Below are 142,587 nucleotides of genomic sequence, written 5' to 3' on the forward strand. Positions count from 1 at the left end.
GGCTTTGTACATTTTATCTAAACTATCTGTTACCCTCTTAAAATGATGCTCTTAAAACAATCCCAAAGAGATAGAGACAGGGAAGGGCAGTCATGAAGGAGCTGGAAAAGACTCTTTTAAGTGTAAGGATGTGTCATTGGCCACCAAGATTAAGTTAATGCATGCCATCGGATTCCCTATTGTTATGTATGGGTGTGAAATCCGGGCAATGAATAAAGCTGATAGGAAGAAAGTAGATTCCTTTGAAATGTGGTGTTGGAGGAGAGGGTTAGGAATACCGTGGACTGCCAAAAAACAAATCAGTGGGTTCTAGATCAAATCGAGCCTGAACTGACCCTAGAAGCTAAAATGACTAAACTGAGGCTGTCGTATTTTGGTCACGTCATGAGATGACAAGAGTCACCGGAAAAGACAGTCATGCTAGGAAAAGTTGAGGGCGGCAGGAAAAGAGGAAGACCCAACAAGAGATGGATTGACTCAATAAAGGAAGCCACGGCCCTCAATTTGCAAGATCTGAGCAATGCTGTCAAAGATAGGACATTTTGGAGGACTTTCATTCATAGGGTCGCCATGAGTCGGAAGCGACTTGACAGCACTTAACACACACACACACACGCACAACAATCCCAAAGCACTCCCTCTGGGCTCCTGTCCTCTTCTCTCCTGTTCTGTTCTTAATCCTTATGTATGTATTAATACATTTATCACCTTCACAAGGAAAACAACACAGAGGACGCCGCCTTCTCTGTGGTGGCACCTGGCCTGTGCAACTCCCTCCCTCCGGGTCTCTCTTTGGGCTTCGATGGTTGTGATTGTTAGTTTGCCAAGGCTTGGCTGTCTTCCTTGGCTTTTAGCAGTCTTTCATCTTTGATGCAATTTTGTGGCTTTTCTTTCTCTTTCCAACAACGAGTTGAAAGCGTCTCACGAACTGCCTTGGAAGCCTGGGATATAAATATTTAAAAGGAATAGTTACCACCGCTGTTTATGAGCACAGCATAAGGAAAAGAGGGGAAAGAGGGTATTTCTCTGCCCCAAAGAGCTCCCAGTACGCACGAAAGTGAGAAGAGCTGGCCTCCATTTCAATCCCACCCTTCTTCCGAGGTGCTATACATTCTTCCCTCCTGTGTTTTATCTTCATGACAATCCATTTTTGACTACAGTACCCTGTTGCCTCTGGAAGGGCTGGAGAGACACAACGAAATCCAATTCATCATCCTGTTTTTCAAATGCTGTAATTTGAAAACAGGTTTAAGAAAATGAGACAAATGAGAATAATTCTGGCATAGAGGTGCCGTGATGGAAAGAGGGGAAGCGTCATCTGTTGGTTAATATTTGCATCTCGCCCTCTTCTCACAAACAGTAGCAGGGGGCATACGTCACTACCTTCCACACAACCCTTACATTTATTGTCACAACAAACTTGGGAGGTAGGCAGGGGTTGACCCAAAGTCACCAAATAAGTTTTGTTGCTGAGCGGGGATTTGAACCCAGGCCTGCCCAGGCCGGATTTGGCCCTCTCCCTACTAACCAAACTGCTGGAATTCTGAGTTTTCTTCAGCTGTTCAAGATGGAGGCATCCCACGAAAGAAAAAGAAAGAAAGAAAGAAAGAAAGAAAGAAAGAAAGAAAGAAAGAAAGAAAGAAAGAAAGAAAGAAAGAAAGAAAGAAAGAAAGAAAAGAGTCAAGCTGAGAAAGTTTTTTTGGGGGGCAAGACTCAAAAGTCTTAGATCAATGATTCAATTTTAATTTTTATTGTAGATTTCTATCTAAGAAATTGTTATTACTATTGCTATTATTATTTTGTTTTTTCTATTATTATTTTGTGTTGCTGCTACTTAAAACTCTGGGTTTCTTTTATTTGATCTCCCCCCTTTCTTATTCTGATGTGATTATTCCTGTTGATATACCCACTGAAATTTGAGTTGAGGGGGGACAACCCTCCACCCCCAAAAAGTCTAGGGATGTCAGCCCCCAGGTGGGACCTGGGAATCCCCCAGAATCACAGCTCATCTCCAGTCTAGAGACCAGTTTCCCTGGAGACAATGGATGCTTCGGAGGGTGGATTCAATGGCATTGTACCCCCCTGAGGTCACCCCCCTCCCCAGGCTCCATCCCAAAATCTCCAGGTGTTTCCCAGCCTGGATCTGGAAACCCTACCCCCCATTCCCTGGGGGGGGGGGGTTAGGGTTGCCAGATCCAGGTTGGGAAACACCTGGAGATTTGGGGTTGGTGCAGTAACAAAACCTGGACAAAACCTCGATTTGGGGTTGTGTCATTTTGCCTTGGATGTGCTGCTCTCTAGATGCACATTTTCCCCGTCCAAATTCTCAAAACTCAACAATAAGCCCCCATGCAGAGTTCTGAGAATTCGGATGGGGAAAATGTGCATAGAGAGAGAGGCAAATCCAAGGCAAAACCTCCCATGCATCAATGGAAACCTCGAGAAAATCTCGATTTTGGGGTTGGAGCAATAACAAAACCTTGACAAAATCGGCTTCTGATCCCCCCCCCTTGAAATATTGTCGAAGGCTTTCACGGTCAGAGTTCATTGGTTCTTGTAGGTTATCCGGGCTGTGTAACCGTGGTCTTGGTATTTTCTTTCCTGACGTTTCGCCAGCAGCTGTGGCAGGCATCTTCAGAGGAGTAGCACTGAAGGACAGTGTCCCCCCCCCCCCCGAATTCCCCCAAACGTGTTTTTCATAGCGGTAAAACCACTCTGCTCATGCTCAGAGGCACGAACTGTTTATTCGCTGGTCTTTCCCAGCCTTTTTTCGCCTTGGGGAAAGCGGAGGGGATGGGGGGTAGGGTTGCCAGATCCAGGTCGGGAAACTACTGGAGATTTGGGGTTGGAGCAACAACAAAACCTCGAATGAACAGTTCGTGCCTCTGAGCATGCACAGAGTGGTTTTACTGGAGATTTGGGGTTGGAACAACAACAAAACCTCGAACGAACAGTTCGTGCCTCTGAGCATGCACAGAGTGATTTGACCGCTATGGAAAGCCCGTTTGGGGGGATTCGGGGTGGGGGGGAGCAGAAGCCGATTTTGTCCAGGTTTTGTTATTGCTCCAACAACAAATCGAGGTTTTTTTTTTGTTGGAGCAATAACAAAACCTGGACAAAATCGGCTTCTGATTGCCCCCCACCCCGAATCCCCCCAAACGGGCTTTCCATAGCGGTCAAATCATTCTGTGCATGCTCAGAGGCACGAACTGTTCATTCGCTGGTCTTTTCCAGCCTTTTTTTCGCCTTGGGGAAAGCTGGGAGGGGGTTGGGAGGGGGCCGGCGAGAGCTGCGGCTTCCACTAGAAATCCTGGCCGTTCCTAATGCTGGAGGGATTGAACGACCCCCCCCTTGCCTCCCCCCCTCTGCCTAATGCTTGATTGATGGCCAGCATGGAAACCTTGCCTGGGTTAGATCAATGGGTTGTAATTATAGCAGCCAACCAGTCAGAGGCAGGGAAAGGCTCGGAGCCCACGTTACTTTGATTGACAGCGGGGGAAAGGGAGGGAGGCGAGCCCGAGCCCTCCGGCATCGCAAAGGATCGTGGGGGATGTAGTTTTATTTCCTCCCGCCGGCTGCTTCCAAGCCGGAATGGCCTTCCCGCACCAAAACAGTCGGACAGCTGGGTTTCCGACTTCGATAAAGACTGGAAGGTGTGGTCAGTTTTATATATAAAAAATATTTTAGGGACAAAAAAAATGACCTTAGGTTTTAGAACCTAAGGTCATTAAACTGTACCCTAAGAAGAAAATAGCTAGATAATAATTAAAGTAAAAACTGCTGAAATCAAAGTTATTCACAAAAGAAATAAGATATATAATGATCTGTTCTGTATGAAGAGTTGGAAGTCGGTTTCTGTATTGTTTTATATATCTTTTTCTTTTATATCTCTATTTTTCTTTTTTTATATCTCTCTATTTCTTGTCTTTTTCTTTTTGTATATTATGTCTTTTTGTATATTTTGGCATATTCTGGAATATTCTGCATACTTCAATAAAACTTAATTTAAAAACAAACAAAAAACCAGCCCCTCGGGGTCCTTGAGCCCCGCAACCTATTTCCGACAGATGCCCACAAGCATGTCATGACCGGCTACAGCCCTCCCCCGTGGCTCGAACCCATGGCTCGACTGCCCCTGTGCATGGAGGTTCCATCTAACTGTCCAGATTCATAGCTCCACCTCCCCCAGATTCGTTTTAAGAAGCCACCGTGAAAGGCCTAGGCTAGCGTCCCTTCTCTCATCTGGTGGCAGGGAGTTCCGTAAGTTAGTTGCGAGTTGTTGCTAGGAAGACACACTTTCCTTCTTGTCGAGCCTGAAGTCTCTGCTGGTCTGACTCACGGGGAGACCTCTCGCATTAGGAAAGAGCAGGAAGCAAAATGTATATCTGGGGCTGCTGCCTCTTTTTCTGGCAGGGAACCGGTCACCTTTTGAATTCCTGCCTGGGCCGGGGGCGCGTAAGATCCATGGGGCGGGGGAGAGGCCTGGTTCTTTAGCTTGTGTTGCTTGGGGGGGGGTCGTTTACAGCGAGGACCCCCTTGATGCTGAATGCTGATAACACTACTTTCACACATACTGAATAATGCGCTTCCAATCCACTTTCAATGCCCTTTAACGACCGTTTGCAAGTGGATTTTGCTGTTTCACACTGTAAAATCCAGCAGCAAAGTGCATTGAACGTGGACTGAAACTGCATTATCCGGCATGTGTGAAAACGCCCATCATATGCAGAGATTCCCTGCTAGATAAGCAAGTCCATGTGCGAAACCTGGGATTGGAAGTAGATTCCTTTGAAATGTGGTGTTGGAGGAGAGGGTTATGGATTCCGTGGACTGCCAAAAAAACAAATCAGTGGGTTCTAGATCAAATCAGGCCTGAACTGACCCTAGAAGCTAAAATGACTAAACTGAGGCTGTCATATTTTGGTCCCATTATGAGAAGACAAGAGTCACTGGAAAAGACAATAATGCTAGGAAAAGTTGAAGGCAGCAGGAAAAGAAGACCCAAAAGGAGATGGATGGACTCAATAAAGGAAGCCGCAGCCTTCAGTTTGCAAGATCTGAGCAAGGCTGTCAAAGACAGGACGTTTTGGTGGACTTTGATTCATGGGGTCGCCATGAGTTGGAAGCGACTTGACGGCACTTAACCCCCCCCCCCCTCTTCTTGATATTGCCGACTGCAGAAACCTCGCTGGGTGGCTTTCAGTGGAATTGCTGTCTCTTCATTTTCTTTTCTTTTCTAATCCCGACCTTCCTCCAAAGAGCCTGGGGCGATTTAAATTGCTTTCCTCCTTCCCCTATTTCATCGCACAACAATCCCGTGAGGTAGGTGAAAGATAGTGTGTGTTTGGTATCGGGGTCAAGTTTCCTGAATGAGAGGGGATTCGAACCCAGATCTCTTCCTGCAGTTGGTTTAGCACTCTAAAGACTGCTGGGAGGGGGGTGTCTTTGTTTTCCTTGACTTTTGACCTTTTTTGGGGGGGGTCTTTGTTTTCCTTGACTTTGGACCTTTTTTGGGGGGGGGTCTTAGTTTTCCTTGACTTCCCTCTAGCCATGCCAATGCGCTGCTCAAGAGGGAACGGCGTAGATGGAGGGAACAAATGAATGAGCGGGCAGGAGGGCGGGGACTACAATTCCCAGAATGCGCCGCGGCAGAAGCCCCGCCCAGCCTCCCCCGCTCCGTTTATTCTCCAGCCCCGCTCCCTCCTGATTAGCCTCCCCGGGCTTTGACGGCATAGACCCATGTGGGAGCTCGAGCGGCTGATTGGCTGGCCGGCCCCACTCCCCGCAGCCAATCGGAGAGCGGCGAAAGGCTGTGCGAGCGGAGAAGCAATTTAAGGTGGAACCGAAGTTGGTGTTTTGGTTGCTGCATTTGCAGTATCCTTTTTTTGGGGGAAGGGGGCAATTAATACATATTGTTTGGTGACTGTTAAATTAATAACACTGGGCAGGGCACTTTCACACATGCCGAATAATGCACTTTCAATCCACTTTCAATCCACTTTAATGATGGTTTGCAAGTGGATTCTGCTAGTTCACACAGTAAAATCCAGCTTCAAAGTGGATTGAAAGTGTATTATTCGGCATGCGTGAACGCGCCTAAGGACAAAGAATCAGGGTAGCATTCGTGTACTATAGGGCTGTACACCAGCTGCCCCACACTTTCTGAAACAGTCATCCAAATGATTATTTGCATAGTGTTCAAAGCACTCCGTGCACAACGCCCCTGCAGGGTAGGCCAGGGCTATGCTTTTCCCCCTCTCCGTGGTGCAAACGGAAGAGAAAGCAACTTGCCTAAGGACACCGAGGGTGTGGAGGAGGAAGATAAAAAATTACAACCCAGCTAAGTCACGGGGTTGGACTCTGAAACTTTGGACTCAAGGCGCTAGTCTCATCACCCACTAAAATTATGCCTCAAAGCGGTGTGGCTGAAAGGCATCGATAGTCTTCCCCCTGCTTGCCCTCTCCTCAGTCTCTCTAGGAAGTTTTTATCCCAGCACAATCGGTGCCAACTTCTTCCCTGCCTTCTGTGCCTCCCACAAAGTGAACTGGGGATGGTTCCAATTCACTTTGTGGGTCATTCAGCGCAAAAAGATGGCCATGGTTTCCTAGCGGTGGCCAGGTCGTGGCTGCCGCTGCGAAACAAGGGAGAAGTCCAGTGTGGTGGTGTGGTCAGAGCATCGACTGCAGAGACCCGGGTTCAGATTCCCACTCGGCCATGATGCTCCCCATGTGACCCTGTGCCAGTCGCTTTCTTGGACTGGCCTGCTTTGCAGGATTGTTGTGAGGATGAAAATGTGGGCAGGGAGAACCATGTGAGCCACCCTGAGCTCCGTGGAGGAAAGACCAGATTAAAAAATATGAGAAAATACAATAGAAGCTGCAAGCTCACACTAGTTTGCTAGGCCGCACTATAAGTAACCTTCAGATCCTGCAATTGTGACTCCAGATGTGGGGTCTTTGACTCTCAAAAGCAGCCATGGGGAGGGGTGTGGGAGGGGAGATAATAAGGGCTGGGGGAAGGGGGGAGGATTTAAACCCCTTCCCCCAGCTGTATCATTGCCCTGATCAAACCTCTCCCCCATTGCTCTTTGAAGATTATGTCCCCCACCTCTTTTGCCTGCTGGGACAGAGCTATGGGGTTGGCACAATTCCAATCTAGGAAACAATTTGGGGGCATGGAGAGCAGGTCCCCACTTTCCCTGATCCATGTTACCCCACCCTTTGCTACTCTATAGAGCCCAAATAAGATGTCTGGGGTTCTAGTCGTGGAGTTTGGTCCTCAGACAAAACTCTCCTCGCCATTTATTATACACCCACCCACACAGGGTAGCCAACCTCCAGGTGAAGCCCCAGAATCTCCCAGAATTACATCTGATCTTCAGACAATAGAGCTCTGTTCTCCTGCAGAAAAAGATCTGCTTTGGAGGGTGGGCTTTATGGCATTATATCCCAATGAGGTCCCTCCCCTCCCCCAAAACCATCCCTCCCAAACTGATATCCCCAAATCTCCAGGAATTTTCCAACCTGAAACCGGCAGCCCTGATGCCCACACTTCTTCATACTCTGCCTGTCCTTTGTGGCGCCAGGTTATTACTAAAAAGTATTCATCCTTGGCACACACTTTAGAGTTTCCAGAGTAGTGGTAATCCACACATCAGTCCTGCAGGGGAGGCCGGTTATGATCCGATTACCACAACAGAGTAAGTGAACTATTCTGGGAACTCTGAAGTGTGTGCTGAGGATGAATACATGAAGCTGCCTGATACTGAATCAGACCCCTGGTCCATCGAAGTCTGTATTGTCTACTCAGACGGGCAGCGGCTCTCCAGGGTCTCAGGCAGGGGTCTTTCACATCACCTACTTGCCTGGTCCCTTTAACTGGAGATGCCCCTGGGGATTGAACGTGGGACCTTCTGCCTGCCCAGCAGATGCTCATCCACTGAGCCATGACCCCTCCACAAAGTTAGTAATAACAAGGTGTGTTTATCCCCCTAATGCTGGTGTGTGTGTGTGTGGGGGGGGTCTAAGAAACAAAGGGTTGTTCCAAAATCTGTAACAAAAATGGAATTCAAAGCTTGGTTCTGCAGCTGATGCGTGGAATTGTTTGCATCTTGCCAGTTTTCAAAGTGTCATTTGTAAAAAACAAAAACAAACACGCACCCAAAACCAGTGGTTCTGGCACCGAGGGACACTGGAACACATTAGGATGCTGATTTGCTGCTATGTCAGGGAGTGGGGGGGGGGCCTCGAACACGATCCACCTTAAGGACTTCAGTTTTGATAGATTTCCCCTCCGTTTGCCAATAGGCAGTTCTCATTCCAACCAGGGACTGCTGTTGAAATCCGTCCAGATTTTCGGCTGACCTTCTGTTCTTGCTCCCCCCTCCCCTTTCCTTTAAAGAGATTGTATATATCTATTTTTCCCCCTTCCCCTGCTGTGTGCTCAATGGGGGGAGACGACCCCCCAGACAGCCTGGGAAGGATTTCCCCCCACCGCCTTTCCGCCTTGCAATTATGTTGGTGACTCTTCTGCAAAAAAACAACAAAAAAACCCCCCAAAAACCAAATTAAATAGAATTTTTCTTTCTGTTAAAAAACAGCAACAAAAAAAAAACCCTTCTTCATCGGAGACTCTTTTGAGCGTCCAGTTTTAAAATAAATATTTCGACGGCTTAGCTGACGAAAGGAAAGGGCTTCTTCCCCACCCCCATCATTTTTTGGGGGGTAAATCCCCCAGGATGTATTCACAAGGACGGCATGCTGTAAGTATTGGGGAGGGGGTGGGGGTGGAAATCAACCATAGATTTGCTTTGCTTTAACTCAAACTAGAGAAATTGTACAGTGTGTGTTGGGAAGGGGGGGGGTGGAGGGTTAATGGAAGAAAAAGACTAGCTTGGTAAATTATAAGAATGTTGATAGGGGAGGGAGAGCGGGGGAGGGATTAAACTGTGCCAGGGTGATAAAATGTTGTAGGTAGAAATATGCTTTGCTTTGGTTTGCTGGGGGTGTGTGGATGGACCCTCACCTGCGTAGCGCTGTCCTTGGCATGCTTTAGATTCTCTAATGGGAACTGAGTTGACGGTGAACACCCAGCTCACGGCAAGGGTGCCCCCCCCGGGTTGTCTGATGGCCCCTGAAAGGTGGGAAGGGGCTTCAGTTTGGGTCGGCAGACCCTCCTGGGCGCTAGTAATCTGGGCTGCGGTCTCAGCTGGGTGGGAATTCAGCTGCGGCCGAAGTAAGTGGTTTTGTAGAGGTTGGTTGGGTGCGATTCAAGCAAGCGGTGTGTTCGGGAGGCGGATGGCAGGGGTGGGGGTTGCCTGTTTAATGCAAATCAATTTGCTCCAAAAAACGCAGCCCTTGAAGCAACCCCCAACCCAGCATCATAATTGTAGACACGCTTCATTGTTCCACGCCAAAAGTGTTATTTTTAGGTAAAGGATTACCCGTCCTTGGAGAAAGGGCTCTGCTTGAGTCACCGTCCTGCCTCCTGCATGGGTGTCCTGAGCGGTGGATTATGCATAGATGCAACAGGAATCTTTTTTGTTTGGCTGGTTGGTTGGTTGAGGACAGGCATTTATTTATTTTTACTGTGTAGCCCACATCCAAGGGGATTTGCAAGACGCCTGATCCAACTGCACCTGGGGAACCACAACAACGGTTCAGCTGTCTCTCTCTGCAGAGGCTAATGAAGGAAGGCAGCAAGGCAGGAGCCAGGAATCAGGCAGAGAGGCAACCGGCAACCTCTTCTGCTTTTACATTTTTGGGGTGACAGGAGCCCTTGATTGTTTAATTATCTCATGCGCTGCAAAATTTAGGAATTACTGTATGTGAAACTGGGGTGAGTTAAATTTGATCAAAGTTGATTCTCCCCCCACATACACACACAGCTTCTTGGACCGACTGGGGTTTTTCAGTGTAATTTGTAAACTTCTTGGCTGGTAGTGGTTTGTTTTCGGAGATGGGGGGGGCTTAGAGGATGCCTGTGAAACTTTATACAGTGCCGCTTATGTGGGTCCTTTTATAACGGATGATAATGAACACCATTAGTGGTGTGGGCAGGCAGAACCACTCGCTGCAGACAAATTCGTCTGGATTTTAGGGGGAAGAGTCACAGATGGGGGGAGGGACGCTCCTCCAGATCACTTTACGCAGATTCGTTACGCCTTATTAACCTTTTAGCAATCCTGCAAAAGACAGGGGCCAAAGGGCATCTCTCCCCCCCCCCCCCCGCCAATAATTTAAACTCAGATTCATACCGAGTGGAAATTCTGATCCTGTTCTTCAGGATGCTGGAAGGACGCCCACGCGGGAGCTCTGAGAGGCGTTAAGTCACCCCAGTAGCCTTGTGACTTGGCAGTGAGGGGGGAAGCACTCTGTGCATGCTCAGGGACATCCTTTCTTTCCCTGCCTTTCTCGATCACATTTTGATCCTGGTGCTTTTTGGGTCAAAAAGGCCAAAAGCAAGGAAGGCCAGAGGTCAATCCTGCAGCGCCCGCTCAGGCATCAAGCAGTTCAGCAACCCCATTTCAAACTGTTTGTCTAGATTTTTTAATTCCCCCCGCCCCCCGGCAGTGGCAATCTTAAAACTGCTTTAGCTGGCAAAGGTGAACTGGGTTTCAGGCTTTCTTCACGAACACTTGTGGAACTCCCTCCCCCAGGATGGGGTGATGGCTGCCAACTTGGAAGGCTTGAAGAGGGGAGTGGACATGCTCATGGAGGAGAGGGCAATCCATGGTATCAGAGGAGCATGCCGATTAAATTAGGTGCTGTGGCAGCAGGCAGGACAATACTGCTGCAGTCGTCTTGTTTGTGGGCTTCCTAGAGGCACCTGGTTGGCCGCCGTGTGAACATACTGTTGGACTTGATGGACCTTGGTCTGATCAAGTATGGTTTTTCTTATGTTCTTATGACCCCCCCCCCACACACACACACACTAATCGAAATGCACTTGTGTGTGTATCTGGAAGCATTGTGTTTCAAACCTCCTTCACCCCTTGCCCTTCATGGGGGACTCATGTTTTCAGCCTGGGTGAACTATGGCAAAGGAATCTGTGGGTTGGAGTGACACCAGATTAGTTGATCCAGGGCCCACAAGGGACACTTTATCTATTCTGTGTGTGAGTGGGTGGGGAGGATTTCTAGAAGAGTATTAATAATATCTTAGACCACATGTTTTAGTGTTCAAGACGTCATCTCATTATCCCAACCAGCAGTCCTGCAAGGTAGGCCAGTATGATGATTTTTCTAACAGAGTGGTTCCTCAGCGGAACAGCCTTCCTCAGGAGGTGGTAAGCTCTCCTTCCCTGGAGGTTTTGATGCAGAAGCTAGATGGCCATCTGTCAGCAATGCTGATTCCATGACCGTAGGCAGTTCATGAGAGGGAGGGCATCGTGGCCATCTTCTGTGCATGGAGTAGGAGGTCACTGGGTGTGTGTGTGGGGGAGGTATTTGTGAATTTCCTTCCTTGTGCAGGGGGTTGGACTAGATGACTCTGGTGGTCCCTTCCAACTCTATGATTCTATGATGTAAGTGTTGGAGGACTGTGCGTGGGTGGGCTGCCTAAAATTGCCTTGGGGGTTTCAGACAGGGAGGGGGAGGGTCTTCCTGGATCACACCTTATTCTCTCAGCGGCTGCGCTGCCTCGGATTTATTGAAAGTTTCTTCCCCAGAATATTTCCCCCCCCCTCCCTTTCTCTAGACTTCGCTTCAGTCTGGGCAGCCCTTCAAGTTTTCTGTTTTAGAAATCTGCGACCGGATTAAAGAAGAATTCCATTTCCTCCAGGCTCAGTATCACAGGTATGCGATGGGGTGGGTGAAAAGACCTGGGGGGCTCCCCATCCGATGCTGGGTCCAGCTGAGAGACTCTACTGTTTAAAACCAAGTTTCTAGCCCTCATGCCCACAAAGATAGGCTTGGAAGTATGTTGAGCACTGGTTGCGGAGATCTTGGAAACCAGAGAGGGGGTCCAAGAAGACGGCTCGTGTTGTCCTGTCATGACAGAGAGGGTAGCTAAAATGGAACCTCCCTGTTCAGAGGCAGTATACCTCTGAACACGAGCTGCTTCCTTCTCTTTCTCTTTCTCTTTCCCATCCTTGAACAATACAAGTGTGGGAGAGAAAAGGCTGTATCCCGCCTGGGAGGGGGGCATTTGGGAGCCACGCTGCACCAACCGAAGGTGAGTGTGATCAGGGTTTGGGTCAAAGCTCTCTCTCTCTCCCTTTGCAGCCTGAAGCTGGAATGTGAAAAGCTGGCCAGCGAAAAGACAGAGATGCAACGCCACTACGTGATGGTAAGCGACTCGCCTTCTCTCCCATCAGAGTAGCACGAAATGGAACTCCTTCCTTGGCAGGCCTTGATCCGAGCCAGGGCCGTCTTAACGCCTGGGCATGCTGGGCAGTTGCCCGGGGGCCCCCCACGAGCATAGGGCCCCCATGCTAATCTATGTATGTGGTGACTTGCTGTCAATGAAAAAGTACTATACTAAACTATAAATATTTGTGATTGGAAAATGTATTGTTAGCATGTGTTTTACTAAAGACAATGAACAATGCTAATGTTAATTTGGGTTTGGATTAAGAATAAATACTGAAGTATAGTGTAAGAAAGGCTCCAGGATTAGAGGAGCATGCTTATGATATTAGATGCTGTGGACCGCAGGCAGGACAATGCTGCTGCAGTCGTCTTGCTTGTGGGCTTCCTGGAGGCACCTGGTTGGCCGCTTTGTGAACAGACTGCTGGACTTGATGGGCATCGGTCTGATGCAGCAGGGCTGTTCTTATGTAAAGGACTTGTTCATTATGGAAGCACCAATAAATAGATCTTTAATTTTATCGACCATTTCTATTTTATTCCTGTGAGTGGTTGTGTAGTGGTTGTGGCTCCCCATGCACTGCTTAGCCCGGGGACCTAGTATGCTGTTAAGATGGCCCTGGATTGGACTCCATCGCAGGGACAGAAGAATAGGGAGTGTTCAAGGCTAGGATCTGGGTGCAAAACCTTCCCATCTCCTGGAACATTCGGGCAGTGCCCCCATGCCCGCCCAGTGTCTCTCCTGCACTGGATCGAGCCCTCATCATCTGATCACGTTTGTATCTCCCAATAAGCAACGTTCAGGCGAGAGGCTCGGCATCCTGAGAATCTCCACCATTTTTTTTAAAAAAGGAAACGCAAGCTGCTAGCTCTCATTATGGATTTATGAGATTTATATCCCATGTTTCAACTGTCGGGCCTCTCACGACCTGGAAAGATAGGCTTGAAACTGCACCGCCCGCCATCTGCCGAAATCTCAGTAGCCTCGATAAGTGCTTAAATACGGCTGGTGTCATCCTATGACACCCGGAAGAGAAAAATAAAGAGGTCGAAAAGGGGCAGAAATGATGAAAATAAGAAAGGTTATGCAAACGTGCTCAATTATGCATAAGTCGTGCAAGTCACAGGATATAATGAATATTTTGTGGCTTGCGTGACTGATGCATAATGGAGCACGTATGCATAACCTTTCTTATTTTCATCATATATATATGAGCCAACGTGGTGTAGTGGTTAAGAGCAGTGGTTTGGAGCTGTGGACTCTGATCTGGAGAACCGGCTTTGATTCCCCACTCCTCCACATGAGCGGCGGAGCCTAATCTGGTGAACTGGAGTTGTTTCCCCGCTCCTACACATGAAGCCAGCTGGGTGACCTTGGGCTAGTCATAGCTCTCTCAGCCCCACCTACCTCATGGGGTGTCTGTTGTGGGGAGGGGAAGGGAAGGTGATTGTAAGCCGGTTTGATTCTCCCTTAAGTGGTAGAGAAAGTTGGCATGTAAAAACCAATCCTTCTCCTCCACTTCTATCTCTCCTCACTTCCAGCATGATCCAACCTCCTGAATTTGTATAATACTAGGGTGAAGAAACTACCAAATCAAACCAAATAATTGCATTGGCTTCGTGGTTTCTTTTTCTTTCTTTTTCCTTTTTAAATCCCGTGGTTTTAAAATTTTGCTGCCTTAATTTTTGTAGAAACAGTTTTTGCTGTCTTTCTAAATTCCATGGCATCAGCTTGTGGAATTGGCCATTAATTTTGATTATTTTCTAAAATCAATGTCAGTTGGCGGGGTTAATTGGTGGAACCTCCATGAACAGAAGCAGTCAACCTCTGAATGCCCGATTTGGGGAACATGCCCTTTCCGTGGGCTTCCCAGACACACCTGGATGGCCACAACAGCTAGAATGTTAGACTAGATCAACCTTGATGGTTCCAGCCTGGCCGTTGTTATGTTTTAAGGAAGCGTTTCCATAAAATAATTTGGTTTGCTTGAGAGCTTTCTTCTCCCTGTGCCTCAGTTTTCCTCCAGCATTCTCCCCCCCCCCCGCCATTTCTTACTCCTGGCTTCTGTTCTTCTATTTCAGTATTACGAAATGTCCTATGGCTTGAACATTGAAATGCATAAGCAGGTAAGTGACTCTTCAATGAAAGGGGAAGTTGGATGTTACAGGTGGGAATTGGAATATTAGGACTGAGTGAGCGGTTGGCTCTCGTGGCCCTTTCTGACATGCTGGTCGCCACATTGGAGAGGGGCTGTGGCTCAGTTTGTAGAGCCTCTGCTTGGCATGCAGAAAGTCCCCAGCATCTCCAGTTAAAGGGACTAGGCAGGTAGGTGATGGGAAAGACCTCCTCCTGAGACCCTGGAGAGCAGCTGCCGGTCTGAGTAGACAAGACTGACTTTGATGGACCAAGGGCCTGATTCAGTATAAGGCAGCTTCATGTGTGTTCATGTGTCAAGAAGGAATTTTCCTCCAGGCTAGATTGGCCAGGGATCCTGGAGCTTTTTTGCCTTCCTCTGGGCATAGAATAAGGGTCACTGGGGGCGTGGGAGGGCGGAGAGGTAGCTGTGAATTTTCTGCATTGTGCAGGGGGTTGGACTAGATGACCCTTGAAGTCCCTTCTAGCTCTATGTTTCTATGTTTGGAAGTCAACAGTGTATTGGGGGGGGTCATTGGGGTCTCCATCTGGGGACCGGCAGACTTTGCGGTTTTCATTGTACTAGGATGTAATGTTTGCGTAACACTGTCATGACTCCTTAGAGCAGGGGTGTCAAACATACGGCCCGAGGACCGGATCCGGCACCTTGAAAGCTCTTATCTGGCCCACGAGCTAAGTGACATTTATGTCATATCCGGTCATCGTAACAAATGAATTCGACAACCCTGCTTTCGAGTGACATAATGTGTACGGACGAGGAGGTGGCAGTCCAAACGCTAAATTGTGTTGTGTTCAAGACCCAGGATTGGATTCTCTGATGTTTACTTTAAGCAGCCGGGGTAAGGGGATTATTTCGATGGGGGGGGATTACTGATGCCTTTTCCTTAAACCCCCCCCCCCAGTTGATACAGGAGCCCTGTTTCATACAAGCTATGGTGAGCACGCAAACCAGCCACGTACAGATTTTTCTTCATACAGTTTTCTGTTTTATCCTCACAACAACCCTGTGAAGTAGGCTATGCCACAAAGGCATGCCTGACCCGTGGTCACCAAGTCAGCTTCATGGACGAAACAGGATTTGAACCCAGGTCTCCCAGATATTACTTCAACACCGCACTAGCTCGCGAGGCAGGGTGTGTGTGTGATCCCAGATCTCCGACACAACTTGAAAACTTGGAGACAATGAAGCAGGAAAGTGGGGGTCAAATACATTCAGGTATTACAATGACACCTGTTTAGACTTCACTTCCATGAATACATAAAGCTGCCTTGTACTGAATCAGACCCTGGGTCCATCAAAGTCAGTATTGTCTACTCAGACAGGCAGCTGCTCTCCAGGGTCTCAGGCAGGAGTCTTTCACCTGCCTGGTCCCTTTAAGTGGAGATTCTGGGGATTGAACCTGGGACCTTCGGCATGCCAAGCAGATGCTCTACCACTGAGCCACGGTTCCTCTCCATGGCTCTCCAGGGTCTCAGGCAGAGGTCTTTCCCATCACCTACCTGCCTAGTCCCTCTAACTGGAGATGCCACGAATTGAACCTGGGACCTTCGGCATGCCAAGCAGATGCTCTACCACTGAGCCACAGCCCCTCCCAAAGGCTCCTTGAGAATGGCACTCTGTACATGTTCAGATCCTTAACACCCTCCTCCCTATACCTCCTCAAAGACTCAGCTCCTCCTTCTTTGAAGCCCCTTAAGCCTAGAACCCCATCCCCCAAACACCCTCTTCTCCTCCTACCTCCGCTCCTTAGGCCTGACTGTAACATGAGGTGACAGAGGCAAAGCGAAGAGCCCTCCCCCCCGCCGGTCTACCTTTGCATGGGGTTTGTTTGGGTGTGGCGGTAAGAGTGTCACACTCGGATCTGGGAGACCCAGGTTTGAATCCCCACGCTGCCATAGAAGCTTGCTGGGTGACCTTGCCAGTCGCGCTCTGCCATTCCAGCCTGCCTCACAGGGTTGTTGTGAGAATAAAACAGACAAGAGATTGATGCAAGCGGCTCTAGGTCCCCATTGAGGAAAAAGGTGGGGTGTAAATAAAACCCCCCACACTGGCAATCTTTACGCAGAGGCTGGACAAACACTTGTCAGGGATGCTCTAGGCTGATCCTGCATTAAGGAGGGAGTTGGACTAGATGGCCTCTTTGGCCCCTTCCATGCAGAAGGTCCCAGGCTCAATCCCCGGCATCTCCAGTTAAAGGGACCAGGGAAGTAGGTGATGTTTAAGACCCTTTTCTGCCTGAGACCGTGGAGAGCCGCTTCTGGTCTGCGTAGACAATACTGACTTTGATGGACCGAGGGGGGTCTGATTCAGTACAAGGCAGATGGGAAGGGGCTGTGGCTGAGAGGTAGAGCCTCTGCTTGGCATGCAGAAGGTCCCAGTTAAAGGGACTAGGCAGGGAGGTGATGTGAAAGACCCCTGCCTGAGACCCTGGAAAGCCGCTGCCAGTCTGAGTAGACAATGCTGCCTTTGATGGACCGAGGGTCTGGTTCAGTAGAAGGCAGCTTCATGTGTACATGTGTCCTTGCATGTGCAGAGAGTACTTTTCCCCTTAGGCAGGTGGCAGTTTTGGGGGGAATAGGAAGAAAAAAATGCACATAAGGGCAGGATGCCTCTGTCCATGTGCAGAGCACCTTTCTCAAGAAGAAAAGAGGTGTCTGACCCCCCCTGAGCATGTGCAGAAGGCCCTTCCCCTTGCTCAGGGGAACACACGCCAGGGCAGAGTGTCTCTGTGCTCTGGCAGAAGGCTTCTTCCCAAAGCTACCAGCTCCACTTTCTTGGGGTTTAACGGCCTGAAACGGAAGCTCTCTTCCGGAAAAGGCAGCCAGCCCAACGTGAAGGCCTGGCATGCAGCACATGCTCAGAGGTCCTCTTGTCTAGACAGTGGCTTCACTGGTTCCAGGAACTGGAGCACAGTCAAGATTGGAGTCTAATTGAACGCTTATGGGTAGTCAGGCACCTGCGGGGTGGGTGGGTGGGCGGGCGCCATTTAGATGGGTTTTCTGATCCAGCTGGCCTGGGCACGGAGCTCAGCAGAGAAATCCTTTTTAAAAAAAAAAAACACCCCGAAGGCGCTGAAACCCATCAGGCCTCTTATTCGGTTTTCATCCCCCCCCCCCGGGGGCCGGTAGTGCATTTCTCGCTCCCCGGACCTCGCTTTTGTTCCAGCTGCAATTTGCTCTCCTTCTCTGGTTTTATCAATCCAGTCATCGCGGGGCCGGCTGCCAGGGAAATTAGGTTGGCACGCCGCCCGACGAAGTGGCAAGCAGACTGCCGCCCGCCTCCATCTGGCTCTTCTTTGCCAAGCGTGGCTCTCTTCTCCCCTACACCCCCCCCCACAACCTTGTTTGTTTGGGGAGACTTCTGGCAAAGAGCCGCTCTTTCGCTCTTGGCTTCTCCGCCGGCTTTCAAAAGCCCAGGATGCGGAAGCTGGCCCCCCCATCTCCACCCGCAGTGAAAGGAAAGATGAGCCCCCCCACCCCCCAGAGCTGAGCATTCAGCGACAGCCGCTTCCAAAAGATGCCGGGAACACCAGGGGACCCTGCTGGTGCAGAATTCCTCTTCCTGAGGAAGCTGCCCTTGGTTTCAATGAGCAGGTGTCTAGTCCTCATGGATGCAACGTTTCGAAAAGGAATAGGCAATGGCGGCAGCTTCTAAAAAGCATTCAGGGTGCACAACCGGGACGTGGAACACATGAACACATGAAGCTGCCTTATACTGAATCAGAGCCTCGGCCCATCAAAGTCAGTATTGTCTACTCAGACCGGCAGCGGCTCTCCAGGGTCTCCTGGCAGGGGTCTTTCATATCACCTCCTTGCCTGGTCCCTTTAACTGGAGATGCCCCTGGGAATTGAACCTGGGACCTTCTGCATGCTGAGCAGAGGCTCTGCAAACTGAGCCATGCCCCCTCCCTCTCAGCCGACTGAGAAGCTGACTGTTGGTTTAAAACAAAGAGCAGGTCTCCTAGTCCTCATGGAGGCAGAATCATTCCAAACCAGCGGTTCCCACACTTTTCGGGCCACCACCCACCTTGGTCTCACAAACTCAACCCCAGCGCCCCCTAAACTACCCTATAAAAAGCATTATTCAAAATGCATGACTCACTAAAGAAGATAATAACAATAAAATGTCAAAACAGTAACAATTAATTGCACATCTATTTTCCATGTGCGACCCCTTTTCGCCCGGGTATATAGGTATATAAAATAGGTATACAAATCAAACACGTACTAATAATAAATCATAAAGAATTTTATTTTTTTAAAAATCAAAAAATCGCTACCCCCATATTCAGTTACTCAACCCCATATGGGGTCGTGACCCAAAGTTTAAGAAGCTTTGTTCTAGACCAGTGGTTCCCAAACTTTTCAGGCGACCACCCCTTGGTCCCAGAAACTCAACCCCACCGCCCCCTACCCTACCCTATAAAAAGCATTATTCAAAATAGGGGTTTGCATGACTCACTAAGGAAGATAATAACAACAAAATTTCAAAACAGCAACAATTAATTGCACGTCTATTCAAAATCAAATTCAAACTTTTTAGTTAGAATTTATTCAACAAAACTGATGAAGTTAGATCCAGTGATACCAGCTCTTCAAAGTCTGGGGGGGAAATTCCGATAGTTTCCACCAAATTTGCCAGCATGGTGCCAAAGCTTGATCTATTGTAAATTAGTGAACAACACAGTCGAAGGGCCCCCACCTCTAGTGCCCCCCCCGCTGCCCCCTTGCCTCTTAGCGCCTCCCCAGGTATTCCCACCGCCCCCCAGGGGGTGGTACTGCCCACTTTGGGAACCACTGTTCTAAACGGTACTGTCAGAGTATGCAAATTCTGCCGGATTCCCCGGTCTATATACGTTTATTCAAATGGAGCAAATGTACATCATTTTCCTTATAATTGGCCGAATGTATCCAGAGGTTTTGCATAGTGCACATATATTTATAAAATGAACAGGGGTGAAAATCATACATGCCACCTGAGTTACTTGGGGGAAAGGTAAGGGGGAAAAAATGCCAGACAGAATTTAGTCTGGTGGAGGTATCTCCAAAGCCTGGCCCAAACACTAGACATCTTTCAAAAATCCACTTCTCCAGCTCCAGAAATTTCAGCAGGCATTGGAGATCAAGGGTATCGTCATCTCCCCGAGGAGTACTCTTGTTTTAAATGAGCGCTGGGGTTCTCAGAAGCGGAGCCCAATTTCCAACAGGACCGCCATGGCAAGCACTCCCAGAAGAACTTTGCTCAACCTGGCCGGATTTTGTGTGGTCTGGCAACCAGAACTAGTTGGAAACCACCTCTTACTTGACCGCAATAAATTTCAGGGACGTTCCAAGTTGGAAGATGAGATTTCGAAGCAAGGATGTTGTGAAATCTGAGGTTATCTAGGACAGCTGGGACTTGCCCCCTGTGGATCGACGGTATCAGAATTCGAACTCCGCCGTTCTGTGTCCAAAGCGAGACTGGGGGCTGATTTAGCGGCCGCTCTGCTCTCGCCTGCGATTTTGACTGTCTCTTTTCCCTTTTAGGCCGAGATCGTAAAGCGGCTAAACGCCATCTGTGCCCAGATCATCCCTTTTCTGACACAAGAGGTAAAAAGATTTTAGAAGCGTGAGACTTTTGCAGTGGGGAACTGTGAGGCCAAAACCCCTTGCGGTTGCTGTGAATGGTTGGCCCTCGAGAGTGTGTGCAGACGTTTTGTGACATTTTAGAAGGGAAATCAAGAACAGTATTCTGTCTAATGGTGCACTAAAATATAAACCTACGGTAATCCCACATCCCAGTTTCCTGACTAATAGATGCCAAGGAGCTAAGATGATTGACATGCACACACATCTATGGGCAGGTTTGTGTTAAAAATGGTGCTTTTATTAATGTATTATGAAGAAGAAGAAGAAGAGTTGGTTTTTTTTATATGCCAACTTTCTCTGCCACTTAAGGAAGCATGATGCAGTGGTTAAGAGCAGTGGTTTGGAGAGGTGGACTCTGATCTGGAGAACCGGGTTTGATTCCCCACTCCTCCACATGAGCGGTGGAGGCTAATCTGGTGAACTGGATTTGTTTCCCCACCCCTACACATGAAGCCAGCTGGGTGACCTTGGGCTAGTCACAGCTCTCTCAGCCCCACCTACCTCCCAGGGTGTCTGTTGTGGGGAGGGGAAGGGAAGGTGATTGTAAGCCAGTTTGATTCTCCCTTAAGTGGTAGAGAAAGTCCGCATATAAAAGCCAACTCTTCTTCTTCTGCTTCTTCTTTGCCTCAAGGAAGGGATGAAGAGCACAAGCTTCGCTCTGGCAGGCTCCTGATTCTCTTTCATTCCCCTCTTCCTCCCAGTGTGCAATACCTGGATAATACGACTGGCCTACCTTGCATGGTTGTCGTACGGATTATAATATGTAAAGCATTTTGAACATTGAGAGCGCTTTACAAACATGCACACTCCCCGGTACATTTGGGTGGTTTCCCATTGATTTATTAAGTCTTTATCCATTCGTTAAGCCTGGGATGGATCTGGCCTAGGCTTGCCACTCTCCAGGCAGGGCCTGGAGATCTCCTGGAATTACGACTCCACTCCAAACTGCAGAGATCAGTTCTCCCTGGAGGAAATGGCTGCTTTGGAGGGTGGGATCTATGCTGTTATACCCTGCTGAGGTCCCTCCTCAAGCCCCACCCTCCCCAGACTCCACCCCAAAATCTCCAGGGATTTCACAACCCAAAGTTGGCAACCCTGATCTGGCCCACCTTAATCAACGGATGCCCTTTCCGTAAATGGTGCTTTTCTGTCTCTGCAGCATCAACAGCAGGTTGTCCAGGCGATGGACCGGGCCAAGCAGGTGACGATGGGGGAGCTAAACAGTATTATTGGGGTGAGTAACCCATGGTGGGAGGGGGCCTTAGATTGGAGCCCCACTTCAGCCACACACACCCCATATTTACTTTTGGACGGAGGGAGAGTTCACCTCCAACATTTCCCCCTCTGTGTGACCTGTTTTTAGGGGTGCCTTCTAACTGGGTGGAGGCAGGCAAAGCTGCAACAGGTACTCATGCAGAGGCATATTAGGTAGCCTCCAATGAAGGCGAAAGTCATCATGTCTGTGTCTCTGCATTGGGAGTTATTGAATTATCCAGTTACACCAGGTGGACAGCAGAAGCGCCAGATGGAGGCTGATTAAGGCAAGGAGCAGTAAGTCGTGCAGAGATGCGACAGGCAGCTGCCTTAATAGATGGAAACTTTGGGCTTCCAGAAGCCCTCAATTATCAGTGTGAGAATGACTTTCCTACCTATGTGAAATTTGGTTTAGCCTTACCCTTATCCATTATCCTGGGCTGGCAAAAGGTGTAGCTGACTTACAAGCAGCCTCTTGCAAAGTTTAGGCTTACTTGTTTTAGTTTTCCATTTTAATCAAACATAAAAGGCAAAGCAAGGCCTCTTTCCTACCACAAATGTTCCTTTTAACCCACAAGGTTTGCTAGTTTTTAATGAACTTGTTAGGTGCTGGAATTCTTGTGGGGGGGGCATGATCTACCATCTCAGCTCTGGAAAATCCCCCTCGCTCTCCTCTGAAGAGATGCTCCTCCCTATGCTTGATGACTCTGGTGATGCAGCTGGTTTTCAGGGATACCAGACAAATAAGGACTCTGGAGGCAGCTGGGCTCTTGCAAGGCACTCTGCTTAGCGCAGCCGAGCTCTTGCAAAGCTTACCTGGCTGATAAGATAACTGTGGCGAAAACGTAATCAAGTCTGGTTAAGCCAGCGAGAAGGAAGGAAACAAACAAACAAACAAACTGGCCAAGAAGGAATGTGTCATTTTCTGGAGGAAGAATCCAGGGTGGTTATATGGGCAGAGGTGACCTGGGAAAGCTGGAAGGGCCTCCCATGACTGGGTTTCCCCAGGAATTTTTGTTTTGTCTCCAGCAGCAGCAGCTCCAGCACCTCTCCCATCACGCCCCTCCGATCCCGCTGACCCCTCACCCTTCGGGCTCGCAGGCTTCTGCCTTGGCTAGCGTGAGCACCACCTCCGGCTTGCTGGCCCTCTCCGGCGTGCTGGCGGCTCATTCCCAGCTGGCCTCGAAGGACGACAGAGGGCCTCCGGATCCCGAGCACAGCCGAGGTGAGAGGAGGAGGCGAGGTCGAGGAGGCGGGTCGTGGGATACTTTCTTGGATGGCAAGAAGGCCCTGAGTTCAAATCCTGGGCACGTGGAAGGACTCACGTTTGAGCCTTTTGCATTGTTAAAGATCTATTTTAAACGATCCATCAGTCGATTTAGTTGCCGCTTGTTGGCTTTTAAACAGGATAAGAACATAAAAAAGAGCAAGAGTCCAGTAGCACCTTAAAGACTAACAAAATTTTGTTTTAATTTTTTTGTTTGTTAGTCTTTAATAGGGTTGCCAGGTTCCTCTTTGCCACCGGCGGGAGGTTTTTGGGGCAGAGCCTGAGAGTGGGGTTTGGGGAGGGGAGGGACTTCAATGCCATAGAGTCCAATTGCCAAAGCGGCCATTTTCTCCGGGCGAACTGATCTCTATCGGCTGGAGATCAGTTGTAATAGTGTGAGGTCTCCAGCTAGTACCTGGAGGTTGGCAACCCTAGTCTTTAAGGTGCTCCTGTACTCTTGCTCTTTTCTACTGCTACAGACAGACTAACGCGGCTACCCGTCGTGAAGTATAAGAAAGGTCGGGTTAAAATTCACAAGCACAAGAGACTCAGCATTTAAAAGAAGAAAAGAGACCGAGACAGTTTTTTAAAAAGTGGCAAAGATTAAAATACATAAATACTCTGAGCCAGTCATCCGGCTTTCTTCCCAGTTATTCCAAGGCAGAGGGAATGGCATTAGCTCGGATTTCTAGAGCTACCGAGTTGTGTTGAGCACCAGAGAGAGCCGTGCAGTTTTCATTCCCAGACAGGAGATTAAGCACATGGGAATCGTCCAAACGGTTGGAAAATACTTGCAAGGAAGGGGATTATCAAAGAAACTCTGAAACCGCCACAGAGTTTGCATGAAAGGAAAAAAAATGTAGCAGGGTTTGGGGCGCTTGAGGCCCACATAGTTTTTAAATATATACACAAAACGATGTAGATCTCAGCCCCAAGGACCCTTCAGTCGCTCAGCGCAGAAACACAAGCGGAAGTCAGTGGAGGTTCCCTGTTGCATCCCTGCACGAGCTGGTGTTCTGGACTAGGTTCCTTCCAGTCAGAAAGCTCACAGAGCACAGGGTCCCACCGTTAGTGAGAGGTTCTCAGGTAGCTGGGATGGGGGGTGGGGGGTTAACCATTCTCTGCCTGAGATTTTGGAGAACTACTGCCGGTTGCTGTACACAGACCTGGGTGAGGAGGGCCGCCGAGTTAAAATGGGAATTGAGTTTTAGGGAGTCGCTGCAGAGGCAGGCCTGGCTCAGTCCCCAAGAGCAACGGTCAGGCTAGGTGGGTCAGAAACGATCTCTGCCTGAGAGATCTCTGGGATCTGCTGCCAGACGCTTGAGCTCGAATGAACCAAGGCCCTGCTGCCATGGAAGGCAGCGTTCCCAGGTCGTGGTTTGCACTGCGTCTGTGCGCCTGGAGACTCATTGCCTCTTGGTCCCTGTTGGTGAAGTAGGGTTGCCAGGTCCCTCTTCGCCACCGGCGGGAGGTTTTTGGGACGGAGCCTGAGGAGGGGAGGGGAGGGACTTCAATGGCATAGAGTCCGATCTCCAAAGCGGCCATTTTCTCCAGGGGAACTGACCTCTTTCTGCTGGAGATCAGTTGTAATAGCAGGAGTGTGTGTGTTAAGTGCCGTCAAGTCGCTTCCGACTCATGGCGACCCTATGAATCAAAGTCCTCCAAAATGTCCTATCTTTGACAGCCTTGCTCAGGTCTTGCAAACGGAGGGCCGTGGCTTCCTTCATTGAGTCCATCCATCTCTTTTTTTTGGGGGGGGGGTCTTCCTCTTTTCGTACTGCCCTCAACTTTTCCAAGATCTCCAGCTATTACCCGGAGGTTCCACCAAAACAAAATTACTCCTAGTTGTGCTGAAATAGTTCAATACAAATTACAACAATAGGCTCAATATTAAGCAAACAGTATCAAGTGCATTCAAAGTGCAAAGCAACAATACACAAACAAGGACACGTAAACAATGGTGCTGAACAACAAAAGTGTACTATATACAGTATTTACAACAAATAGTCACCACCAGTTTCATTCATCAAGCTATTCAGCTTACTGATACTAATAATGTCCGTAGACTCAAAGTAAAGCGCCCGGCTTCAAGCCTTGGAAAACTAACTTCGCTTCTCTGAGCATGTTTTGAAAACTGACTGAAGTGAACCAGGCGACTTGAGAAACTGAGGCTGATGAAGCCTTAGGTGAAACGCAATGAATACCATGGATCTGCGTTCCTCTCTCTGATCCGGTTCTGAACAATTTGGGTTCAGGTGTGGTCCCCACCGGACATTCGGCATTACTCTCTTAAGGGAAGTTCAAGTAACAGATGAAGCCGGGCGCTTTACTTTGAGTCTACGGACATTATTAGTATCAGTAAGCTGAATAGGTTGATGAATGAATCTGGTGGTGACTATTTGTTGTAAATACTGTATATAGTACACTTTTGTTGTTCAGCAACATTGTTTATGTTTGCGTATCGCTGCTTTGCACTTTGAATACACTTGATACTGTTTGCTTAATATTGATCCTATTGTTGTAATTACCTGGAGGTTGGCAACCTTATGGTGAAGACACCCCTTGACTTTCCCCCGTTGGAAGTAAATAGCTGCTGTTTACTGAGGGGGTAAATTCAGCCCTGCTGGCTCTTTCTCCCAGGAAAATCTAGCCTCTGCTTACTTGCATAATCCCTCCCCTGTCACCCGGTTGTTGGTCACAGCAGCACGTGGTGGAGGGCTGAATCGGCTTTTGTATACAAAACCAACACTTGTGCCAAGGGGTCGCCAGCCTGCAGGTGGGAACTGGAGATCTCTCGGAGTTACAGCTAGGGTTGCCAGGTCCCTCTTCGCCACAGGCGGGAGGTTTTTGGGGCAGAGCCTGAGGAGGGTGGGGTTTGGGGAGGGGAGGGACTTCAATGCCATAGAGTCCAATTGCCAACGCGGCCCTTTTCTCCAGGGGAACTAATCTGTATCGGCTGGAGACCAGTTATAATAGCAGATCTCCAGCTAGTACCTGGAGGTTGGCAACCCTAATTACAACTGACCTCTACAACTACTGCCCCAGAAGGTCAGACCAGAACCAACGGGTTGAAATTAAATCAGAAGATTTTCCGTCTAGACATTAGGAAGAATTTTCTAACTGTTAGAGCGGTTCCTCGGTGGAACAGGCTTCCTCGGGAGGTGGTGAACTCTCCTTCCCTGGAGGCTTTTAAGCAGAGGCTAGATGGCCATCTGTCAGCAATGCTGATTCTATGACCTTAGGCTGATCATGAGGGGGTGCATCTTGGGCATCTTCTAGGCATGGAGTAGGGGCCACTGGGTGTGTGTGGGGGGGAGGTAGTTGTGAATTCCCTGCATTGTGCAGGGGGTTGGACTAGATGACCCTGGTGGTCCCTTCCAACTCTAGGATTCGATGACCATGGGCCAGTCACACACTGCCTTTCTAGCCTGCCTCACAGGCTTGTTGTGAGGAGAAAATGACTGCTTTGTAGGGTGGGTTGTATGGCATTATACCTTCTCAGGCCCTTTCCCAAATCCCACCCTTCCCCCAAATCTCCAGGAATTTCCCAACCCAGATTGGGCAACCCTATGCTTCAAATCTCTTTGCTGTCTTCTCACATTTTAGACTGTAAACTCATTGGGGCAGGATCTTGCAGTCTGGTACTCTGTGCAAAATACTCATGGGAGCTGTGGTCATTACATGGAATCGTTGTTTGCGTTTCACAGTAACATTGCTGTGCATTTAAGCTGTGCTTTGGTTGTGGGCGAGAGATGTCAAGGGCAGAAGCCTGTACTGTTCCTGCCCACCCCCCGCCGATATTTCACATGCCCCTGCAGCTGTGTGTTCAAACAGGGAGATTTTTTGAGGGTGGGGGATTGCACAAATGACTAATGAAGCTAATTCCGTATCTGTAGAGGTTGGTTCTATTTCTGAGCAAGGGAACAGCTGCATCCCCGTGCGTAGAGACTTTGAAAAGGGGACTTGGCAGGGTGGCGGGGGGGGGGGGACACAATAGCTAATAGGAGTAATGTTGGGGCCTGACACACCTCCCCCCCATCCCAGGTCCTGAAAGGGAAGATTGTGGTTACTGCACGGTGAAGAGGAAAGCGCTTTACACATGTCCAAAGGCATCCTTTCAACATTCAGTTTCTTTTCGGAGGTAGTGCCTGAGAACTGGCAATGGAAAAAAAGAATCATAGACTAGAATCATTGAGTCGGAAGGGACCACCAGGGTCATCTAGTCCAACCCCCTGCACAATGCAGGAAATTCACAACTACCTTCCCCCCCACACCCCCAGTGACCCATACTTCATGCCCAGAAGATGGCCAAGATGCCTCCATCTCATTGTGGAGGGGGGAGGTAGTTGTGAATTTCCTGCATTGTGCAGGGGGTTGGACTAGATGACCCTGGTGGTCCCTTCCATCTCTATGATTCTATGATCATCTAGCCTCTCTGCTTCAAAACCTCCAGGGAAGGAGAGCTCACTACCTCCCGAGGAAGCCTGAGGAACCGCTCTAACTGTTAGAAAATTTTTCCTAATGTCTAGACAGAAACTCTTTGGATTTCAACCCGTTGGTTCTGGTCCGACCCTCTGGGGCAACAGAAAACAACTTGGCCCCCTCCTCTGTGCGACAGCCCTTCAAGTACTTGAAGATGGTTATCATATCCCCTCTCAATCTTCTCCTCTTCAGGCTAAACAGACTTTGTGTCTACATGGGGGGGGGGGTTTACATAAGAACATAAAAAAGGCCATGCCGGATCAGACAAAGGCCCATCAAGTCCAGCAGTCTGTTCACACTGTGGCCAACCAGGTGCCTCCAGGAAGCCCACAAACAAGACCACTGCAGCAGCATTGTCCTGCCTGTGTTCCACAGCACCCAAGATAATAGGCATGCTCCTCTGATACTAGAGGGATTAGGTATGCAGTATGACCAGTATCCATTCTAACTAACAGCCATGAATACCCCTCTCCTCCATGAATATGTCCACTCCCCTCTTAAAGCCCTCCAAGCTGGCAGCCATCACCACATCCTGGGGCAGGGAGTTCCACCATTTAACTATGCGTTGTGTGAAAAAATATTTCCTTTTATCTGTTTTGAATCTCTCGCTCTCCAGCTTTAGCAGATGACCCCGTGTTCTAGTATTATGGGAGAGGGAGAAAAACTTCTCCCTGTCCACTCTCTCCAACCCATGCATAATTTTATAGACCTCTATCATGTCTCCCCTTAGCCGCCTTCTTTCCAAGCTAAACAGCCCTAAGCATCCTAACCGCTCCCCATAGGACAGTTGCTCTAGTCCCTTAATCATTTTGGTTGCTCTTTTCTGCACCTTCTCCAGCTCTGTAATATCCTTTTTTAGGTGCGGTGACCAGAACTGTACACAGTATTCAAAAGTGTGGTCTCACCATAGATTTGTACAAGGGCAGTATGATAGCAGCAGTTTTATTCTCTATTCCTCGTCTAATTATGGCCAGCATGGAATTTGCCATGGGTTGTTTTATTGAGCTCTTCTTGGGTATGTTGCTGCTCATTTCAATGGCGTTTGCACAGGCACACATTTCCAAAAGTTCCCCCCACCTCCATCCCCCACAGGGCTGATCTGTCCACCTTCCACTCGCCTCCTTCGACAGCTCCCCCAGGCTGATTCTCCAGGCGGACGTTTGGCCTTCTGTCACACTTTGACCGGCCACTGTGTTAGAGCAGCGGGGTTGTCCAACTTTGCCCTTTGCAAATTGCGGTGTGAGTGCTTGTGAGCACGTGAGCTCTTCCCTCACTGCTGAGTCGCAAGGGTTGCCAACCTCCAGGTAGAACCTGGGGATATCTTGGTATTACAAGCGATCTGCAGATTGCAAACATCAGTTCTCCTTAGGGTTGCCAGGTTCCTCTTCCCTCTGGCGGGAAGTTTTTGGGGCGGAGCCTAAGGAGGGCAGAGTTTGGGGAGGAGAGGGACTTCAATGCCATAGAGTCCAAGTGCCAAAGCAGCCATTTTCTCCATGGGAACTGATCTCCATCGGCTGGAGATCAGTTGTAATAGCAGGAGATTACCAGCTGGTACCTGGAGGTTGGCAACCCTAATTATAAACCACTGCAGCCCCTCCCCTCCCCAAACGCCACCCTCTCCAGGTTCCACCCCCACATCTCCAGGAATTTCCCAACTCAGAGTTGGCAACCCTATGACTACCAGTCCTACAGCGATGATGTGAAAGGGAAGGGAAATCTTGGAGTGGGAAGAGCTGCCGTTTTCAAAAAGAAAACAAGGGAGGTCGACAACTCCCCCCCCCCAACTCTCTGAATTTTGAATTGGCAGGTTTTTTTTGGCAGGGGGGACTAACAAGAAAACCCTGCTCAAAATTCAGAACAATGTTTTCAGCAAAACAAAAACGTGTCTGCAATTTATCTCTTACTGGCTGTTGTTTGTATCTATTAGAGGTTGGGGAGCATATTTGTTTAGAAATTTCCTACCTATGTGTGTTTTTTTATTAATTTAGATTTTAGAAGATTTCTGCCCTATCTTTGTGTCTTATAAAATGGCACACAAGGGAGCGCAGCGTAAGATAGAAGTTTTAAAAAATTGTGAAGCTTTTTTTTTTTTTTAAAAGAGCAAAAACAGTAGGAAAAGAAAAGCAGTTGCCCCAAACAGCAATGTAGTGTTTAAAAATGGCAGCATTGAAAAAGTGGCAGCCATTCGCAGAAATCGGGATTCAGCAATAGAATCTGCAGAATGAGATCTCTTTGGAGCATGCAAGGATTTTCACAAATGTGTGTTATATTTTGTGAGGCAGAGAATTTCACAGACTGAGGGGCCACGGCCGAAAAAGCCCTGCCCTGCGTCCTTGCCCACTCTTGAATGGAGGTCTGCAGACGAAGATGTTGGAGATTTTAGTTAAGATTGTAGGGACGGAGCTGGTCTCTCAACCATCCTGGTTCTCAGCCGTTTATATGCCACAATTCACCAAAAATGATCTCTGACCATGGTAGGTAGGGTTACCAATCTCCAGGTGGTGGCGGGAGACCTCCCGTTATTACAACTGATCTCCAGCCGATAGAGATCAGTTCAGTTGGAGAAAATGGCCACTTTGATAATTGGACTCTATGGCATTGAAGTCCCTCCCCTCTCCAAACCCTGCCTTCCTCAGGCTCAGCCTTCAAAATCTCCAGGTATTTCCCAACCTGGAGATGGCAACCCTGCACCCAGAAGCAGGCGGAGAAGATTTCCAAAGGGTCCCAAGGTTGGCTTTCAGTGTCCAGCAGAATAAATAATCCATAATTTAAGTTTACAAATTTCTGGATTTCAGCAGGTCACAGAATTTACCTTTTCTTGCAGAATTTGGGTTATCTTTGAGCAGCGTTCACACAGCTCAGGGCAGGCAGGGGGGTTCACTCAATATCGATTTGCTGTCTTTGCCTGCTTGCCCAGTAGGGTTGCCATCTCAGGGTTGGGAAATACCTGGAAATTTTGGGGGTAGAGCCTGAGGAGGGTGGGATATGGGGAGGGGAGGGACCTCGGTGGGGTACCACGCCATAGAGTCCACCTTCCAAGGCAGCCATTTTCTCCAGGGAAAGTAATCTCTGTCACCTGGAGATCAATTGTAATGGCGGGAGATCTCCAGGTGGTACCTGGAGGTTGACAACACTGCTCCCTCCATCCTAGGGTTGCCAGCTATGGGTCGGGAAATACCTGGAGGTTTTTGGGACGGAGCCTGAGGAGGGTGGGGTTTGAGGAGGGACTTCAATGCCATAGAGTCCAATGGCCAAAGTGGCCATTTTTTCCAGGGGAACAGATCTCTATCGGCTGGAGATAGGATTGCCAGGTCCCTCTTTGCCACCAGTGATCTTGTGGCATTCAATAAAAGATAAGGAGGAGGTTAAGAGTGACAGATCTTTTATTTAGCCCAATAAGCTGAGCTGGGTGGGCTGCCCACAAGTCAAAACTCAGGGTAACCCACAAGAGAACAAAGCAAAGGATTGATCCTTTATACCTTAGGATCGGGGGAAGGCCCTTGCCTTACAAGGAAATATTTCATATTACAAAAGAACCAATGCATGTTAGGTCTCTACTACTCGTTAATTAGCATCACCTATTAGCGTAGTCCGAAGGCGTAACATAGGAAAGTGTCTGATCTCTAACCAGGAACCTAAACTAAAGTCCTAAGTATAGATAATGGATACTGCAGGTGCTCCAAATCAAGCACATCCCTCTCATTAGGCAAGCAAGTGTAAGCTGTTGGCATCTTACAGTTGTGGATGCCAACGTTCCCAAACATCTACATGTGTATATATGTGTGCATATAGTATAGTTTTATACTAGCCCTTATATATTTGGGCACTACACCGGCGGGAGGTTTTGGGGGCGGAGCCTGAGGAGGGCAGGGTTTGGGGAAAGGAGGGACTTCAACGCCATAGAGTCCAATGGCCAAAGTGGCCATTTTTTCCAGGGGAACTGATCTTTGTTGGCTGGATTCCGGTGGTAATAGCAGGAGATCCCAGCTACTACCTGGAGGTTGGCAACCCTTGCTGGAGATCAGTTGCAATAGCGGGAGATGGCTAGCCACCACCCGGAGGTTGGCAACCCTACCCCACCCCTAGCAGTAGACCTCTTGAGCTGGGGTGTGAACGTGCCGCGGACAAAGTGCTTACAGAAATGTGGAATCTGGAGTCACACCAGTTGGCTGTCTGCAACACTCGTGTGTGTGTGTGTGTGTGTGTGTGTGTGTGTGTGTGTGAAATGCCCCCCCACCGGTTTTGTTCTGAATTGCTTTGCATGCAAGCCTGATCAAAGCCAAAGACTTTTTGGCAAGCCCCGAGTCGCTTTCTTGGCTGCAAAGCATTGTGGGACTCCGTCCAGCATCTGTGAGCCCACCGCCCTTCTTTTGGCAGGCATCCTTGTTAATCTGGAGGAAATAAAGGCCTTCTCTTTTTGAACCTTTGTGCAAAGGTTGGCACGGTTCCTACCCAGGGACTCCATGTGGCGACGAGGCCCGTAAAGGGTCCCTTGGAAGCGGGGTGTGTGTGTGAAAGGGGGAAGAGGTTTGGTCACAAATCTTTGTGAAACTTCACAAGGATAAAGACAGGTAGCCCAACCCGGGGCTGTCAGTTGCCACTTCCCCTGGTCGTAGGGTTGCCAACCTCCAGGTAGTGGGGGAGAAAAAGGCACCACTGTACTAATATCAAGGAGATAAGGAATTCAGTACAGAGGCGACATTGTTATGCAAAAGTGAAAATAGTATTTATGTAGTGATAACTTATACAATTGAAATACAAAATGACTATACAAAAAGGATGGTATTCCAATAATTGCAAAGTTCATAAGATAGTTGTAAATCTCGTAAGAGTAAAGCCAATTGAAGACTGGCTTTACTCTTACGAGATTTACAACTATTTTATGAACTTTGCAATTATTGGAATACCATCCTTTTTGTATAGTCATTTTGTATTTCAATTGTATAAGTTATCACTACATAAATACTATGCCTCTGTACTGAATTCCTAACCTCCAGGTAGTAGCTGGAGATCTCCTGCTATTACAACATCTCCAGCCGATAGAGAGCAGTTCGCTTGGAGAAAATGGCTGCTTTGGCAATTGGACTCTATGGCCCTCTAAGTCCCTCCCCTCCCCAAACCTTACCCTCCCCAGGCTCCACCCCAAAAGAGGGGACCAGGCAACCCTACCTGGTCTCCTGTGGCGAGGGCTGGTTGCCACTAGGCGACCAAGCAAACAGAAAGTTAACTCTTTATATGTTAGTTTTTTTAGGCCCCAAATTATAATTGCTAGACGTAGATCCTGATTTTTGCTGAGCAGTTTACAATAGTTTTATTTGCATTTAGCCACAGGCTGTTACAAACATGTCAAGGATGCCACAGATACATAGTAAAGGAAATAGGAGGTTAATAAAATTCTGGATTGGTAATGAATATATATAAAATAAAACTATGCTAAAATCGATGCATTCAGAGAAATAATAACTAAAAATTGTGGTGGTGTCCCAATCGGTCAGTACTTTAAAATACAATTTCTATTCTTTCCATCCGCCTTGTTCTTATCTAGGGTTGCCAGCTATGAGTTGGGAAATACCTGGATATTTTGACGGTGGAGCCTGTGGCGGGCATGGCTTGGGGAGGGACTTCAGCAAGCTATAATGCCATAGAGTCCACCTTCCAAACCATCTATTTTCTCTTTGGAAATCTTCTCCGCTAGCATCTGTGTGTAGGGTTGCCAGCTCCAGGTTTGGAAATACCTGGAGATTTTGGGGGTGGAGCCTGAGGAAGGCGAGGTTTGGAGAGGGGAGGGGCTTCAAAGCCATAGTGCCCACCTTCCAAAGTGGCCATTTTCTCCAGGTGAACTCATCTCTGACGCCTGGAGATCAGTTGTAATAGTGGGAGATCTGCAGTCACCACCTGGAGGTTGGCAACCCTATTCTTATTTTATCTCTCCATTTCTGACACCAAGTGAAGATGTGCTCCTTCCTTCCTTCCTTCCTTCCTTCCTTCCTTCCTTCCTTCCTTCCTTCCTTCCTTCCTTCCTTCCTTCCTTCCTTCCTTCCTTCCTTCCTTCCTTTCTTTCTTTCTTTCTTTCTTTCTTTCTTTCTTTCTTTCTTTCTTTCTTTCTTTCTTTCTTTCTTCCTTCCTTCCTTCCTTCCTTCCTTCCTTCCTTCCTTCCTTCCTTCCTTCCTTCCTTCCTTCCTTCCTTCCTATTTTTATCCAGCTGTTTCTCCCGGGAACTGAGGACCGCATCCACGGTCCTCTCTTCCCTACTGAATCCTCATATCAGCCTTGTAAGGCAGGTGAAGATGAGAGAGTCTGACTGGCTCAAAGTCACCCAGTGAGCTTTGTGGCTGAGTAGAAATTCGAACCCAGGCCTCCACTTTTCTAGTCCAATACATTCACCACTATTGCAGGCTGGCTTTCTCCCCTCCCTCTTATATTATCTGATTTCTTAGTTATTGTTGACTAGCTGGTTTTTAAAAGTCTTCCTTTTCTGGTTCTGCCTATTATGCTTTTAATGTGTTTAATCTTGTTTTTTTTAATGTATTGTGTTAAAAAAACACCTTTACCTTTCAAAGTAAAGGTAATCGTAGCAGTATAATCCCACTGGATGTTTTGCTTCCTCTCCCTGCTCCACAAAGCAGGACAATGTTTTCCTATGTAAGTGATTTCTGTTTCTTATTACCATTAGAAGATGTCCTATTTGCATCTGCCACGTTTCAAAACCTTTCATAGAATCATAGAGTTGGAAGGGACCTCCAGGGTCATCTAGTCCAACCCCCAATGCAGGACATTCACAACTACCTCCCCCCCACACCCCTGATGACCCCCTACTCCATGCCCAGAAGATGGCCAAGATGCCGTCCCTCTCGTGATCTGCCTAAGGTCACAGAATCAGCATTGCTGACAGATGGCCACCTAGCCTCTGCTTAAAAACCTCCGGGGAAGGAGAGCTTACCACCTCACGAGGAAGCCAGTTGCACTGAGAAACCGCTCTGACTGTTAGAAAATTCTTCCTTTACTCTCTTCAGAACGATAATCAGGATTCAGCAGGAACACCACGGATGTGGCCTGCTAAATCGTACTTGTTCCCAAATTAGACCCGAGTGACCTATAAGTGTACCAGATCTATAGGCTGTTGATTTTTAGCACTCTGCTGCTTTTTTGGGATATTTTTGGCACTTGTGTGGTCATCGTTTTAGAACAGAAGTAGGCAGACTAGAGCCCAGGATCCACACTGGGCCCCTCGGGAGTCTTTCCACCAGCCCTTTAACAGCTCTTCAGGAATGCACATTCGCCAGACTGCAGGGGAGGAACTGGTCCAGACTAGGACACAGGGGTGTGGGCTCTCGCAGGGACCCCTCGGAGAGCGCATGTACAACCGGTGCTCTGCCAGGTGCACTGGCTCCAGACTACCAAATCAGGTTTTGGTGCTGACCTTTTAAAGCCCTCAACGGTCTGGAGCCATCGTGCCTACGAGATAGGGTTGCCAACCTCCAGGTACTAGCTGGGGCTCTCCTGCTATTACAACTGATCTCGAGCCGACAGAGACTCCATTGTACCCCACTGAGATCTCGATCCTCCCCAGGTTCAATCCGTAAAACTCCAGGAGTTCCCAACTTGGATCTGGTGAGACCACCCTGCCATCCTTCGCTAGTGGCAAGGGGGGGGGGGCACCAGGCAACCCTATGTCTTGTTCTCCAGCATACATTTTAACGCTATTCGTTAGGGGGAGGGGAGAGACTTCAGTGCCATAGAGTCCAATTGCCAAAGCAGCCATTTTCTCCAGGGGAACTGGTCTCTGCCAGCTGGAGATGAGTTGTAATAGTAGGAGATCTCCAGCTACTACCTGGAGGTTGGCAACCCTACTGTTCATCCTAGGGAGAGCCAATAAGCTGTTCAGGGTACTTGCAATCTACATGTTGACCCCTAGAAATCTTATCCTCCGGCCCCTCCGGCCTCTGAGATGTCACCAGACGTCCCCCCCACGCAGTCACGAGATCTAGAAATTTTGGTTTTTAAAAACCGAAAGCCGAAAATTTAAGGAAACTGAGTTCTGAGGTCTGGCCGAGCAAGCAGCAAAACGCCCAGTCCCCGGCAAGAGTTTCCATATTACAATTTCCCACAAGCCCATGTCACCTCATTTGCATAGCATGCAAATTGCCCGCTAATTAGGCCAGCCATGCCAATTAATTTTTCTATCATCTCGCCGTTGCTGCGCAACCCCTGCCGTTAACCACCACTCCAAAACCGTCGGGAGGATCGCAGAAAACATCTTTCCCCCTGACCTCCTCTGCGGGGCCAGGAGTTGCCCAGGCTGTCCTCCCAGACGACAGCCAAGCTTGCCTGCGGGAGAGGAGGACGGAGCAGGGCCCTGGTCCCTCCTCTCTGCAGCCGGGCAATTAACCTGCAAGGAGACGTCCCCCCCCCCCCACCCTGTAGGCAGACCTTGCTGGGTTTTGCCCCAGGTCTTTGACCCCTGACAGTGAAAGACGAACTCTCCCCCCTTCCTCCTCCCATTAGACACATTTTAGCAGACAGCATTAGGGGAAACGGAAAGGCCTGACAGACGGCTGAAAAAATTGTGGCTCTGTTCACCCCTACAGCGTGGTGTAGTGGTTAAGAGCAGTGGTTTGGAGCGGTGGGCTCTGATCTGGAGAATCCGGGTTTGATTCCCCATTCCTCCACATGAAAAGTGGACTCTCATCTGGTGAACCGGGTTGATTTCCCCACTCCTGCACGTGAAGCCAGCTGGGTGACCTTGGGCTGGTCACACCCTCTCAGTCCCACCTACCTCACAGGGTGTCTGTTGTGGGGAGGGGAGGGGAAGGTGATCGTAAGCCGGTTTGATTCTTCCTGAAGTGGTAGAGAAAGCTGGCGCGTAAAAACCAACTCCTCCTCCTCCTCCTCTTCTTCTTCATTTCAGTGGGGTTTCACTGATTGCTGTAAGTTGTATTTCTCATGGGCACTGAGCGTCTGTAGATTTGCCAGCTCCAGGTTGGGAAATACCTGGAGATTTTTGGGGCGGAGCCTAAGGAGGGCAAAGTTTGGGGAGGGGATGAGCCAGTGAGCCAGCCTGCCATCCACTTGAAGTAGAAGATACATTCTTCAGCTCTTGGACAGGTGTCTTGCCTAGCAGCCACATACAGATTTCTTTTTGACTGAAGAAACCTGTAAAGGTGAAATGGGTATAGTACCGGAAACCCATCTCATGGAATCCTGTGGCATCTTCTATGCATGAATTTGTGAAAGCAAGCTCTGATAATATATGGACATTTTAAGTACATATCAGAGAATTCAACTGTCATCCTTGATATTTTTTGTATCCATCTATGTATACTATTCACAAGTTGTGCATTTGTTTGGAAATGAATACTCTTTGAGATACCTGTATACATTATACAAGTTTATTCATAACTTGGTTATATACATTGAAATCATAAAAAGACATTGTGTTATACAATTGCAGTATTTAGCCATCAATGCTGTTTGTGCTTGTAGTACCTTCGGATTCTTAGCACCAGGTTTATTTTGTTTCCTAACCACCTGGAGGTTGGCAACCCTAGGCTCTGCCCCCGCCAGTGGTGAAGAGCGACCTGGCCACTCTAACAATAACCTTGCAGGGCAGTTGTAGGCATTTCAACAGGATAATGCATAGGGTTTCCAGGTCCCTCTCTGCCACCGGCGGGAGGTTTTTGGGGCGGAGCCTGAGGAGGGCGGGTTTGGGGAGGGGAGGGGCTTCAATGGGGTACAGAGTCCAATTGCCAAAGCAGCCATTTTCTCCGGGGGAACTGATCTCTATCGGCTGGAGATCAGTTGTAATAGCAGGAGATCTCCAGCTAGTACCTGGAGGCTGGCAACCCTAATAATGCACGTTGTAATAATACAACACTGAAACCTCTACCTAAAGGCTTATTTGTTAAAGGAAACACAGATTTATGTGATGGCAAACTATCTACTTCTCCTCTCCTCAAGGTTGCCAACCTCCAGGTGTGGCCTGGAGGCCTCCCAAAATTACAACTCATCTCCAGGTTAACAGAAATCAGTTCCCCTGGAGAAAATGGCTGCTTTGGAGGGTGGTCTCTATGGCATTATACCCTGCTGAGGCCCCTCTCCAAACCCTGCCCTCCCTAGGCTCCACCCCCCAAGTTTCCAGGGTATACCCCAACCCACAGTTGGCAACCCTGCTACTGCCTGAGACCCTAGCTCTCCTCCTTCACTCCCCCACCCTTTCTAGCTCTGTTTAGCCTTGTGGGGGATTCTCACGCAGGAGTCTAATGAAATCTTTCTTTTCTTTATTTGTTCCTGGACCTTCGGGATGTGTGGCTGCTGGGGTACACATCTCAGAACCCCCCTCAAGCCGGGTAAGTGTTCCTTGCATAGAAAGGAAGATGCTGATGGTGTTAGTGTGCAGCAAGCAATCCAGATTGTGCCGAGAGAAAAGCTGAATTCCACAACTTTGGATCAGCTGATTCAAATGTGTAGGATTTGCCTTAGGCTGTTGTTTTCCTAGTCCTAGGGAGGGGCAAGAGAGCCAGCGTGGTGTAGTGGTTAAGGTGTCGGACTAGGAGCTGGGAGATCCAGGTTCGAATCCCAAGGTCACCCAGCTGGCTTCATGCGGAGGAGTGGGGAAACCAAACCGGTTCACCAGATTAGTTTCCACCGCTCATGTGGAGGAATGGGGGAATCGAACCTGGTTCTCCAGTTCAGAGTCCACCACTCCAAACCACAGCTCTTAACCACTACACCACGCTGGCTCCAAACCTGCTTCTCACCTGCCTTGAAAGCCTATTGCTGGGGTCGCCATGAGTCAACTTTAGCTTGACGGTACTACACAGAAACTTGAGGGGTCTGCATTTGTTTTGAAACTGGGTTCTGACGTCCATCAGAACCGGCAACATAAAACACAGGCTGGGTGAGAGTTACTGGTTAATAAGGAAGGACGGAACGGGGAGTGTGGTCGGTTCATAGGGTTGCCAGCTCCGGGTTGGGAAATACCTGGAGATTTTGGGGCGGAGTCTGAGGAGGGCGGGGTTTGGGGAGGGGAGGGACTTCAATGTCATAGAGTCCAATGGCCAAAGCGGCCATTTTCTCCAGGGGAACTGACCTCTGTCGCCTGGAGATCAGTTGTAACAGCAGGAGATCTCCAGCTAATACTTGGAGGTTGGCAACCCTATGGGTCCACGAAGACCCCATGCCTTGGGTCCCACTATGTTCCCTGATCTAGAAGCTCGGCCAGGAGTCGAAGCAAGCCCTCCTGCTGACTTGTGGGGGGCGGGCGTCCTGTCCCTTTAACAAAGTGTTCCTATTCAGAAGTGGGCAGTTGGTTGTGGTTTTCACGGCATGAAGTGAACATCACCTGACGACTGCTTGCAGATCAAAGTGATATTAAAAAGACAGCTAGAGGGGCCAGTTGGCAACCCTCCCTCCTTCCTTCCCTTCCAAGGCCCCCCTGTCTGAGAGGCCCCCGTGGGATGATTTGGCCTGCCTGAAATGCGTCTGGAATGTGTGAGATTAAAAAATATATATATTGAATGAGCCACTGGGCAATCTTAGTTTTTCCCCAAGTGCAGAAGCATCCTGGTGTTTGTGGTACTGGTCGTGACTGGTTTGTTATTGCTAAATGCCTCTCTTCTCTGCCTGTCTGTGCAGCTGGCTCGGGTTCAGCATCTACCAAAGGGAAAAATTGCAGTGGTCTTAATGTAGTATCCCATGGTTAAAGATGAACCTAGCCTAGCTGTCATGCACATAATGGCAGGTTGTGCATTGAGAAGAAGAAGAGTTGGTTTCTATACCCCGATTTTCTCTACCTTTTAAGGAGAATCAAACCGGCTTACAATCGCCTTCTCTTCCTCTCCCCACAACAGACACCTTGTGAGGCAGGTGGGGCTGAGAGAGTTCAAAGACAACTGTGACTAGCCCAAGGTCACCCAGCTGGCTTCGTGTGTAGGAGTGGGGGAACCAGCCCGGTCCACCAGATTAGAGTCCGCCACTCATGTGGAGGAGGGGGGAATCAAACCCAGTTCTCCAGATTAGAGTCTGCTGCTCCTAACCACTACACCACGCTGGTTCATGGACAGGGCCTAGGGTTGCCAACCTCCAGGTGGGGCGTGGAGATCCCCCTCCCCCTGAATTACAACTGATCTCCCAATGGCAGAGATCAGTTCCCCTGGAGAAGTTGACTGCTTTGGAGGGTGGATTCTGTGGCGTTATATCCCGCTGGCGTTATACTCCCTTCTCCCAACTGTGCCATCCCTGAAATCTCCCCCAAAATCTCCAGGGACTTCCCATCCTGGAGCTGGATACCCGAGCTAGGGTCTGAAGCTTCCAGCGCACCACTTCTCATAGAATCATAGAGTTGGAAGGGACCACCAGGGGTCATCTAGTCCAACCCCCTGGACAATGCGGGGAATTCACAACTACCTCCCCCCCACACACACACCCAGTGACCCCTACTCCATGCCCAGAAGATGGCCAAGATCCCCCCCTCTCATGATCTGCCTAAGGTCATAGAATCAGCATTGCTAACAGATGGCCATCTAGCCTCTGCTTAAAAGCCTCCAAGGAAGGAGAGCTCACCACCTCATGAGGAAGCCTGTTCCACCGAGGAACCGCTCTAATTGTTAGAAAGTTCTTCCTAATGTCTAGATGGAAACTCTTCTGATTTAATTTCAACCCATTGGTTCTGGTCCGACCTTCTGGAGCCACAGAAAACTACTCTGCACCCTCCTCTCTACGACAGCCCTTCAAGTGCTTGAAGGTGGTTCTCATATCCCCTCTCGGTCTTCTCTTCTCCAGGCTAAACATACCCAGCTCCTTCAACCTTTCCTAATAGGACTCGGTCTCCAGACCCCACCCCATCTTTGTTGCCCTCCTCTGGACCCCTCCAGCTTGTCTACGTCCTTCTTAAACTGTGGTGTGTTTTGAAAGGGAATTCCCGAAACCTACCAAGAAATCTAAGCAGGTGCTGGAGCATCGAAACTGCCCCAGGTTAACAGGGACCGTAGGGAGACCCGGATGCGCCTAGAACGCAATCCCAGCCGCCTCTTCCCCCCTGTAAGTCGGCCGGGTTCTTCTCCTTCCAGCACCTTGCAGGTTAAGGCTTTTGGATGTCAGCAGCCCGAGCCGCTGATGGGGATTTTCCGTTGCTGTCATGCCTCATTATCTCCCCAAAGGGGGAGGGAAGAATTCCTTTCAAGTCCTGCACAAGCAGCGGTTATTCAACTGTTGTTTTAATTCCAGCCACTGTGCAAACATTCATTGTGTGTTGGGGGCCGGCTCCAAAGACGCCGCTGTTATTCGCCAGAGCTCTGATGTTCAAAAAAAAAAAATACAAAAAAAATTAGGCTGGCGGGATTGATTATTCCTAAGCAGATGCAGGCTTTAATTCCCAGCCCCGGCTGTCCAAATCCTACACCGAGAAAGGCTCGATTCTGCTTACGGTTCTGCCGTTGGGTTGGTTACCTGGTTTAATCTGGCTTTGGCGGTCATGACCAGGGCCTTTCCAAGGGAGGTCATCACCCCAAACTACAGCTGCCAACTCCGGGTTGGGAAATTCCTGGAGGTTAGTGGGTGGAGGCCGGGAAGGGTGGGGTTTGGGCAGGGGAAGGAGCCAGCGTGGTGTAGTGGGTGAAGAGCGGTGGTTTGGAGCGGTGGACTCTGATCTGGAGAACCGGGCTCGATTCCCCACTCCTCCACATGAGCGGCAGAGGCTAATCTGGTGAAATGGATTTGTTTCCCCACTCCTACACCTGAAGCCTTCTGGGTGACCTTGGGCTGGTCACATTCTCTCAGCCTCACCTACCTCAGAGGGTGTCTGTTGTGGGGAGGGGAAGGGAAGGTGATTGTAAGCCAGTTTGATTCTCCCTTAAGTGGCAGAGAAAGTTGGCATACAAAAACCACCTCCTCCTCCTCCTCCTCCTCCTCCTCCTCCTCCTCCTCCTCCTCCTCCTCCTCCTCCTCCTCCTCCTTCTTCTTCTTCTTCTTCTTCTTCTTCTTCTTCTTCTTCTTCTTCTTCTTCTTCTTCTTCTTCTTCTTCTTCTTCTTCTTCTTCTTCTTCTTCTTCTTCTGTTTAATGCCATAGAATCCACCCTCCAAAGCAGCCATTTTCTCCAGGGGAACTGATCCCTACAGTCTGGAGATCAGTTGTAATCCCAGGAGGTCTCTAAGCCCCACCTGGAGGTTGGCAACTCTACTCCCAAGCAGCTCCTCCCTCATGACAGCATGAATGCATCCTCCTTGTCTGTTTCCTACCAGTCAATGTCCTCGAACTCGCGTGAAGTTTGGGTCCTCCCGTTCTACACTTTGGGTTCACGGTTCCACTTTGCGGGGACTTACTTTCTCTGAATGCAACCCCGTCCTATTTTTCTTCCTCCCCAAAAGAGCAATTCTGCGTCTCCTCCCGAGAGCCCGCAAGAAGAAGGACCGCTGGACAGCACAGGGGTGAAACGCAAGCCAGAAGCCAAAGAGGAGACGGAGCATTACGTAAGTGCTGTTGCTGGCGGGCCTGAATAGAGAGCAGGGCTGCCCGTTGCAGTTGTAGATCAGTGGATTGCCTGTCTCCCATCTTCGTATGGTTTGGCTACGACAAACTCTCAGGACCAGGGAAATGAGTTCAGCATTGTGGAATATTCAGGGGTAAGAAACATGCTCAACAAACTACGATTCCCAGGATCCTTTGGGATGAGGGGCAACACATTCCCATAGAACACCTAGGTTCGAGTCCAACATCACCTTAGAAGCCAACCCGATTTTCGAGGTATGAGTTTTGGAGAGTCAAAGCTCCCTTCGTCAGATACAAGTCGGAATGGAGATCTCCGTATCCTTATACCCCAATCTGAAGGTGGGAGCGGTATTGCAAAGAAAAGAGGTCGGGATGCAAAAGGCAAGATGCAAAATGTATATCAGTTTGATAACAGCAGAGGGGAAGTGCTTGGGGGCAGAAAATTAGCATCTGTTGTGAGATAAGATATATCTCCTGAACTTAGGCGTTATCAGTGGTTCCCAAACTTTTCGGGCCACCGCCCCCTCGGTTCCTTAAACTCAACCCCACCGCCCCCTACCCTGCCCTGTAAAAAGCATTATTCAAAATAGGGGGTTGCATGATGGACTAAAGAACATAATAACAATAAAATTTCCAAACAGTAACAATTAATTGCACATCTATTCAAAACCAAATTAAAACTTTTTAGTTGGAATGTATTCAATGAAACTGATACACTTGATCTAGTGGTACCAGCTCTTCAAGTCTGAGAAAAAAATCTGATCGTTTCCACCAAATTTGCCAGCATGGTGCCATAGCTTGATCTATTGTAAATTAGTGAACAACACAGTTGAAGGGGCCCACCTCTGGCGCTCCCCTGCTTCCCCATGGCCTCTCAGTGCCCCCCTAGGTAATCCCAGCGCCCCCCCAGGGGGTGGTACTGCCCACTTTGGGAACCACTTTTTAAAGATCTTGCAAGCTTTGGCTAATTTCTGTGGGAAAAGCAGGGGATTTATTTGAAATAAATAAAAAGCACTTTTTTCCTAACGTCAACTCCAGATTTATGCAGACATGTTCTGGCAAGCGGCCCCCAAACTTGGCATCTTGCCCAGACGTTTGCCCCCCTTCCCCCCGAATCAGACAACATGAAACAGTTAGGGGAGGGGGCGCGCTTTCCCCTCTGGTCAGTTGGCAACCAGCATCCCTTCTTCCGGTGTCTTGTGCCGAATTCCCAGTTTCCTAATCCAAAGGGGCTGATGAATTGGTTGCTCAGGAGGAGCTTTGGGGGTCGTCTTGGCCAGCCCGACGGATTCCATCTGTTTCTGTTTTATTCTTTCTTTCCCCCCCTTGCAGGAGAGCGATGGGGAGAGAAGCGATTACAACCTGGTGGTTGATGAGGTACGTGGCGGGGATTTATCGTGCGTGCCGAAGCAGGTTGCTCCCCCCTCCCCGGGGTTAGCAGAAAGCAGAACGGATTATGCACCGTAAATCTGCATCTTTGAAACAGGTTGCAAAGTTCGCCTTTTCTTGTGGCAGAGGGTGTGCAAACCCTGTTCGTTCAGGTCTGTTCTTTCCAACCCCTTCTTGGATTCGGCCTGTTACATCCTGGCCTGGGAATGCCGTAACCACCTGTAAAAACAAGCAAGGGGGTTGGACTAGACGGCATGCATGGCTCCTTCCAACTCTATGGTCGTTTATGGATGGGAGTTTTACCTGAGGTTCGTTGCTGGCTGGACCCACACTTTCCTGTTGGGAATCTATGCGCCAGCCGTCTCTGAGCTCAAATCGAGTCCCCACCCCTTTAAATGCTGCTTTGTAATTGGCTTACTTTGTAGAGCTTACTGTGAGAGAAAATCCCCCCCCCAAAAAAACCCAATTGCTGCATAAAAAATTTTAAAGACCAAAAAACCGAGCAATCTGAAAGGGGGGAGAAATGCAAGCCTCGGTTTTAAAAAGGCTTTCTTCTGCTCAGAAAGAGCTCCGAGGAAGCAGGAAGCATTTGAATCCCCGCCTCTTTTCACCCTGCTTTGGAAGTGGCTGTGAGAGAAAGCAAACTTGCGTGTCTTGCGCTTTGCCTTATGCACAGGGATTTCACCTGGGCTCGGGAGAGGGAAGAATCGGGTTAACAGAGAGACGGGAAGTCCCAGGATTAGTGAGGGCTGGCAGCGAGGTTTTCTCTAAAGGACGGAAAACCCATGCATAACTCCAAGGAACAACCGAGACTGACCGGGGGTGAATATGAGTGAAAGTACCCATGCATAAAGGACCCATGATTCTATGCACCTGGCTCTGATTGGAGGATCACGAACAAGCCCTGTAATCATTGCTAGCCCCCCCCCAAACACACAGCCCCTCTCGCATCAGAATCTATCAGGTTTTTCATTTCCAAGGCAACCCCCCACTCTTTTTTGCTGTCAACATTATGCACTGACACTTTCCCTTTCTACAGTTTGAATCAGTCTTGATGGACATTCCGTGATGTCACAGCAGCTCAACCCAATGGCAGTGTTTTTTAAAAAAATTAAATGTTTTAAATGTTTTAAACATTTCCTTCTGATAGCCTACCTTCTTCCTGGTTGTCCCTGCTTTCTCTTCCCCTCCAGGATCCTCCTTCGGAGCATGATATCCCAGCCTGCGTGTCGGCTGCTAAGCTCTTGCCTAGCCAGAGGGACCTCCCCGACAGTCCAGCCTCGCTGGCTTCCAATCGGAGCGCCACCCCTCTCAAAGCGAAGGATCCGAATTTAGTAAGCAGGAGCTTAGGGCCGGTCTGGAATATTAAACACAACTGTATAGTTAAATTGCGGGACTCCCTTCCCCAGGATGGGGTGATGGCTGCCAACTTGGAAGGCTTTAAGAGGGGAGTGGACATGTTCATGGAGGAGAGGGCTATCCATGGCTACTAGTCAAAATGGATACTAGTCATGATGCATCCCTATTCTCTCCAGTGTCAGAGGAGCAGGCCTATTCTATTTGGAACCCAGGCAGGATGGTGCTGCTACAGTTGTCTTGTTTGTGGGCTTCCTAGAGGCACCTGGTTGGCTGCTGTGTGAACAGACTGCTGGACTTGGTGGACCTTGGTCTGATCCAGCAGGGCCTTTCTTATGCTCTAAGGTTTTAAGAGGGGAGTGCTCATGTTCATGGAGGCTATTCATGGCTACTAGTCCAAATGGCTACTAGTCATGATGCATACCTGTTCTCTCCGGGAACAGAGGAGCATGCCTATCGTACTAGGTGCTGTGGAACACAGGCAGGATGGTGCTGCTGCAGTCGTCTTACTTGTGGTCTTAAAAGCACCTGGTTGTGTGAACAGACTGCTGGACTTGATGGGCCTGGGTCTGATCCAGCAGGGCTTTTCTTCTGTTCTTATGTTCTAAGGCTTTAAGAGGGGAGTAGACACGTTCATAGAGGAGAGGGCTATCCATGGCTACCAGTTCAAATGGATACTAGTCATGATGCATACCTATTCTCTCCAGGATCAGAGGAACATGCCTATTATATAGGGTGCTTTAGAACACAGACAGGATAATGCTGCTGCAATGTGGGCTTCCTTGTGGCACCTGCTTGTGGACTTCCTGGAGGCACAGTGTGAACAGACTGCTGGACTTGATGGGCCTGGGTCTGATCCAGCAGAGCTTTTTTTATGTTCTTGTGGGTGGCTCACAAAAACAGGAAAACCTGGCCCCCCGCAGCTTTCTAGATATCAGGGGTCCTCCAGCATGCAGAAAAATTGGACTTCTAAATGAATCGTGAGAAAGAAGACCCCCCCCCCCCAAAGTGGCCCGCACGTGCTCTTAGGCTGGGAAGGAATCTTGTTCCCAGCTCTCCCACAAATGATTCCTTGCGGGCTTGCGGTTTGTTCTCTAAAAACTGAACTTCACGGTTGCCTGTCGGGGCCGTTTTGGCACGCTTGGGGGAACTGCCAAGGTTTGCAGAGAAAAAATATTACTTGTAAATGAGAACCAAAAATCCTCCCCGAAAAAGGACCGATGAGAATTCAGCGAGCTAATTAGCCTCGAGGAAGACCGTGGGAGGGGGGATTGAGGAGGGGATGGAGAGGGGCCGTGGCTCAGCAGTAGAGCATCTGCTTGGCATGCAGAAGGCCCCAGGTTCAATCCCTGGCATCTCCAGTTAAAGGGACCAGGCAAGTAGGTGATGTGAAAGACCTCTGCCTGAGACCCTGGAGAGCCGCTGCCGGTCTGAGCAGACAATACTGACTTTGATGGACCAAGGGTCTGGTTCAGTAGAAGGCAGCTTCATGTGTGTTCATGTGAGGAAGGGCAGCTGAACTATCCAGTAAAGGGGAAAGCCAAAACAGGAACACAGAGGAGGAATGGAGAAATTGGCCTGTTCAGACCTCTAGGAGCTTACAGTGTGGTGTAGGAAAGGTTTCAGTCCAGAGAAGAAAGAATCCCAAATTGTCCTGACCCCCCACAATTCTTTGTGAGCCACCTGCTTGTCTTTATTCTCATTTAGGAACTCAAAGCCAGCTTTGGATCCTCTTTTAGGGACAAGCTATTGGGATGGCAAGGGGGAGAAGAAGCATCAAATTAAAGCAGAAGTGGAGGGTTAGTCCATTTGCTTAGGGTTGCCAACCTCCAGGTAGTAGCTGGAGATCTCCTGCTATTACAACTGATATCCAGCCAATAGAGATCAGTTCCTCTGGAGAAAATGGTCGCTTTGGCCTCTATGGCACTGAAGTCCCTCCCCTCCCCAAACCCCACCCTCCTCAGGCTCCACCCCAAAAACCTCCTGCAAGTGGCAAAGAAGGACCTGGCAACCCTACCATTTGCTACCTTAAATAAAGTACGTTAGATTTATCCCTTCAGGTAAATCCAGGTAAATACTGGAGGAAACCAGCAGGGAAGGAGAGTGGCATTCCAATACTGCTTCTAAATGGAACCTCCAGATTCAGAAGCAGTCTATCTCCCAATGCCAGACGCTGGGGTGGAAACAGCCAATGGCCGCATTGGAAAGTGGACTCTATGGCATTATATCCCATGGAAGTCCCACCCCTCCCAAACCCCACCCTCCTTAGGCTCCACCCCCCAAATCTCCAGGTATTTCCCAACCTGGAGCTGGCAACCCTAGAAACCACCAAGGAAGTCCAGGGTTGCTACGCAGATAGGGTCGCCAGCTCTGGGTTGGGAAATACCTGGAGATTTTGGGGGTGGAGCCTGAAGAGGGCGGGGTTTGGGAAGGGACATCAATGCCATAGAGTCCAATGGCCAAAGCGTCCATTTTCTCCCAGGGAACTGATCTTTATCACCTGGAGATCAGTTGTAATAGCGGGAGATCTCCAGCCACCATCTGGAGGTTGGCTCCCCCCAGCAGTAAAAGCCGGATGCCCGGGTTCCACCTCTAGAAAAGCCTCCAATTTCCAAATTGCAAACTGCCTCTCTTTTTTTGCTCCCTTTCTGCACGGTTTCCCTTGCTCAAAAGGAAGACTGCGCCGCTCGCTTAATTAGTAGGCCACTGGGGGCTTTGAATTCCTGCGAGGGTTTTAATGTATAATTAATTGCTATTAGCACAGGCTGGGGGGAGGGTTTAGTGGGGGGGGGGTTACCCTGCCATCTGGGTGAGATTAGGTGGGAGGGAAGCGCCGAGCTGCTCAAATGGGGGTTATTGAACTGGTAATCGTTGTTACGCTCCATTCCCACCCCCCACCCCTCACCCTCCAGGGTCTTTTCTGTTTGGCGGCTTATCAAAAATCCCCCTGAGCCCTTCTACCTTCTCTCCCCCACCCCACCTCCGCTCTCATCTCTCCCACCCCCTTTATAAATAGAATGTACGGCTCTCGGTTCAAATTTATCGATCGCCCCCAAGATCTCCGATTGAAACATCAGGGCGAGAAGGGAGCCGGGAAGAGAAGGGCATCGATCAGATGTCAAACCCGCAGCGGCCGGGAAGGGAAGAGAAGAGAAGAAGGCAGAGGCCCAGAGGGAGACACTGCAAGCCACAGACAGACCATGCGGGGGGTGGGAGGGATGGATGTATCTGCCCCCCCCCCCATGGATTAGAGTAGGCACAGTCCCATAAGCAGAAACCACCCCTGCGCTGCAGGGTTCAGATCTTACATTTCTCCTCTGCAAGGTAAAAGAAAGGCAAATTACAAGGTGTGTGTGAGCGTGGGGGTCCTTTTACATGCAGCCCCCTATTTCCGGCATAGGGTTTAAATCTTGACCTCCAAGCTCCCCCCGCCCACAAAGGCTTCTGGGTCCTTTTTTTAGGCTGGGGAAGAAGCAAGTGAAATGATCAGGGGGGCTAGAGCAACGGCGGTTAAAACGCTTAGGGCTGTTTAGCATGTAAAGAAGGCGGTTAAGGGGAGACCTGATAGAGGGCTATAAAATCATGCATGGTATATGGAGAGAGCGGACAGGGAGAAGCTTTTCTCCCTCTCTCATACTAGAACGCGGGGTCATCTGCTGAAGCTGGAGGGCGCGAGATTCAAAACAGATAAAAGGGAAAAAAAATCACACCACGCCTAGTTAAATTGTGGGACTCCCTGCCCCAGGATGGGGCGTTGGATGCCAACTTGGAAGGGTTTAAGAGGGGAGTAGGCATGTTCATGGAGGAGAGGGCTATCCATGTTACTAGTCCAAATGGATACTAGTCATGATGCATACCTATTATCTCCAGGATCAGAGGAGCATGCCTATTATATTAGGTGCTGGGGAACACAGGCAGGATAAAAGCTGCTGCAGTTGTCTTGTTTGTGGGACTTCCTAGAGCAGTGATGGCGAACCTTTTAGAGACCGAGTGCCCAAACTGCAACCAAAAACCCACTTATTTATCGCCGAGTGCCAATGTGGCAATTTAACCTGAATACCACCCCCAGAGGGGGCCCAGAGGGAGAGGCTAGGGTTGCCAAGTTCCTCTTCGCCATGAGTGGGAGGTTTTTGGGGTGGCGCCTGAGGAGGGCGGGGTTTGGGGAAGGACTTCAGTGCCATAGAGTCCAATTGCCAAAGTGGCAATTTTTTCCAGGGGAACTGATCTCTATTGGTTGGAGATCACCTGTAATAGCAGATCTCCAGCTAGTACCTGGAGATTGGCAACTAGTTCCTTAGTGTTTTCTCTCTACATATCAAGACAAATGGAAAGGTGTTTGGAGGATAGCTTGTGGGCACTTCAAAGGTGGAATAGGACTGCACACCCCTCCGCCCGCACAGACCCAGAGGGTGCCGGAGAAGCCACTGGAGGGAAAGAAGGAAGGAAGGAAGGAAAGAAGGGAAGGGAGGGGGAAAGGGAAGGATGGGAGGGAGGGAGAGAAAGAAAGAAAAAGAGAAAGGGAGAAAGAAATGGAGCAAGGGAGAGAAAGAAAAGGACAGAGGGAGACAGAAAAAGAAAGAGGCCATTTATGCATGGGAGGTTTTGCCTTGGATTTGCCACTCGGTGGGGCGCGGCAGCAGGCTTGTGAGAGGCGAGCAGGGTGGGGCAGAGGGCGCCTCCTTCGCACCCACCGACCAGCCATGCCCCTCCGCCCGCACAGGGCCAGAGGGCGCCGGAGAAGCCGCCGGCCATGCCGAGTGTGAGTGCTCGGCTTCTGTTCCCCGCTCTCCCACCCGCCTGGCTGGCCACGCACGCTCCAGCGGCGGCAATGGCGGCAGCTTCTGTGGGAGAGTCCGGGGGCCACCGCCAATCATGTCGGAGGTTCCCCACCCCTGGGCTACAGCCTCCCCCATCCGGGGTGGGGCAGAGCCGGAAAGACCAGTGGCTTGGAGGAACCGTGCGTGCCGGCAGAAAGGGCTACGCGTGCCGGAAGTGGCACCCGTGCCATACGTTCGCCAACACGGTCCTAGAGGCACCTGGTTGGCCCCTGTGTGAACAGACTGCTGGACTTAATGGGCCTTGGTCTGATCCATCATGGCCTTTCTTATGTTCTTATGATGTGAAGGAAGGGTCTATCCAAACAGCTCAATGAAACCTCCATGTGCAGAGGCAATGTATCTTTGAATGCCAGGAACTAGGCTCACGTGGGAAGGTTTCTTTCTCTCCGGCCTTGCTTGTGGCTGTCCTCTGTTGGAAACGGCAGGTGGGACTAGGTGAACATTGGGTCTGATCCAGGAGAGCTGTGTTTCTTCCTGGAGCATCCAAGCCAGCGCTAGGAGTCTGGACGCAATCCTTTTATTCCTAGGGTTGCCAACCTCCAGGTAGTGTCTAGAGATCTGCTATTACAACTGATCTCCAGCCGATAGAGATCAGTTCACTGCTTTGGCAATTGGACTCTATGGCATCAAAGTCCCTCCCCAAACCCCGCCCCCTCAGGCTCCACCCCCTAAAAGCCACCAGTGGCAAAGTGGGACCTGGCAACCCTATTTATTCTATACCAGGGAAATGTACAGAGTGCTGTGGAGGTTGGGTTGCCAGGTGCCTTTTCACCACCGGCAGGAGATATTTGGGGCGGAGCCTGAGGAGGGCGGGGTTTGGGGAGGGGAAGGACTTCCATGCCATAGAGTCCAATGGTCAAAGTGGCCATTTTCTCCATGTGAATCGATCGCTATCGGCTGGAGATCAGTTGTAATAGCAGGAGATCTCCAGCTAGTACCTGGAGGTTGGCAACCCTAGGTGGAGGAGAGGATGGGTTCAGGATCTCTATGTGAAATACCCCTGTCACCAAACTACAATTCCCAGGATTCTTTGGGGTAAAGCCGGGGGGGGGGTTACTGGTATTTATAGGGTTGCCAGCTCTGGGTTGAGAAATTCCAGGAGATTTGGGGATGGAGCCAGGGGAGGAGAAGGCTTCAGGAGGCACCTTGGCGTGATATCATGCCCTCCCTCCAAAGCCAGGATTGCCAACTCTGGATTGGGAAATACCTGGAGATTTGGGGAGTGGAGCCTGGGGAAGATGGGGTTTGAGGAGGGGAAGGACTCAGCAGGGTATAATTCCATAGAGTCCACCTTCCATAGTGGCCATTTTTTCCAGGCAAACTGATCTCTATAGTCTGGAGACCAGTTGTAATTTTTTAAAAATATTTTTTATTAGTTTTCATTAAAAAAAACATAAATTATAAATCACATAAATAACTAAAAAGCAAAACAAAAATACAAAAAATACAAAAAGAGCACTTATACTACAGTTTTACATCTTCTATTATAATATTATAGAATAAACAGTGCCCAAATACCCACCATCCACCTTAAATGAGTGTCCCACCACCACTGAACGTCCGGAGAAGTATTCTGACAATATTTAAAATTACCTTAAACTATCATTATATAAACTACATTACCATTTATCTATAATTCATTAACTATACTTGTAAAATTCATTTTTGCCCGTTCATCCCAATGTGCGATGGCCTTTAACCAAGTTTTTTTGAACTCTTCCATATCTTTACCAGGTAAAGACTCTGTAAGTTTGGCCATCCACATATACAACCACAATTTCTCTCTCCAGTCCTTAATTGAAGGTACCATTTGTAATTCTGAGAGGCCTCCAGGCCCCACCTGGGGGTTGGCAACCGTAGCATTAACAAAAGTATAAATCGGTGGTGCAAAGATAAACCATGTCTGCACTTAGCAAACGTGAAACCCTTTTCGAAAACCCATTTCAGCGTTCTGAAGGGAGCCCGGGCCCCATAATTCTTCCCAGGATCCCTTTCAAAGAATTATTGGCGCTCGTCACAACTACAGATCTCCGAGGGATCCTTCGGGGAAAGCTTCAACCGTTAGACTTGTTTCAAAGGGATTGAAGCCTCCTACACCCGGAGTCGTAACTTATTGGAAAAAATTAGTTAAATACGTAAATGCAATTCTGTTCTACTTTGTATCTTGCAAATCCTCTGGGTATCGTCCTGCAATAAGGAAGCTGGTTGTACTGTTGTGTTGGAAAACCTCCCCCCCACCCCATTCGGTGGTGTCTGTTTGGGGAGGGGGGTCATGTCAGCCATCCTGAGCTTCTTGGAGGAAGGGTGGAAGAAAAAAGGCACAGGTTATCGATACCTCCCAAAGGGGTTGAGTCCCGTGGTGCAGAGTGGTAAGCTGCAGCCCTGGCTCTGCTCACGACCTGAAGAGGAGGTGATATCATAACCATCTTCAAGTACTTGAAGGGCTGTCGTATAGAGGAGGGGGCCGAGTTGTTTTCTGTTGCCCCAGAAGGTCGGACCAGAACCAACGGGTTGAAATTAAATCAAAAGAGTTTCCGTCTAGACATTAGGAAGAATTTTCTGACAGTTAGAGCGGTTCCTCAGTGGAAAAGGCCTCCTCGGGAGGTGGTGGGCTCTCCTTCCCTGAAGGTTTTTAAGCAGAGGCTTGATGGCCATCTGTCAGCAATGCTGATTCTATGACCTCAGGCAGATGATGACCTCTTGGCCATCTTCTGGTCACTAGGTGTGTGTGTGGGGGGAGGTAGTTGTGAATTTCCTGCCTTGTGCAGGGGGTTGGACTAGATGACCCTGGTGGTCCCTTCCAACTCTGTGATTCTATGATCCTGATGGATGGTTGTTCCAGGTAGCCGGCTCAAGGTTGACTCAGCCTTCCATCCTTCTGAGGTTGGTAAAATGAGTACCTGGCTTGCTGGGGGTAATGGGAAGATGACTAGGGAAGGCACTGGCAAACCCCCCCCCCCCGTAAACATAGTCTGCCTAGTAAACATCATGATGTGATGTCACCCTGTGGGTTAGGAATGACCCGGTGCTTACCTTTACCTTACACCTTTTAAAGGTGTTGGGATCTCAGAGACTCTGACGAGAACGTGCAAATACCCAAATATTGCTCCTGTACCATACCACTGCTGTATTCTTCTGAACATGCTTTTATAATATTTATTACATTACATTTGAGTCCTTTAAAAAGCATCTGACTGAGGATTGGGTTTAAATCGGCTGCAGGATCAGCCGTTTTCTCTCCGTTATAAACAGGCCTGCCCTCTGATACTACTGACCTCTTTTCCCTGCCCCCCATGACCTCCCCCCACCAAAAAAAACCCTGACATAATTTGAACTATGAACACACACACACACATGAAGCTGCCTTATACTGAATCAGAGCCTCGGTCCATCAAAGTCAGTATTGTCTACTCAGACCGGCAGCGGCTCTCCAGGGTCTCAGGCAGGGGGTCTTTCACATCACCTCCTTGCCTGGTCCCTTTAACTGGAGATGCTGGGCCCCAGGGGCTGAACCTGGAAGCTTCTGCATGCCAAGCAGAGGCTCTACCACTGAGCCACAGCCCCTTCCTATCTGCCTTGTACTGAATCAGACCCTTGGTTCATCAAGGTCAGTATTGTCTACTCAGACCGGCAGCGGCTCTCCAGGGTCTCAGGCTGAGGTCTTTCACATCACCTACTGGCCTGGTCCCTTTAACTGGAGATGCCACTGGGGACTGACCCTGGGACTTTGTGCATGCCAAGCAGATGCTCTACCACTTAGCCACAGCCCCTCTCCCCTCAACTATGCAGACTGTTCCACCTCTAATAATGCAGCATGATTCAAGGTATTGTGAAAAGGGTTTGGGGCGCTATCTCAGAGGAGCTGTGTCCTTTTTCTTTCAGAGCGATAACCCCACCAATCTTTCCACCTGCAAGTCCGCCGGATTGTCCACCTCCCAGGAGTCCTTAAGCCTGGGGCCTGGTCCCAGCTGCCCTTCCCAGGTCCGACAAATCACCTCCAAGCCTTCGGCCACCGAGGCCATCAGTAAGCCGAGTTCCTTCGAACTGTACTTTTGTGTCATTTTTCTTCGCACACTGTATAACAATTTTATCACCCGTTATATATGTTATCTGTGGGTGCTCGCTCAGGGTGACTTTCTTCATTGCATTTGCATACATTTGCATGCAAATAATTGGCCTGAAGAAAAATAAGTCAACGTTCCTCATCGCGGCAGGTGCCGTCGTATATTTTTCATTTATTTTAACGTTTCGAGATTGCATTCCTCACGTGAAGCATGGGTTCAGGGCCTCGAAGGAAGCATGCTTTTCCTGCTGAGGATCTAACAATTTGTATTAAAAAATATGGACATCCCCCCCCCCCCCCCGCGCATGTTTGCCTTTGTTTGCTTTGTATTATAATTTAATGCAGATTAATTCCAGCCCCCCACCACCACCCAAAAAAGAAATCTAGTGCCTAGTTTATTCAGGGGCACTTTTATCAAGCATCAGAGTCTCACGAAATTCTGGAACGTGTCCAGAGGAGAGCAACAAGGATGGGGAGGGGTCTGGAGACCAAGTCCTATGAGGAAAGGTTGAAGGAGCTGGGTATGTTTAGCCTGAAGAGGAGAAGACCGAGAGGGGATATGAGAACCATCTTCAAGTACTTGAAGGGCTGTCGTAGAGAGGAAGGGGCCGAGTTGTTTTCTGTTGCCCCAGAAGGGTGGACCAGAACCAACGGGATGAAATTAAATCCAAAGAGTTTCCGTCTAGACATTAGGAAGAATTTTCTAACAAAGCGGTTCCTCAGTGGAACAGGCTTCCTCGAGAGGTGGTGAGCTCTTCTTCCCTGGACGTTTTGAAGCAGAGGCTAGATGGCCATCTGTCAGCAATGCTGATTCTATGAACTTAAGCAGATGATGAGAGGGAGGGCATCTTGGCCATCTTCTGGGCATGAAGTATGGGTCACTGGGGGTGTGGGGGGGAGGTAGTTGTGAATTCTCTGCATTGTGCAGGGGGTTGGACTAGATGACCCTGGTGGTCCCTTCCAACTCAAGGATTCTATGAATTCTTTGCTGAGTCAGGCGGGGAGATGTGAATTTGCACAGAATTTTTCTCCTTGTTAAATGAAAGCTCCAGACACCACCTTTCGTTTTCTACCCCAGCACTTCGCAGTCCTCTGAGCATGGCGAGTCCCTACTCTTCCTCGTTTGGGATCGTACCCCACACTGCCCTCAACGGTGAACTGGCGGCCTCCAGCTCCTACGTCAGCATCCACCTCTCCCCCCAAATCAGCGGGACGGTGTTGTATGGACGCTCCCCGGTGGTACGTTGGCAAGCGACTATCACTCCCACACTGGTAGAGTTGCCAGTTCCCTCTTCGCCACCGGTGGGAGGTTTTTGGGGTGGAGCCTAAGGAGGACGGGGTTTGGGGAGGGACCTCAGTGCCATAGAGTCCAATAGAGAGCCAGCTTGGTGTAGTGGTTAAGAGAGCGGTGGTTTGGAGCGGTGGACTCTGATCTGGAGAACCGGGTTTGACTCCCCACTCCTCCACATGAGCGGCGGAGGCTAATCTGGTGAACTGGATTTGTTTCCCCGCTCCTACACACAAAGCCAGCTGGGTGACCTTGGGCTAGTCACAGCTCTCTCAGCCCCACCTCCCTCACAGGGTGTCTGTTGTGGGGTGGGGAAGGGAAGGTGATGGTAAGCCGGTTTGATTCTTCCTTAAGTGGTAGAGGAAGTCGGCATATAAAAGCCAACTCTCCTCCTCCTCCTCCACCACCAACGCGGCCATTTTCTCCAGGTGAACTGATCCCTATCAGCTGGAAATCAGTTGTAATAGCAAGAGATCTCCAGCTAGTACCTGGAGGTTGGCAACCGTACACGCTGAGCCTCTGGCTGGAACCCCCATCTCCAAAAAGCCACATCCCCACAACAAACAAACATCTGTTTCTGAACCACTGTTGTGGCTTCCCCAAAGGATGCCGGGGACTATAGCTGAGTCAGGGCTAGGGCTGTAGGCAAGATTGACGTCCTGGCACAATTGACACCGGAGCTGGATGGGGGCCGCGAGAGAGCTGTTCAGCAAGACCGGGCAGAGTCCGTTTCGAGCTGGGATGAGAGCCAAGAAATGTGTCTCCTTGGAACAAGGATGCTGGCGGAGGGGCAGCCCCACGGACAGGCAGGTGGCAGGCAGAGAAGGGCAGAAGGAGAGTGGAGAGCTGCATAAACAGGGCCAGAAGTGGGGGGGTTTCAGACCTGGAGCATTTTGTAGCTAGCCCTGATCAGGAATAACTGGGCACAGTCTTTTTGCTTTTCTCTGCCACTCACAAGAAGGGGCACGAGATTTGGGAGGCTTCTGGCTCCCCTCCCCCCCCCGGAGGAAGAGAAGGAGGAGAACAAGAAGATCATTTGGTTTTTATATGCCGACTTTCTCTACCACTTAAGGAAGTCTCAAACCAGCTTACAATCACCTTCCCTTCCCCACAACAGACACCCTGTGAGGTAGATGGGGCTGAGAGAGCTGTGACTAGCCCAAGGTCACCCAGCTGTCTTCATGTGTAGGAGTGGGGGAAAAAATCCAGTTCTCCAGATTAGCCTCCGCCACTCATGTGGAGGAACGGGGAACCCGGTTCTCCAGATCAGAGTCCACCGCTCCAAACCACTACGCTTAACCACTACACCACACTGCCCCCCCTCCGACCCTCCTGACCCCCTGACAATCCTGACCCTCCACGGTGAGATTGCGGTGGCATATCTCCTGCAGGTGCCATTCAGATTTTTGGGTGGGCAGCAAAAATAGACACCCCACAGCACTACAAAGAAGTTTCACCGAACACAAACAAAATTGCCGGGGGGAGATCCCCCCCAACTGTAGTAGGACTGTTTTATTGGGACCGAACATCCCAAAAGAATAGTGCAAACTTTTGAGTGCCGCCGAACACGTCGCCCGACTAGACATTGAGCACCAAAAGGCACAGCTTGGTGTGGGGAAGGGAGGAAAAGCTGATTAAGACACAGTGGGAACACCCAGAGAGCACTGAAAAGTCAAATGAACCATCTTCAAGCACTTGAAGGGCTGTCATATAGAGGAGGGTGCCGAGTTGTTTTCTGTTGCCCAGAAGGTTGGACCAGAACCAACGGGTTGAAATTAAATCAAAAGAGTTTCCGTCTAGACATTGGGAAGAATTTTCTAACAGTTGGAGCGGTTCCTCAGTGGAACAGGCTTCCTCGGGAGGTGGTGAGCTCTCCTTCCCTGGAGGTTTTTAAGAAGAGGTTAGATGGCCATCTGTCAGCAATGCTGATTCTATGACCTTAAGCAGATCATGAGAAGGAGGGCATCTTGGCCATCTTCTGGGCGTGGAGTAGGGGTCACTGGTGGTGTGGGGAGGAGGTAGCTGTGAATTTCCTGCATTGTGCAGGGGGTGGACTAGATGACCCTGGTGGTCCCTTCCAACTCTATGATTCTGTGATTCTGGGAGTCTATGAAATGTAGTGGTTAGACTAGGATTTGTGGGTCTCGGGTTCAAATCCCCACTCTGCCTTGAGTTCGAGCTCACTGGATTGACCTCCTGGCAATATTTTGTGAGGATACAATGAGAAAAGGGGAGGCGGTAGACGCCCCTCTGAGCTTTCTAGAGGAAGGGTGTGATAGTATTAGATAAAAGTTTGCGAACACTAAATCCCCTCACTTTTGAGCCTGAGGGGAATACCATTTGGTGGGCATCTTTGCTGGCATCAGTTTATGCCTTAACTCTGTTTCCGAGTTTGGGGGTCGATTTCGATTGTGGGGTCTGGATTCGAGAACCGTTAAGCGTCTCTCTCTGTTTTCAACAGGTGGCCTTTGAAGCCCACCCGCACTTGCGCGGATCGGCCGTATCCTCTTCCCTGCCGGCTATTCCTGGTGGCAAGCCGTAAGTGTGCCCGAACCCTGATGCTCGGGGCTGGCAAGGGGCGGGGGCATGTGGAGGAAGCAGCCGAAAGTAACATGGAACCATCCGAGGAAGTCAGAAGGTCTGGACTGAGATGCTGAATGGGGCGGGTCCGACCCTCCTCCCCGGATCCCTACGGAGGCGTTCCACCCCTTTCTGCACAACAGTCCTTGCGTGTGGTTCTCTGTGGCTTCTCCCGATGCTCTCTTCCTGCCCTGATTTCCCACAAGGATACTGTTTTCAGTGCTCCTGAATTCTCTGCTGCCTCGTTGCATGTTTCCCCCTGACCACTACTTCTGCTTGCAGCCTCACAACGCTTTTCTAGCATCAGTTTCCCCCCACTTTCCATAAAACCCCCCTTTTCGGTGACACCTTTGAGTTAGCCCCTCATTCCTCTGACCTAACTGTACTGAGGATGAGTATGCACAGAATGTTTGTGAACATTCCCAGGCTAGCTCTGTGTCTTTGTTAGTGTTGCCAGGTCCCTCTTCTCCACCGGCAAGAGGTTTTGGGGGCAGAGCCGGAGGAGGGCGGGGTTTGGGGAGGGGAGGGACTTCAATGCCATAGTGTCCAATTGCCGAAGCGGCCATTTCTCCAGGGGAACTGATCTCTATTGGCTGGAGATCAGTTGTAATAGCAGGAGATCTCCAGCTGCCACCTGGAGGTTGAGGAATCAAATTAACAAGCTTATGCTGGTGATGGGTAGTTATACAAAAAAACCAGCACGTATGACCAAATTACCAATGTGAGTGTATTATATACAATTCCAATGCAATTCAAAATGCATAAATTTCAAAATACAATTCCATATACACAGAGTCACGTTGCTTTTGCTATGTCATTTTTGTCAAGTTCCAGGTTATCAAAACAGATAAACGCACCATGTTGTCAATCATGAAGACACTGGATTCCAACTGTTCAACCGAAGATGGGCTTCTACTTAATCAGCCATCCGCAAAGAGTAGAGAGACACATTCCTCCGAAGATGGAATAAGCACCAATTTTGCTGGCACATCCGGATTTCCAAAATTGATGAAGCTATAAGCGAAACGGGACTATACCGGAAGCCCATCTTCTGTTGAACGGTTGGAATCCAGTGTCTTCATGATTGACAACGTGGTGTGTTATCTGTTTTGATAACCTGGAACTTGACAAAACTGGCCTAGCAAAAGCAACGTGACTCTGTGTATACGGAATTGTATTTTGAAATCTATGCATTGGAATTGTATATAATACACTCACATTGGTAATTTGGTCATACGTGCTGGGGTTTTATGTATAACCACCTGGACGTTGGCAACCCTAGTCTTCATCCCCTTCTGTTCGCTGGGGAACTTGAGATGGCATTCCCCTTGGGTCCGGGGTCCGTCTTTTTGTTCTTTCTTTCAAAAACCCCATATAATTGACGGAAGAGAAAAAACAGCGCTGACGTTACCATGATAAAGTCTGCAGTTGTTTTGGCTGCGTAGGCACCATGCGCCGTATGAGTCTGGGGCTAGAGGTGTCCATTTTGTCCTCTTCTAAGGTCCATTAGCAATTCTCTTTCAGTCTTCCTCCTTTGCTCTTCCAGGGCCTACTCCTTCCACGTGAGCGCTGATGGCCAGATGCAGCCGGTCCCCTTCCCGCCCGACGCCCTCATCGGCTCCGGCATCCCGCGGCACGCCCGCCAGCTCCACACGCTGACCCACGGCGAGGTGGTCTGCGCCGTGACCATCAGCAACTCCACCCAGCACGTCTACACGGGAGGGAAGGGCTGCGTCAAGGTGTGGGACGTGGGGCAGCCTGGAGCCAAGATGCCCGTCGCGCAGCTAGACTGCCTGGTATGTACCAGGAGGTGCCAGCTTCCAAGGGGTGGGTCCTGGATGCTGCTCAAACCCGGGCCCTGTGTACCCCAAGGGTTCATTGCAAAGGCAAAGAAGAGGAGGAGGAGGAATTGGTTTTTGTATGCCGACTTTCTCTACCACTTAAGGGAGAATCAACCCAGCTTACAATCACCTTCCCTTCCCCTCCCCACAACAGACACCCTATGACCTTAGGCAGATCATGAGAGGGAGGGCACCTTGGCCATCTTCTGGGCCTGGAGTAGGGGTCACTGGGGGTGTGGGTGGGGGAGTCAGTTGTGAATTTCCTGCATTGTGCAGTGGGTTGGACTAGATGACCCTGGTGGTCCCTTCCAACTCTATGATTCTAGGTAGGTGGGGCTGAGAGAACTCTGACTAGCCCAAGGTCACCCATGGCGTCATAAACTGCCGCAGTTTACCTTCGGTCACACAGTACTGCCAAAGCAACATTCGTAAAAACCCGCACACCCTTGCTGAATCCGCATGATCCAGAGGAGTGGCTGAATTGGGCTTCCAGTGGAGAGAATGGGGGGTGGGGGGCTTTAACTTTTGCCTTCTGACTTTCCACCCCACCCACACCAGAACAGAGACAATTACATCCGCTCCTGCAAGCTTCTCCCGGACAGCCGGAGCCTCATCGTGGGCGGGGAGGCCAGCACCCTCTCCATCTGGGACCTGGCGGCCCCTACCCCACGGATCAAGGCCGAGCTGACCTCCTCCGCCCCGGCCTGCTACGCCCTGGCCATCAGCCCCGACGCCAAAGTCTGCTTCTCCTGCTGCAGCGACGGGAACATCGTGGTGTGGGATCTGCAGAACCAAACCATGGTCAGGTGAGACAAATGGGGCTTGGGGCTGTCATTTTCAGTTCTCTGAGCCACGTGCACTGGTTGGCAGGGAAGGCTGCCTGCTGCAACTCTGCATGATTCATTGTTCTGACCTTGCCTCTTTCTGAATCAGCCTCTGCTGGAGAGGAACACCTGTTCCACCTGTGCTTTGCATCCTTCAAATCACTCCCTGATTGAAGGGATCAACCTGCCCTCGGAGCAGGCTGTTTGTTGTGTCTCTGCCTGAGTTGCTGCTCTGGGCATGCCTCCTTCCAGTTAGGGGGTCATACTCAGGGAAGGGAGGGACCTCAGTGGGGTAAAATGCCATAGGCTCCCCCGTCCAAAATAGGCCATTTTCTTCAGGGGAACTGATACCTGTAGTCTGGAGATCAGTTATAATTCTGGGAGGTCTCTAGGTCCCACACAGACGTTGGCAACTCTGCTTCTCAGTATTTGTTTCTTTCTGTGCCTTTTGCTCTTGGGCTTGCCAGTACGGCTTTTGGACAGTCCTAAATGCCTGGAGATTTTGGGGGTGGAGCCTGAGGAGGGCGGGGTTTGGGGAAGGGAGGGACTTCAATGCCGTAGAATCCAATGGCCAAAGCGGGCATTGTCTCCAGGGGAACTGATCTCTATCGGCTGGAGATCAGTTGTAATAGCAGGAGACCTCCAGCTAGTACCTGGAGGTTGGCAACCATGGCCTTAATGTTCCCTAAGGCCATCGAGGAACGATCCACAAAATGTGATGCTGGCCAGAACCAAAGTCCGGATCCAGAGATTGGAGAGGAGATGGGCCAGAGAATACCTGTCATCATAATCCCACTAGGGTTGGCAGGTCCCTCTTCGCCACCGGCGGGAGGTTTTTTGGGCAGAGCCTGAGGAGGGCATGGTTTGGGGAGGGGAAGGGACTTCAATGCCATAGAGTCCAATTGCCAAAGCGGCCGTTTTCTCCAGGCGAACTGATCTCTGTCGGCTGGAAATCAGTTTTAATAGCAGGAGACCTCCAGCTAGTACCTGGAGGTTGGCAACCCTGTGTCCCACCCACCACGGCTTGTTCTCTGTCTCCCCTCCAGGCAGTTCCAAGGCCACACGGACGGGGCCAGCTGCATCGACATCTCCAATTATGGCACCAAGCTGTGGACCGGGGGTCTGGATAACACCGTGCGCTGCTGGGACCTCCGCGAAGGCCGGCAGCTTCAGCAGCACGACTTCAGCTCCCAGGTGAGCGGTGGGGGACGGGCGGAGTCTTTGAGAGAGCCTAATGAGAAGAAAAGGGGGGGCAGGCACTCCAACGGCGGCCAATCAGCCAAGCTTCGGGAGGGGGGCCTTAAAAGGTGTGGGTCCAGCGTCCACAAGAGCCCCGTGGCGCAGAGTGGTCAGCTGCAGTCCTGCAGTCCAAGCTCTGCTCACGACCTGAGTTCGATCCCGACGGAAGTTGGTTTCAGGTAGCCGGCTCAAGGTTGACTCAGCCTTCCACCCTTCCGAGGTCGGTCAAATGAGGACCCGGCTTGCTGGGGGTAAAGGGAAGATGACTGGGGAAGGCACTGGCAAACCACCCCGCAAACAAAGTCTGCCTTGGAAACGTCGGGATGTGACGTTACCCCATGGGTCAGGAATGACCCGGTGCTTGCACAGGAGACCTTTACCTTTACCTTTTACCAGCGTCCACGAAGACTGTTCCACTGGTGAAGCTGGAAATAGAAAGGAGAAAATGGCTGGATGTTGATTTATGGTAGTTAATTATAATAATTACTATTAACATTACATTTCCACGCAAGCAGCTATGATACCTGTTGAACCTGGCTTCTTCCGGACGGCTTTGTGGATATTAATATTTCTGGATTCAAAAGATGAACTTTAAGGAAGTTTGTTTCTAGCAACGGCTGTTGTTAATAGTGTCGTTCAGGACAGTGTTTTTCAATACTTTTCTGGTAATTTATTTTGAACAGTAGAGACTGTTCAAAAAGCATTTTTATCCCGTCCTTCTAACAAGCTCCAAGTGGATAAAGCCAGAAGTTAAAGCCAACACAGAACATTTTAACCTACATAATATCCTTCCCTCCTTCTGCCCCACTCTTAGTGGCTAAGAGTGGAAGACTCTAAAATGGAGAACCGGGTTCGATTCCCCACTCCTCCGCATATAGCCTCCTGGGTGACCTCGGGCTAGTCACAGTTCTCTCCGAACTCTCTCAGCCCCACCTACCTCACAAGGTGCCTGTTGTAGTTAAATGTGACCTCTGTCCATGGTAGGGAAGGAAGCCCCCCCACCCTTGTCTGATTCCGGCCCTGTCTCTCTCTTCGCCCACCCCCCAGATCTTCTCCCTGGGCTACTGCCCCACAGGTGAATGGCTGGCCGTGGGGATGGAGAGCAGCAACGTGGAAATCCTGCATGTGACGAAATCGGAGAAGTACCAGCTCCACCTTCACGAGAGCTGCGTCCTGTCCCTCAAGTTCGCCTCCTGTGGTAGGTGTGTGAACCCCCCCCCCCTCGATAGGGTTGGCAGGTCCCTCATCGCCACCGGCAGGAGGTTTTTGGGGTAGAGCCTGAGGAGGACGAGGTTTGGGGAGGGACTTCAATGCCATAGAGTCCAGTTGCCAAAGCTGCCATTTTCTGCAGGGGAATTGATCTCTGTCGGCTGGAGGTCAGTTGTAACAGCAGGAGATCTCCAGCTAGTACCTGGAGGTTGGCAACCGTATCCCTCGAGTGCGATGGAGCAGGGTTTTGAGTTCAGCTGGGCCCTGCTTCCAACCACATTTTCAGCATAGCCCATAAAAGTCCGTAACCTCAACATCTTTCTGGACAGCCTGGGAAAATGAAACTTTTGCTCTCATTCACTCAGTTTGCTAGAGGTCAGAGTCACTGAAGGAAACCGACCAGGCGTAGACACAAAATAGTAGTTCGTCACCAATCACCTAATTAACATGTGGAACTCACTATCACTAAATATAGTGATGTCCATTTGTTCAGATAGCTGTAAAAGGTGGTTTGAAAAATCATGGGCATCTATTGACAGCAGTTAGCTATAGCAGTGAAATAGTACCTCCAGCTTCAGAGGCAGTTTACCACTTTTTCCTTCTGTGGCCTGTTTATGACCTTCTTGGAGGTATCTCACAGGATGTATGGTTCAGAAGGTGGCAATGCTAAAGATCCCTCCTTAATTAATCCAGAGGTTTTAAGTACACGGAATAATAACTCCTATGGGGTCTCCAAGACCCCCACAATTACCCTTTTTGTATGTTACAAGTTGCTGTCTTCAAAGTGTCACCCTTTCACCTTTCAGGAAAATGGTTTGTCAGCACAGGTAAAGACAACCTCCTGAACGCTTGGCGGACGCCCTACGGTGCAAGTATATTCCAGGTATGCGGGGAGGGGCAAATTGTTCTGCCGGTTGGGGAGAGGCTAGGGTTGCCAGCTCCGGGTTGGGAAATACCTGGAGATTTTGGGGGTGGAGCCTGAGGAGGGTGGGGTGAGGGGAGGGGAGGGGCTTCAATGAGGTATAATTCCATAGAGTCCAAAGGGGCCATTTTCTCTAGGCGAACTGATCTCTGTCGCCTGGAGGTCAGTTGTAATAGCGGGAGATCTCCAGCCTCTGCCTGGGGGCTGGCAACCCTAGGTGAGGGCCATGCCATTGTGGGGGGCAGCTAGCCTGCACCAAGAAGGTGTGAGAAGGGGGCTGTGGACACCAAGAATTCTCAGGGGCTGCCTCCCCCCCCCCACTTGGCTCTTCTGTGGCAGCTGGGGTGGGGCTGGGCCCCCAAAAAGATGCCGTCCCCTCGCTGTCCTCTGGAACCGGCCGCAGTAATGGAGGTGAGACAATAAAACGAAGACGCATAAAGGCCCTGAGCCAATTTGACTGGGGCTACCAGAAGACGTGCGCACCTCAGTCTACTGATTTCAGGGCGACGTTAATTACTATTTGCATTTATAGGAGCACTTAGATTGCTCCAAGCACTCTTCTTCTTGTAATCCTTGCGCCAACGCTGCGAGGTCGGTCAGCAATAATCACCTCATTGCCGATAAAGCTAAAAGGGGGCCGTGTCGGGTCGCCAACTGAATTAACGAGGCAGCATTTGAAGCAGGGGACCAAGCGACACAGATGATCACCCTGTATGCCACTTTCCCTTTCCCCAGGTTAGCCTCACAGCAACCCTGTGAGGTAGGTTAGGCTAAGAGAAGGAGAGGCCGTTTATGCCGGGCTGTTTCCCTCACGGTCACCCCTGCCGACTGCTCCGGTGCTTTGTTTTGAGTATGCTTGCTTTTCCCGACCGTCAGAGGTTGCCTTGTGCTCCCCGCGCATTTCTGTATGTTTTGCCCGCGTTTTCCGGATTCTCGCTAAAACAGCATCTGGAAAACAGGCAAAATGCGCGGAAATGCGCGGGGAGAACACATGAACACATGATTCAGACCCTTGGTCCATCAAAGTCAGTATGATCTACTCAGACCGGCAGCGGCTCTCCAGGGTCTCAGGCAGGGGTCTTTCACATCACCTACTGGCCTGGTCCCTTTAACTGGAGGTGCCGGGGATTGAACCTGGGACCTTCTGCATGCCAAGCAGATGCTCTACCACTGAGCCATGACCCCTCCCCTAAGCGAGAGCGAGAGGACCTCCGACAGTTGGGAAAGGCATGCATAATCAAAACGAAGCCCTGGAGCAGTCGGAAGGATGACTGCGAGGAAATCTGCCCTGCATAAATGGCCAGAGAGAGAGCATTTGATGCCACACCACCCAGTGCAGAGTGCCGCTTCCTGCCAGAGTGGGGATTTGAACTTGGGTTTCCCCCCTCCTAGCTCAACTCTCTAACCAGTACACCAGACTCTCGGCCGTTTTGTTACACGGTGCGTACGCTGCCATTCTGTGGGAACGTCAGAGAAAAATCACCACATTGGCCCCAGAACTGTGTTTGGTGAGAATTGCTGGAGCCACACCAGTTCAGGGGTTTCTAGTCTTCATGAAGATAGATCGTGATGGGTAGCCATGTTAGGCCATTTATGCACGGGAGGTTTTGCCTTGTTTGACCCTCTTTAGATGCACATTTTCCCCATCCAAATTCTCAAAACTCAACAATAAGCCCCCCATGCAGAGTTCTGAGGATTCGGATGGGGAAAATGTGCCTCTAGAGAGCGGCAATTCCAAGGCAAAACCTCCCAATGCATAAATGGCCTAAGTCTGTCCCTAGTAGGGGTCCAGTAGCACCTTAAAGACTAACGTAATTTCTGGCAGGGCATGAGGTTTCGTGAGCCACAGCTCACTTCTTCAGATATTAGAGCTCACGAAAGCTCTCGCCCTGCCAGAAATTTTGTTAGTCTTTAAGGTGCTACTGGACTCTGCTCTTTTCTAGTCTTCATGGAGGCAAAGATTTGCTCTCTTTGGGAAGGGGGCCTAAGCGGTTTAACTGGTGTCAAGCCCGTTCAAACTGGTTGCATAAACACAGGTTGACACTCTGGCTATTTATGCTTGGTAATTAGCAGCGTGTTCCAGGCTGAAGTGCCCCGCATATTTTTTTGAGTTCTTCACGCTGAACCGTCATTCTGGAAGTCACTGCGAAGCCGGCGCATACCTGCTTCGCATTACTTAAGAACCCCTTTACGTGACTGTTTTTCTTTGCTCCGACCCTGCCTCGAAGCATCCATTCAAGGAAGCATGAAGGATCACAGCCACTGGGTTAGCTATGCAAATGGTGATTGCTAATGGCTACGCAAATGAAGGAGAAAAGGAGCAGGCGAGTGGGGGGGATGGAATTTGTTTGACATTCGCCTCTTGCATCGGGACCGTGAACAGGCATTTTAAAGGTCGGATTTAAAAAAGGAACTTTGAGCGAGCATCAAAATCGACCCTGCATAAATGGCCTCTCTTTCCCCACATGTCTTTCTTTTTCCAGTCCAAAGAATCCTCATCGGTCCTGAGCTGCGACATCTCTGCCAACGACAAGTTTATAGTGACCGGTTCTGGGGACAAGAAAGCCACGGTTTACGAACTGGTGTACTGAGACAGGGAAGAAGGCCTCGTTCCTCCGTTCTTCCTTCGTTTAACGGCCACGGTTTTTGGGGGGACGTGGTCCGCACACCCCTCTGAGAGCCAGCGTCCCACCACAGAGCCAATCTGCCTGCTCCGACAGCAGTGGAATCCCACCCCCTCGTCCCCAAAAATCGGATTCAGCTATTCCAGCAGATCCTCACAGCCATATGGACCTGGATCTCGCCTGCTTCTCTCCCCTTTTAACATCTGGGTCTCAGGAAACTGGATTCTGCGTCCAAGAGCCATTCTGTGCTTCCGCGCCACCCGCAGCAGATACGGCTTCTCTCGGAGCAGGAACGGGGCACCTCCGTGACTTCATTTGGATCGCTGGCCTGTCGGAGAAAAAAAGGTCTCTCGCCTCCTTAGGAGGAGAGAGGAAGGAAGGAGCCCTCTTACCTGTGATGGAGAGAGGAAGGAAGGAGCCCTCTTACCTGTGATTGGTATCCCTTTTGCTGATTTCAGGGGTTCATTTTTCCTTTCTTGGGGACCATATGGGGAGAACCAGCTGTTAATTCCTTTTGTGTAATTAAATGTATTTAAATATTCGATTCCTGCTTTGTTCTTCTTCGTAGAGATGTGCGACTCCATTTCCCAGCTTCTTTGAGGTGGGAGGAGACAGTGGTTCCTACGGGGATTTAATCCATATGTAGTTTCCCTAGGCAACCCTTTTGAGCTCTGTCCAATTCCTGCTTCTTCCTACCCTCAACACACCACGAGCTGAAGGACCACGCTCTGACCGTATAATGGGAAGGCGCAGACGGCTTTAAGCGGTGTTTTCTCCTTAACTGGCTATAGCTAAACGTCTGGCACACAGCCAGCATGGCAAAGTGGTTAAGAGTGGCGGAGGCTAATCTGGAGAACAAGGTTCAATTCCCCACTCCTCCACATGAAGCCTGCTGGGTGACCTTGGGCCAGTCACAGTTGGCAATGGCCAACCACCTCTGAACGTCTCTTGTCTTGAAAACCCTATGGGGGTCTCCATAAATCAGCTGTGACTTGATGGCACACACACAAATTTCTGGCAACAGTGGCTTCTATGCAGGGATGGAAATAGATGGTGGTATTTGTAAGACTGCCCTGACCTAGATGGCCCAGGTTAGCCCCATTTCGTCAGATCTCAGAAGCTAAGCAGGATCAGCCCTGGTTAGTGCTTGGAAGGGAGACCACCAAGGAAGTTCAGGTTTGCTATGCAGAGGCAGGCAATGGCAACCACCTCTGAATCTCTCTTTCTCTCTGACCTGGCCAGCCATGTTAGCCCTATTTTGTCGGCTGCCAGAGGCTAAGCGGGATCAGCCCAGGTTACTACTTGGTGGTAAGTTCTGGGTTGCTATGCAGAGGTGGGCAATGGCAAACCACCTCTGTATGTCTTTTTGCCCTGACCTGAATTGCCCAGGCTAGACTGATCTCATCAGATCTCGGAAGCTAAGCAGGGTCAGCCCTGGTTGGTGCTTGGGTGGGAAACCGCCAAGGAAGTCACATGAACACATGAAGCTGCCTTAATCTGAATCAGACCCTCGGTCCATCAAAGTCAGTATTGTCTGCTCAGACTGGCAGCGGCTCTCCAGGGTCTCAGGCAGGGGTCTTTCACATCACCGACTTGTCTGGTCCCTTTAACTGGAGATGCCGGGGATGAACCTGGGACCTTCTGCATGCCACAGATGCTCTACAAACTGAGCCACAGCCCCCCCCCACAAGAGATGAACACATGAAGCTGCCTTCTACTGAATCAGCCCTTGGTCCCTCAAAGTCAATATTGTCCACTCAGACTGGCAGCGGCTCTCCAGGGTCTCAGGCTGAGGTTTTTCACATCTCCTACCTGCCAGGGTTGCTATGCAGAGGCAGGCAATGACAAACCACCCCTGTTCTTCCTTTGCCTTGAAAACCCTATAGGGTTGCTATAAGTCAGGCGTGACTTGACAGAACTTTACACACGCACACTTGTAAGATTAGTTCTGTCCAAGACTGCCTGGTCATCAGATTATTAACTGAAGATAAAATATTACCCTGAAGAGTTTGGTGGTAGGGGTTAGAGAGGGAAAGAAAATGAATGAGGCCAGATGGTTAACGCTGGACATAGGGTATGAGTTTCTAGCTTTGCAATAACTCCTCCACTTAGGACAGAACATGATGATCTGTTTATCCCAAGGAGTTCAAATTCACCAATATGCCTGTGAAAGCCAAGTTTACTAACTAGATATTCAGGTCAAATGGATTCCTGTTTTAGTCAAAGTTTAAAAAAACAAATTGAAGCCAGCTGGCAATCGCTCAAAGTGAACACAAAGTGAAAAGTCTTTAATTACATTCAGGATTGTTCGTTTATAGGAGGGGAACGGTATCTAGGGTTTAGCATGAACCAACTCCCGTTTCCCTGTGCTTTGCCTGAACGGGGATCTCTGAGACCCCTGCTATCCTAAGCAGGCAGTTTTTCCTTCAACACCAACTCTTCAAGGAGATTTTAAACACCAACTCTTCAAGGAGATTTTAAACTAGCTGCCCGTCTCTTGGAGGTTGACCAGCGGTCAACGGCAAGGGACCCTCCATGCCCTCACTACGGCCAAAAGACTTAGTATTGCAACATTGGAGAGATAAAAAGCCCACCTCCTATAAATCAATGGCTCATGGACCTTACGTTTTTATCAATAGAACCATAGAATCATCACAGAACTTGAAGTACCCGTAGAGCCCATCTAGTCCAACCCCCTGGTTAACGCAGGATCAGCCTAGGGCATTCCTGACAAGTGATTGTCCAGCCTCTGCTTAAAGACTGCCAGTGAGGGGGAACCCACCACCTCCCTGGGTAGCTGATTCCACTGTCCAACAACTCTTACTGTAATCCCACCCACCCCCAAAATCCAGGTACCCCCCCCTTTTTAGTAGTTGCTGAATTTTGAGCTTCCCCCCCTTCTTTTTCTTGGGTTGTTGCTGTCTTTTTTATGAAAGAATTTTTTAAAATTAAAAAAATACCTCTCCTAGGAGATGTAGCGGCCCAGATGAAGGGAAAACGCAGGCCTGCGGGAACAGCTCTTAGGGTTACGATTCAAGCGGGCCTTCCCCCCCCCCATCCCGAATTCTCCCTCCCTCCGTTCTTTTCAAACCTTTCTTCTAAGAACAGAACACGCTTGACCGCCTCGTGCTGGAAGCCCTCATAAAAAACCCTCGTGTGAGAATCCGCGGCTGTGGTAGATTTTCTTTTTTTATTAAATACATCCGTCAAAGCAAAAAAAAAAAAAAAAGACTTGCAATGGTACCCTTCCATCACAACTAACCCCTTCCCCCCTTTTATTAGCCCGAGGTTTTAAAAAATTAACACACAAGAAAAACAGTCCCCCCCAAAGACAAAAATGCTCCCCCAGAAAAAAAAGGAAAACGGGGAGAAATAAAACAGCAGCAGCCGGAGTCCTTTTGAGGCTGTTTTTCTTCTGAAAGGAATTATTTATCACTCCCCCTCCCCATAAAAGCCACAGCCTTCAATTTGCAAGATCTGAGCAAGGCTGTCAAAGATAGGACATTTCGGAAAACTTTAATTCATAGGGTCGCCATGAGTCGGAAGCGACTTGACGGCACTTAACACACACGCACTCCCCATAAAAGTAGGGTGATCGGTGGTGGGGGGCTGCCCCTGCTGCCTTTCTCTCCCCGGCCAAGGTCCTGTAAGCTTTATTCTTTGGCTGGAAACTGGGGAGAGGGGTTAGCTCCTGACCCAGCTGGGTGTCTGACGAGGCTGCCGGGGAGCCTTCCTCAGTAGATGACCTCATAAACGGAGGCTTTCTTGTCCCCGGAGCCAGTGACGATGAATTGGTCGTCCGTAGAAACGTCGCAGCTGAGGACGGAGGACGATTCCTTAGACTGACACAACGGAAAAAAGAAAATGTTAGCTATAGGCCCTGACCTGGATGGCCCAGGCTAGCCTGATCCCATCAGATCTCAGAAGCTCAGCAGGGTCAGCCGTGGTTAGTACCTGGATGGGAGACCACCAGGGAAGTCCCAGGGTTGTTATGCAGAGGCAGGCAACAGCAAACCACCTCTGTATGCCTTTGGGGGGATGACCATTCGCACAGAAAGCAGCAAGGTCAAATTCAAAACTGCCTCTGTTTCTCAGGATGGTGGGGTGGGGTGGCCAGACAGAGAAACCTCTTTCTAAACCTACACCACCTTATCTGATCGGAGGTATGTCCAGGATAAATACAACACACCTGTGCACCTTGTTGAGTAAAATCTCCCTCCATCAGCGCTGGCCTCCCTACCCTACTTTCCGCCACATTTTTGCTTGTCCTGTACTATTTACCAACTAATATGCAGGGGTCCTGGCTGTCCGCAGGCCCTGCGGCGGCCCCCACCCCACCCCAAAATGAGCGCCATTCTGCTTTATCGTCTAATGTTTACGGGGATGTAAAATTGTTGATTTTGTAAATTGTTTTATTTTTACGATTTTATTGACATTTTATTGTATTTATTACACCGATTATCATGTCATCATGAACCTGGCCTTTGCCAGGGAGTGAGGGCGGGCTATAAAAATAAATCAATTTTCAGCTTTGCAACAACAACAAAAAGTCTACTGTGGTTACAGTGGACGCATTTCCACCCCCTTCCCCCACTCACAGAGGTTTGTCAACCCCTTACCTGGAATATACTGGCTCCATAGGGGGTTCTCCATGCGTTCAAGAGGTTATCCTTTCCCGTACTGACAAACCATTTCCCTTGATTGGGACAGAGCAGAAACAAGAGATCGTCCCCAAAATCAGTACATCTCACCGCCCCCACCCCATGCCGAGAAGCAAGTTTACCAAGAGGAATTTGCCAGTTCATTCTTCCTTTCCCCCCATCCTCTCCAGACTTAGAATCATAGAATCATAGAGTTGGAAGGGACCACTAGGGTCATCTAGTCCAACCCCCTGCACCATGCAGGAAATTCACAATTACCTCCCCCGCACACAACACAGTGACCCCTACTCCATGCCCAGAAGATGGCCAAGATGCCCTCCCTCTCATCATCTGCCTAAGGTCACAGAATCAGCATTGTTGACAGATGGCCATCTAACCTTGAAAACCTCCAGGGAAGGGGAGCTCACCACCTCCCCAGGAAGCCTCGTTCCACTGAGGAACCGCTCTAACTGGTAGAAAATTATTCCTAATGTCTAGACGGAACCTCTTTTGATTTCATTTCAACCCATTGGTTCTGGTCCGACCTTCTGTGGCAACAGAAAACAACTCGGCAGCCTCCTCTCTATGAAAGCCCTTCAAGTACTTGAAGATGGTTATCCTATCCCCTCTCAGTCTTCTCCTCTTCAGGCTAAACATACCCAGCTCCTTCAGCCTTTCCTCATAGGACTTGGTCTCCAGACCCCCTCAACATCTTTGTTGCCCTCCTCTGGACACGTTCCAGCTTATCCACATCTTTCTTAAATTGCGGTGCCCAAAACTGCTAAAGCTACTTTATTTATCGAAAACATTTATCAGCCCCATTTCTCCCTTACGCAGCTCAAAGGCATAGATAAAATATAATAAAACACGTTAAAAACAGAAACACCAAAATCGTAACCAAGTCAAACCATCCTTTCTGTCCATTTCAGCTTCTAGCAACCCTCCAGGGCAGCACCCCCACCCCCAGAGATTCTCCACGTGGAGACGCCCGGGATCGAACTGGGGACCTTCTGCATGCAAAGCCGGTGCTCGGCCCCCTGAGTAAACAGCCCCTCCTGCTACGCTGGCTCAGTAACTTAGTGAATCCGATCCCCGGCAACAGAATACCTCATGCAGATTATAAAATGCCAGAGTCTCGAGTTCTGAATACTCTAAGCACCAAGTATTATTAGGAACCTGTGCCAAGGAAAGCCTGCGCAGCGCAGGGGATTTTGAGGTATGTTCTACAGCGCACTAGGAAAGGTGTTGGTGGGCACCCTGGTTTAGGGTTTCTCTGGGAGCTGCACTGTAACTACCCCTCCCAGAAGACACCACCTACCGCAGGAGGCGAACTTGAGGGAGAGGACGCAGCTCTCGTGAAGATGGAGCTGGTACTTCTCGGGCTTCGACACGTGCAGGATTTCCACGTTGCTGCTCTCCATCCCGACGGCCAGCCATTCGCCCGTGGGGCAGTAGCCCAAGGAGAAGATCTGGGGGGGGGGGGAGAAAAGACAGGGGTGGGGTCAGGCATGAAAGAAAGGGGGGCGGGATATCCCTTTCTTGGGGCTGCGTGTACGCTGCAGTTCTGCAGAAGCACCGACACATGCAATCCGCAAACAAGCTTCTAGCTCTCATGGATCCGGCATGCAAGTTAACGTCTTCAGAAATATCAGAAGATGGTGGAACTAACCTGGCCAGGGAACCGGGAGAAAGCTCTCGGGGCCCACATAGACATCTTGGCCACCCTGAAGCCCCGCACAATAGAAGACAAAAGTGTGCCCAATTTCTGCAAGCTACACAGAACCATTTTTGGGGCAAACCCCTTCTGAATGTCTCTTGCCTGGAAAACTGTACCAGGTCGCCATAAGTCAGCTGTGACTAGTTGACGGCACTTTCCACCACATATAGCTCACAGTAACACTCATAAATGTGTTAGGGGAAGGTAGCTCAGTGGTAGAGCATCTGCTTGGCATGTGGAAGGTCCCAGGTTCAGTCCCCGGCCTCTCCAGTTAAAGGGACCAGGCAAGTAGGTGATGCGAAAGACCCCTGCCTGAGACCCTGGAGAGCCAGGGAGAGGGGCTGTGGCTCAGTGGTAGAGCCTCTGCTTGGCATGCAGAAGGTCCCAGGTTCAACCCTCGGCATCTCCAGTTAAAGGGACCGGGCAAGTCGGTGATGTGAAAGACCCCTGCCTGAGACCCTGGAAAGCCAGGGAGAGGGGCTGTGGCTCCGTAGTAGAGCCTCTGCTTGGCATGCAGAAGGTCCCAGGTTCAATCCCTGGAATCTCCAGTTAAAGGGACCAGGCAAGTCGGTGATGTGAAAGACCCCTGCCTGAGACCCTGGAGAGCCAGGGAGAGGGGCTGTGGCTCTGTAGTAGAGCCTCTGCTTGGCATGCAGAAGGTCCCAGGTTCAATCCCTGGAATCTCCAGTTAAAGGGACCAGGCAAGTCGGTGATGTGAAAGACCCCTGCCTGAGACCCTGGAGAGCCAGGGAGAGGGGCTGTGGCTCAGTGGTAGAGCCTCTGCTTGGCATGTGGAAGGTCCCAGGTTCGATCCCTGGAATCTCCAGTTAAAGGGACCAGGCAAGTCGGTGATGTGAAAGACCCCTGCCTGAGACCCTGGAGAGCCAGGGAGAGGGGCTGTGGCTCAGTGGTAGAGCCTCCGCTTGGCATGCAGAAGGTCCCAGGTTCAATCCCCGGCATCTCCAGTTAAAGGGGCCAGGCAAGTAGGTGACGTGAAAGATCTCTGCCTGAGACCCTGGGGAGCCGCTGCCAATCTGAGTAGACAATACTGACTTTGATGGACCAAGGCTCTGATTCGGTATGAGGCAGCTTCATGTGTTCTGGGGAAGGGCCGTAGCTCAGTGGTAGAGCATCTGCTTGGCATGCAGAAGGTCTCAGGTTCAATCCCTGGCATCTCCAGTTAAAGGGACTGGGCAAGTCGGTGATGTGAAAGACCTCTGCCTGAGACCCTGGAGAGCTGCTGCTGGTCAGAGTAGACAATACTGTCTTTGATGGACCGATGGTCTGATCCATTTTAAGCCAGCTTCATGTGTTCATCTCCTGGAATTACAACTGATCTTCAGAGGACACAGGTCTGTGCCTCTGGAGAAAGTGGCTGCTTTGGAAGGTGGACTCTATGGTGTTATACCCTGCTGAGGTCCCTCCCCTCCTCAAACCCCACCTTCCCTAGGCTCCAGAGCTGACAGCCCTATCCCGCCCACCCCCATTGCTCTTCCTTCCCGCATCCTTCCAGCTCGGATGATGGCCCTGAACGGGCCCCACCTGGGAGGGGCAGAAACGGTCCCCTGTCTCTACAGCTCATGCTCACTGGCCAGACTCCGGAGTGCCCACCCCTTCCCCCCCAGCGTAGAAGCCCCGCCCGTTTTCCTCACCTGGGAGCTGAAGTCGTGCTGCTGAAGCTGCCGGCCCTCCCTCAGATCCCAGCACCGGACGGTGTTGTCCAGCCCCCCCGTCCACAGTTTGGTGCCGTCGTTGGAGATGTCGATGCAGCTGGCCCCGTCTGTGTGACCCTGGAACTGTCTGGAGGAGAGGGGCGGGCGGGGGGACAAAAACCCAAGACTTCAGTCAATGCAGAATACGCGGGCGTTTCCGGGAACCTCTGGTTGCAGGCCGAACAGCAAAAGTTTGGGCTGGAGGAAGGACGTATCGGAGGGGTCTTCAGAGCAGGGAGCCCCCGGATTCCTCCTCTGCAGATCTCGTTCAAGTCCGCAGTTATTGTGGGCCATAGACAAGTGGGAGGGGCTGTGGCTCAGTGGCAGAGCATCTGCTTGGCATGCAGAAGGTCCCAGGTTCAATCCCCAGCATCTCCAGTTAAAGGGACTAGGCAAGGAGGTGATATGAAAGACCCCTGCCTGAGACCCTGGAGAGCCGCTGCTGGTCTGAGTAGACAATACTGACTTTGATGGACCGAGGGTCTGATTCAGTATAAGGCAGATAGGGGAGGGGCTGTGGCTCAGTGGCAGAGCATCTGCTTGGCATGCAGAAGGTCCCGGGTTCAATCCCCGGCATCTCCAGTTGAAGGGACCAGGCAAGTAGGTGATGTGAAAGACCCCTGCCTGAGACCCTGGAGAGCCACTGCCAGTCTGAGTAGACAATACTGGGCCAAGGATCTGATTCAATATGAGGTAGCTTTGTGTATTCAGTCTTTGGGGAGTTGCTGTGGCTCAGTGGCAGAGCATCTGCTTGGCATGCAGAAGGTCCCCGGTTCAATCCCTGGCATCTCCAGGGATTAGGCAAGTAGGTGATGTGAAAGACCCTTTTCTGCCTGAGACCCTGGAGAGCCACTGCCGGTCTGAGTAGACAATACTGACTTTGATGGACCAAAGGTCTGATTCAGTATAAGGCAGCTTCGTGTGTTCAAGGCTTCTACGTTCCACAAACGTGCAAGGAATTAATAGCTTTTTTGCTTTCAGCACAAATGACGAAGTCTTCTGAAAGCAAACTTAGTCCTGTTGTGAATGCTCAGTTTGGTACAATACAAGGACATTTAGACACAGAGAAAAGAACTGCATAAATTCAACTCACAAAAAAAAAATCTCATTTCAGTAACTACATAGAAAAGTTTGTCACTGGTTGACTTCAATGCAAGATCCAGCACACCGTTGGAAAGTTTAGTTGTATCTTTCTGTTAAATGGCTTTAAAGCAGGATTAGACAGATTCATGGAGGAGGCATCTACCAGTGGCTACTAGCCATGGGGACTAAAGGGAACCTCCATGTTCAGAGGCAGTCAACCTCTGAATACCAGTGCCAGGAGGCAACATCAGGGGAAGGCCTCCGCTTCTATACTCTGTTGTTGGTCCTCCAGAGGGACTGGTTGGCCACTGTGTGAGACAGGATGATGGACTAGATGGACGCTCACTGATCTGATCCAGCAGGGCTCTTCTGAGGTTCTTAATAGAAGGTGGTCTTTGCAAAACTCAGCAGGACAATGTAAGTTAACTAATTCTCACAACATCAGAGGGGGATGCTGAAATCCTGCTTCTTTTGTAGTATTGTGACATCCCATCTCTCAGTGCCGTTACGGGAAAAAAATTAAAAATACAAAGTTTTTAAAAAGACAAAGAGATCCAGCGCTAGTCGCAAGAGGGGGAATCGAAGCTTCTTCGGGACAGCAAGACAGAGCTGGGACCATAACTAAGCGGAAATGGCTTCTACTGAGTAAAAGGAACTGAATTGTGAATCTCATTGTCATAGGGACAAGGTAGGGTTGCCAACCTCCAGGTAGTTAGCACGGGTGAAAGGTACACAAATGCACAGAGCCAAGTAGCAAAAATGCAAATGTTAATAAGTGCAAAACATCAAAGACAGCAGTGTGAGACAAATAGACCTAACAGCAGTGACTACACAATGTACACTAACAGCAGTGACTACACAATGTACAATATATACATGGATTATGGAATAACCAGGCAAAAAAGTCCTCTTCTTAAGTCTATCAAAGTTGGTTGGTTCCAATTGTATAATATGTTCATCTGGTATGAATCCAGTGAATATAAATCCAAAGATGGGGGACGGCCGTTTCACCTTGGTTTCTTCAGCCCCATATTATCTCCCCAAATCTCTGCTGCTCTACGCTTCTACTGCAGTCCTTGGCTAATGTCCTCAATTGGAGTGGGCTGGTTTATTTGTCTCACACTGCTGTCTTTGATGTTTTGCACTTATTAACATTTGCATTTTTGCTACTTGGCTCTGTGCATTTGTGTACCTTTCACCCATGCTAATTTCCAAACCATAAGGTATAGGCACGGGAGTGCTTTTGTTTTGTTTATATTGAACCTCCAGGTAGTAGCTGGAGATCTCCTGCTATTACAACTGATCTCCAGCCGACAGAGATCAGTTCACCTGGAGAAAACGGCCGCTTTGGCAATTGGACTCTATGGCACTGAAGTCCCTCACCAAACCCTGCCCTCCTCAGGCTCTGCCCCAAAAACCTCCCACCAGTGGCAAAGAGGGACCTGGCAACCCTAGGACAAGAGCGTGACCTCCCTCTCCCCGCGGATCTCCACCACTCTCGCCAGCACATCGCTCACCTAACCAGCGTCTGGTTCTGCAGATCCCACACCACGATGTTCCCGTCGCTGCAGCAGGAGAAGCAGACTTTGGCGTCAGGGCTGATGGCCAGGGCGTAGCAGGCTGGGGCGGAGGAGGTCAGCTCGGCCTTGATCCGTGGGGTAGGGGCCGCCAGGTCCCAGATGGAGAGGGTGCTGGCCTCCCCGCCCACGATGAGGCTCCGGCTGTCCGGGAGAAGCTTGCAGGAGCGGATGTAGTTCTCCCGGTTCTAGGGAATAAAGAGGAGGAAGACGCCACTGAAGTTCCGACCACCTGCGGGTGCTCGCGGGAGCCAAGAGTTACGGGAGAGGGGGCCCCACGGTTAATCCAGGCCCCTTCCCTGAATTTTCACCTGAAAAAGCATAAGCAGTACTTTTCTTCTCTAGTTTCAATTAACAATGTAATAGGATCTGCATAAAAAAGATCTACTTCTCAATCCCCAACCGCAACTCCCACTAACACCCCTCCCATGCCAGCTGCAGAAGTTCAAAAGAGGCACCCGCTTGAAAAGCCCCAATTAATGCAATTTAATATATAAGAATAGGCATCTTTTCTATCTTATACTAGATGTAGATGTTCAGCAGCTTATATTTTATGTAATACAAGATACTATACTGCACATACTACAGTTCTTCAGTGGAAGAGGCTTCCTCGGGAGGTGGTGAGCTCTCCTTCCCTGGAGGTTTTTAAGCAGAGGCTAGGTTGCCATCTGTCAGCAATGCTGATTCTATGACCTTAGGCAGATGATGAAAGGGAGGGTATGTTGGCCATCTTCTGGGCATGAAGTAGGGGTCACGTGGGGGGGAGGTAGTTATGAATTTCCTGCATTATGCAGGGGGTTGGACTAGATGACCCTGGTGGTCCCTTCCAACTCTAGGATTCTATGATTCTATATAAGATACCATTTTGATTGACAAAAATATATATTATTACATTTAATAATAATAATCGTGATAATCTGAGAGACTCATTATACAATATCAGTATTAAATAATAATAATTAAGTACTGTAACTCATCTATCTATCTCCCTCTTGGTTAAAGGTTTGTTTTTCTTAAGATTTACAGACAAGCTATTAGAATAATGCAAGAAGTTATAGAATGATTTAGATTAGCTCCACATAGCAGCTGATGAAGACGGAGCCCTGACTATTTGTACAAGGTATGTTTGTTGTATGTTTTGTATATGTTGTTTTAAAAAATAAAAAATTATTAAGAAAAGCCCCGATCCTCTGCCTCGACTTACCAGGCAGTCTAGCTGCGCGACAGGCGTTTTGGCTCCGGGCTGCCCCACATCCCACACCTTGACGCAGCCCTTCCCTCCCGTGTAGACGTGCTGGGTGGAGTTGCTGATGGTCACGGCGCAGACCACCTCGCCGTGGGTCAGCGTGTGGAGCTGGCGGGCGTGCCGCGGGATGCCGGAGCCGATGAGGGCGTCGGGTGGGAAGGGGACCGGCTGCATCTGGCCGTCGGCGCTCACGTGGAAGGAGTAGGCCCTGGAGGTAGGGTGGGCAGAACAGAACAGAATAGCCCGTTGGAATTTGCAAGATGAGAAAGGCCAGGAATAAACGGGCAAGAGTTCTGCAGGTAGCTTTCCCATTTATTGAAGGATGTAGACAAGCTGGAGCATGTCCAGAGGAGGGCAACCAAGATGGTGAGGGGTCTGGAGACCAAGTCCTATGAGGAAAGGTTGAAGGAGCTGGGTACGTTTAGCCTGAAGAGGAGAAGACTGAGAGGGGATATGAGAACCATATTCATTCAAGTACTTGATGGGCTGTCATACAGAGGAGGGTGCCGAGTTGTTTTCTGTTGCCCCAGAAGGTCGGACCAGAACCAACGGGTTGAAATTAAACCAAAAGAGTTTCCGTCTAGACATTAGGAAGAATTTCCTAACAGTTAGAGGGGTTCCTCAGTGGAACAGGCTTCCTCGGGAGGTGGTGAGCTCTCCTTCCCTGGAGGTTTTGAAGCAGAGGCTGGATGGCCATCTGTCAGCAATGCTGATCCTATGACCCTAGGCAGATGATGAGAGGGAGGGCATCCTGGCCATCTTCTGGGCGTGGAGTAGGGGTCACTGGGTGTGTGTGTGGGGGAGGCAGTTGTGAATTTCCTGCATTGTGCAGGGGGTTGGACTAGATGACCCTGGTGGTCCCTTCCAACTCTATGATTCTAGGTAATTGCAAGCTATCTGGGCTGCTCTGATAAACTGAAGGTTTGGCACCTCTTGGTCACCACGATTTCTCTCAAAACACTCCTCCTCATTCTCTCTCCTCCTCACAGATCCACCTCCCATTGCCCTGACTCTTCCGCAGCCATTGCTATACTGCGCTCTCTCGGCAGCCTCCTCTTCTCACACCTTTTTGCATGCCTAGCAACCAACACTCTTGGGATAAAGGCTGCCAGAGCTTCACTGGAGTCAAGCACGAAAGCGCACAGAGAACCAGCCCTGCTTTGGGTACCTCACCGTATTTTGGTGGAGAATGGCATTTGCTACTACATCGAATATACATACACACACACATAGGCAGCAGTTCTGCGGCTCAGCATGTTTAAAAGAGCTTTGCGTCACCTATATAGCTTTACAACAGCCCTGTAAGGAACGCCAATACCATTAGCCTCTCCTTGATCAAGTAATCATGGAGGCTGTGTTTGCAAAAGAAAAAAAACACTATTTCCAAATCAACATGGAATAAACCATAAGGAAAAGCCACTGCTGAGTTGCTTTTACCCATGGGGCGGGAGGCGCTTGTAAGTCAGGAACCAGGATTTAAAACCATCTGGACAGTCTAGAAGCAAAAAAAATAATAATGTCGGGTTTCCAGCTGAGAGTTTGAATTTAAGAATAAAAATGGCTGATAAAAGTTTGAATTTGGCACTTTCCTATCTACATTATGCCCACAGGGATGTACTTCACACTCGTCCAATTAAGGCTTACGCAGGCCCCAATCCCATATACACTTATTTGGGAGTAAGTCCATTGAGCTCAATGGAATTTACTTCTGAACAGATGAGAGCGTAAATAACATTTGACACAGAAGTTCCTGGTGATGACAATGTATAGTAATTTACTGTCCATTAGTCAGTCCCTGGATAATTTTAGGACCTCGGATGCGCCTGGCTTCCATTCAGAAGTCTTGGTTTGTGGGTGTTCTGAGACAACATCAACACACTCCAATTGTCGACACTGGCAAGTTACATTTAGATGGCCACAAAATTATACCATGAAGCTTCTGAACCAAATGTGTATACACAAGCGCGCGCACAACACAAACAAAAAATGAAAATAATCTATTTTAGTCGCTTGACTTCCCCCCCTCCCCAAATTAGATTTCAGCTTGGGAATCCACATTTTCAGACTCAGCATGCCCCAAATTTGCGAGATGGTTTGGTTCTCTACTCTTATCCCAAAATGTCTCTTGATAATACTTTCCAGCACCCCGGTCCCTTTTAGGGGAAAAAAAGACGACAGCTAGACTGAAATTGTTCACGTGACGATACTGAGCAGCTCACTCTCAGCCTGGCCTACATTCCAGGGCTGTCGTGAGGGTACAGCGCCACAGCTCCCAAATACCCAGCCCTGAGCGCTTGGGGAAAATATGGGATGCAAATGCAGATTGTTATTATTAGTCAACATCAAATTGCTTCAGGGGCTCAGTCAACTACATGGCGGGGCAGAGATGGGGCCCCGCCTCCTTTAACAAGCTCCTCCCTCCACTTACGGTTTCCCTGAAGATGTCCCCGCCTGCATCCCCGTAGAGAGTCCTGGAACCCGCAAGTGCGAATGGGGATCGTAGGCAACCTGGCCAAGGAAGAGAGAATCCCCTTTGATTAATACATCGGGGACCCCACAAAGACCACCTCGTGCCCTTCTAGAGGCTGCCCTCCTGCCCCCCAAAGCGCTTACCATCGGGGAGCGCCCGTAAGTGCCAGCTCCCACGACGGCTGCCCCATTGATCTGGGGAGCCACGAGATGCAGTCCGGCGTAAGCCCCGGCACCGGCCATTTCTCCGTTGACCGAGGCGTGGGCTACGTTGAAAGCGGCGGGGTAGGCGCTCTGGAGCGCCAGCGGGTTTCTCAGGCCGAGGGCTGAAATTGCGGAGGAGAGATTGCAGAAAACACACACAGAGAAAATTAAAAGTCAGAAGATTAAAAGGAACTTGAAGCAGAGACAAGAAATATTCTTCTTTTATCCTAATCTGTTGCCACCGAGTTTATATTAAAAGCTCGTCATCTTTGTGCCTTTAAAATGTCTCTTGAAGACACCCCCTTTCAGTGTTGCTCCCGTTTGCCCCCGTGCTCACTTTCCACAGCTACGCTCCCCCAACCCCTTGCAAGGCATTTTTTTTTTGCTAATTTGTAATGTTTCTTCCTTCCTCACCACAAGTTCTTTTCCTTCACTTCTTTGAAAAACTGCCCCTTGAGAAACAAAAAAAGTTCTAAGCTTCTAGTCCTCATGATCCTTTTCCTTCACTTCTTTGAAAAACAGCCCCCCGAGAAACAAAAAAAGTTGTTCTAAGCTTCTAGTCCTCATGATTGCTCCAGAGGAGCCTCACCAACAGAAACAGAAGCAGCTCCCATCCTGTTTTGGGAGATATGCCACCGCCACACCCATTTTCAAGTTTCTCTCTGCAGCTACTAGGACCGGGAGCTTGAGGGAATGCTTCCCAAAGTAACAGAGATATATATATATATATATATATATATATATATATATATATATATATATATATATATATATATATATATATATATATTTAAAAAAACAGAGTTGTCGGACTGCTAGCCCTCAGCAGCTCTACAGTTTTTCAGGCTGTGGGTGCGAATTCTCTTCTTGCCCCTGAAACAGACTCCTTGCCCGCGGAAAGCCAGGGCAAAGGCATCTTCAGAGAGGAGATCTGTTTTTGCAAACGTGCATGCCTCCCTCCCGAAATGGGACCCAACCACAGATCCCAACGGGGGGGGGGACCCCAGTTACCGAGCGACTCCACTGTCTGCTTGGCTACGCCTGGGCGGAGCTGCGGGGTGCTGCTGCTGGAGCCAGGCCCCGTCCCTTCGCCTTGGGACGTCGGGGTGCTCGATTTCAAGCCTGGGGTGCCGGCTTTCTCCACCTGCAAGGGAGCCATTGAGAGCGGGATGTCAGTTCTTGGCATTGCTGTTCTTCCCTTCCCAAAAGCTCAGGGGTGAGGAGGAGGAAGGAGGGGTTAAATTTATTCAATAGACATTTTTTTTTTAATTACATGCATGAGCTGCCTCATACTGAATCAGACCTTTGGTCCATCAAAGTATTGTCTACTCAGACTGGCAGTAACTCTCCAGAAGGTAAGGTGGTCCTTTTCACTGGAGATGCCGGGGATTGAACCTGGGACCTCCTGTATGCCAGGCAGACGCTCTACCGCTGAGCCACAGCCCCTTCCAAGTGGGCAAGTGAACACATGAAGCTGTGTTCTACCGAATCAGACCCTTGGTCCGACAAAGTCAGTATTGTCTACTCAGACTGGCAGCGGCTCTCCAGGGTCTCAGGTGGGGTCTTTCACATCACCTATTTGCCTGGTCCCTTTACCTGGAGATGCTGCCAGGGACTGAACCTGGGACCTTCTGCATGCCAAGCAGATGCTCCACCACTGAGCCACAGCCCCTCCCCTCCCTTGGTCCATCGAGGTCAGTATTGTCTACTCAGACTGACAGCGGCTCTCCAGGGTCTCAGGCAGAGGGTCTTTCACATCACCTACTTGCCTGGTCCCTTTAACTGGAGATGCTGGGGACTGAACCTGGGATCGAACCTGGGATATTTTACATGCCAAGCAGACACTCTGAGCTACGGCCCCTCCTACATAAAGGCACTTTTCTGCAGGGCCAGGTCAGCAACTAGTGGGGGTGGGGGGGAAAGTAAGCTGTTACCAGGACCGGCTAGATACTGCAGTCAGAGTTACACTGCCTTTGAACATGGAGGCTCCATTTAGCCTGACTTCCACAGGGAAGCCCAGTGCCATGGTCGGTGAGCTCCCCGGGGACGGGTTTTCAGAGAAACATTTCCTCTCCCCAGAACATTTCAGTCCCAAGTGATTAAACCGTAATGAGCCGGTCTCCTCTCCGGCCTCATTCCAACCCCCCTCCGGCAGAAGAAAAAGAAGAGTGCCGAGCTTCTCTACCTTTTAAGGAGGATCAAACTGGTTTATAATTCCCCTTCCCAGGACAGGCACTCTGTGAAGTCGGTGGGGCTGAGTTTGGAGAGCCGTGACTTGCCCAAGGTCACCCAGCTGGCTTCATGTGGAGGAGTGGGGAATCAAACCCGGTTAGAATCCACCGCTCTTAACCACTACGCCACACTGCTGCAAGTAGAGACTGGGGCGGGATGGGGGTGGAGTCCCCCCCACTTCCATAAGCAAAGACCTACTGCCTAATGTTGAATTAAGAGGCAGAACACATCGAAAGATCACCAGATTTCTATTGTCGCCTCCGCCCTTTGGTTGTGGTCACCTCGAAGCCAAGTTTCTGCCCCCGCACGCAAAAGTTTCTCTCCCCCCTCCCAAAAAAACAACTTTCCAGGAATCATAGAATCATAGAGTTGGGACCACCAGGGTCATCTAGTCCAACCCCCTGCACAATGCAGGAAATTCACAACTGCCTCCCCCCACCCCACAACCCTAGTGACCAGAAGATGGCCAAGATGCCCTCCCTCTCATCATCTGCCTAAGGTCACAGAATCAGCATGGCTGACAGATGGCCATCGAGCCTCTGCTTAAACACCTCCAGGGAAGGAGAGCTCACCACCTCCCGAGGAAGCCTGTTCCACTGAGGAACCGCTCGAACTGTTAGAAAATTCTTCCTAATGTCTAGACGGAAACTCTTTTGATTTAATTTCAACCCGTTGGTTCTGGTCCGACTGTCTTGAGCAACAGAAAACAACTCGGCACCCTCCTCTCTACGACAGCCCTTCAAGTCCTTGAAGATGGTTCTCATATCCCCTCTCGGTCTTCTCCTCTCCAGGCTGAACATACCCAGCTCCTTCAACCTTTCCTCATAGGACTTGGGTCTCCAGACCCCCTCACCATCTCTGTTGCTCTCCTCTGGACACGTTCCAGCTTGTCTACATCTTTCTTAAATTGTGGTGCCCAAAACTGAACACAATACTCCAGGTGAGGTCTAACCAGAGCAGAGTAAAGCGATACCATCACTTCGTGCGATCTGAATGTCTTGTATCAGACTTCACTCTTCCCGATTCAAAAGATAAGGGAATCCTGTTGTTCTGCTGTGACCCCCACCATGGACAAACAGATCGACTCCCGTTCTCGGGCCAGGCAGAGCGATTAAACTTCTACCCAGCTATTTAGTGGATTTCAGCCCAGCGTCGCCTTGCTCAGAGCTAGGTATTCGGCTCCCTTTCCCATTTAATCCTCATAACGACAGCGAATACCGACTGGCCCCAGGTCTCTCAGCAAGCTGTGTGGGGTTGCAGGATTTGAATCCAAGTCTCTCAGATCCTAGTTCAACATGCTGAACATGCTAAATCATGCTGGGTTGTTCCATAGTTTTTGGCCATCTGGAAAGGCTGTGTTAGAACAGAAGAAGGAGAGTTGGTTTTTATATGCCGGCTTTCTCTACCACTTAAGGGAGAAGCAAACCAGCTTACAATCACCTTCCCCTCCCCACAACAGACACCCTATGAGGTAGGTGGGGCTGAGAGAGCTCTAAGAGAGCTGTGACTAGCCCAAGGTCACCCAGCTGGCTTCGTGTGGAGGAATGGGGAAACCAACCCGGTTCAGCAGTTTAGTCTCCGCCGCTCATGTGGAGAATAGCCTCTGAACATGAGCAGTGTGCAAACAGACACTGTCCTAAACCTACTGACTCTGCACAAAGTTGCCTATGGGGCGAAGTAACCATGAATACGAGGCATGATCACTATTTTCTTTTTGCCTCTGGGGCAAAGCAGTGCTTCCATGCCAGCCTTTCTGGCTTGGAGGGATTTTGTTCTGCCCAAAAGCTTCTGCCAAGGGACCGTACGTTAGACATCGAAACCTTTTCTTCCATATTTTAGAACTGGGGAGCACCCAGTGCATTCGACAGGCAGTGGATTTGGGATAGACCAAAAGGACAATTTGCCAACGGTAACTAACACGTGGAACTCACTACCACAAGATGCAGTGATGGGTGCCGGCCTGGAGAGTATTAAACAGGGATCAAACCAACACGGAAGAGGAGAGAGCCGTCCATAGCGATGAGATTCAGAGGCTAAATGCAACATAAATAATTGTGCAAAACTTTACAGCGTGGCTAGATGACTGTGGAAGTCTGCACTCTGGGAATGCTCAGAGGCTAGACTACAGTTACCTTTACCACTTCTCCAGGTTTTCTCTTCTAAACCCCAATCTGGTAGCAGGGCGACAATTTATATGCTGGTGGGGCTAGCCAGAAGGATGGAAGCAGCTTATTTGAAACACGTAAAAGCTGCAATGAAGATTGCAGAAAGGTCTCCAGCCTTTTTGAACCTGTGGGCACATCTGGAATTCTGAAACACCACGGTGGGCGCGGCAAAAAAATGGCGGCTGCAAAATGGCGGCCGCAGGAGGCGGAGCCAGCCACAAAATCATTGCCACAGAGTAACTGCAGTCACGCAATATAGATCCTTGTGCTGTGGTGGCAGCTGCTGCCAAAGTAGTAGGGTTGCCAACCTCCAGGAACTCAAAATAATATAGAACGGCACAAACCTCAAGAATGGCAAATGCGTCTCAAAACTCTATTAAATAACCTTAAGTGTCATTGACAAAAAAGTACGAAACCCTGAAGACAATATATACAAATCCCATGAACAATAGACTTGTTACAAATAACAGAAAAGAAAGTCCATCCAAAGTGTGTTTAAGGTCCAAAAAGACATATGGTCCTTTCCAAGAAGGTTTTCATCCTCACTACAAGTTTGGTACCATATGTCTTTCTGGACCTTGAACACAATTTGGATGAACTTTCTTTTCTGTTATTTGTAACAAGTCTATTGTTTATGGGATTTGTGCAACTTATGTATATTGTCTTCAGCGTTTCATACTTTTTTGTCAATTACACTTAAGGTTATTTAATGCTGTTTATGCTGTTCTATTTTATTTTGACTATACAGTGTGCAGCGTAGGATGAGAATTTTTTAAGGTTAAACCACCAGGTACTAGCTGGAGATTTCCCGCTATTACACCTGATCTCCAGCCGACAGAGACCAGTTCCCCTGGAGAAAATGGCCCTTTGGCAATTGGACTCTATGGCATCGAAGTCCCACCCCTCCCCAAACCCCACCCTTTTCAGGCTCTGCCCCAAAAACCTCTCGATGGTAGTGAAGAGGAACCTGGCAACCCTACAAAGCAACACTGTGAAACATCTACGCAGCAAATCAAATCTCCAGTAATCAAGCACAAGCCTTGCTGCTCAAAAGCCCTACCTGGCTCCACCTATTTCCTAAAAACACTTGGCAGGAGCCACAAAAGGTGTTTAAGAACGCTGCCAGCTCCAAACGGTTTCCACATGCCTGTATGAAACAGTCCGCCACATGCCGTTCCCGTGTAGATTCAGTGCGGTGCGATTGATCTTTTTAAAGAACTCCGGCACACCCGCATTTGCCTTCTAATAGTAAAGAGAATGCCCCCCCCCCACACACACACACACACAATCACAAAAGCTGCAACATCCTGCCAGCCAGAGGCAAGGTAGCAGGACCTAAAGCTGGAGAGTGAGAGATTCAAAACAGATAAAAGGAAGTATTGCTTCATTCAACGCATGGTTAAACTGTGGAACTCCCTGCCCCAGGGTGTGGTGACGGCTGCCAACTTGGAAGGCTTTAAGAGGGGACATGTTCACGGAGGAGAGGGCTATCCATGGCTACTAGTCGAAATGGATACTAGTCATGATGCAGACCGATTCTCTCCAGGATCAGAGGAGCATGCCTAATATATTAGATGCCGTGGATCAAAAGCAAGACAATGCTGCTGCAGTCGTCTTGCTTGTGGGCTTCCTAGAGGCACCTGGTTGGCCCCTGTGTGAACAGACTGCTGGACATGATGGGCCTGGGTCTGATCCAGCAGGGCCTTTCTTATGTTCTTATGTCTACAAACACAGGCGGCGGCTCTCCAGGTACGCAGAAAAATACAGCTTTGCAAATCAGCCAAAACGAAGAGGAACGTCATCTTTTTAAATCGATCTGATGGGGACCGAGCAGGCGCCAGGAGGCACGGGGCAGCAAGAGCAGTTGAGAGTCGGTTAAAGCAAACCGGGGGGCAGACGGAGGGGTGGCTGGAGAAATCAAGACCCCTTGAGCTTACAAAATCCTAGAGGGGGAGGTTTGGGAGTGGATTTCAAAAGGTTCCCCCCCACCCCCAGGGATTCACTGCAGGCCTGCTGCTTGTATTGAACAGGTTTTTATTGCTTCACGTTAAAATCCAAAGTTAGCCATGAGATTTTTTGCCCCTTTAAGACTGTAAAGTTTTCCTCATTTTAATGGGTTTGCTAAAATCATGTTATTTATCTGATATATTACAGTTGTAGATCCTTCCTCCCATTCCTGAAAATATTTTGAAATGTAAAAACCCGAACACAAAGTCAAAAGGAGCTCTTTTAGATTAAAAAATTCCTCATTGGGCTTTTTTTTGGGGGGGGGCTTTGCTTTCTCTGAGATAAATCGCCTGCTCACTTCCAATCCACGGACGCTTGCCGGTTGCTTGGAGCGGGGGCCGCTTCTCCGCCTCGGCTATTTGCACGGTTCAGCCATAGCCGAACACAGCCGATAATCACGCCAAGTTAAATACGTTACAATATCATAAGAAACGCCGACATGAGACGGATCAAAGAAGAGAAAACATCCCAGATCTTTTGCATCTGGCTCCCTGGTGAAGCTTCTGTTTGTAAAGAGGAACATGGACTGGTCAGGATGTCCACCGAGGGGGGGGGGGGCAGAAAATGCAAGTGGGGGGACGTGGGGGGTGGAGGAGAAGGAGCGTCGCAATCATTCCCTTCCACCGCCGGGACCTCCAAAATGAATTTTTCGAAACCCGGCATCGCACTTGGCTGCCCTTCCCAGAGGCCTCACGCGGCCGCCTTCCCAACCCGCAGCTGCTACGGCCGACACTGGAAAGAAAAACAGAAAAAAACCTCACTCCCCAGGAGAGCAATTTGAGGGAGGAATTCTTCCCCCCCTCTTCTCCCCCCCAGACATGCCACAAGGCCATTACGCAAGCCCGTGCCTTCTGGGCTGCAGGCCGCAGGCAGGCTGCAACAGCAACCGCGGTCCTTCTGGCCTCCGTTACGACGGGCAAAAGGGATCTGGCGATGAGACTGCTTATGGACGTTCCGTCACCGCTCAATCTATTCTCGCAGCCTTCTTTCAAACTCAGCCAATAGGATCATAGAATATAATCATAGAATTATAGAGTTGGAAGGGACCACCAGGGTCATCTAGTCCAACCCCCTGCACCATGCAGGAAATTCACAAGTATTCACACGCTCCCCACACACTCCCAGTGACCCCTACGACATGCCCAGAAGGTGGCCAAGGTGCCCGCCCTCTCATCATCTGCCTTAGGTCACAGAATCAGCCCAGGCAGACTCGGTCCGTCCGTTCTCCATTATAACGGGGCAAAAGGATCTTGCAATGAGGCTGCTTGTGAACCTTCTGTCACCGCTCAAGAGGGTTGCCAATCTCCAGGTGGTGAGGAAATAAACAGTACTAGGCTCTTGCAATGCAAACAAACATCTATTATACAAAACTGCGCAATAAGTGAAAGTGCAAACTCTTACAAACGGAACAACAACACATACGCATACAATACAGCTCCAAAAGGCTGCTCATTGAGAAGCCTTTTGGAGCTGTATTGTATGTGTATGTGTTGTTGTTCCGTTTGTAAGAGTTTGCACTTTCACTTATTGCACAGTTTTGTATAATAGATGTTTGTTTGCACTGCAAGAGCCTGGTACTATTTATTTCCTCAGCTTAGCATTTGGTACTTGTGCCTATTTCTCCAGTTTGCTAACCTCCAGGTGGTGGCTGGAGATCTCCTGCTATTACACCTGATCGCCAGCTGATAGAGATCAGTTCACCTGGAGAAAATGGCCGCTTTGGCAATTTGGACTCTATGGCATTGAAGTCCCTCCCCTCCCCAAACCCCACCCTCCTTGGGCTCCGCCCCAAAAATCTCCAGGTATTTCCAAACCCGGAGCTGGTAACACTAGTTGTAATTCCAGGAGCTCTCCACGCCCCACCTGGAGGCTGGCAACCCTAAAACCAGCCCCTTTGTGGCTTCGTAGGCAGGGGCACAGCATCCCCATCCTTAACGATCCACAGGTTTAAAAAACTCAGCCCTCCAAAATCCCGATCTTTCAATTTCAAAACCGGAAGGAGCAAACACCATTACCTCTTTCCCCCATATGTTCCCACCCTAAAACCCACCCTCCTGCACTTGCGCACACCACGAACCATGCACAACCACGTGACACTTACGACAGCCACCTCCTTGGTGATCCGAGGCGGGGAGGCGCTGCTGGAGGAAGCCATGGAGGTGGGGCTGAGCTGAATGGGCTCCTTCCGCTGCAAGGAGACTTTGTCAACCCCGTTCTCTCGGGAAGAGAAGGAGTGGACGCTGTGGGGCGAAGAGGGGTCCTGTGGGGGACAGGAGGGAAGAAGAGCATCACAGGGTAGAAACAGACATAAGTAGAGTTGCCAGCCTCCAGGTGGTATCTGGAGATCTCCTGCTATTACAACTGATCTCCAGCCGATAGGGATCAGTTCCCCTGGAGAAAAATGGCTGCTTTGGCAATTGGACTCTATGGCATTGAAATCCCTCCCCTCCTCAAACTCCGCCCTCCTCGGGCTCAGCCCCAAAAGGCTCCCGCCAGTGGCGAAGAGGGACCTGGCAACCGTAGACATAAAGTACTGTATAAGAAAAAAATACAGGATGCCAAGCATGTAACAGACTCACCATAATTGTATTGTGTGTGTGTTAAGTGCCTTAAAGTCGCTTCCGACTCATGGCGACCCTATGAATGAAAGTCCTCCAAAATGTCCTATCTTTGACAGCCTTGCTCAGGTCTTGCAAATTGAGGGCCGTGGCTTCCTTTATTGAGTCAGTCCATCTCTTGTTGGGTTTTCCTCTTTTCCTGCTGCCCTCCACTTTTCCTAGCATGACTGTCTTTTCCATGATGTGACCAAAATACAAGATGTCTTGTCTTCTCATGATGTGACCAAAATACGACAGCCTGTTTAGTCATTTTAGCTTCTAGGGTCAGTTCAGGCTTGATTTGATCTATAACCCACTGATTTGTTTTTTTGGCAGTCCACAGAATCCGTAACCCTCTCCTCCAGCACCACATTTCAAAGGAGTCTACTTTGTTCCTATCAGCTTTCTTCAATGTCCAGCTTTCACACCCAAACATAATAGGAATACGATGGCCTGAATTAAGCTAATCTTGGCCAGTGACACATCCTTACACTTCAGAATCTTTTCTAGCTCCTTCATGGCTGCCCTTCCCAGTCTCAATAATTGTATTACTTACACTATATAAACCCAATTTTTGCATACAATATAGATATGATAAAGAGTGAAAACTCAGCCGACCATGGAATAATTATCGAATGCACAGTCCCTATAAAGTCCATGATATTCAGCCTTTAGGAAAGACTTGAAGATGGGAATGTGAAATTTTTCCCACCCATTATTATACTGTTGTCCATTCAGCACACTGAAGAAGGCGCCACGGAACGGCAATTGTTTCTAGATCACCGCCTGCGAAGGGGACTTGTGGTGTGTGGCTGTTTACCATTGCATATGGAGGTCGTTTCGAATTGGAAGTAACCATCATTGTTTTGAAGATCCAAGTTACACTTTGCTTTGGAAGACTCTTTCATGGACTGTACATTCGATAATTATTCCATGGTTTGCTGAGTTTTCACTCTTTATTGTACCTATATTGTATGCAAAAATTGGGTTTATAAAGTGTGAGTAATACAATTGTGGTGAGCTTATTACATGCTTGGCATCCTGTACTTTTTTCTTATTCAGTGCTTTGAGTAGTACAGAGGTACTATTGTTTTAACCCTAGACTTAAGCCAGTTTCCATGGGGGTGGGGAGTTGCTATTTGCAAGGAACGGGCAGAACTACAGCTCGGAGACAGAATGCTTGCTTTGCTTGCAGAGGGTCCCAGGTTCAATCTCTAGCTCAGGTCCCCAGCAAATTTTGTAGGACAGTGACTTTACTCTTTGCTCCCACCGAGCATGCTTAAACCTCATCACTCATGACACCCTCCCCGCACACACACACCCATGCTCACAAAAGGCCGAAATCCAAGGCAACCGTTCCTACCTCGTCCACCACAAGATTATCGTCACTCTTCTCTCCGTCGCTCCCCTGAAAATGTAGATGCAGGACGGGGAAGAAGAAGAGCAGACATTACTCTACAATTTTGTGCAGCCTCCTTCATAAACCCCACAAGGATTCCCTCCGTTAACCTCCCCCCGTCTTCAAAAACCTTGCAAGGGTTACGAGCATGAGCCAAGCGCAATCTGGCAAACAGCATGTAGCTTCTGGTTTGACCCCAAGTCACACCGTCAAGCTGGGAAACCCTGCCCTTCAATCCACCAGATCAGAAGAAGAGTTGGTTTTTATATGCTGACTTTCTCTACCACTTAAGGGAGACTCAAACTGGCTTTCAATCACCTTCCTGTCCCCATAACAGACACCCTGTGAGGCTGGTGGGGCTGAGAGAGCTCTAACAGAGCTGTGACTAGCCCAAGGTCACCCAGCTGGCTTCGTGCGTAGGAGTGGGGAAACCAATCCATTTCACCAGATCAGCCTCCACCGCTCATGTGGAGGAGTGGGGAAATCAAACCCGGTTCTCCAGATCAGACTCCACCGCTCCAAACCACCGCTCTTAACCACTACACTACGCTGGCTCTCAGGCTGTGCTAGGGGGGTGAGAAAACCACTCTGCCCATGCCCAGAGACACACACGTCTTCATTTTAGATTACACTTGCAGCAGCATTTTAGAAAATAAATTCAGTGGGCAAAGGCGGGGGGGAGACACACCGCACATGCTCAGAGGCACTCCTTCTTTACCATTCCCTCCTTTTGGTGCAGCAAGGCCAAATCGTCCAAAAAGCTTCCCTGGAGAAGAGAGCCCAACTCCAGTTTCCCGACCTGCGGCTTCCCTCACGTGCACAACACACACACCCCCAACAAAAACATACGTAGTCGGTGCCGTAATCCTTCTCTTCCGATTTCCTCTTTTTGCCTCCAGTCAGATAGTCGGAAATGGCCCGCATCCTTTCTCCATTGGACAAGGCCAAGGAACTCTGGGGAGAGGGTTAAGAGGAGACCCACCCACCCCATTGTAAGGAAACACATTAGTGGCAGCATGTAAACCTCCAAATGGCCACACATACAAATGCACACCTCTATAAGGGGGGTCTGGAAAGACATGTCTCAATCCCCCACTCTGACGATTCCCCATCACAGCCGATTTATGGCAATCCCTTCCAGGCAAGAGACTAACAGAGGTGGTTTGGCCATTGCCTTCCTCTGCGTAGCAACCCTGGACTTCCTTGGAGGTCTCCCATCCAAGTATTAACCAGGGCTGACCCTACCTAACTTCCAAGATCTGGCTAGCCTGGGCCATCCAGCTCGGGGATATGGGGAAGACCCACGCCCTATTCTATCCAACTGCTCCTCTACCAAGCTAAAGGGGACATCTCTAGGGCGGCTTTATCTCACTTCATCCTCTTTAAAGTAGACCAGATGAAGAGTAGGCTACAGAAGGCTGTAGACAAGCTGGACCGTGTCCAGAGGAGGGCAACAAGGATGGTGAGGGGTCTGGAGACCAAGTCCCATGAGGAAAGGCTGAACTAGGAGCTGGGTATGTTTAGCCTGAAGAGGAGAAGACCGAGAGGGGATACGAGAACCATCTTCAAGTACTTGAAGGGCTGTCGTAGAGAGGAGGGTGCCGAGTTGTTTTCTGTTGCCCCAGAAGGTCGGACCAGAACCATCAGGTTGAAATGAAATCAAAAGAGTTTCTGTCTAGACATTAGGAAGAACTTTCTAACAGTCAGAGCAGTTCCTCAGTGGAAGAGGCTTCCTCAGGAGGTGGTGAGCTCTCCTTCCTTGGAGGTGTTTAAGCAGAGGCTAGGTGGCCATCTGTCAGCAATGCTGATTCTGTGACCTTGGGCAGATGATGAGAGGGAGGGCATCTTGGCCATCTTCTGGTCACTAGGGGTGTGTGTGGGGGAGGTAGTTGTGAATTTCCTGCATTGTGCGGGGTTGGACTAGATGACCCTGGTGGACCCTTCCAACTCTATGATTCAAATCAAATGGGCTTTGAATGCCCGACTCCTTCATCGAAAGCATGCACACCGCTCTGTCGGGATCTTGCCCAAAACACAAGGGGGAGGTGCATAGGACCCCCCCCTCATCCTGAGATCCCAAACACCCCACGCCCAAGTGGGGAACAGAGAAGGAAAATGTGTTGCTCTCTTTGGGCTGCCTGCCAATCAGGAGGACAGATCGGTGCATTCGCTCCCCACCCCTTGGCTGAGTGTGTGCGCGTGTCCCCTCCAGCTCCAAACACACAAAAGCAGCTTTAAGAACGTGCGCGCATACACACAATCACACACAATGAGAAAAGCCAAGACACATGGCCGGCCCTTTCCGCCCCCCCCCCTCCTTTTGGCCAAAGCTTCCTCTTGGCTGAAGAAGGGGGAAGAAGCCCAAACAACTGGAAAATTGTGGGGAGGGGGGGGAGCGAAGCAAAGCAAGAAATAGAAAGGAAAACAAGAGACTTACGGGACCCGGGTCTCTCTCTGTCACCATAGCAACACAGATCAGCAACGGGGCAAGGATGGGGGGGAAACGAGAGAGGATGAGATTTTAGTGACACGCAAGACACACACGCCAACCGACATGTGCATTTGAAATTTGCAAACAAGACACAACGCGTGTGTGCATGTGGAGGGGGGGGGATTTGCACCCCTCTCCTTCCTTATTTCTAAATTGGTAAGAATGCCCTTTATTGCTAAGCTGCAATTAAAAAATCCACACGCACACAGAAAACGAAGTTGCGGTGCTGGCGTTTGTTTGACGGCCCCCCAGCAGAGGTAAGTGCAGTATTTATTTCTTCTCTGCTCCCCCCCTTTTCCACCCACAAATTATCAGGCTTGCACACGGCTTGGTCACCAACGGCGAGGCGAGATTCCCTCCGGGTGACCAAACAAAGAAGTTTGCAAAAACTGTGTTTTCCCCCTCTTTTTTTAGATCATCAACAGGCATGCTGACGGCTAGTCAACCTATTAACGTGGGTTTACAGCTCTGAAGAAGATATCGGCAGGACCACACCTCCGTTTGATTTCGAGGACGTTTGGAATATTTTGTCCCGTAATCCCACAAAAGCGCATTTTTATCCCGCTTTGCTTCCATAAGCGGTTCTCCCTCCATGTTAGCCTCCACAACCCTGCGAGGTAGGTTAAGCTGAGAAAGAGCGACTGGGGGTTGGACTTGAGGACCCTGGTGGTCCCTTCCAGCTCTATGATTCTATGACCACAGTCACCCAAGCAAACTTCGCAGCTGAGCGGGGATTCAAACCTGGGTCTCCCGGATCCTAGTCAGATGCTCTAACCACTACATCACACTGGCACAAAACAAATGGAAAGATTTTTTTTCCATTGCACAAACAGCCTAAATGAAACTGGGGGTGGGGGGTTGCTGCATTTTACTCTTAGCTAAAAGGAGCACACATCCATAATATTCATCTTGCATAGACAGTATTTTTTCAGATGATTACTCTGGGGGATGGAATTAGCAAACATCTGCAAGATTTACATCCCTACTTTCTGGCTTTGGAGGCACCTCAAAAGTAAAACTCAGTTTTCAAAAACTTCCCCCCCCCAAAAAAAACCCCCCTTGGAATTAAAAGACCACATATAAGCACACTTCCATATCGAAGGAGAAAGAAAAGAGTTGCAGAGAAGTGGTAAACACCAGCAACACAACAACAAAATCCAAACATGGCCTCGGACACAGTCGAGAAAGCCAGTATCAAAGACAAGCAGATTTATTCCCCCATCCTCATTTCCACCTCCCCCTCCTCCTCCTCCCAAATCCATCTCCTAGCCCCATGACTGCTTAAAATCACAAATCAGAGTCCCGGACAAGACCCTGTATGGAAGCCGCCATCTTGCTCTTTGAGAACCCATGTTTTACTTTGCCATTGGCTAGAAAAGCTAAATGGAACCTCTGCGGACAGAGGCATTCTACCAGCAAAGTCCAGATGGTGGGAATAATCAACAGGAGGCAGGATTAACTTCTAGGGGTTATTCTAGGGGTCATTTAATGTACTAGGAATGTTCCTGGTGGACTCGTGACAGATAGGAAAAATCAGAGCCAACGCCAACCCTGTAAAGTAGGTTAAGGGCGACTGTCTCAAAGTCACCCAGGCAGGCCTCCCTGGAAACTGGGTGTCTCAGATCCCAGTCCAAATCCCTTAAGATCAGCCAGGAAGTGGCTTTGCTGGACTCAAATCAAATCTGTACCTCGGTTCACATCCTAGGCCCATCTGGCAGATGGCCAAGATGAACAAGACTTGTCAGTTAAAATTGTAAATTTGGCACCACTCTTGGTAGGTGTGCTGCAACCCCCAAGGCAGGGCCTTTTGGGCAGCGGCGTCGCAACTCTGGAACTCCCTTCCAACTGAAATTTGTAATATTGTCGAAGGCTTTCACGGTCAGAGTTCATTGGTTCTCGTAGGTTATCCGGGCTGTGTGACCGTGGTCTTGGTATTTTCTTTCCTGACGTTTCGCCAGCAGCGGTGGCCGGCATCTTCAGAGGAGTAACACTGAAGGACAGTGTCCTTGGCACCAGTCTTGGTGGGTGCTCCCCCCCCCCACACACACAGAGTGTGTGGCAGGGTCTTTTTGGTGGTGGTGCCTGGAACTCCCTTCCGATTGAAGTTCCTTGAACTCTGCTAATCGTGCAGTATCGGCTTGGCCAGCTTTTATACCCTGGTTCTCTTAGCAGGCGCTCCCGTACCACGGACGCCCACAACTGCCCCATACCTCTGTGCTCGGCATCGTGAAGTCCTCGATCATCCTTTGCGATGAGCTGGGCCTGACCCCCCAGTGCCCCGGAGAGCGCCAGGAGCCCGGAAGCGCTGCCAATGGTAGCTAAGGTTGCCGACTGCATGCTGGAGGGGTGCGGCGTCAGCGGGATGGGGGGCGCATGGTGGGTGAGGTGCTGGGCCTGAAGCTGGTGCTGATGAGAAAAATAAGGGTGGGGGGAATAGAGACACAAGCAGTGCTGAGATCACTCCGAGAACCCAGCCACTCAGAAACACAAAGTGGGGAGGGGGCGCGCCTCATTCGGTTTGCTTCGGACACCAGAGGACTCAAGAACCTGAAATCAACAAACTAGACCCGGGGTCCCCAAACCTTTTGAGCCCGTGGGCACCTTCAGCCTTCTGGAGGAGGAGGAAGAAGAAGAAGAGGAAGAGTTGGGTTTCATATGCCGACTTTCTCTACCACTTAAGGCAGAATCAAACCTGCTTATGATCACCTTCCCTCCCCACAACAGACACCCTGTGAGGGAGGTGGGGCTGAGAGAACTGTGACTAGCCCAAGGTCACCCAGATGGCTTCACATGTAGGAGTGGGGAAACCAACCCGGTTCACCAGATTAGCCTCCGCCGCTCATGTGCACGAGTGGGGAATCAAACCCGGATCTCCAGATCACAGTGCACCGCTCCAAACCACCGCTCTTAACCACTACACCACGCTGGCTCTCAAGTTGGTGGGAGCAAACACAAAATGGTTGCTGGAGGAGGCGGAGGCAGCCCCAGAATGGCGGCCCACAAGAGGCGGAGCTGCACACACGGAAGATGCCCAAGTGTAAAAGAAAAGAGGGGTAATTTTAAAATAAACTGGAGGAAAAGGGGTGAGAGAAAATAAAACCGGCACTGGGGTGGCAGCTGCCACCGAAACGGTGTTATTTTAATCTGCACAGACAATAACATGAACACATGAGGCTGCCTTCTACTGAATCAGACCCTCGGTCCATCAAAGGCAGTATTGTCTGCCCAGACCGGCAGCGGCTCTCCAGGGTCTCAGGCAGGGGTCTTTTACATCACCTGCTTGCCTAGTCCCTTTAACTGGAGATGCCGGGGATTGAACCGGGGACCTTCTGCATGCCAAGCAGATGCCCCGCCACTGAGCCACGGCCCCTCCACTGGCCAATCAGTGGTACATATCAGGCCGGTCAGGAGCCCTGTGGGGCAGAAGCCACTTATTTTGGAAAAACACTTGGTGGGTGCCAAGAAAGGCACCACATTGGAGACCCCTGAACTAGATATGAATAAAATGAGGTATTCACTGTACTCTGGCATGTCTCATTTTATTCATATCTATTGCTACAGATTGCGATATTGATGTTTTATCATTTGCCAAATTCTGGAATACCTTGTGCGATTTGTTATGCCAATAAAGGTTTTTGAATTTGAACTAGATGGGATCACATCTCAAGGCCAGCAAAAACAAAGGACCTACAGTCGGAGATGGGACGATTGCAACCCGAACTTCGATTCTATAGCTGTATCAAGCTTCCCTTAAAAATTACAGAAAAGCTGGCCATTTACCAACGTTTCCAGCGGACTCGGCCCGCCGGTCAACACATTGCTGAGATTTTGGTTCGTCTTACACCCGAGCCCAAACTGCTAGGAAGGGTCGCAAAGTCTCCAGAGACAAGCACAGTTTTGGAAACAGCAGCTCCAAAGAGCGGCCGATTTGTAGGACTTCCAAGGGAGAGGAGATGTTTCTCAGAATATTTCTGGAACCCAGATCCCGGGGCTGTTGCGGATCAAGCCTAACAAGGGACATTTCAATTTTTAGTCCCAAGAATATATTCCTGAGCGTTCTCCTCCTTGGAAAAGAAACAACGGGTGAGCTGCCGCATGAGGCAGCGTTGCGAGATTGCATGGCTGCAAACCTCCTTGGCAAATGTGGGCGATTCCTTGAGCGGCCGCTCCCTGGGCAGAACAGGCTGGCATGGTCTGGCCGTGACGCCGCCCTCCGAGCGCAGACTCGAAATCCATAACTGCATCAGCCCAGCCGAGCTTAAACACTTCCAGGTGCGCACCTCGAGGTCAGAAGTACTCGATCAATAGCGCTCTTCGGGGCACATGCGGGGACGCTTGACGCTTGGCCGGCTAATGTTTTTTTCCCGGTACCAGGCATCGATCGTAAGCTGCAAACGGGGGCTCCGTTTGTTGCCGTTTGGGCCCTGTTTAGTATTGCTGTGCATTTATGTATTATATATAGATACCGAACCACTTCATAGGTAGCACAAATTACATCGGCACCGAAATGTGGGGGGGGGCTTCCCCCAATTGCCCACCACCCCGTGGTCAAATGAATTTTTTGCTTCCACTCACATCATCTAGCTGCACATGCACCAGCTCCGATTATTCTCGGACGGAAGAATTCCTACGGGAATTATATTCTTAGGGGGGGAAATCCCCCCCATCATTTATCCACATTATGATTGGGATTGCCCATTACTCTGTGAAGCGCTCCGTACAGACACGCAAGGGCCTGGAGGCCGTGGGGGTTTGTTCTTGCACTGTTACAAGGCAATATTGTCTTTGGAAATGAAGCTATTGCGGAGAGCTGGGCAGGAACAGAAGGCCGGCTCCCGAGAGGTACAGGAAGAAGCTAAACTGCAATCGATCCCGGCGGGGGTAAAACAGAGATGGAGGGGCCCCACCCTTCCCAGCCCGGCTCCAGTTGCTGGCAAACAAAAGGAGTATTCCTGGTACCCTGCGAAGGAAATATTTCGGACTCCGGCGACAGCGCGGTTGAGAGAGAGGAAGCCAGGGGACTGAGACCCGTCCGAAAGCACGTCCCTAAGAGGAAAGGTGTCTTGTCAGAGAAGAAGCCCATCGCGCATTGTGGCTTTTGAGTCGGGAGACCCGGCTTCAAATCCCAGCTCGTTCTGCGGGAGGGTTGCCAGGTCCCTCTTTGCCACCGGCGGGAGGTTTTTGGGGCAGAGCCTAAGAAGGGCGGGGTTTGGGGAGGGGAGGGACTTCAATGCCATAGAGTCCAATGGCCAACGCAGCCATTTTCTCCAGGTGAACTGATTTCTATCGGCTGGAGATCAGTTGTAATAGCAGGAGATCTCCGGCTAGTACCTGGAGGTTGGGGGAGAAAATAGACACCACTGTACTATTATCAACCGATGAAGAATCCAAAGAATTTGAAACGGCCGTATCTTCCTTGAAGCAAATCCTCCTTGAACCTATTATTGTCAGAACTACTCATTTACCTGTATGATACTTATACAGAAGATTGATGTACATACAGTGAGAGACATTGCACTCTTGTTCAGATATATTCCTTGTCTTACAGTCCATGAGATGGGTTGTATAGTTGATGTATAAGATTTCTTGTTAATATGTATGTGTAATTGTTTGTGCGTAATTGTTAGACACAGTAGCTCATAAAAATATTTTTTGCACTTCATTATACTGGTTCGCTCCAGTACCTGGAGGTTGGCAACCCTAGAGAAGAAGCCTATCGCGCATTGTGGCTTTTGAGACGGGAGGCCCGGCTTCAAATCCCAGCTCGTTCTGCAGGTCTGAGGTGCGCCGTGCCCAGTTGCAATCTCGCTTTCCTCGCTTTCAAAGCGGAAACATCCCCCTCAGGGGTTTGGCAAGGGCAAATTCAAGGAAGTTTGCAGAGCGCTTTGCTAAGTTAGGCATTAAAAAGTTGGGCACATGCCACGTTAAAAATATACACCCCCGCGCACAAGACCCTGCCCCAGAAAGCTGCATATGCGTTTATGGAAAATGGAGCATAATCGAGTCAGTCTGCAGGCCGAGGAGAGGGGACCAAATGCCAGAGCGACAAAGCCCCGCTCGAAGCTCTTTTAGTCAGGCTGAACCGGCAGAAAGGGGGAGGCGGAAACATTTGGTAAGGGGCAAAGACGGGCTCCTTCATTCCTTGGCGACTCTCATATCCAGGACCTGAGTAACATGCATTTCATGCGCATAAACTGAATGGCTGTATCGGACCCTCAAGTTCTGCATGTACCAAACGCGGGGTTGCCAGGTCCCTCTTCGCCACCGGTGGGAGGGTTTGGGGGCAGAGCCTGAGGAGGGCAGGGTTTGGGGAGGGGAGGGACTTCAGTGCCATAGAGTCCAATGGCCAAAGCGGCCATTGCCTCCAGGGGAACTGATCTCTGTCGGCTGGAGATCAGCTGAAGTACCAGGAGATCTCCAGCTATTACCTGGAAATTGGCAACCCTAACCAAACGGTAGGTTTCCAGGTCTTGAGGAAGAACCTGAATAAAATGCCCCTGCGGAACAAAGATCAGCAAGGGCGGGGCACGCTTGAAAAGCAAAAATGTCCACAGGATCCGGGCCCTTTCTCACTCAAAGGGGCACGTTCCCGGAGACCGAGAGAGCTGAAATTCGGAAGAGACCTAACGCAAAGCTCCCCGATTACCGGAAGTGTTGGACAGCGAAACACTTGTCATAACTCAGTACGGCCGTGACGCGGGTGAAGAAGCCGGCCGCCGGATGGAAGACAAGCCCATTCGCGGAGCAAAAGGAGCCGGCCTGTGGGCGTTTGGCTGATCCGGTGCCCCGAATCCCATTTGCCTGGCAGGTAGGGCTGCGTGGGTGTGATTTCCAGGAGCCGCCAGAGATGTGCAACATCGCTCCCAGAATACAAAATCAGATGTGCGCTACTGTATGCATCGTAGGAAAGACAATTTGTAAAGGGACAGAGACAGAGACACAGAGAGAGAGAGAGATCTGGAGGAAGCATGGGGCTCTTCTCCAGAACAGACAGGCCCCTTCCATAGCTACTGAAGAAAAAGGGGAACAAAGAAACTCAGCCGAAAAGTCAGAGGAAACCAAAGGGGTTGAGCTAAACACTATCTAATCCAGCAACCAATAAATCTATTTTTATTATACATTGTGCACAATTGTATTTAAAAACACAGGGACTAAAACACCGGCTTCCAAAAAAAGTACAAATCCAGTTACAAATATTACCGACGCGTAACAGTTGTTGTGAGTACATAAAACGACCAAAATCTGACCAAAGGCATTTCAGCCTTTTTACAGGCCTTCCTCAGTGGGCGTACATACACAATTCAACAATACACATACGCACAAAAACTGTACATGGCAAACAAATGTATAGAAGCCTTTTATTCTGTGTGTATGTTAAAATAGTCAGTCCGTGTGCCTTAAAACATGGCTCACCCCTTGGGCATGGCGCCTAGCGTTTCAGGATGTGTATAACGCCGACAAGCGTGAAGAAAAGAATTCTAGGAAGCTTGTATTTTAGGCTTGTATTTTTATATACAATTGTGCACAATATATAATAAAAACAGATGTATTGGTTGTTGCATTAGATGGTGTTTCGCTCAACCCCTGGGGTTTCCCCTTCCACAGCTACGCAAATACAGCACACCGACCCTTCCTGTCTTTGCAGAAATACGCCGGACGGTTTGCAGCACCGGAACTGGGAGGAGAGCCAGAATCCGAGCCGAGCGAGAAATCCTCTCGCCCAGGAAGGGTGGGCTTCTGCCGCTTTCCCTCTCCTCCCCCCTCCCCGTATTTTTAAGTACATGGGTTTTGACAGAGCACCAGAAACTGGGTCAGCTTTCCCTCCCCTGGCCTTTTAAATTAAATATCACCGTTCGGCCTCAAAAAAAAAAGAAAAAGAAAAAGACAGCTTTCAGAGAAGGGAGCCAATCGCTTCTCCTCGTTGGTTAGCCCAATCCGGCTCCCTGCCTGGGTCGTCTTCTGCCTCAACCGCCGGCACCCATTCGTCTTTCAGCGCTTCAAAGTCACCTTCCCCCACCTGCTCTTTCCCCCCCCGCAGTAATTAAATTTGGGAGCACCAGAGTTACAACAGGCCTTGCCGGCCCAGGGGTGCGTTTGCGTCTGAGCACACCTCTGCAGAAGGCTGGGGTTTGCAATCGGGTGCAGAAGTCAGCATACATAAAACCTTTCCACTTTTTTTAAAAAAGTCAAGTTTCTAGCCCTCGTGTTTCCCGAGCTTTTGACTGGGTATGTTTAGCCTGGAGAGGAGAAGACTGAGAGGGGATACGATAACCATCTTCAAGCACTTGAAGGGCTGTCATAGAGAGGAGGGTGCAGAGTTGTTTTCTGTTGCCCCAGAAGGTCAGACCAGAACCAACGAGTTGAAATTAAACCAAAAGAGTTTCCATCTAGACATTAGGAAGAATTTCCTAACAGTTAGAGCGGTTCCTCAGTGGAAAAGGCCTCCTCGGGAGGTGGTGGGCTTTCCTTCCCTGGAGGTTTTTAAGCAGAGGCTAAATGGCCATCTGTCAGCAATGCTGATTCTATGACCCTGGGAAGGTGATGAGAGGGAAGGCATCTTGACCATCTTCTGGGCCATAGAGTAGGGGTCTCTGGGGGTGTGGGGGGAAGGTAGTTGTGAATTTCCTGCCTTGTGCAGGGGATTGGACTAGATGACCCTGGTGGCCCCTTCTAACTCTATGACTCTATTCTCCTTTTCTCCTGCATTATATCTGGAGGCACATTTTACTCTGCTCCCCCACTTTCCGGGGGTTCAAGAGTTCAGAATTACCCATCCTCAGTAAATAAACCACCTTCATGTTTCTACAGGACTCCCTCTTTAGGGCCTGCTTCTCGACGGGAAGGAAAGAAGCAAACCCAGACCAGCAACTCATGCATAGATGCAACAGGCAGCTTCCTCAGTAGGTGCATACTTTGGGTTCCCAGGAATCTTTGAACAATCTTTAACTATCCTGCTGGTTTCTTTCTGTTGGTACGCTGACAGAGATCTCATGGTACCACGTCCTGCCCCTCAGATAGGGTGTTTTGGCTACCTCCCCCCCAAAAAATCACTCGAGTCTATCACCTAAAAAGCCCTAAAACAGGGGTGTCGAACTCAATTGCTATGAGGGCCGGACTTGACGTGTCACTTGGTCGGGTCAGGCCATGCCTCGCCAGCCCAGATCGAGAATGGGGGCGGGCGGGCGGGGGGGCTGCCTCATGGGCCAGATAACAGCTCTCAAGGGGCCAGATCCTGTGGGTGGGGTTTGACACCCCTGCCCAAAAAGTTCTAGGACCAGTACAGCTCAAAGAAGAAGGAGTTGGTTTTTATATGCCAACTTTCTCTACCACTTAAGGAAAAATCAGACCGGCTTACAATCCCCTTCCCTGTGAGGTAGGTGGGGCTGAAAGAGCTGTGACTAGCCCAAGGTCACCCAGCTGGCTCCATATGGAGGAGTGGGGAATCCAACCCGGTTCTCCAGATTAGCGTCCACTGTCAACAGACACCTTGTGAGGTAGGTGGGGCTGAGAGAGCTGTGACTAGCCCAAGGTCACCCAGCTGGCTCCATGTGGAGGAGTGGGGAATCCAACCCGGTTCTCCAGATTAGCGTCCACCGTCAACAGACACCTTGTGAGGCAGGTGGGGCTGAGAGAGCTGTGACTAGCCCAAGGTCACCCAGCTGGCTCCATGTGGAGGAGTGGGGAATCCAACCCGGTTCTCCAGATTAGTGTCCACCGTCAACAGACACCTTGTGAGGTAGGCGGGGCTGAGAGAGCTGTGACTAGCCCAAGGTCACCCAGCTGGCTCCATGTGGAGCAGTGGGGAATCCAACCCGGTTCTCCAGATTAGCGTCCACCGCCAAAGAGCCCCTCCGCAGCACAGGCAGCCTCTAGCTCTGTGCGAATATTCTGAATTCCCCTCCGTCCAACCGGCTGCAGCCTGCAGCTTCCGCCAAACACCGCCGCAAGGGTCTCCCGTGGACACAGGACTCGTAGCCCACAGCACGCCGCGTTTGGTTCCCAACACTGTGCTGTGGGTCTCCAGCCCCGACCTCCCCCTTCCCCGGCTCGCCGCGCTAAATCCAATTACGCGCTGCCATTCTGGTCACATCCCTCCGCTCAGAGGTTTCTCTAATCCGCTCATTAAGCGCGGTTACAGCCACCGCCGGCAATACACCCATTTCCTTCCTTCCGCGGCTTCCAACTTGAGCCACGCTGGGCTTTTCAGAGAAGTCTGGGAAGAGGCCATTCTGGAAATAAGGGCCTCAAACACCGAGAAACGGGCTGCCCGTGCCCCCTATGCCCTCCCCAAGCGGTAATTCCACAGCACTCAGGACAGTAGAGAACTGGTGGACACCCCAAGAAGGAAGGAAGGAAGGAAGGAAGGAAGGAAGGAAGGAAGGAAGGAAGGAAGGAAGGAAGGAAGGAAGGAAGGAAGGAAGGAAGGAAGGAAGGAGTTGATTTTTATATGCCGACTTTCTCAACCACTTAAGGAAGAATCAAACTGGCTTACAATCACCTTCCCTTCCCCTCCCCACAACAGACACCCTGTGAGGTCGGTGGGGCTGAGAGAGCTCTAAGAGAGCTGTGACTAGCCCAAGGTTACCTAGCAGGCTTCATGTGGAGGAGTGGGGAATCGAACCCGGTTCTCCAGATTAGAGTCCACTGCTCATGAGGAGGACTGAGAAATCGAAGCCGGTTCTCCAGATTACAGTTTGCAGCTCATGTGGAGGAGTGGGGAATCAAACCCGGTTCTCCAGATTAGAGTCCGCTGCCCATGTAGAGGAGTGGGGAATAAAATCTGGTGCTCCAGATTAGAGTCCGCTGCCCATGTGGAAGAGTGGGGAAGCAAACCCGGTTGTCCAGATTAGAGTCTGCAGCTCACATGAAGGAGTGGGGAATTGAAAACGGTTCTCCAGATTAGAGTCCGCCGCTCATGTGGAGGAGGAATCGAACCCGGTTCTCCAGATTAGAGACTGCTGCCCATGTAGAGGAGTGGGGAATCAAACCCGGTCCTCCAGATTAGAGTCTGCAGCTCATGTGGAGGAGTGGGGAACTGAACCCGGTTCTCCAGATTAGCCTCAACCGCTCGCGTGGAGGAGTGGGGAATCAAACCCGGTTCTCCAGATTAGAGTCCACCACTCCAAACCACCGCTCTTAACCATTACACCACGTTGGCTCTCAAGAGCCAAGACACGCCAACTATCCAATCGGAAAAAGGGGCCATCAGTACATTTCCCTCTTGAAGATGGTGAGGGGAGAGGTATGACGAACACCTCCCGTTGGTGAACTAGATTCGAGTCCAATGGCACTTTAGTGACCAGCAAGATTTTCGGGATAAAAAGCTTTCGACAGGCAAGACAGACAAAAGACTCTCAAAAGTTCATTCCCCAAAAATCTCAGTTGTCGCTAAGGTGCTAATGGACTCGAATCTAGCTGTTCTACCACGGACCAACATGGCTGCGCTCAGAAACTATCTCCAATTGTCGAAGGTACTTCTGCATAACCTGGACAGCTGAAATTTGGTACACGCAATGTGCAAGAAGGAGCAACAATTAAAAAAACCGAGCAGTTTGATATTCGGCAGCTTGCCTTCAGCGAGTCAGATCGCTGGCTGCAAGTCCTGACCCAACTGCATGTAGGGTTGCCAGCTCCGGGTTGGGAAATACCAGGAGGTTCTTGGGGCGCAGCCTGGGGAGGGTGGGATTTGGGCAGGGGAAGGACTTCAACGCCATAGAGCCCAATTGCCAAAGCGGCCATTTTCTCCAGGGGAACAGATCTCTATCGGATGGAGATCAGTTGTAATAGCAGATCTCCGGCTAGTACCTGGAGGTTGGCAACCTTAATTGCATGTTTCCTGGATCCTTTCCGCTAGGCATCTGGGATCCCATCCCCTCAGCCACAGCCAAGAGCTCAGCGGGAATTGCTGGGAGAATTAAGATGCCAGAAGGCCAAAGGGCCCTTCGGGGCCTAAGCAGACGGAACATGGAACTAGGCGCGTCAAGAACAGCCCAGGCCCAGATTTCGGGCCGATGAGAACCCAAAGGAGACTGCACCTGCCGTTGCGCCCCCCCCTATCAGAAAGGATGACCAAGAGGATCCATCAACAGCATGGGATTCGGGGGGGGGGGAGGGAAGGGGTCCACATACCCCAATTGCCATGTTCAGTTCTGCCATAGTCACCTGCTTGGCCCGCTCCACGGCTTGAACCACCTGCTGTTGATGCTGCGAGGGGTTAAAGGAAAAGAGAAGAAGACACTCAAGTCAGCAGAGAGACGAAACTGGACACGCATGAAGCTGCCTTCTACTGAAGCAGACCCTGGGTCCATCAAAGTCAGTACTGTCTACTCAGACCGGCAGCGGCTCTCCGGGGTCTCAGGTGGGGGTCCTTCGCATCCCCTACTTGCCTGGTCCCTTTAATTGGAGATGCCGGGGATTGAACCTGGGACCTTCTGCATGCCAAGCAGATGTTCTACCACTGAGCCACAGTCCATCTCCCATGGAGAAAAACTGAAAACAGCCATGCCTGCCTGGTCCCTCCTGCATCACAGAGAGGACCGATTCTTACCCCCCCCCCCGGACATCACCCCTTATCCAATGCTCACGTCAGCTTTACCCACACCAACCTCCTTGCCCCTATTTCCAAAGGCATGCTCTCCCAACGTTAGGCCCTTGCCTATTCCCCACCAGAATGCCCCCGTCCCTCTTGAAAACCCGCTTCTCCTCTGGCTTAAGCCCCTTATCCTGTTTACCCCGGCCCCTGCTCTTTCTTCTCTCGAAAAAGCAGATTTCAGGCTCCGTGGGGGCCCAGAGAAGTCTCCGGGGCTTCTCTCAGCCGCCAAACTGAAGGTGCACAATCATCTATAATTGAATCTGAATCCTAACGTTTGGCCGCAACGCAGCGTGACCAACAGCAGAATGCTCCTCGAGGGACCAGGGCATCTGTTCGGTGGGCGGAGGGTCCCAGGTTCCATCCCCGGCATCTCCAGTTGAAAGGATGAGGCGGTAGGTGATGGGAAAGGCCTCTGCCTGAGACCCTGGAAAGTTGCTGCCAGTCAGAGCAGGCAATACTGACTTTGGCCATTTATGCATGGGAGGTTTTGCCTTGGATTTGACGCACATTTTCCCCATCCGAATTCTCAAAACTCTGCATGGGAGGAGAGCCAGCATGGTGTAGTGGTTAAGAGTGGTGGTTTGGAGCGGTGGATTCTGGTCTGGAGATCCGGGTTTGATTCCCCACTCCTCCACATGAGCGGTGGAGTCTGATCTGGTGAGATGGATTTGTTTCCCCACTTCTACTCATGAAGCCGGCTGGGTGACCTTGGGCTAGTCACACTCTCTCAGCCCCACCTACCTCACAGGGTGTCTGCTGTGGGGAGGGGAAGGGAAGGTGATTGTAAGCCGGTTTGAGCCTCCCTTAAGTGGTAGAGAAAGTCCGCATATAAAAACCAACTCTTCTTTTTCTTCTTCTATTGTTAAATTATGAGAATTTAGATGGGGACAATGTGCATCTAAAGAGTGGCAAATCCAAGGCAAAACCTCCCATGCGTAAATGGCCTCGGATGGACCAAGGATCTGATTCCTTAGAAGGCAGCTTCAAGTCAGCAGGCTTGAAAGGGGAGGTGGCGAAAGGCAAATAGGAGCAGGCTTTCCAGGAATCACCAGGGCTTGCCCCCAACACTTAGCCCACACGCCTGGGACGTTGCTGCTTCAAACAAATGCTTTCTCTTTTCCCTCTTGGCTGCTCCCTCTCCCCACAAAGCCCCCTCCCTGTCTGTTAAACCTCCCAACCGTCAGAAGGGCCATCTTTCAGGCAGTAAAAACATCCCAACGTGTATACGGTACACAGCTGTAGTGGATTGGGGAGGGGGGGCAGAGCTTGTAACTAGGGTTGCCAACCTCCAGGTAACAGCTGGAGATCTCCTGCTATTACAACTGAGCTCCAGCCGATAGAGACCAGTTCCCCAGGAGGAAATGGCCCCTTTGGCAACTGGACTCTATGGCATTGAAGCCCCTCCCCTCCCCAAACCCCACCCTTCTCAAGCTCCGCCCCCAAAACCTCCTGCCGGTGGCGAAGAGGGACCAGGCAACCCTACTGGTAACACCCACCTCTTGGGAAAGGAAGGGGATGAGTTGAGCACAGATCACGTTGAGACGCTTGGCGATCTCCGTCTGCAGGGTGAGGAGGGAAGACAGGAAAAAAAGAAAATCATCACAAAAGCCCCCCCCCCCCAGATCCGGACTTGCTCGCCTGGCAGAAGACCATGCAGCTGGGGAAGAGGGGCTTTTCACCCTGCCCCACCCCCCAGAGAGTCACGGCCGGGGGCAGCAGGTAACTCCAAGGTGCAGCAGAAAAACAGCCCCCGACTTCATTTGGGCCGCTTTCGAACTATAAATAAATTTATTTAATACAGTCCAAGACCAATAAAAATAGAATCAATATAATAATTCAAACTTCCAGTGTATCAAATAACGTACGAGAAGAAACATTTCAAATGATAAATTCACAGAATTATACAGTGTCTTTATAAAAATTATAGCTAAAAAGCCTATGTATGGCTTACCCAAGTTTTCCTAGTCTTGTAAGCTAAAAATTATAGCTAAAAAGCCTATTTGTGGCTTACCCAGGTTTTCCTAGTCTTATAGGCTATCCATCCAAATTTACCGACTTTCAAAGTGATCTCTTTTGAGCGATTTTTATTTCCCCAGGGATCTCACGGGTCTCCCTCTCCCCATTTTGTCCTCACAACAGCCATGCGAGGTAGGTTAGGCGGAAAGAGAAGAACTGGACCTAAGTACCTCAAGAAAGTTTCGCGGCAAAGTAGGGATCTGAACCCAGGTCTCCCAGCACTAACCTTACAACTAAAAACATCCACATCTCCAATCTGTTTTTCCAATCTCTAATTCACATGCCAGTGGGAGGGCATGTACGTGTGGGGGGACACATTCTTGTAGGTCTTATAACCCATTGTCCTGTTCCTTTAAACGTCCCCCCCTCACTACCATCCTTAATCTTTGGCAGGCCCCTTTAAGAAGAGGTACAATGGCAGCACTGGATAACAAAGGATGTCTGAGCATACACAAAGTCCCATCACCAGCAGGGGCCAAGTTTTTCTGCTGCAGGGGAACCAGTGTCAGACCTCGGGCCAGCCTCTCCCTCTCAGACTAACCCACCTCGCAGGGCTGTTGCGAGGATAAAGCCAGGGAAGGGAGAACCACACCCATGTGCATCTAAATGGCAAAGGGGAAGGGCCGTGGCTCAGTGGCAGAGCCTCTGCTTGGCATGCAGAAGGTCCCAGGTTCAGTCCCCGGCACCTCCAGTTAAAGGGACCAGGCAAGTAGGTGATGTGAAAGACTTCTGCCTGAGAGCCTGGAGAGCCATGGAGAGGTGCCGTGGCTCAGTGGCAGAGCCTCTGCTTGGCATGCAAAAGGACCCAGGTTCAATCCCCGGCACCTCCAGTTAAAGGGACTAGGCAGGTAGGTGATGTGAAAGACCCCTGCCTGAGACCCTGGAGAGCCGCTGCTGGTCTGAGTAGTCAGTACTGACTTTGATGGACCGATGGTCTGATTCAGTATAAGGCAGCTTCATGTGTTCGTTCATGTGTTCACTCCCCTGAGCTCCTGGAGAAAGGGTGGGATTTTTTTTCTAAGTGTTTGCCTAATTTCCATCCCAGGGAAGGGATCGAGCCACGCTTGCAACGGAGGGGTGTGTGCATGTGCGCCGCGATTAGTATTCCAACCGTGACATTAGAAAAGCATCAGTTTTTTTCCAGTTTTGGAAATTAAGCATCTCGCACGGAGACCAAAAAGGATCTAGAAAAGGGGGGGTTAAAAAAAAAAGAGAGAGAGAAGAGGGGAAAAAGCAGGGATGGGCAAATGGCGTGCACGGAATTGGCGGCAGGTAGTTGCTGGGAAAGATTTAATTCTCTCCCGGGGCCTGCGGTAATGGATTCTCCTTTCTAATGCACTGATGGGCAGCCCGGCTCCTGGGGGAAGCGTGGCCTCCAATTCACTCGGCCTCGTTAATGTTCAATTTAGTGGCACTTTAACGCTGGCGGTATGAAAAATGATCAGGCCCGGCTCACCGGGTTTCCCCTCCCCAACCTCCTTTCCTTTCCTGTGCAGGGTGGGGAGGAGAAGAAAAGGGAACACAGAGGCGCAGACGAGCCAGCCGGCCCCTCTGCCTGCGGAGGGGATCTTGTTTTCCAAAAGCCACGGTGAAAACTGCTGCTGCTGAAAACCATTCTGGTCCCAGGCACCTTCCCCATCGTTGTGGGTTTTTTTTTTAACCTTCTTAGGGCATTTCTGTGCCCCCCCTCCAATTTCATCATCGCACTGAATAACGGAGAACACCTATTAAAAATTGCAGATTATACATTTACAGACAGGGTTGCCCGCCTCCAAATTGTGGCTGGAGATCCCCTGCTATTACAACCGATCTCCAGCCGACAGAGATCAGCTCACCTGGAGAAAATGGCCGCTTTGGGAGGTGGAATCTCATGAACACATGAAGCTGCCTTATCCTGAATCAGACCCCACCTTGGTCCATCAAAGTCAGTATTGTCTACTCAGACCAGCAGCGGCTCTCCAGGGTCTCAGCCAGAGGTCTTTCACATCACCTACTTGCCTGGAGACGCTGGGGATTGAACCGGGGACCTTCTGCAATGCCAAGCAGATGCTCTGCCACTGAGTCACAGCCCCTCCCCAACCTATGGCATTATAACCCATTGAAGAAGAAGAAGAGTTGGTTTTTATACGCCGACTTTCTCTACCACTTAAGGATGAATCAAATCGGCTTACAACCACCTTCCCTTCCCCTCCCCACAATAGACACCCTGTGAGGTAGGTGGGCCTACGAGAGTGTGACTAGCCCAAGGTTACCCAACTGGCTTCATGTGGTGGAGCGGGGAAACAAATCCAGCTCACCAGATTAGAGTCAGCCGCTCAGGTGGAGGAGTGGGGAATCAAACCCGGTTCTCCAGATTAGAGTCCACTGCTCCAAACCACCTCTCTTAACCACTACACCATTCCTGAGTAGCTGCAATGTATTTCCCACCCAAGAGAACGAGCTGGGGTCCAGGAAATTCCAACTTTCAACCCTGCTACAACCTAGCCAGATGACGCGGGCCAAACCATTGTCTCTTAGGTTCCACCTAAAACACTGCCCTACTTTACAGGGCTGGTGTAAGACCAGAAACCCTTCCATCACTCTGGGATGTGCCCTTATGTTGCCAACACATAGGGAAGACCAGGAGGTCTCCTAGAATTATAGTGAATCTCCAGATGACTACCAAGATGAGTTCCCCTGGAGAAAATGGCTATTTTGGAGGGCAGGGTCTATGGGATTGTACCTGGCTGAGGTCCCTCCCCAAACCCCAACCCTGGCGTCAACACCCTTTGGTCGTGCCTGGGAAGCGCCTTCCCGCCCCGAAACCCCCTTCTCAGCAAGATCAGTATTGTTTAAGCACTCGGTCTGGGGATCCAGAGTTTTAAAAGAAAAAGCTGCGTTAAGAACACGGAGTAAAACAAACAACATAAAATGCCAAGTATTTAATAGCTATACAAACGCCGTGCCTTATTATTACTAATTATTATTATTAACGATTACTTAGCATTGTAAGGACGGGCGGCTGGCACAAAGGGAGGGAGGTTGAGGCTCCAGAACCTCTCAAATATGGAAAATAAAAATTAAAAACATCAAAACTGGGCTGGGGGGAGAGGAATTTGGGGAGGGGCCGTGGCTCAGAGGTAGAGCATCTGCTTGGCCTGCAGAAGGTCCCAGGTTCAGTCCCCGGCATCTCCAGTTAAAGGGACTAGGCAGGTAGGTGATGTGAAAGACCTCTTTCTGCCTGAGACCCTAGAGAGCCGCTGCCGGTCTGAGCAGACAATATGGACTTTGATGGGCCGAGGGTCTGATTCAGTAGAAGGCAGCTTCCGTGGGTCAGTGGGAGAGCCTCTGCTTGGCATGCAGAAGGTCCCAGGTTCAATCCCCAGTGGCATCTCCAGTTGAAGGGACCAGGCAAGCAGGTGATGTGAAAGACCCCTGCCTGAGCCCCTGGAGAGCCGCTGCCAATCTGAGCAGACAATACTGACTTTGATGGACCAGGGGCCTGATTCTGTAGAAGGCAGCTTCAGGTGTTCATGTCTTCACAAGCAAGGTGTGCCCTGCCTTGACCACCAAGCGGGTTGATTCCTCCTTGGGTTAACTGTGATCTACGTATGGGTAATAAACCATGCAATGGGGAAAGAGTGGGGCAACTATCAAAAAAGCCTGGGGGGAGGGAGGGCCTAATCCCGGGGGAGGGGGGCTCCATCCGGGCCCCAAGAGGAAGGCTGGGGGAGCAAAGGATCCATCAGCGTGCCAATGTGATAACACCCCCCCCAGGCTCCGGCTGCAGCAGCGGCTCCTATTTGTCACGCTGGGGGGGCCTTTGGAGGGCAGAGTTATGAGCTCTCGTTAAAAAGGAAGGGGGGGAGAAGGAGCCAAGCGCAGACAGCCGGCTGGCAGCCGGCCAGCAGCACCTGAAGCCGGCAGTAAATCCAGCCGTCTGCGCAGCTGGAGGAGAGGAGCCGCGGCTGGCAAAGCCCACAAAGGAGCCGAGGAAAGGAAAAAACCGCCCAGAGGTGGAGGGACGGGCCGAAGCCGATTTGGTCCCCCACCCAGGCTGTCCCTCGCCGCAGACAGAAAAGGACGGCGTTGCTAGAGTGGACTAGATGTCCGGCCAGCCCAGTGACCTGTTTCCAGCCGGGGCGAGTCTGGATGCCTCTAGGTGGCTCCTAAAGAGGGGAGGAAGGCGACAGGCCCTAATGGTGGGAAACAGGGTTGCCAACCTCCAGGTGGGAAGAAGAGAAAATCGGGATTTTCATCTGTTACTTCACTTGATCTATGTTTAATTTGTTTGTTTAAGAGTACTCTCTGGCATATCGGAGAGAATGTAAAGTGTTGTTTTGGTGTAGTTCTGTTTGGGTAAGATAAGACACGATTATTATCAGCGGGCATAAACTAAAGGAATCGTCGGTCGCTTGGGTTTGTTTAATTTTTGATGTTTATTTGGGGCCATTTGTGCTGTTGTTTTGTTTGCTAGGTATTAGTGCTTCAGCATATTGTTTTTCGGTTTTTCTTTTTTTCCTGCTGTAAGCCTCCAGGTGGGGCCTGGAGATCTCCCTGGGATTACTTCTTGACTGCAAAGATCAGTTCCCCCGTGGAGAAAATGGCTGCTTTGGGGTGGGTGGGCTCCATGACATCACATCCCTGCGGAGGTCCTCCGCGGACCCCACCCCCGAATCTCCAGGAGTTTCCCAGTCTGGAGGTAGCAACCCAACTGGTCTCTATGGAATCCTATCCAAGTGAGGGATGCTCTAGGCTTATCCTGTATTGTGCAGGGGGTTGGACTAGATGGTCTGTCCGGCCCCTTCCAACTCTATGATTCGATGAGGTCTCTGCCCCCACCAGGTTCCACCTCCAAATCTCCAGACTGGGTATGATGCCATAGAGCCCAATCGCTCCCATTTTCCCTTGGGGAACTGGTCTCAGAAGCCTGGTGGGCAGGGATTCTGGGAGATCTCCAGGCCCCTCCTGGAGGCTGGCAACTCTACCCCCTCCTCCCTCCACTTGCTGCTATAGCATTCAGAGGTAGATTGCCTTTGGACATGGCAGAGGTTGCAGTAACCACATGAGAGTCAGTGTGGTATAGTGGTTAAGAGCGGCGGACTCTAATCTGGAGAGCCGGGTTCGATTCCCCACTCCTCCACATGAAGCCCGCTGGGTGACCTTGGGCCAGTCACAGTCCTCTCCGACCTCTCTCAGCCCCACCTACCTCCCAAGGTGTCTGTTGTGGGGAGAGGAAGGGAAGGCGACTGCAAGCCGGTTTGATTCTCAATCGGCATATAAAAAACCAACTCTTCTTCTGAGTCAGACGCAGAAATCCTAAATCCAAAACCTTTTCTTAGGGACAATCAAAATAGCACCAAACCTGGTCCGAGCTTCCAAGTTCTCAAGAAGTCTTCGTCAGGCTGGAGGGGTGGGGGGACACCAGAGGAAAAAAGACCTCACAATCAGGCCCGAGACACCTTTACCGTCCCTCCCCCATATTTTAAAATCATCCAACCTGGAGAACCTGAGAGCTCAGCGATCGGCACGCGCCGGTTTGGTTGATCCCAATAAAGGCTGCTACGTGACTTTGGCTTTTGAGACAGCAGCCCCATCGATCTACCGCGGCCACAGAGAGACGGCTAAACCAGGATATGATAGATTTTTATTTCGGATTTGGTCTATTGGCAATTCAGTCATTTCCTTCTATTTTTATGCGGTAAGCCGACCCGAGGAGGTTTACTGGAAAAGCGGCCTGTGCGTTCTCCAAACGGGGAAAAATATATCTGAGATTCTGCACACGGGAGGGGGGGATTTAATTATTTTCCCTTCCTCGCTGAAGAAGCGACAGCAGTGAGGGGGAATGTTAGCCTGCGAGCCCTGCAGGTAGGCGTAGGTTGCCAGCCTCCAGGTGGGTCCTGGAGATCTCCCAGAATTACAGCTGATCTTCAGACGACAGAAATCAGTTCTCCTGGAACAGAACTGCTGCTTTGGAGTGTGGACTCTAGGGCATTATATACCACTGAGGTCCAATGAAACCAACTGCATCCACTCACAACTACCACTTTCCTCCTCTCTCCCCACTTGTCCAAATTTAGACCCCCGAGGTTCTCTGGGGAGGGACCTCTCTTCTGGCGCTCAGGCTGAAAAGCTGCATAAATGGGAGGTTTATTTATTTCATTTATACTCCACTTTTATCCCAGACCCATCAAGTCCAGCGGTCAGTTCACACAGTGGCCAACCAGGTGCCTCCGGGAAGCCCACAAGCAACACGACTGCAGCAGCATTATCCTGCCTGTGTTCCAAAGCACCTCATATAATAGGCATGCTCCTCTGATCCTGGAGGGAATAGGTATGCATCATGGCTAGTATTCATTTTGGCTAGTAGCCATGGATATAAGAACATAAGAAAGGCCATGCTGGATCAGACCCAGGCCCATCAAGTCCAGCAGTCTGGTCACACAGTGGCCAACCAGGTGCCTCCAGGAAGCTCACAAGGAAGACGACTGTAGCATTATCTTGCCCATGTTCCAAAGCACATAATACAATGGGCCTGCTCCTCTGATCCCGGAGAGAATAGGTATGCATCATGACTAGTATCCATTTTTACTAGCAGCCATGGATACCCCTCTCCTCCATGAATATGTCCACTCCCCTCTTAAAGCCTTCCATATTGGCAGCCATCACCACATCCTGGGGCAGGGAGTTCCACAATTTAACTATGTGTTGTGTGAAGAAATACTTCCTTTTATCTGTATTGAATCTCTCACCCTCCAGCTTCAGCAGATGACCCTGCGTTCCAGTATTATGAGAGAGGGAGAAAAGCTTCTTCCTGTCCACTGTCTCCATACCATGCATAATTTTATAGACCTCTATCATGTCTCCCCTTAACCGCCTTCTTTCCAAGCCAAACAGCCCACCTCGTCATTTTATCCTCAAAACCACCTTAACAGGTAGGTCAGGCTGAGACGGCGTGCCTGGCCCAAGATCACCCAGCAAGCTTCCATGGCAAGAGTGGTAATTCGAACCCGGGTCTTCCAGATCCCACTCGGACACTCTAACCACTATACCATACAGGCTCTTAGTGCCAGCGTATTATGGTAATTAATCCCAAATCTTAGAACCCTTCAAAATATTCCTCGTACTCACCTGTTTGTGCATTTCGATGTTCAGGCCGTAGGACATTTCATAATACTGCAAGACAAAGACAAGAAAAAGAGGTTTTTTTAAAAAAAGACACAGCCGGGGGCAGGAATCTTAACCCTAATTATCTGGGGGTCGCCAGAACTGACTGCCCGGCCCTAGTAATCAGGGAAACCCTATTCCCGCTCTCGCCAAAGTTGGAACCAAATTAAATCCCAGCACCCGTTTTCTGATGCCAGAACAGAGGCTAAGAACACACCAAGTTAAAAAGAAAGCGCAAGGGTACCTCTGAGGATAACAAGAGTGCTTTCCCCTCCCCACTGAATATAACCCACCCACATGTCTTAATGGGGTAGGCTGAGTGTTGGATTGGGCCTGAAACCCCCCCCCAAGTGCTTCTCTTCCTCAGGTATTAGTCACCACTACCCCCAAAACCGGAAAAACCCTGAAGCAACACACATCTGGGTAAAAGCAGACAGTTCTTGGGGCCGTGGCTCAGTGGTAGAGCATCTGCTTGGCATGCAGAAGGTCCCAGGTTCAATCCCCAGCATCTCCACTTAAAGGGACCAGGCAAGTAGGTGATGTGAAAAACCTCTGCCTGAGACCCCAGAGAGCCGCTGCTGGTCTGAGTAGACAATACTGACTTGGATGGACCAAGGGGGGTCTGATTCAGTATAAGGCAGCTTCATGTGTTGTTCATGTGTGTTCACAGTGGCCAAGAAACCCAGAACTGATTAGCAAGGCCAGAGGGTTAATGGCAGATGATACTTGGTCGGCGCCTTTGGAGTCATTAGGAGAACACAGCCAACACCTCCTTTCCATACACAGATGCTTGAATACAGGGAAGGAGGAAACTGGCACAAACTGGCACCCTGCTCCCTTGCTTGTGAATTCATACAAGGCTTTGGCTTTCATTATAGCAGTTGTTCCCAAAGTGGGCAGTACCACCCCCTGGGGGGCGGTGGGATTACCTAGGGGGGCACCAAGAGGCAAGGGAGCAGCAGTGGGGGGGCACTAGAGGTCGGCCCCTTCAACTGTGTTGTTCACTAATTTACAATAGATCAAGCTTCAGCACCATGCTGGCAAATCTGGTGGAAACTATCGGAATTTCCCCCCCCCCAAGACTTTGAAGAGCTGGTACCACTGGATCCAACTTCATCAGTTTTGTTGAATAAATTTCAGCTAAAAAATTTTTAGTTTGATTTTGAATAGATGTGCAATTAATTGTTACTGTTTTGAAATTTTATTATTATCTTCTTCAGTGCATTACGCAAACCCCTATTCTGAATAATGCTTTTTATAGGGTAGGGTAGTGGGGGGAGTGGTTGAGTCTGTGGAATCAAGGGGGCGGTGGCCCAAAAAGTTTGGGAACTGCTGCGTTATATTAAAAAGAACGGGAAGCGAAACGGGCATCTGTGCCGGTTCCACCAAACTTTGGCTTTCTGCTCCTTCGGCTCCACGGGGCCCCCTCCCTCGTAACCCCCCACCCCCGGAGGAAACAGCTCCATCGGAAAGCTACTGGCGCGGGGATTATCACCTGAGCAGGCCGGCTGGCTCGGTTGCCAAGCCGGGACGCAGCAGGCCCAGGGCACCGTGAAAGGGAAGCCAGAAACGTCGGCCGGCTTGGCCCGGGGTCACTGCTGACGCCTCCCCCCTTTCTCCCCCCCCCCAAAAGCCCCAGGTGGGCCGCTCACCATGACATAATGCCGCTGGATTTCCGTCTTTTCCGTCGCCAGCTTTTCGCATTCGAGCTTCAAGCTGTAAAAATAGAACAGGGAGGGCAGCGGAAGCCCAGCACGCTCCTTGTACACAACAGCATAAAACACACAGAGACACACACACACTGCACAAGGCTTCGCGGCCAATTTGCACAACCGAAACCTCGGGACAAGTCTCCGGGGCGTTGTTAAGGAGTTTAGGTTCTCCTTTCTCTGCTTTATCTTCACAACAGCCCTGTGAGGGGCTATTAAGCAGAGAGAAAGTGACCGGCCCAAGGTCCCCCAGTGAACTTTGTGATGGAGGGAGGATTTGAACCCAGGTCTCCAGCAAAAATCACTACACTACTTGTTCATTTTCCATTGGGAGAATTTTTTTCCATTCATTTGTGGGAAGCCAGTAGATAAAAGTTATTTTTATAACCCATTATTGATTTAATATATTTTTATCCCACCCTCCTCAGAAGAGATAAGGGTGGTATACACTATTCTCCCCCCATTTTATCTTCACCACAACACTGTGAGGTAGGTGAGGCTAACCCAAGGGCACTCTGCCAGGGAAGCTCACGGAGCAGGGATCTGAACCACCGTCTCCCAGATCCTAGCCTGACACCTAACCACTACACCATGCTGCCAATTTGCATAGTCTATGCTGTTAGAGGTGCAGAAGAGAGCATTCAACCCAGACCCTCCACATCTAATCACTTGTAGTCAACCCAGCTTCACCACCAGGGACTGCCCGAATATTACTGCTATCACGCCCTCCCATCTGCCTGGCAGTACAAGAACAGCAGGTCCCTGCCCCAAGGAGACCCAGTCTACAATTTGCTGTCAAGATAGCCAAGAGAGGGGAGGGAAACGGAGGCAGGGATGAAGCACAGGAAGAATCTACGCAGTACATTTTTAGCCTGCTGCTCCTCTCAGAAGCTCAGAGAGATTTACACGGCTCTCCCGTCGCCACCGTCCTCACAACAATCCAGCAAGGTAGGTTTAGGCTGTGAGAAAGCAACTGGCCCAAAGTCACTAGGCTGGCTTCACTGGCTGTGTGGGGATTTGAACCCAGGTCTCCCACATTCTAATTCAACACTCTAGCCCATTGTATTCCACTGGGTCATGAGACCCCTAAAGACCCCTTGAATCAGTAAGTTCTAAAGACACACCATTTACATCCTGCCTGGCTACTCAAAGCAGCTTCTAAATTGCATTAGTAATAGTAGTAGTAGTAGTAGTAGTAGTAGTAGTAAAATGAATGAGGCACACAGCTTCCGTCCTTGAGAATGCTTTGGAGAAGATAATCCGTCGAGGTAAGGGGTTTAGGGCAGGGCGAAACACTGGAGAGCTAGACAGGAGCACAGACGAGGCTGCCTGCTGCTTCTCTGCATGAGTCACTGCTCCGGTTTGCTTCCAACCAGCTTCCATTTGGGACTGGTAGATTCTTCGGCATATCTATGCTGGGCGTGACAGAACAACCCAAATGCCCCCCACACAGAGGTGTCGCAGAACTATCCTCTGAGGAGGCTTCCCGCTGTGTCTCTGCAAGTCATTATATCTGTCTAGTTGGGAGGCATCTCCAAATCAGGGACTAATGCAGGAAGCCGGATCTTCCAGGTTGTACCGCTTCCCCCTCTGATCCACATTCAGAACCAGGAACGGATCATACCACACACTTTAATTCAGAAACAAATTGGCACCTCCAATCAGGTCTTGGGGGGGGGGCAGATCTTTTAAATGGGCACAAGAACAAGGGCCGTTAAACAACAAAAAAGGTATCTTTTACCTGTGGTACTGGTTCTGCAGGAACTGAAATTCTTCTTTGATGCGATCCAGGATCTCCGGGTATGTCAGTTTCAGGGACTGAGGGGTGGTTGAAACTACGCTGGCGGCCGCAGCAGCAACAGCTGCCGCGGCGGTGGCAACAGGTGGAGCCTGCAGGTGACCCTGGGAGAGACAGCGCCAATCACCACCCAAACCAGATAGTGGTCTCCCATCCCATCTTTTCCACTGTAAGACCACTTACACCGAGGTCTATCAAAACCCAATTAAACTAACAAAGCAAGCTACAAATCAATTATAAATATATATAAAGAAACAGAAAGGGGGGTTATATATACTGTCCCTTATATTACTGTTCCTCTCCAGCTGTGATAGGCCTTGCATTTATTTTGTTCAAAATAAATCTTTCTCACCGTACCAAAGTCTAGCTTAGGATCTTCTATGTACTGATAGGTTTTGAACTTGTTTATCTCAGGAAGCCCTTTTGCGTTACTTTGAACATCTCTAAGAATAAGGCATACTCCAAGTTTGATGGAAAGGGATGATTTTAAAAGCAGCCTTTGCGCTCTTAAGCAAAGCTACCCCCCCCTATTTCCCACCTACCCAAAACTACACCAAGGGTTTGTGACATGGGTTTAAATTACAGGTGGAAACTGGCTGGATATTAGGAAAAAGTTTTTTACAGTAAGAGTTTTTCGACAGTGGAATTGGCTACCTAGGGAGGTGGTGAGCTCCCCCTCACTGGCAGTCTTCAAGCAGTGGCTGGACAAACACTTGTCAGGGATGCTCTAGGCTGATCCTGCATTGAGAAGGGGGTTGGGCTAGACAACCTCTATGGCCCCTTCCAACTCTGTGATTCCATGAAAGCTCTAAAATGCCTCTGGATTCCATTAGGCTTACTAAGGAACTCGGGCCCTGGGCATCTACTGGAGCACCTGGAGTACCGTGTGCCGTTCTGGAGGCCTCACTTCAAAAAGGATGTGGACAGAATGGAACGGGTGCAGAGGAGAGCGACAAGGATGATCGGGGCCTGGAGACCAAGCCCTGCAAGGAAAGGCTGAGGGAGTTGGGAATGTTCAGTCTGGAGAAGAGGAGGTTGAGGGGGGACATGGTTGCTCTCTTGAAGTCTTTGAAGGGCTGTCGCTTAGAGGAGGGCAGGGAGCTGTTCCTGTTGGCAGCCGAGGATAGGACTCGCAATAATGGGTTTAAATTGCAGGCAGAAAGGTACTGGCTGGTTATTAGGAAGAAATGTTTTACAGTAAGAGTTGTTCAGCAGTGGAATTGGCTACCTGGGGAGGTTGTGAGCTCCCCCTCCCTGGCAGTCTTTAAGGAGAGGCTGGACAAACACTTGTCAGGGATGCTCTAGGCTGATCTTGCATTGAGCAGGGGGTTGGACTAGATGGCCTCTATGGCCCCTTCCAGCTCTATGACCCTATGTAAGATTTCCTTAACCAATTCAACAGGGCGTTAATTCAATTTAAAGGGAAACTTTTAAGCAGTCAAACGCCCTCCAGAATGAGAAAACCGAAGTTTGCAAGGGCAGCTTCCGCCGGGGGTAACTCACCGGGGGCCGGTTTTGGGGAAACATGTTTGACGCGACACCATGCGCCCGCTTCTTGCCGTGGGACTTCTGAGGTCAGGGCTGCATTCCGAGGAACAGAACTGGACACGGCCAGAGACGGCAACGGACGGGCAGGAGGAGAGAGGGAGAAGAAGGGACAGCCGGTCACTGCCGTTCCCAGCCAATTCATTTGATAAACGCCACTATCATAGGCTCAGAAACCACCAGCCTCTTAGAAGTAGCAGAGCCTTCTACGCCAGAGGAGATTATACTTTCCCCTTCCCGCAATTTGCCAAAAATACAGGCATGTACGGACAGTATTATTAAATTAAAAGTAGAATTAAGATGGGGGAGGGGAAGGAATTAACTTCTTCACACAACACAGCTACCACGTGGTTCTTACTGCCACAACATGCAGCAAAAGCCATCGGTCAGGAGACATTCACGGATCTGTCAACAGCGCAGGAACAAAACGGAACCTCCAACTTCAAGTGCAGTATACCCCTACACCCCAGTGGCGTGGTGGAGGGTCTCCTTTAGGCCCTGTTGAAGCGTATCTGAGAAGTATCTACTAGATACAGGCTGCTAGGCTAGATGGACCTTAGGCCTGATTCGGCAAGATTCATTCCCCGAGATACACTGCCCTGATACACGGAGGTTCTGTTTCACCATCGTGGCTGCCAACAGAACTACCGTTGGCCAACAAGCACGTTTCAATTGTTTGATCTTCTAACCTTTGGCGGAGAAGTACAGCCAGCCCCCATTTGAAGATAAGGAGCTGTGGCTCAGTGGTAGAGTCCTCTGCTTGGCATGCAGAAGGTCCCAGGTTCCATCCCTGGCATCTCCAGTTGAAGGGACCAGGCAAGTAGGTGATGTGAAAGACCCCCGCCCGAGACCCTGGAGAGCCGCTGCCGGTCTGAGTAGACAATACTGACTATGATGGATCCAGCGTCTGATTCAGTATAAGGCAGCTTCATGGGTTCAGTGTGTTCATGTGTTCTGTCACAGCTGCCGACAGAGACTTGACCGAGCAAAATCACATGTCTCTAGTCCTCATTAACCAATCCAGAAGGGCCAGTTCGGATTTCTCCACGTGGCCCAAATATCAGGGGGACGCAGATGTACGGCCCGGCGAGGCGATTAAGGGCTATCAAGCGCCAAGTAATTCCGGAAGAGCAAACTCGAGTGCTCATTACGCCGGCGGCACCACATACCTCTCTACCCAAGGCAGCGGATTCAGAGGGGATTTGAACTCAAGACTCCTCACAACAGAAGCCGGCCCAAGGAGAGGTAAAGCGAAGAGGCTTCCTCGGGTAATGGACCCTGAACATCATTAAGGGGAGGCTCTGACCCCCGTGGGGGCCGATCCACTGGGAAGCCCTCCTAAGCAACCCTTCAATGAAACAAATGGGAGTGATGAAATAGATCCATGCAGAGGCCAGATTTCAAAAGAGAAGCTTTCCTGGAAGTTCAACCCCCCCCTTCCTTAATCAGTAGGGTGGGGGGACAGCCTTTGGACTTTCCACAGAGATGTGGGCCCTAAGTATAGTAGACCCCCATTCTGAGATTAGGTAAAGATAGATTTGTAGACCCCTTACTGTGACCCCAGACGTCCACCATGCCTCGGAAACCAGCCATAACTCATAAATCCAACCCATGGTCTTTGGGGCCTTCGACATTCAATATCTACCAAGCATGACAGATGTGCCCCCCCAGACCAATTCTTTAGAGGACAGGTTCTTAAGGGGGACAGGGCCCCCCTCCCCCATAACCCTGCATGGGCAAGCGACCAGCCATCCCGGGTTATCTGCAAGAATGCACTTTGCCCATGCTCAGGGGTGCTCCGCTTTCCCCATAGGTAAAGATAAGAACCAGCGGGGGGGGGGAGAAGTCAGATTAAACCATGTTTCCCCCCTACCGCTGCTGCTTTGAACCCTAAGGAAATACAAGAAGGGGGACAAGATGGGGGGCCAGAAATATGATGGGGGGGCTCACCTGGATAACAAGGGGCAAATGGGAGCCTCTTAGGCCAGACACCCACCCCCCGACACACCTCCCACTTCGGGAACATTGCTCCCCCCCCAAGACACACCACCTCCCACCCACCCCTCCCCGCTTCCTGACCCCCGATCCTCCGGGAGACCCCCTCCCCCCACGCAACGCTTCTCTCCAAGCCGGACCCCCCCTCTTTCCTTCCTTCCCAGTTTGCCCCCCTCCCTCCTCGCCCAAACAATGGGGTCTCTCTCTCCCTCTCTCCCTCCTCTTGCGGTGCTAACCAAGCAGCAGGTAGAGAGATGAGGAAGGGGCTCCTCCCGCCCCCCTTCATCGAGACCCCCCTACTTTGGGCAGGATTGGGGGGGGGTCAGAGGCACTCACCCAAGCGCCGGAGCCCGGATCGGGGCCCCCCAGCCGCCTCCAGCACGCCCAGGAGCAGGGTGGGCGGGCGGGGGGTGGGTCGCCGTCTTCTGTGCGTGGACGCCCCCCCCTCTCTTCCCCTTCCCGCCCCCCCCCCCTTTCTCGCAAGCAGCTTTGCGGGGGAGAAGCGATCAATGAACCAGCGCCAGCTCCACGTGGGGTCTGGCTCCTTCTCTTTCGCCGCCGCCGAGCGCGCCGCAGCCAATCGGAAGGGAGCGCTCGGCCCCCACGTGGGGAGCGAAGGGGAGGCGGGGAGGCCGCCGATTGGTCCGAGGCCGCCGCCCGGAGAAAATGTGTCAATCTGGAGGAAGGCGAGTGTAGCCAAGGGAGGAAAAAAGGGAGAGAGGAAGAAAGGAGAGGGGAGGGGGGAGAGGGAGAGAGAGAAATGTTTTTAACCCTTTAATGGGACCCAGAGCTCCGGGAGAGGAAAGGGCTTAACCCTTCAAGGGCGGGAGCGGGGGAATGGGTTAACCCTTCCGAGCCTGGATCGCCCGAAGAGAGATGGGAAGAACTGGTTAACCCTTGAGGGTCTTGGGGAAGAGGAAAATTGGTTCGCCCTTCAGAGTCTGTGTTGGGGGGGAGGGGAACTGGGGAAGAAGGGGGTCTTTAACCCCGGGCCCGGGGCCAGTCATTTTTGCGCCCTAGGCAATTTTTGCCCCCCCCTCACATTGCTAACCCATTTTCAAAAACAGATGTAGACAAAAAAAAATAAAAGCACAAAACTTTTTGTAAGGCGTTATAATTAATTATATTCATAGCACTGTTGTGGCACTTATCTTAAAATAAAAATAAACACACATAAATTGTTAGTTGCATTCCCCAACCCCAACCCCCCAAAAAACCTAATCTGTTTAAAACCGTGCCCCTTAGGCCAGCTCTGCGCCCTAAGTGACCGCCTGGTTCGCCTAATGGTAGCACCGGCCCTGGTTAACCCTTAAAGGACTGCCAAGGCTGGGTGGGAGAAGGAGAGGGAAGCTGGTTAAAAACTTGGAAAGACTGGAAGGGAATTAGATAATCCTCAAAGAACTGGAGCGAAGGGCGGGGGGGGGGAAAGAGAGGTTAACCCCTAAAGGGGGGAGAGCTTAACCCTTAAAGGTTCACAGGGAAGTGAATGTGTTGATTCTCTGGGCGGATTGGCTGGCTGGCGAGGAGCAGTTCATCTTTCCGAGAGCGATGCCGTTCAACTTTCCAACAGGCAGACATTCAACAGGAGAGGTTTCCTCCCCTCGAATAGGAAAGGCTTCTCCAATTGGGTTTTTGTGTGTGTGTGTGTGGCTGCGCTGCTCTTCAGCAGGAGCCGAGAGCGCCTGGGAACGAAATTAGGACTTTAAAAAAGAGAGAGAGTGGCCGAGAAAAGGTGCAGATTTTAAAATTCGTTCTCCAGAAAGCTGCAGACTCGACACCACCACCAGGAAACGTGTTTCTTGCAGCAGTTAATTATATTTTCAACACACACATCCATCAGTGTCCCTGGTATCTTACACACACACACACAGAGAGCCAAACAGACACGTGTATGCCCCTATTTGCAAGTCGGGGTCAGTTGCCCCATTCAATTGGCAGCCAGCCAGTTCGGGGAGGGAGGAACCCCTGGATCAGGCCCTACATTGGCCTCTCGAAGGCGACACTCTTCCCTTCTTTGCCACCCCCGTCAGGTAGATTGCGCCAGCCCATGGAAGCTCCATTTCTCCATAGCGGCTGTCAGCGCCTGCCCTCTGGCTGACCTGCTTCCCAGCCCCATCTGCACCCGACAGACGAGGGTCCTGGCCTTCAGACGAACTCGGCTCGCTTAAACCAGTCCTAGGAGCTCAATCTTGGCCATCCACTCCCCCCCCTTTAATCCACCCCCCTCCACGTTAAGGTGCGGCTGCAGGGCGTTTCCCCCCCTGCTTTCCTCCCCCCCCGTGCCCTTTAAAAGTCAGTGGTTTCCAAAAGCCCCCTGCTGGCAACACGCACAATCCCCCCCCATTCAAGGATAAGCAGCCCAAGCTGTCTAGCCTCCCCTCCGCCCTCCCTCCTCTCTGCCATGTGTCAGAACTGATCTTTTCCAATCTGCTTCCTTGAGCAGGGATAGGCTGGTGTGAGCCGGATTAAGGGAGGCACAAAGAATTAATAAATCCAGGCCCCGCGGTTAAAAACGGGGGGGGGGAGATTGAAAGAGGAGTGTGGTATGTCTGAATCTTGAACACATGAAGCTGCCTTATACTGAATCAGACCTGGGTCCATCAAACTCAGTATTGTCTGCTCAGACCAGCAGCAGCTCTCCAGTGCCAGGGGTCTTTCACATCACCTGCTTGCCCAGTCCCTTTAACTGGAGACGCTGGGGATTGAACCTGGGACCTTCTGCATGCCACGCAGATGCTCTACCACTGAGCCACAGCCCCTCCCCAAGATGAACCCATGAAGCTGCCTTATACTGAATCAGACCCTCAGTCCATCGAAGGCAGTATTGTCTACTCAGACTGGCAGCGGCTCTTCGGGGTCTCAGGCAGAGGTCTCTCATGTCACCTACTTGCCTAGTCCCTTTAACTGGAGACGCTGGGGATTGAACCTGGGACCTTCTGCATGCCGCGCAGATGCTCTACCACTGAGCCACAGCCTCTCTCCATGGCTGTCCAGGGTCTCAGGCAGGGGTCTTTCATATCACCTGCTTGCCCAGTCCCTTTAACTGGAGATGCTAGGGTATTGAACCTGGGACCTTCTGCATGCCAAGCAGATGCTCTGCCACTGAGCCACAGCCCAATCTTCCAATGGGTTGCCTGTCTAGCCTTGGGAACAGGCGAGGGAGAGTGACAGAGAACTTGCAGGCGACCCAGAGACAGCTGCAATTATACAGGGACAACCCCCCTCACACCAGAATTGTAGAATTGGAAGGGACCACCAGGGTCATCTAGTCCAACCCCCTGCAGAGGAAGAAGAACGTGGGGATATATCTCCCTCCCCCCTAACAGCAGAAAAAGCAATTCTTCACAATGGCCCTCCTGAAACTCCAAGGAAAACTCTCCTCCACTTCCTTTTTAGCATGTAGGTTAAAACTGAGGGTTTTTTAAGAGGACCATTGGAATTTCCTGCTTTTTTTTGTTAGTTTGTTTATGTGCTACAGTCTGATATGTAGCCGTTGTAGGGTGACTTTTGTTTTTAATAGGGAGCACGTTTTACGATTTTTTAAAAACATTTTTATTTTTCCCAACATTACCAATAATATAACAACAGATTCAATTAGATCATTATATTATATTGGAGCTTAACATTATACTTAACTTATTAGATTCTTTGACTTCTCTATATCATCTCTATCCTCGTTATATTTTCATATCTTATATATTTGCTGTTCTTAAACATTTGTAATTTTGACTTCTATTTCTTAGGTGTATACTTGTTGCTTTTTTAAAAAAAACTTCTGATGATTTTAAAAGCCCTACCAGCCACCTTGGGTCAAATAATTCGAACCTGGGCCTCCCAGATACTAGTTCAACACCCTAACCGTGACAAGAAGAAGAAGAGGAATAAGAAGAGGAAGAGGAAGAAGAAGAGTTGGTTTTTATATGCCGACTTTCTCTACCACAAGGGAGAATCAAACCGGCTCACAATCACCTTCCCCCTCTCCACATAGGGTTGCCAACCTCCACGTACTAGCTGGAGATCTCCTGCTATTACACCTGATCTCCAGCCAATAGAGATCAGTTCCCCTGGAGAAAATGGCTGCTTTGGCAATTGGACTCTATGGCATTGAAGTCCCTCCACAAACGCTGCCCTCCTCAGGCCCCGCCCCCAAAACCTCTCACCGAGGGACCTGGCAATCCTATCCCCACAACAGACACCCTGTGAGGTATGTGGGACTGAAAGAGCTCTAAGAGAGCTGTGACTAGCCCAAGGTCACCCAGCTGGCTTCGTGTGTAGGAGTGGGGAATTGAATCCAGTTCACCAGATTAGCGTCCACCACTCACATGGAGGTGTGGGGGAATCAAACCCGGTTCTCCAGATCAGAGTCCACCACTCCAAATCACCGTTCTTAACCACTACACCATGCTGGCTCTCAATCCCTGAATTCAGGAGCATGATAAATTTTGGGGTGGATGTTGGGTAATGCTGTCTAGTTGAACTGATTTTTATATTCTGTAACCCATTTTACTTGATTGACACCCTGCGTTTCTTTCCGGAGAGGACCCCAAGCAGTTATTCTCCTCAATTTTATCCTCACAAGAACCCTATGAAGTAGTGTCGAAGGCTTTCACGGTCAGAGTTCATTGGTTCTTGTAGGTTATCCGGGCTGTGTAACCGTGGTCTTGGAATTTTCTTTCCTGACGTTTCGCCAGCAACTGTGGCAGGCATCTTCAGAGTAGTAACACTGAAGGACAGTGTCTCTCAGTGTCAAGGGTGTAGAAAGAGTAATATATAGTCAGAAAGGGGTTGGGTTTGAGCTGAGTATTGTCCTGCAAAAGTATTGTCCTGTAAGTATCAAGATAATGTGCTAATGAGGATATGGTATGTTAATATGGAACCATTGTATCCTGAAGTGATCTGTTAATGTGTGTAATCCAAAACTAATCTGTATGGCTATTGTTGAATGTTGTCTTTGTCTGGAGGTTTTTCAGGGCAGGAAGCCAAGCCTTATTCATTCTTAAACTCTCCTCTTTTCTGTTAAAGTTGTGCTGATGTTTGTGAATTTCATTGAAATTCACAAACATCAGCACAACTTTAACAGAAAAGAGGAGAGTTTAAGAATGAATAAGGCTTGGCTTCCTGCCCTGAAAAACCTCCAGACAAAGACAACATTCAACAATAGCCATACAGATTAGTTTTGGATTACACACATTAACAGATCACTTCAGGATACAATGGTTCCATATTAACATACCATATCCTCATTAGCACATTATCTTGATACTTACAGGACAATACTTTTGCAGGACAATACTCAGCTCAAACCCAACCCCTTTCTGACTATATATTACTCTTTCTACACCCTTGACACTGAGAGACACTGTCCTTCAGTGTTACTACTCTGAAGATGCCTGCCACAGTTGCTGGCGAAACGTCAGGAAAGAAAATTCCAAGACCACGGTTACACAGCCCGGATAACCTACAAGAACCTATGAAGTAGGTTTAGGCAGAGAGGGAGTGACTGGCCCAAAAACACCTAGCGAGTTTCCTCAGCAGAGTGGGGATTCAAACCTGGGTCTCCCCGATCCTGGCCCCAAACCCCAACCACTACACCACACTGGCTCTCAATCTGGCTCGAGTCTGCGTGAGAAAGGCGGGTGATAAATGAAAGAAAGATGGTTTGTGGCTGTGTCAGATATTGCCCAAACCAAACTCTGAGTCCAAATCAATTCAGAATGTGTTGGGTTGGGGGACGGGTTCTTGAGGCAACATTTGGAATAATGCTTAATTTTTATTTTTGCATTTTTATGGCTCCAGAAAGCCCAAGAGACAGCTTGCAACGTATAAACCCCAGTAGGAACATTCAGATATAAACACACCACTACAAACAACAGCCAAGCAAAAAAATGTAATAATTTACAAAAAAACCCAAATGGCCCACCCTAAAAGCAGATTGAGAACTAGATGTTTGGAGCTGATAAGGAATAAGTGAGGCAGCTAGCTCGTCTACGCAGCTCTGCTTCTCTGCCTGTTGCATTCAGGGTTTGGGCCTATTTATAAAATTTGCAGAAGTATAAAAGATTTCAGGCTTTGGGAACTTGCCTGTGTGAATGTTTCCACAATAGGGAGAAATAATATGCCATGCAGAAGGCTAGGCTGAATGGCTTACCTTGACATGCTAGTTTTCTACATGCGGGGATTATTTTATGTTGTTAAAATACAACCTCCGTCGGCAGCGTGAAGTAGCACCATCTAGGAAAGCTTTATAACTCAATTATCCTATTTGTCCTTTATTCATTAGGACTGACCGTTAATATAAAGATGTCATTTAAGAGCAGAACAGTCTCCTAGCTTCGGGAAGGCAGCCAATTCCTTCTCTTCTTTGGCTTCATCAACAATGCAAAACAATCTTATCTTCATTTATTTAGGCTTTACAACCACCCTTTCGGGGTAAAAAATAGGCTCACGGAAGGGCAATTTACGCATAGATTCAAACTTGAGTCCCATCTCTGTCCAAAGAATATACCTGGTGTTTCCACTGTCTGTCATTCAGAAGTCTCCAGCCATTGGTCCAGCTGCTGTGATGTCACAGCATTCCAGAGTTGCACTTCAATACTGATCAGCTGGGTAGCAAAAGGGGGCAGGTCAGACAGAGGTAGGGATTTCGGCATACACACTACACACCAGTAGGCAGAAAAATAGGAGTTTGCAAATTAAGGGAAATAATTGGTTCTTGTAGGTTATCCGGGCTGTGTAACCGTGGTCTTGGAATTTTCTTTCCTGACGTTTCGCCAGCAACTGTGGCAGGCATCTTCAGAGTAGTAACACTGAAGGACAGTGTCTCTCAGTGTCAAGGGTGTAGAAAGAGTAATATATAGTCAGAAAGGGGTTGGGTTTGAGCTGAGTATTGTCCTGCAAAAGTATTGTCCTGTAAGTATCAAGATAATGTGCTAATGAGGGTATGGTATGTTAATATGGAACCATTGTATCCTGAAGTGATCTGTTAATGTGTGTAATCCAAAACTAATCTGTATGGCTATTGTTGAATGTTGTCTTTGTCTGGAGGTGTTTCAGGGCAGGAAGCCAAGCCTTATTCATTCTTAAACTCTCCTCTTTTCTGTTAAAGTTGTGCTGATGTTTGTGAATTTCAATGGCTTCTCTGTGCAATCTGACAAAATAGTTGGTAGAATTGTCCAGTCTTTCAGTGTCTTGGAATAAGACCCTGTGTCCTGTTTGTGTCAGTCCATGTTCAGCCACTGCTGATTTCTCAGGTTGGCCAAGTCTGCAGTATCTTTCATGTTCTTTTATCCTTGTTTGTATGCTGCGTTTTGTGGTCCCGATGTAAACTTCTCCACAGCTGCAAGGTATACGATATACTCCTGCAGAGGTGAGGGGGTCTCTTTTGTCTTTTGCTGATCGTAGCATTTGTTGTATTTTCTTGGTGGGTTTAAACACTGTTTGTAGGTTATGTTTTTTCAAAAGTTTCTCCATCCTATCAGTGACTCCTTTAATAAATGGCAAGAATACCTTTCCTATGGGAGACTGTTTTTCTTGAGTTTTCTGATTTTTGTTTGGTTCAATGGCCCTTCTGATTTCATTCTTGGAGTAGCCGTTTGCTAGCAGTGCGTGATTTAGATGGTTAGTTTCTTCCTTGAGAAACTGTGGTTCACAGATCCGTCTTGCACGGTCCATTAATGTTTTGATTATTCCTCTTTTCTGTCGGGGGTGGTGGTTGGAGTTTTTGTGTAAGTAGCGATCTGTGTGAGTTGGTTTCCGGTAGACCTTGTGACCTAACTGAAGGTTTGATTTACGGATGACAAGGGTATCAAGAAATGGGAGTTTACCCTCAATTTCCTTTTCCATGGTAAACTGAATGTTTGGATGGATATTATTAAGATGGTTTAGAAAGTCCATTAATTTTTCTTCACCATGGCTCCAAATGGTAAATGTATCATCTACGAACCTGAACCAGACTGTAGGTTTGTAAGGTGCTGATTCTAATGCTGTCTTTTCAAAATATTCCATGTAAAAGTTTGCTATTACTGGACTGAGTGGACTTCCCATAGCTACTCCATCAATCTGTTCATAAAATTCTTGATCCCATAGGAAATAACTTGTTGTCAAACAATGGTGAAATAAGGCTGTTATATCTTCTGGAAAAATCTGGTTAATCAATGAGATTGTGTCTTTAACTGGAACCTTGGTAAAGAGGGATACAACATCAAAACTGATTAATATATCCTTTGGATTGAGTCTTAACGGACTGATTTTGTTGATGAAGTGAGTTGAATCTTTGATGTAAGAAGTGGTTTTTCCAATGTGGTCCTGTAGGAGGGTGGTCAAATATTTAGCTAATTCATATGTTGGGGAACCAATGGCACTCACGATGGGTCGGAGTGGAACGGAATCCTTATGAATTTTAGGTAGTGCATATAATCGTGGTGGTTGTGCTTCAGTCTTGCATAGTTTTCTGTGTGTGTTCCAGTTAAAGACACAATCTCATTGATTAACCAGATTTTTCCAGAAGATATAACAGCCTTATTTCACCATTGTTTGACAACAAGTTATTTCCTATGGGATCAAGAATTTTATGAACAGATTGATGGAGTAGCTATGGGAAGTCCACTCAGTCCAGTAATAGCAAACTTTTACATGGAATATTTTGAAAAGACAGCATTAGAATCAGCACCTTACAAACCTACAGTCTGGTTCAGGTTCGTAGATGATACATTTACCATTTGGAGCCATGGTGAAGAAAAATTAATGGACTTTCTAAACCATCTTAATAATATCCATCCAAACATTCAGTTTACCATGGAAAAGGAAATTGAGGGTAAACTCCCATTTCTTGATACCCTTGTCATCCGTAAATCAAACCTTCAGTTAGGTCACAAGGTCTACCGGAAACCAACTCACACAGATCGCTACTTACACAAAAACTCCAACCACCACCCCCGACAGAAAAGAGGAATAATCAAAACATTAATGGACCGTGCAAGACGGATCTGTGAACCACAGTTTCTCAAGGAAGAAACTAACCATCTAAATCACGCACTGCTAGCAAACGGCTACTCCAAGAATGAAATCAGAAGGGCCATTGAACCAAACAAAAATCAGAAAACTCAAGAAAAACAGTCTCCCATAGGAAAGGTATTCTTGCCATTTATTAAAGGAGTCACTGATAGGATGGAGAAACTTTTGAAAAAACATAACCTACAAACAGTGTTTAAACCCACCAAGAAAATACAACAAATGCTACGATCAGCAAAAGACAAAAGAGACCCCCTCACCTCTGCAGGAGTATATCGTATACCTTGCAGCTGTGGAGAAGTTTACATCGGGACCACAAAACGCAGCATACAAACAAGGATAAAAGAACATGAAAGATACTGCAGACTTGGCCAACCTGAGAAATCAGCAGTGGCTGAACATGGACTGACACAAACAGGACACAGGGTCTTATTCCAAGACACTGAAAGACTGGACAATTCTACCAACTATTTTGTCAGATTGCACAGAGAAGCCATTGAAATTCACAAACATCAGCACAACTTTAACAGAAAAGAGGAGAGTTTAAGAATGAATAAGGCTTGGCTTCCTGCCCTGAAACACCTCCAGACAAAGACAACATTCAACAATAGCCATACAGATTAGTTTTGGATTACACACATTAACAGATCACTTCAGGATACAATGGTTCCATATTAACATACCATACCCTCATTAGCACATTATCTTGATACTTACAGGACAATACTTTTGCAGGACAATACTCAGCTCAAACCCAACCCCTTTCTGACTATATATTACTCTTTCTACACCCTTGACACTGAGAGACACTGTCCTTCAGTGTTACTACTCTGAAGATGCCTGCCACAGTTGCTGGCGAAACGTCAGGAAAGAAAATTCCAAGACCACGGTTACACAGCCCGGATAACCTACAAGAACCAATGAACTCTGACCGTGAAAGCCTTCGACAATATTAAGGGAAATAATGCCCAATCACCCAATGAGGAGAGGGGATGCACCATGTTATCGAGAGCCAGCGTGGTGTACTGGTTAAGAGCAGTGGTTTGGAGCAGTGGACTCTCATCTGGAGAACCGGGTTTGATTCCCCACTCCTCCACATGAGCGGCGGAGGCTAATCTGGCGAACTGGATTTGTTTCCCCACTCCTCCACATGTAGCCAGCTGGGTGACCTTGGGCTAGTCACAGCTCTCTTAGCCCCACCTACCTCACAGAGTGTCTGTTGTGGGGAGGGGAAGGGAAGGTGATTGTAAGCCGGTTTGATTCTCCCTTAAGTGGAAGAGAAAGCATATAAAAAAACCAACAACTCTTCTTCTGACTTCCTTGAAGTTGGAAAAGTCTTTAAAGTAGATTTTGGTCAAATCTGGAACAAAAGAGCTTCCTCCAGTTCCAATTAATCACCACCCCAAGGGAAAAAAGGGGGCAGAGTTCTTTAAAGTTTACAGCCCCCTGGGGTGGGGGAGAAAACAGTCAGGGGTGTGCCCCCAGCACGCCCCATCCTAATCTTCTCTCCGCCCCCCCCCCCTCCAATGCAGCTTAAGGAGGAAGAGGTTAAAAAAAGAAACCCTGTCCTGGACTGAACCGCTTGGATAGCTGTCTGCTCACCCAGCTGCAGTTCTTAGCATGGCTAGGCGACTGAACTATAAGAACATCAGACGAAAACTGAACTGTAGCCCAAAACTGGCTAAATGTCAGCAGAAGTGGATGGGCAGTGGGTACCGGGGCAGAATCCCCCTCTCCGTTTTGTGTCTTCTAATTGGTGAGGAATCATAGACTCTTAGAGTTGGAAGGGACCACCAGGGTCATCTAGTCCAAACCCCTGTGCAATGCAGGACAATTCACAAGTACCTCCCCCGCCCCTGTACACCCCACTGACCCCTACTCCATGCCCAGAAGGTGGGAAAAGAAACCCTCCAGGATCCCTGAGCCAATCTGGCCTGGAGGAAAATTGCTTCCTGACCCCAGAGTGGCAATCGACATTGCCCTGGGCATGTATGAAAGGGCCAAGAGAGCCTGTTCTCGGAAGAGGCTGCCTGTTCTCTCCCTGCAGGAGTCACTGCTTTGGGCTCACCCCCATCCAAACCAGGAGGCACACCCACAGTAGAGATTGATGCAGCATCACAAAAGAGACCCACCAGGAAGAACAGCTACTCATGCAGAAGAACAACAGGCAACCTCATCCCAAGGGAAGGTTTGTGTGTCCAGTGTTAAATTCCCCTTCGTAAATGATGGAGGACACAGGTTGGGTCATAACACGGCAGCCTCAGGATGAGGAAAAGAAGCCCCCGTACCCCTTCCCCAACCTGAAAAGGGCCCATATCCTCATGCACCAAATGGGCTTCTTCAACAGGACCTATAGCACCCTCTGGGACTGCTTTGGGATAGAAAAATAGAGAGGGGTGGGGGTGGAAGGCCAATTCCCATGCGCTGCACAGCCCTGATCCTAATCGGGCACTGCCTGAATAGGAATGGAGGAGGGGCTCAAACCTGACATGTGTTACGTCTGACACAGAGCAGGAACCTGGGCCCAAAATAATGTGTGAAAAGGCCAGGTGTAGCCAGTGTGGTGTAGTGGTTAAGAGGGGCAAACTCTAATCTGGAGAACTGGGCTCGATTCCCCACTCCTCCACATAAAGCCTGTTGGGAGACCTTGGACTAGTCGTCACAGTCCTCTCCGAACTCTCTCAGCCCCACCTACCTCACAAGGTGTTTGTTGTGGGGAGAGGAAGGGAAGGAGATTGTAAGCCGCTGTTGAGACTCCTTACGGTAAAGAAAAGCGGGGTATAAAAACCAACTCTTCGTCTTTTGCATACAAAGCCACAACTCCCTCCTGGGGGCCTTGCCAATACAAGGAAGCAAGGCCTTCCTTGAGAGATGTCCCTCTCCCCACCCATAGCAGAGGATCCTGGTTTCTTTTTAGGGGACTACTCCATTTTCCCTCCCTACCCCAGAAAAAAAGCAGCTTTCCCATTAGAGCCCCAGAAGGCAGACTTATGCATGGGAGGTTTTGCCTTGGATTTGCCGCTCTCTAGATGCACATTTTCCCCATCCGAATTCTCAGAACTCTGCATGGAGGCTTATTTTTGAGTCTTGAGAATTCAGATAGGGCAAATGGTGCATATAGAGAGTGACGAATCCAAGGCAAACCCTCCCATGCATAAATGGCAAACCCTGATTTCCAATCTTCTGTTCCGTTCTGGAGCAAGTCCGCGGGGATAGGTGAGGGCATGCTGCCCTCTATTGTCTGTGGTCTGCCCTGCTTTCCAACGCTTTCCACAGCCTCTGGGCTTTCCGAAGTTTCCTTCCTCCCCCTTTCCCCAGGCTTCTTAAAATAAATTTAATTTTTTTTCCCAATGCAGTTTCTGGGGTGGGGGGATTGCTTATATTCCTTGGACAGCTGGGATGCATCTGGGCCTCACCTGACCCTGAGCCAGAACACCTGCCGCAAGATTCAACTGGCAGCTGCAGCTGGAAGACGCCGAGTACAGAAAAAGAACAGCTCTTCTCTCCTTAACTCCCCCCACCCGCAGAGAAACAAGGATCTTGTCTAGGGGAGAGCCCACTAACTCAATTCTCTCTCCCCCAGTCTCCAAATCCGGGCTGTCACCCACATATGAATATTCCTAGTTGACCTGGAAGTGTTTGCTTCATCTTATCCTGCTGTCAGAATCAGAGGAGGCCAAGGCAGGAAAGAGACACGATTCCAGTTCCCCTGGAGGTCCAAAAACAGAGCATAGAGCCCGAGGCCTTCCCCTGATGTGGCCTCCTGGCACTGGGATCCAGAGGTTGACTGCCTCCAAACATGGAGGTTCCCTTTAGACACCATGGTTGGTAGCCACCGAAAGACCTCCTCAGGAAGGAAGGCGGCCTAGCAAGAAAATATTGGAAAATGATACATGATGGAATGCAAAGAATATTGAAAATTAAGTTTGCATTAGATCCCAAAAGTATGCTGTTAAATATTTTGCCAGATAATATATGGTAAATTATTTAAGTATATGGTGACAAAAGCAAGAGTAGAATATGCAAGAAAGCAGAAAGCAGAAGACGACCCGGATGTAACTGAATGGACAAATAAAGTAGCCGAATATGCATCTACGGCTAAATTAATGTCTTTAGTGTATAATCAACCTCTGAGGTCTATGAAAAATGGAAAGTATCCCTTGATTATATAGCTGTTAACCAACAGAATGTAAGAATTTAAGAAATGCACTGTCAGAAATGCACATATAATTATTCAAAGGTATAATCGAATCGAAATTATAAAGTAAGTTCCAGTGCAATAAGAACATAAGAAAGGCCATGCTGGATCAGACCAAAAGCCCACCAAGTCCAGCAGTCTGTTCATACAACGGCCAACCAGGTGCCTCGAGGAAGCCCACAAACAAGACGACAGCAGCAGTATTATCCTGCCTGTGTTCCACAGCACCTAACACACCAGGCATGTTCCTCTGAGACTGGAGATGATAGGTATGAATCATGACTAGTATCCATTTTGACTAGTAGCCATGGATAGCCCTCTCCTCCATGAACATGTCCACTCCCCTCTTCAAGCCTTCAAACATAAGGAAAGCTCTGCTGGATCAGACCGAGGCCCACAAAGTCCAGCAGTCTGAGGGACTTCAATGCCATAGAGTCCAATTGCCAAAGCGGCCATTTCCTCCAGGTGAATCAGCTGGAGATCAGTTGTAATAGCAGGAGATCTCCAGCCACTAGGGTTGCCATCCTCCAGGTGATAGCTGGTTACTGGCTAGCTTTTTGCAGCTTTAACAGACACTCAGCCGGTGAAGCATTTGAACTCTCCTCTCTTGTTTGGTCATTACACATGTTGTTTAGTTGTATTGTCAGGTTGTAAGATATACATGGTCAACTTATGTCTTATGTTTATTTAATAAACATTGCACTAATATTGTATATTGCACTAATTTTGGATAGTCGTCTACGTCGCTGAGGCACATTTTCCTATTTTGCTATCACCTGGGGGTTAAGAACATAAGAACATAAGAAAGGCCCTGCTGGATCAGACCCAGGCCCATCAAGTCCAGCAGTCTGTTCTCACAGTGGCCAACCAGGTGCCTCTAGGAAGCCCCACAAGCAAGACGACTGCAGCAGCGTCATCCTGCCTGTGTTCACAGCACCTAATGCAATAGGCATGCTCCTCTGATACTAGAGAGAATAGGTATACAGCATGACAAATATCCACTCTTAACTAACAGCCATGAATACCCCTCTCCTCCATGAATATGTCCACTCCCCTCTTAAAGCCCTCCAAGCTGGCAGCCATCACAACATCCTGGGGCAGGGAGTTCCACAAGTTAACTGTGCGTTGTGGGAAGAAAGACTTCCTTTTGTCTGTTTGGAATCTCTCACCCTCCAGCTTCAGCAGATGACCCCGCATTCTAGTATTATGAGAGAGGGAGAAAAGCTTCTCCCTGTCCACTCTCTCCATATCATGCATAATTTTATAGACCTCTATCATGTCTCCCCTTAACCGCCTTCTTTCCAGGCTAAACAGCCCTAAGCGCTTTAACCGCTCCCCATAGGACAGTTGCTTTAGTCCCCTAATCATTTTGGTTGCTCTTTCCTGCACCTTCTCAAGCTCTGCAGTTTCCTTTATTAGGTGCGGTGACCAGAACTGTACACAGTATTCCAAGTGTGGTCTCACCATAGATTTGTACAAGGGCAGTATGATATCAGCAGTTTTATTCTCTATTCCTCGTCTAATTATAGCCAGCATGGAATTTGCCTTTTTTACAGCAGCCGCACACTGGGTTGACATCTTCATTGAGCTATCCACTACCACCCCAAGATCCCTTCCTTGGTCTGTTGCTGCCAGCACAGATCCCATCAGTGTATATGTGAAGTTGGGATTTTTTGCCCCAATATGCATCAGTTTACATTTACTCACATTGAATCTCATTTGCCATTTTAATGCCCATTCTTCCAGTATGCAGAGATCCTCCTGGAGCTCTTCACAGTTCGATTTTGTTTTAACTACCCTAAATAATTTGGTGTCGTCTGCAAACTTGGCTACTTCACTGTTTAACCCCAACTCCAGGTCATTGATGAACAGGCTGAAAAGCACCGGTCCCAACACAGATCCCTGAGGCACCCCACTGCTCACATCCCGCCATTGTGAGAACGGACCATTGATTAAACCAAAATCCACACAGAAAACAAATATTCCAAGCAATTTCAATATAATTCCAATATTACCATCATAATGCAAAAGTCATATTCAAGCACAGGTCATAAATTAAAAAGTCACATGTATTGTTCACAAGTATGTGCATACAAACAGGTAAGTGTATAATCCTGGTTTTAAATATAGGTAAGAAGACACTTCACCATGTATATAATAATTCTAACAATATTTTTTCTTCTTTAGCAACAATATATTCATCAGAAGTCAGACGGGTGAGGAAGACGGCTGTTTCGTTCTTCATCAATTCCTCAACCTTAATCTTTTCACTTGGTATGTATTTATTTTTTTTATCTTATAAGTTTAAACTCCCCATGGGTAGAAGACTGATCCTTCTGGCTAACCAGGCTAGTATATTCAGTCCATTTCAGAGGTTCCCAGAAAGGATACCCTGGGGGCACCACCTGGAGGTTGGCTACTCTAGTCAGCAATGGCCCGGTGCTTCCATTTATCAGTTTTGATTAAAGGAATTTTGATTCGATGCGCGTGTTTGTACGTTTTGTTTTATCCGTTTGAAAAATAAGTGCCTAGAAGTGTTGTAATAAATGCAAGAAACAGAGTGGGGAGAAGGTCGGAAGCCGAGGGGGGTTTGGCAAAGACGGCAAGCCCAGAGGAACGGGCCCGAGTCCATTGTGGGCGGCGTGTGGATGGGGGGGCCACGATCCAGAGAAGGACCAGATGAGGCAGGTTGCCAATGGACTGGAAACTCTTGTCGGTGAAAGCTGATGAGAACATCTTTGGGCAACCCACCAAAAGGAACCAGGCCGCCCTGCCCTCCCGCCCGGGTCACGCTTGCAAAACAAACCCTTGGGCTGCATCTATGCCAGTGGGGATGTGTTTCTCCACCCCGGCTTGGTGACTCCAGGAATTCCCCCCCCCTTTGCTCTGTCTGTACACGTTTTGCGCTCTCCCTGCCAAGAATCTGGAATGCGAGACGGTAGCCAGAACGCTTTCCAAAACGCTGATACCGCCTCTCCCTGCCACCCCGGCCTGCACCTCCCGTTTGGTTTCGAAACCGCCCCAGCTCACAGCCAGCAGCAAACCGAGAGGAAGCCAGACACGAGTTTTAGCAGGGGGGTTTATTAGCACACGCACACACACACCCGTCACACAAGTTTGTGTATGTGGCACTCTTAGCATGCCACATCTTGTTTCCTAAGTTCATTGAAGCAAGGAGGAGGAGGTTTTAGGAGGAGGAAGAGACCCCTTAAACACAAAACGCACCAGCTTTGCGACTGAGGAAAATACGTCTCTTACATGTTATTTCCCTTATTTCTCAGCTTGGCGTAGTGGTTAAGAGCAGTGGTTTGGAGTGGCGGAGACTGATCTGGAGAACCAGGTTTGATTCCCCACCCCTCCACATGAGCAGCAGACTCTAATCTGGAGAACTGGGTTCGATTCCCCGTTCCTCCACATGAGCAGCGGACTCTAATCTGGTGAACTGGGTTGGTTTCCCCACTCCTCCACATGAAGCCAGCTGGGTGACCTTGGGCAAGTCACAGCTCTCTTAGAGCTCTCTCAGACACACCTACTTCACAGGGTGTCTGTTGTGGGGAGGGGGAGGGAAGGTGATTGTAAGCCGGTTTGAGACTCCCTTAAGTGGTAGAGAAAGTCAGCATATAAAAACCAACTCTTCTTCTTCTTACTGATTTAGATTTCTAGGAATAGGAATCTCTATACCAGAATTCCCAGCACCCAAACGACAGTTCTCAGAAATCCTTTGTGAAAGCCGTAATAGTTTGCAGTACCAACATGAAAGTAAATGCCTAACTATGACAGGTACTGGAGTTAGGGTTGCCAACCTCCAGGTACTAGCTGGAGATCTGCTATTACAACTGATCTCCAGTGGATAGAGATCAGTTCCCCTGGAGAAAATGGCCGCTTTGGCCATTGGACTCTATGGCGTTGAAGTCCCTCCCCCTCCCCAAAACCCGCCCTCCTTAGGCTCCGCCCCCAAAAAACTCCCACCAGTGGCAAAGAGGGACCTGGCAACCCTAGGGGTGCCAACCTCCAGGTACTGCAGAAAAAAGGCACTAATGGCATATGACATGGAAGTACCAGGCAGTAACCAATATAACAATTGCCAAACAATTTATAAGAACAATGCAAAAAATGCAAGGCAATATATACAATTCAAGCAATACAGAAATAATCCTTCTAGGAAGCAATAATAGAAATAAGACAAATCACAATGTCAATGCTGTAATAGTACAATACTTCTTGCGTCCAAGAGAATAAAGACTCTATGGCATTGAAGTCCCTCCCCTCCCCAAACCCCGCCCTCCTCAGGCTCTGCCCCAATATCTCCTGCCGGTGGCAATGAGGGACCTGGCAACCCTAACTAGGATCCATGGTCATGTTTTTTCCCGCAGTTTGCCCCACAGCTACCCAACATATTTCTGTCCTTCCTAGGGTTGCTTGCTGATACCACATCCTCACAACCATGTGAACACACATTCAGATGAACCTGGGGGATTAGCTTGCGTGTTTTGGCGCATGTGTCCTAATTCATGGCAAGACCATCACAGACATCATGTTAGTTAAAAAGAAACAAAACAGTCACACTTGAGTGAAGATACGTTATATATTTAACACACAATATACAGAACTAAATCAACCCAAGGGGAGGAAATGCATATATACAATAATACGGTTGCCACTATTTTTTCCTGGTAGAGACTCTGTGCCTTTATTATTCATTTTTGAAAATTTATACCCTGCTTTTCTGCCCTCATCCGGACCACCAAGGGAGCTAATGGTTTTTTTAAAAAAATGCAGAATAATTTAATGCACAACAGGCTGGAATTCAGCAAAGGAAAACTTCTCCTACAACTTATGTTTGTGGTTGAAGAGAAGAAGTTGGTTTTTATATGCCGACTTTCTCTACCACTTAAGGGAGACTAAAATCGCCTTCCCTCCCCCTCCCCACAACAGACACTTTGTGAGGTAGGTGGGGCTGAGAGAGTGTGACTAACCCAAGGTCACCCAGCTGGCTTCATGTGGAGGAGCGAGGAAACAAATCCAGTTCACCAGATTAGCCTCCGTCGCTCATGTAGAGGAGTGGGGAATCAAACCCGGTTCTCCAGATCAGACTCCACTACTCCACACACGTTTTTTGCCCATCAGACCAATGTTTAAACATGACCAGGAGCCATGCCTCCAAACCATGGCTCTCTGACAACCCTCTTAGTACTGCCCTATGTTACAGCTGGGTAGGAGAGCAGGCTGGATTGGGGCCCGGGACTGCCAGTTGCCACTTCTATCTAGCGCCATTTATTGCCAAATCTGAACCCTCTTCCAAATTTGGTTAAATGGTGCAAGTGAGCCAGCCAAGGGAACTTGGGAACTGTGGCCCTGCAAGAAGGCAGCAGAGATCTCCCAGGATAAAAGGAAGTATTTCTTCACACAATGCATATATTGTGGAACTCCCTGCCCCAGGATGTGGTGATGGCTGCCAGCTTGGAAGGCTTGAAAAGGGGAGTGGACATGTTCATGGAGGAGAGGGCTATCCATGGCTACTAGTCAAAATAGATACTGGTCATGCTGCATACCTATTCTCTCCAGGATCAGAGGAGCATGCCGAATATATTAGGTGCCGCGGAACCCAGGCAGGATGGTGCTGCTGCAGTTGTCTCTTTTTGAGGGTTTCCTAGAGGCACGTAGTTGGCCGCTGTGTGAACAAACTGCTGGCCTTGATAGACGTTGGTCTGATCCAGCAGGGCTTTTCTTATGTTCTAGGATTCTCAACGGCCTCCTGAAAGTACAATTCCCAAAAGCCTTTGGAAGAAGAGAGTTAGAGCTGGCTTCCCACTTGTAAGGAAGAAGTGTTCCAGATCTCTGCTTTCAAATATTGGCTGCCTCCTGCATGAAACGCTACACTCATCGTCCTGCTTTGCAAATTCTGACACCCCCAACCACTGGAAGAACCAGTGGTTCCCTGTATTGTAACCCTCCCTTTATTTACTTCCATTTATACACTGCCTTTCTCCTCAAAGCAGCTTGTGTTGTTCTCCCCATCTCCATTCCGTCCTCACAACAAACCTGTAAGGTAGGACAGGCCGAGAGTGTGCATCTGGCCCAAACTCACCCTGCAAGCATCCATGGCAAAGCGGAATTTGAACCTGGGGTCTTCCAGATCCTTGTTTGAACCTCTAAGAAGAAGAAGAGTTGGTTTTTATATGCCAACTTTCTCTACCACTTAAGGGAGACTCAAACCTGCTTACAATCACCTTCCCTTCCCCTCCCCACAACAGACACCCTGCGAGGTAGGTGGGGCTGAGAGAACTGTGACTAGCCCATGGTCACCCAGCTGGCTTCATGTGGAGGAGCGGGGAAACCAACCCAGTTCACCAGATAAGCCTCCACCGCTCATGTGGCGGAGTGGGGAATCAAACCCAGTTCTCCAGATCAGTCCACCGCTCAACCACTGCTCTTAACCACTACACCACGGTGGCTCTAACCACTACACCACACTGGCTCAGGCACCCGATATATATTATCCCTAACAGCTTTCAGAAGTTAAAAAAACCCTGTCAAAATAGGATTTTAAAAGGTGCTTTGGGAAAGCAGTTCTGAGCAAGGTTTTGCTTCAGGGTGTAAGGAAGGAAGCCTCAGCTGAAAAATCTCTCTCTCTCTCTCTCTGGATTTCACGATCTCAGTTGCCTCCAAGAAAGCACCATCGATGTGATTCTCTTGCCTTGTTTAAGAATATGTCACCACCAAAACATTTCCATTAATTGAAGGTTTTCATAAAACCCTAGAGAAAGAGCGAATCTTGCAATATCTTTTTAAGGCTCTCTGCGAACGAGGAAAAAGGAATAACTCGGTGGAATAATCCATCCTTTATGGTTGACGTGGATTTCAAAAAATCTAAGGTGCAAATTATGAAAAGGAGAGCGCGAAAGCATTTCCCCCCAACATTTCCAACATCACCAGTAATTTAGAGAGAGCAGAAAGCATTTTCTCCCCCAACATTTCCAACATCACCAGTAATTTAGAGAGTAACTCTGCATGCTGAATGTGGAGTTTTGTTCTTTGGATTTGGGCAAAGGAGAAATGCATACGCTCAGTCGGAGAGTAAATTCAAGTGCATGCAGGCAGATCTATGAACTCTAGAGTACAGAATCCCAATGCACAAAAGCCATCCAGCGCCATTAGACACGACTAAATTATCCAAGGAGCTCAAGTTGGCATGCCTGGACTTCCTAAACTTTTCCTTGTAACAACCCTGCGAGGTAGGCTAGGCTGACCGAGATTGGTCTGAAGGCATCCAGCAAGGTTCATGGC

General features: G+C 49.6%; 2 protein-coding genes across 2 annotated transcripts; one reads left to right on the plus strand and one right to left on the minus strand.

The window, feature by feature from the left end:
- The first annotated feature begins 8,705 nt into the window (after positions 1 to 8,705).
- TLE2 (TLE family member 2, transcriptional corepressor) lies at positions 8,706 to 65,720 on the plus strand. Its single transcript, XM_056867613.1, has 19 exons — positions 8,706 to 8,762; positions 11,699 to 11,796; positions 12,226 to 12,289; positions 14,392 to 14,436; positions 19,991 to 20,053; positions 21,252 to 21,326; positions 22,376 to 22,657; positions 41,460 to 41,561; positions 42,913 to 42,957; positions 44,163 to 44,303; positions 53,046 to 53,187; positions 54,305 to 54,465; positions 56,976 to 57,052; positions 58,641 to 58,890; positions 59,494 to 59,741; positions 60,806 to 60,953; positions 62,046 to 62,196; positions 63,014 to 63,090; positions 65,613 to 65,720. Exons 1-19 carry the CDS (start codon positions 8,739 to 8,741, stop codon positions 65,718 to 65,720), a joined length of 2,301 nt encoding a protein of 766 aa, XP_056723591.1. The 5' UTR covers positions 8,706 to 8,738.
- A 3,766-nt stretch (positions 65,721 to 69,486) lies between these two features.
- LOC130473975 (transducin-like enhancer protein 1) lies at positions 69,487 to 118,636 on the minus strand. Its single transcript, XM_056845640.1, has 18 exons — positions 118,497 to 118,636; positions 116,699 to 116,762; positions 115,011 to 115,055; positions 107,381 to 107,443; positions 105,422 to 105,496; positions 95,503 to 95,698; positions 93,239 to 93,255; positions 91,651 to 91,755; positions 90,766 to 90,810; positions 81,413 to 81,545; positions 80,342 to 80,523; positions 80,157 to 80,236; positions 77,687 to 77,936; positions 76,423 to 76,670; positions 73,763 to 73,910; positions 71,712 to 71,862; positions 70,373 to 70,449; positions 69,487 to 69,595 (listed from the first exon to the last, which is right to left on the minus strand). The coding sequence occupies exons 2-18, from the start codon at positions 116,699 to 116,701 to the stop codon at positions 69,488 to 69,490; spliced, it is 1,926 nt and encodes a 641-aa protein (XP_056701618.1). The 5' UTR covers positions 116,702 to 116,762; positions 118,497 to 118,636; the 3' UTR covers position 69,487.
- Positions 118,637 to 142,587: the final 23,951 nt, after the last annotated feature.

Source organism: Euleptes europaea, chromosome 2 (assembly GCF_029931775.1).
Source record: "Euleptes europaea isolate rEulEur1 chromosome 2, rEulEur1.hap1, whole genome shotgun sequence".
Classification (NCBI taxonomy): domain Eukaryota; kingdom Metazoa; phylum Chordata; class Lepidosauria; order Squamata; family Sphaerodactylidae; genus Euleptes; species Euleptes europaea.

Excerpts from the sequence above, each read along its gene's own strand:
- LOC130473975 (XM_056845640.1), bottom strand. Across the intron at positions 105,497-107,380 it reads TCCCCTTCCTTTCCCAAGAG|CATCAACAGCAGGTGGTTCA; the intron begins GTGGGTGTTACC and ends AACCCCTCGCAG. Across the intron at positions 81,546-90,765 it reads ATAATCTTGTGGTGGACGAG|GTGGAGAAAGCCGGCACCCC; the intron begins GTAGGAACGGTT and ends GCTCCCTTGCAG.
- TLE2 (XM_056867613.1), top strand. The coding sequence starts at position 8,739 with ATGTATTCACAAGGACGGCATGCT. Across the intron at positions 21,327-22,375 it reads AGCTAAACAGTATTATTGGG|CAGCAGCAGCTCCAGCACCT; the intron begins GTGAGTAACCCA and ends TTTTGTCTCCAG. Across the intron at positions 60,954-62,045 it reads AGCACGACTTCAGCTCCCAG|ATCTTCTCCCTGGGCTACTG; the intron begins GTGAGCGGTGGG and ends CCCACCCCCCAG.